Source organism: Marmota flaviventris, chromosome 17 (genome assembly GCF_047511675.1).
Source record: "Marmota flaviventris isolate mMarFla1 chromosome 17, mMarFla1.hap1, whole genome shotgun sequence".
In the NCBI taxonomy this organism is placed as follows: Eukaryota; Metazoa; Chordata; class Mammalia; order Rodentia; family Sciuridae; genus Marmota; species Marmota flaviventris.
The window spans coordinates 49,174,797-49,318,975 of NC_092514.1; the positions used below are offsets into that span (position 1 = coordinate 49,174,797).

General features: G+C 36.8%; 1 protein-coding gene across 1 annotated transcript; it reads right to left on the reverse strand.

Annotated features, from left to right (window-relative positions):
• Nucleotides 1–13,419: 13,419 nt before the first annotated feature.
• Kif2b (kinesin family member 2B) lies at nucleotides 13,420–15,471 on the reverse strand. The gene has a single exon (XM_027924633.2). The coding sequence runs from the start codon at nucleotides 15,469–15,471 to the stop codon at nucleotides 13,420–13,422; it is 2,052 nt and encodes a 683-aa protein (XP_027780434.2).
• Between the last annotated feature and the right edge of the window lie 128,708 nt (nucleotides 15,472–144,179).

Consider the following 144,179-nt stretch of genomic DNA (forward strand, 5'->3'; position numbering starts at 1 on the left):
ACACAAGTAATCTTTGAGGATGGGAGAAGGGACTAGAAACTGCATACACCCTTGTGCTTTGAATTTGCACTCTCCTGGCTTCTGATCTTAAGTGTTCTCTACCCCATGCTTGCCCATGGGGACTTGACCTTGGAGTCTCCCTCTCTTCTGTCTTTCTCCTGTTCCCTTGACCTACTGACTCAGAAGAGGTGAGATGTTATGAGATCTTGAGAAGTTTCCTTCATACGATCCCAGACAAAATTGGTACCCTTGGCATGTTCACTCACATATGTATCTGAGCAAAAAGCCGCAGTCAGCCTTCCTACTTGATTAAGGGATTGGTGAAAGGGAAGTGCAGTCAAGAGGCTGGGAGTGAGGGAGAAGATGGCTTGGGAGTGAATCTTAGGGGCTATATCTTGGCCTCTCACCCACTCTATTGGGACCTATCCTAGATTGCATAACCACCCTGACATCTCCCACTCTCCTTACATAAATAAACCCCAAATATTTTTATGGTATTTTTTAAGAAGGCAATGAAGAGCCAATGAATGCTCACCTGAGTGATGTCATGTAACAGAATCCCCAAACTACTTGTTGAACTCATGACTGTGTAGATTGCATAAAAGAGAGAGCTCTAAGCGAGCCCTGAGATGAAGGAAAAGCTTGTTTTATTGTTACTCTCTAAAGTTTTGCTAAGTGTTACATTTTTAAGGGCTGACTTTCCCTTGGAAATATCAGTATCAAACTGGTAAATCAAAATTTTTTTGTAATTTTAGAAAGTTAAAATACAGTCTTCTTAGTGTAGGAAGAAAAATGCTGCTTCCAGGAGTCAAGACTAGGTAACAATAGGAGTCATCCAACTTTTCCTTCTCCATTAGCAATCTTCAGAGCTTCTGGAAAAGCAACCATCTACCATCTAGATTGAGTCACTGCTGAGAAGCTCTTTGAAGTCACATCAGCGTTTGGTTTTCTGATAGAACCATCATCTGCCATATCACATTCTAGAAAATGTTTACAATGTCATGTTCAAATTTCTTTACAGGTCTTACTCTGGGGTCCTTGCTTCTTTTGTTGTAGGTTGATGATAAAAGAATTAATATTAATGGGGTAGTCACATGTGACCATAAGTATAATTATTTTCATTAAATTGAACAGTAATTTCTTTTAAAAAAGTCATATTCAATTCTTATAAAATTAACCATTTTACATCTAAGTCACATCAATTATATATATATATATATATATATATATATATATATATATATATATATATATAAAAATATACACACACACACACACATATAAATCTTTATATACAGATTTACTTGCTTTTCTGTGAGGTTTAGAACTAGAATTTTGTTTTTAGCAAGAATTATAAAATATCTCAAACATACAAAACGTATAATCATTGATAATTCATGTGCCTATAATTCTTAAACAACTACTAATGTTGTTTTATTTCGCTTCATGTTTGATCCTTTTTTTAAAAAAATAGGATATATTTCAGTTGCAGTTCAAGTCCCATGTGCCCACCCCCTCCCTCATCATGGTCACTTCCCTGTATTTTCAGAGGCTGAAGTTGGTGTTTTTTTATTCTCCTGAAAATTTTATGCTTTGTAAAATGTACAATATGTTCAGAATTAATGAATAAAATTATTGTGAAGATTTTTTTTTACATGAAATAAAAGATCATTTGGCACATATTCTAGAACTTGCTTCTTTTATGTACATTGTTTGCCTGAGATTTACTCATGTTGGTAGACCCTACTCTAATTCAATCATTTTATGTCTATTTTGTAAAGTGCATCAGTAGGTACGTACACAAGATCTATTCCATTCTCCTGTAGTAGTTGATTGACTCTGAATTTTTCAACTTTGCAATGATACAGTTCTTGTGGACATGTAAGGAAATGCAGAATAATGAGGTATGTTTATCTGAAAATTTACAAGCTATTGCAAAATGCTTTTCAAATGGAGTGTGTGGTTTTACACTCACATCAGAAGTGTTAAAATTTTTCAGTTCCTCTGTGCCCTCATGGACACTTGTTATTGTCAGACCTATAAAATGTTTGTTTCCAACTTATGGTGAGAAACATCACTTTATGCAAAAATAAGAGCTAGAAGGACTTGGATCACCTTCTGGTCAAGTTTCATACTTTTGTTAATTAATAAGGTTGCCAAGGCGGTAAACAACTTATCTACATTCATACATTTAGTTAACAACACAAGTCGAGAACAGAAACTTACCTAGGTTTAGAATCTAGTTTGGGCTTTTCATGGATTTTAATAATATATGTTGGCTGGTTTATGAGGTGAAAACTTCTACAAAATTATGCTATAGAATAACACAGATGGGCTGGGGTTGTGGCTCAGTGGTAGAGCACTTGCCTAGCATGTGTGAGGCAGTGGGTTTGATTCTCAGCATCACATATAAGCTAATAAATAAATAAAAGTCCATCAATAACTAATAAAAATTTAAAAAAGAATAAATCAGACATCTTTAAGGATTTTATTTCATTGTCTTATTTCTTCCTCTCTCATTTTAGCACCTAGACAGATTCTGGACCTTTGGAATAATGATTAAATGTATTCATAGTTCTAAATAATCAGTTGGATTTGATTTCATGTTAAAAAATAAGTAACTTGAAGTCACTTACTTTTAAAGCAATAAATTTAAGTAGTTATCATGGTTCTAGAGCTAATTTCATAAAATATGGCATTTCCTTTGATTTTTAAATTCATTTTATATAACATTGAACAATAGATGTCACTGTTTTGCCAATAAAATAACTGAAATTATTTCATATGTTTATTTTTCTTCATAAACAATCCTTGTGCTAAACAGATAAGTTATAAGGTTCTGGTAGAAAAATCTCAATCAGCGGCAGCATCTTTTAAATATTAATATCTGCTAGTGTCTGGTGTTTTCTCTAAGAAACAAATTAATATACTCAATCCATTACTTTCTGAATCTTTTAAAACATAACCAATGTAAAATTGCTCATTTTATGCCTTCATATTTATGTTTTGGCAATTAGGTGTCATTACAGGGAGAGTTAGAATCATGTCATTGGAGTAATATGGGCTCAGATAAGGAAAGAAACCTCTTAGACTATAATTAATTATATCTTAAGTCCATGTAATGTCTGGTAAGTTGATTTGATTGACAGGGAATCTATAAAAAATGGAAATCAGGGATAGAGAAGCCAAGAAAGAAGAAGGATTGAAAGAAATGCAGTCAGGGCCAGTTCTGAGGGATGGTCAAGTGATAGATTGTATCCCAGACCTCATGGCTCGGAGTCAAGGCCGTATTCAAATTTGTACCGATTTTGACTGAACAAAGCAGAATTTTTCAAGGAGCTGAGGTCAAGTTGCTGAGGTGTTGGCAATAGGAAGATGACCTTAGAGCAACAGTGGGAAATGTTTGGAGATTGTTAAATGACAGTTCAATTCTTTAAACCTGGGGCGTATTACAGAGGAAGGTAAAGTTAAAATACAAGAAAAATTTTAAGAAAAGTTAACATTCATTTTTTTAAGTTCTCCATTGATTCTAACATACTCTGCTACAACACTGGTTGGTTGTGTTAATAGATGTATTCAGAAAGTTTGGTGAATGAGCAACAGCCATTCATGGAATCTAGCAAATGGTGTGTTCTGATTATATTTGTAAAATGGTTTAGGATTTATGAAGTGCTGTCACTCATCCAGGCTGCACTCTTACCCTTCAAACCATTGCCCTCTCGAAGGTTATTAATGACCTACAAAACCACTGATGTGCTCCTAAGGCTTTATTCTACTCCACCCCTGCTTTTTTTTTTTTTTTTTTTTTGTCCCCCATCATGATTAAATTCTCTCTCCCCTGGATTCCTGCACCACACTTCTTATTCCCACCATCATGGTTTTTCTTCTACATGTCAGACCTCATTTCTTTATCTCCTTTCATTGACCAATTTCCCTCTGTCTTGTTCTTAAATATTCATGTCCTCAGGTTCCTGTCTCTGGCTCTTTTCTCCATAAATATTTTCATAAATGTGTTATTGAGAAATATTTTAGTTATGTTCAAGCCAGCATCCAAAAGTTATTGAAGATGCTGTGGATATAGATATTGATATAAATAATATGGTCTCTTCCCTCAGTGTTTTAGTTCTTATGAGTAAAAGGGAAAAGTCTAGGAATATATTGAAATATATATATCTCACATATACACATGCACCCCTTCTCTTATGCTGCCCTCCCTCTTTGAACACAATTTTCTAAACTCTCAGCTCCTAACCTAGCAGATAGAAAATTATATGAATATACCCTTTAAAAGAAGATGGTTGGCACATAGATTTTTGAGAAAAAGAATTGTGTAAGTTTTCTATTTTTGTGTGTTAAAATAGACTTTTGGAACTGCCAACAAAGACTAAAGTCTTAAAAAGAAGATGTATAAGAGGGTGAGTTTTTTTTTTTTTCTAAAATGTATAGTCCTATAAGACCCATGCTCTTCCATAAATATTTTTTCTCCTTGCCTACCCAATTAAGATCCCAAGGGTTATTGAGTGGGAGAACACAGAGAGGGTACTAGAAGGACAGGTGTGGTCTTAGACCACTTTGGCCATATTCTATAATGTAGTAGTAAAAGCCTTCACTGGTTAAGGACACAGGGAGTGATACAGCCTATGCCCATGATCCTGGTTGGTTTCCTAGACACTGGTAAATTCTCTACAAGTGTAGAGAGAACTGCATTTGGTCAAATAATGGTTAAAGCCAAAGCTAGAGAGTCTCCAGGCAGATGTCTGGTGGGTGGGAGGAAAAAATCTTTCTAGTTTTTCTGGAAATTTAACCCAGAGGTGCTTTACTACTGAGTCACATGTCCAGCCCTTATTGAGACAGGTTCTCACTAATTTGCTCAAAGCCTCTCACTTGTGATCTGCCTGCCTTAGCCTCCTGGGTCCATGGGATTATGGGTGTGCACCAAGTTGCCTGGCAGCTAAATGTTTTTCTCTAGAGCTCAGTATGGCAGAGATGTGACATAGGACTGGGAGGAGCCCTGTGGTTGGGTTGCACCGGCAGCTATACTGGGGAGTATCTTTTGGGGGTCAAGTTGGAATTCTGAGGTCAGGTGAATGTCAGTGCAGAGATGTAATCGAGTCAAGACCAGCATATTTACCAATGCAAGCAATTGCTGAAGATAAGCTACCATGTGTCCATGTACCCAACAAATTATGAATATTATCATTTCTCCCATCAAACAGAATGACAATTTTTCAATTTTCTTTTTTTCCCTTTAGACAGCTATACTTTTCCTCCTTCTGTAGCTAGGTGAAATTATTGGAAGTATGATCCCCATGTGTGTTAAGTACCTATAAACTACTGAGGATCAAGGTAACATGCAAATGACATAAACTGAGTAACAGTGCCATTGCCCTCAAGGAGCCTAAATTTTAGTGGGAAATTCAACCTTGACACAGCTTTCTGCTTTTTAAAAACTTTTTCTTATACCAAAGTATTCAGTTTACTTACTGCTTTGAATATCCTTCCTTTTTAGTCTATAAGGCTTCATTACTCATTATTCCAGGTTTAGGGATGCATCTTTTGTGAAAACTTCCCCAGCCCCTGTGGTTGAATTAAGTGTTATCTTCTGTATTCCCACAGCACTCTGCATACCAGGATAGGAGTTTAAAATACTTTTCTGTTACCTCAAGGCTTTGCCTCCTCATTTAGATTATAAGTTCTGTAAGAACAGGGACAATTATATATCCATGTTTCTGTCTTTAGCATCTAGTACAGAAGATTATCAATATCTTATTTTATTGAATCTTCTTATGTTGAATCTCCAAAATGACACTGCAAGATTAGTGTAATGAATGATTTTAACTTTTTAAAAAATGAGAAAATAAAGAAATTATATAGAAGGCCCAAACTTGCTTGAATTCACATAGCTAATATAAGGCAAATCTTTAAATATTGCTTATTTAGCTTGTTTGATTTTAATGTTGGCATTAATCCCATGTGCAGAGAGTATAAAATAAACAATTTGCTCTAGGGTGGCCTAGTGAAGACTTCCCTTCTGTTCCTCACAGACTAAATGGCATACATGAGCCTGAGCACACAGTATATGAGTTAACTAGCACAGTATCGTAACATTTATTTTCAATTATTTTGGGGTATTACCACTTGTATTTTCTTCTGGCTTGATTATTGCATTCCTTTTGCTGTTACCTTTTGTCTTACTGTTTTCTGTTGCTATAACAGAATACCTGAGACTGGGTAATTTATAAAGAAGTTTATTTAGCTCGTGACTCTGGAAGCTGGATGTCTAAGATCCGGTGATTCAAAGGCTTCATTCCTGTGTTATAGCATGGTGGAAAAGTGAAAAGGCCCAACAGGTAGTTGTGGAAGAGAGAAAACAGGAGGGTCAAAACTTTGTAACAGTTCTCTGTTGGAGCTGTATTAATGAGCTAATCATCTTCTTAATGAGCTAATCATCTCTTAAAAGGTCTCACATCCCCAAACTTTCACTATCACAATCAGATGTCAACATATGTTTTCAAGAGAACAAACCATATTCAGAATCATTCACACCTATCTATTCTAGCTCTGACTATACATGACTTCATTCATATTCAAGTTCATGCGAAACAGAACAGAGGCTGTCTGTACTAGTATTAGTTTTGTCCTCAATTGATTTGGCTTAATATCTTATTTAAGCCATTGAAACTTTCTGTCATTTTTTTTGTTTCTTTCTAATTTCTATGATTACATTTATGTAAGATTAAAAGGAAATGCCTTGAATAGGAAAATAAAATCACATTTCAGGCAAATGATGTATTAAGGTTTGCTATCAGCAGTTGCTTTTTTGGAGAATAAAAAGAATTGTACAAATACTTCATAAATGACAGGTTTTCTTTGAAGATAATATCCTACAATTTGAATAACAGACAATTTTGACATTGTTTTTCTTAAGCAGCACATGTTAGAAACCATTTCTGCTGTTAAAATGATATTTTACATCTGTGATCAAATGGCGGTAAAAAATAATCATTCATTTATTCATTTAACCAGCACATAAATATTTATCTAGATCTCCTACAGTTTTATTATGTAGATTGTTAAAAACAATTTTACTGAATAAAATATAATGGACTAATATAAAAATCTCTGTATCACACATTAATTGTGGGAAGGAAAATTTTCAACTATGAAATCTTAAGATTGGTATTTTAAAGGCAAATTTTATTAATTGTAAACTCATGCAGCACTTTAAGTCTGTCCACCACAGGAATGGAGAAAATCTACTTTAATTAATAGATAAGCATAGCTTATAATTAGCATGTCAAGTTCCTGTATGTAAATGGATGTTTTCAAAGTACTAAAAGTATTTATTTTTCTCAGTTTAGGAGCTCTGACATTTTCCCTACAATCTTGTTAAAGTGTTAATTTACTTTACAATCCTCCTTTTTAACTTCAGGGCATCTGTGCAAACTGTCTACAGTTCTCTTTTAGTGGACTCCAATTAATTTATTTTTAGAGTTTTTTTCATTTACATAATATTTTCCTGAATTCATGTAAAATTTTTGATGCATGTTTTCACATCATTTCAAGGAAAAAAATATATATATATATATTCCAGAAAAAAAAATCTTAAAGTCAGTAATAATTTCTTTACTGAAATAAAGATTTTAAGTTGTGGTCTACAGATGTGGATATAAGAATTGAATTCTTAGGAAAATATATATAACTATAAATGCATATGTATATATACATATACTTATACACAATTCTTATATATATTTGTGTGTGTGTGTATAACCTATACACTCAATCACAACTAGGTTCTATACAATTCTCCTGAAAGAAGTTATACAAGTTCTCCTGAAAAAGTTTAAAAATGTAGGTGAATTGCTCTCAGAACTTTTCTTCATTTCTCAATTTCTAAACAAGCAAAAGACAAACAAATACTATGTTGAGAAAAGCCTCTAATAACTAACAAATATCTCTCGGGTGGCAAATTATGCACTGTTGTGTGCCCATTATACTATTTTGATCAATGATGGTAGTCCCATGAGATTATAACAGATCTAAAAAATTCCTCTTGCCTACTGATATCTTAGCCACCAGCATGCCTTAGTCCACCAGCATGCCTTAGTCCATGTTAATCCAGTGTTTGGGTGATGCTGAGGTAACACAGCAACTGTGTTGCCAGTTACATAACTGTAGAGCTTGTACAAGTGCATAATCCTTGATAATAAATAACTATGCTACTGATTAAGGTATTTAATACATTACAATTACTATTGCTATTTCAGAGTCTATTTCTATTTATAAAACAATGTTAGCTGTTAAGAGCGCCTCAGGCAGGACCTTCAGGGGGGGTATTTCATAAGGCATCCTTACTGAGACAACAGCTCCCAGTGTTTTATTGATATTCCAACTGGGGCAAGATGTGAAGGTGCACCACAGCAATATTGATAATCTTGATCCTGGGTAGATCTCAGCTAATGTATGTTTGTGTTGTATTTTTTAACCTAAATTTTAAAAATTAAAATATAAAACAAACAAACAAAAATTTAAAATGGTAAAAAAAAGCTTAACTAAGGATATGAAGAAATAAAATATTTTTGTACAGTTGTGCAATGTGTTTGTGTTTTAAATAAGTGTTATAAAAAGTCAAAAAGGTGAAAAAAAATAAAAAATCACAAAGAAAAAAGCTATAGGAAGCTAAGGTTAATTACTGCAGAATTCTTTTTGTAAATTTATTGTAGCCAAACTGCACAGGGTTTGTAAATTCTGCAGCAGTGGACAGCAGTGTCCTAAGCCTGAACATTTGTTTACCATTCATTCATTGACTGCACCTGCCCCTGCCTCGAGCAGTTTCCAGTTCTAAAAGCTCCATTCATGGTGAATCCAATCCAGGTGTTTCATTTTAAAGTCTCTTATGCATATAGTTACTTTATGTTTTCTATGCTTAGATACACAAATATTTATCATCATGATAGAATCACCTACAGTATTCTATACAATAATGTGCTGAACACATTTCTAGGGACAATAGGCTATAATATCATATAGCATGAGTCTGAAGTAGGTTATTTCATTGAGGCATATGTAAGTACACTCTATAATGTTGACACCATTATAAATGAACCATGCATTTCTCAGAATGAATTCCCATTGCTAAGCAATACATGACTCTCATCAACATAGTCCTATAGTCCCTTTACCCAGCAATGGTTACTATTAATTACGACGAGATTATGTTGTTCTCCCTTAAAATGTTTCACCCTAATATCCTAATAATAGAAGTGACAAAGCTTAGGTAAGCTTTAAAAACATTGAATAATTTTAATGAAAGGCATGTAAGATCTCAAACAGACAACTACAAAAGATAAAAGGGAGAACTTAGCAAAGGACTAAAGAGAGAAATTAACAAAGGACTAAATTAACTAATTAACAAAGGACTAAATGCATATACCATTTGCATGGGTTGGAGGACTCAAAATGTAAAGATGTCATTTTGTGTGTGTGTATGTGTGTGTGTGTGTGTGTGAGAGAGAGAGAGAGAGAGAGAGAGAGAGAGACCAGGGATCAAACCGAAGGCCTCACACATGCTAAGTAGGTACTCTGCCACTAAACTATATTTCATGTTCCAAGTTGTGATTTCTGACCAAATTAATTTATTGACTCAACATTATCCAGAGTACCAGTAATTGTGTGTGTACATGCGTGTGAATGCTCACATATGTGTATGAAAACTGGAAAGTTGATTCCAATATTTTGTTAGTAATGTAAAAATACAGAGAATGACAGAGGTGAAGAAAAAAGTCAACTGATAGCTTTCCATTCCTGAAAAGAAACACCTGAGATAAGTCAACTTTTGAGGAGGAAAGGTTTATTCTGTCTAATGGTTTCAGAGTTTCAGTCCATGGTCACTAGGCCCAATTGCCTCCCTGCCTGTGGCCAGAGAGTACATGGCCAAGAGGATGTAGTGGATGAAGCCATCCATCACATAGCAGCTGGAGAGTGAAATGAGAGAAAGGGGTGAGGGTCCTGAGTCTCACTACTCCTTTCACAGTGACACCCAATAACCTACTTTTTACTGGGCCCCATCTTTTAGAGGATCCATATCTCGCACAAACTATGGACAAAGCTTTCCACACATGGATCTTTGGGGGACACTTATTAAAAAAAACAGCATGATCTTATACTAACATGTATCAAAACCTATTGTAAAGAAATAAAATAGGTGTGGTTTTGATGCACAGACATAGCAAGTAAGAGTAGCATCTTTATGGTCATCTGATCAACAATGGTGATATACTGCATTGCAGTGTCAAATAAGGTACTCGCTGAATAATTGCCTGGTTCACTTGAGGATCTACATTAAATACAAAAATAACTTTGATTGTTATACTTCACGGGACACTCAAAAAAACAAAACAGAATAAAACAAACAACAAAAGAAACCAATTCCAGCTTTTAGAGGAGAACAAAGGAGAACAGATTCATGATTTGGGGTAGACAGAAATTTCTTAAAAGGGTCTAACCATTTAAAAAAAATTAATAACCTGAATTTCATTAAGTATGTAAATTTTCAATCAAAAGAGTAGAAAGGCAATTCAGGACCTGAGAGAAAATAGGTTCAATCTATATATCTGAAAAACTTATTTCCAAAACACTTGTAATGAATAAAAGATAATGTTTGAAACATCAGTAAGCATATGTAAAGATGTTCAATATAATTCTTACCAGAAAAGTTGAAACCATAATGATAAATCTTTCCACATACATTGAAACACATAACGTTTTTAAAAAATTAAAATGATATTACTAAGTGTAGGCAAACTTGAGGAACTAGAAATTATTTCAAAATGAAACATCACTACTCCTTCTGATGGTACAAAGTTGTTACAAATCCTTTGGAAAATTCCTTGGCATGATCTATTATGCTGAAAATACAAGGGACTGCACATCTAAGAATACTTAATTGGAAATGCATAAATGTTCACAGTATCATTATTACTAAATGCTGAAAATAAATTATCTATCAAAAATCCAGTTTATAATTACTGTGGGCTAACCAATTGTGCCATTAGAGCTCCAAATAAAATTTAATTTATAAATGGGATATTCATATGGTGGAATACAACAGAACAATATAAAGGTCAGATCAAAAATGGTTTTGGTTGAAAGCAGCAAGTCAGGGATCTAAGTGTATCTGGAATGTAACTCCACTCATACGAAAAAAAAAGATGATTTTCGTCAGATGAGTCATTAACTTGGACATAGCAAATGATGACTGAAATGAAGCAAGAACAAGGCTCCTGAGATGCTGGTTATGTTCTGTATCTTGTGTGTATATTCATAATGTAGGTATATTCTCTTTTTAAACATTTACTGAATTGTATGAGCTATATGTGCACTTCATGTTATGCTCTAGTCAAACACTTTGTTTACAGTAAAAAATATCAATATCACAATGCTGAAATTACTAGTAGGCTACACAAATCTGTGTGGCAGAAGGGGTAGGGTGATGGAGATAAGTAGGACAAGTTCAATGGTAAGAATAGCATCAGTTATTGTCATAAATGATGAGAGGGAAGGAGAGAGAAAACAAAACTGTTGAAGTAGGTACTGAATTGTCCTGCTTCATATAGAAAGAAATAAACTCAGAGGGATTAAATTACTTGACTAAAATTACAGACATCTATATAATGAGACAGGCATTGAAACCTAGGCCAGATTCATTTTTTTTCATTACATATAATCATAAATAAGATTTTTTAAAAATCTCATATTGATAGAAAGATCAACTTCTGCTAAATATTATGCTATATCTTTTAATAATCTATGCTTTCACCCACATAGATGAAGCAGCGGAGGGGAAAATATTTAGAGACCAAAATATTAATTACTAAAGACCAGATGTTCATGATGATCCTTGACTGTTTTACACTGATAGCTCTTGATAGGACATTACTGTTCTATACTGTGATCAAGTTGTATGTCAGGTATCCACAGTGCCAATGGGATCTTTGCAGCTTAGAGACAAAAATTTGAAAGAAATATGCTGCCTTATACCTGGCTACAATTAGTAAGTGATTTGGAGACTACTTTTATTCTGTGTAACTAAATTTCCCTCATCTGCTAAACGATTTCTTTGCAAATCATTTCACTTTAAAAATAAGTTTTTAAAGAGTGTGGAAATGATAGATTTGAAGGCAAAAGACCTTTTTTTTTAACAATGTTTCATAAATATTTGCTGATTTATCGATTAATCATTTGCTATGTGTATTAGTGTATTAGACTATTCATTATCTTGACATTTGCATATAAAATTAGCATTCTTTTTTTAACTACAAACTTTGGTGATCTTTAAATCAGGAAAAATTACTACATATCTAATTGACCTCAAGCATTAAAGTTTCTTATATTTCTTTTGAGGCCTTTGTGGAATTATGGAATATGTTTTGCCTTATGTAGGAACTTTTCTATCATTTATTTTTTTCCTACTCCCAAAAGGCTTTTTATGTGTAAAGAATGTGGTAAAGAGTATAAGAGAAAAACTGCTTAAAGACACCATATTTAAATTTAAATAAAAGCCCTTGCTTATGCAAAACTATCCTTCTCTCTTCTCTCTCTATTCTCTCTCTCTCTCTCTCATCTCCCTCTCTCTTTCTCTCTCTTCCTCTTTCTTTTTCTCTCTCTTTAAACTCTCCCAGAGAGCACATTTGCAATTTCAACTCAAAGACAAAAAAAAAAATTGTTTTTTCCTCTCAATTCTAGGCTGTCAATGATAGATACAGAGAAAAATCCCTCTTTCCTTCTCCTCCTAGTGACTCAATCTTAGAAACCATTTGAATCTACCCAACAATGCAACAGAGAAAGACTCATAAGCAAGTACCATTGGCTTTACTCAGTTGTGTAGCCCCTTGGCGTTGTTTCCAGGCGAATCCCTTTCATTTACAGGATTTTTGCTTTTCTACCTGAAAATTTATGGTATTTGATTTCATCAAAGCTGGTTTCTTCTACAGCAGGGTTTCTCAACCTTGGTACTATTGATAATTTCAAACAAAAACATAATTATTTGTTACGGGAGGCTGCCCCATACAGCATGAAATCTTTGGCAGTGACTCTGGTCCCTCTACTCACTCTATGCCAGTGTCTCTACTCCCCTCCCCCCTAGTTGTGACAATGGAAATGTTTCCAGACATTGCCCATTGTCCCGGGGTTGGGGAGGGGGGGCAAAACCATTCCCAGTTGAGAACTGATGTCCTACAGAATGAAAGCAGCAAATTAAAAAAAAAAAAAAAAAAAGCAGAAGAAGAAGATAGACCTTAATTCTGACAAGCATATCTGAAGATGTTCTAAGCTCTCCAGGAGGATCTTTATGCTAGATAATTTGAAAAGATTTGCCTGTATAAGAGAGGTAGAAACTGCAGCACTATAGCCATCATGTCAGTCCTGATGGCTTGCCTTTGGCTTCATTCTACCTTGCTCTTGGTTTTGGAGGTCAACTCTTAATAATTTCAGTTTCGTTTGGATCTCAGTCAGAATACCAATTTTCTCCTCCAAAACGGACAATGACTGGGCAATGCAAAAGTCAACATCATAGTTCACGCCATTAGCTGTCTCCTGGATGCTCTCCCACCACGAACTAGAATCCTTCCATGTAGTCACTGCCTCCCTTATTAATGGCGTGGCTAGTGTTGCAATCGCTTCACTCCGTTTCTCCTCCTCACTCTGTATACACGATATTTTAACAAGCTCTTCCCTCTGAAGGGATATTTCTGAATTCCTAATGTGCTTTTCAAACATGGGCGGTGTCTCATGTTTAATGGGAGTCAGGCATTGGTGGTAAGGCCTTACATCCAGGGCTAATTCTTTCACTCTGTTTGCATATCTTAAAGTGTTGAGGGTGTTTTCACAAGAGGTCATCCCTGGTGAGATGGTAGCAATCATGCAAGTGGAAGAGTTCTGGCCTATGAAGGAGTCCCGGAGCACCTGCGTGAGTTTGCTGGCTCTGAAAGGGGTGTGAGGTTTGTTCTGACCCAAAGCCCTGATGCATTCTTTGAGGGCAAGGAGACTCTTGTTAATCTCCGCCCCTTCCAGCTGCCTCTTGCGATTGGCCTTGGCGGTGTCTGCTCCCCTCTCGTTCCCAGCTAAATCAACCAGAGAGAACTTGCCGTGCAGTTTCCCTCTAGACTTCAAGATGATCTGGAATACCGCGTGGCTCCTGGATGAGTGGGCATTGACAGACGTTTGTCCCAAAGTCCGACAGCCGTTTCCCAGTTCCACCAGGTTCAGCAAGTCCTCCACGGAACCCACCTCTTTCTCCTGCAGCCCGACGACTTGCATTTGCTGATTACCATCCTCAAGGACTTGGAGCTTCTTCTTCCAGTTCAACAAGTCATATACTTTGCCGCCATAAATCTCAAAAAAGGTCCCATAGACTTTGAGATCCAGATTCTCGTAAGTGGAGTTTTTGAGCAAGAGAAAGACGTCTTGCGCTACCAAGGCGTAAATACCTTTAGAATAATCTTGAGACGTTCCAGAAAAGGCTCCGCCCATGGTGTGCGTTTTCCCACTGCCCGTTTGTCCATAGGCAAAGCAGGTGGCCATGCCCTTGCGGAAGATAGACTCCACCAGTGGCTGGGCAGTGAACTGGTACACTAACTCATTGGAGGCCTTGTCATCAAAAGCATGGTCGAAACAGAAGGTCTGGTTCTCCAGGTAGCGGGTGAGGTCCACCTTCTGCTTGGACTCGTGCACCATGACTACATTGTCAGAGGGGATGGTGATGATATCCAGGTCCTTCATGGTGGTCTCTCGCTGATTAAGAGGTCTCTTCCTCACGCAGACACAGATCCGGTGATCTTCCAGGGGCTGCATGATGGACATCTTGCTTTTGTCCATGTGTCTGCGGCACTCTTCGATCATGCGCATGATCTCGAAGTTTGGGTTTCCGGTGTTGACGTTGAGGGCGCGTCTGGCTCGGATCTCCAACTGCAGGCGCCTGCGCTTCTCCCTCTGCTTTTGCAATTTCTCGATTTCCCGAAGGCAAGGAGACTTTTTCCGCTTCATCAGACAAGGGCTGGTGGGGACCCCCAGGACCGAGCTGTCCCCTGAGGGTGTTTCATTTTTCTGGGGGGCAACCACAATCCACCTTGGGGATGTACGCTGATCTCCAGTGGCCTTGGAGGGTACTAGGGACAATGAGGGCAAGGGCCTAGGCAACGTGGTGGTATGTTCTGCAGAGGCCAGAGCTGGATTCAGCAGGAATATGGACTCTAGATCGATCTTCTTGCCTTTCTTGACTCCTTTCTCAATCCACTCAACTGTGACCCAAGATTTTTCTCTGTTGATCTCTGTGACTACAGCAAGATGGATCCTCTTGTCACTGCGCTGGATCGCCAGGCAGATGCCAACTTGGATGTCTCTGAAGTGCGACTTCAAGGCTTTCAGGGGTGAAAGGCGTGGGGCAAGAGGGAGGCAGAACTGGCTTGCCATGGTGAATGATGGAGGTATTAGGGCTCCCTTCCAAGGGTCCTTGGGGTTGGAGCAAGGGGCCCTGAGCCCAAGCCAGCCTGAAGCATCCAGAGCACTGAACACAGGCGTGTTATGCCCCAATCCTTTGTGAGCATACAGCACCAGGGCTCAGACCTAAGCCACTCACGTCACAAAGGGATGGGGGGGACGAGGCAACAGATCACCGGGCCACCACGTGATAGGCGGGCGGAAGAAATCACAGTCGTTGGCATTAGGGAGGCACAAAGGCCGGTAGAGAGTTTGGTTATCTGCCAGTGAGGGATAATGGATTGAAGAAGGATGTGGGACATCTTCTAAATCCTCGCGAGCAAATGCAGAGCACCCAGGAGTCATGGCAATTAAGCGGTGGAAAAGTTCTATGGATTTTTTTGAAAAACGGAAAAGTTCTATGGGTTTTTGGAAATGTCCATTTTTTTTTTTCTTGGAAGTATTGACCTACAATCTCAAAGCCCTGTGCTTTAGTTTAAGAATTGCTATGAAATTCCCTTACGTGCCAGCTCTCCAGTGATCAGTGTGAACAAAGGAAGGTAAAGAGGTTTGCAGATCTTCGGCTTCAAAACTGGAAATTCAACAGGATCCTCCAGACACCTCCTTCAATGCACCATTTTTATTTTCCCTTCCCTTTCCATACTAGTTTAACAGTCAAAATTTAAAGTTATTCCAGTTTAATGGGTTCTCTTATTACAAAATCCGAATGAGTTGAATTTAGCAGGTCCTTGTGGTAATTTACTACCAAAGGAACGTGAAACTTCCTTTGGTATAGCATCTGGGTTTGCAAACACAAGATGTTTATCACATTCGGAGTGGCTCTGGCAGCTATAAAGTAAAGTAAGTTTTGTTGTTCTGCAGTCACCACCATATTTGAGATTAGTTCAGTAATTAACCATTCCAAACTCTTTCAGTAATTACATTTCTGGCCTCATTATCCATAACTTGTGGAGAAAAGAGAGACATTGATGGAAAATGATAATTCATCTTATTCCTCCTCTCCAGGCTAAAATGTGTGTGTGTGTGTGTGTGTGTGTGTGTATAGAAGTTAATAAAGGTGGGATGGAGAGGATAGGAAGGCAGCTTAGATCATCAGAAGCAAAAACATATTTTGTCAAGATTATAAAAATGTCCTATATGATGATTAAAAAAAGAGACATTGTCATTCAGCTAAACCAACATGAAGGAAAAATGATCCCTTAGTTTCACCTCTCTCTCCAACCATTAATACACCATTTTGTCTTTGGGATTGTGATTTTGGTTTGGTTTTAATTTACTCATAGCTTTAAAATAGCACACAGCAGGATGGTGTTTTACTAACTTTCTCTAGGGCCAAGGGTCACTGCAGGAATTCTGTTATAAACTGATTTTCTTAAAGGTAAGTTCATCTCCAGCAAATTTAGCAAAGCTTAGGGTATTAGATAAGTTTAATAAGTATTCAGTACTCATTCAGTACTCATTTCCAGGGAGTGTAAAGGGGATGTTGAATGCCAATGGAAGGAGAGGAGTAAGGGCTTTCGGAATTATCTTTATATGATTATTGTTTTTTTCTTTTCCCAAATTATCAATATTTCAGGTTGTGCTTTAAATCAGCTTTTTGTTAAGATTATTTCAAGGGAATTATGTAGATGTCTTATTCCCATAATTTGTCTTTAGGTTAAATTAAACTTTTTGAAAAACATTGCTGCTCTAGAATTTTTAGTAGTCTTTTAAAATATTTATCATTTTAAAAGTTAGATCTCCCAAATCATGCAAAACATAGCTATTTCAGCTTAGTTATATTTTTTTACCTAAGCTGAAGATGATTTTTGTACTTAGACAATAGATGACTAGGTTCATGGTAGTTTTGGAAAATCCAGAGACTAATGTTTCTTCTGATTCTCTTTTCTGTCTAACATGCCCATAAAGGTCTTTTCTTTGTGTGTGATTTGAGTGCTTTCTCTCAGTTTTATTCTCTTATATTTTTCCCTTAGAATATCATATTAGTTGCTACAGTTTAATTTTACATACAGCTAGCTGGCCAGCTACGTGATAATGAGAGTTCTGGGTTCTAAACCTCAGATACCTATAGGAACTTGGAATTCCATAAATCCAAAACTGATTTATTTTCTTTCTGAAAATGCTAACTTATGTATTCGCAATTGCTTTTAGCAGTTTCAACATCTACGCAGTCTCAAAAACTTAATGTAGATTTTTTTTTCATTTTACTCAGTCTATCATAACTTAGTCCTTTCCCAGCCTCTATGATATCATTTAATCTGTCAACCAATTATGATCTTGTTTCCTTGGGCAACCTCATCCAGTCCGGGATTCAGGTTATTTCTCATATTGATCCTAGAGTATTGCATAAAGAAAAAAAATTCCAATTTCTAGTCCAGTGGTTCTTAATAGTAGGGTATATGAAAATCACCTGCAGGGCTGCTTAACATACAGACTTCAGGACTCCCAGTCCAGGGTTTCTAATTCAACAAATGGAGCCGAGAATTTACATGTCTAATAAACTCCCAGGGGGATGTTGATTCTGCTGGACCCTGGACAATGCTTTCAGAACTATAGCTTCAGCTCTTTGACCAGAAAAACTGTTTCTCCCTCCTCATTTTCCCTGAACTCTTTTATCTCAAATGTCACTTCCCTTCAAAAAAGTTTCTGTGACCTTGTTGAAACTGACCAGATAAAATAGCATTACACTGAAACACTGTTTGTGAAGACATAGTATCAATTACCAATTGAATTTGGTCAATTAGGACAACCCAAAAGCCTTAGTTTCAGTAATAGGAAGGAAAAAAAAAATTCATCAATGATCATAATAGTAATGTGTTGTTTGGATTGTTTATAATTTTGATACTCTAGAATATCATTTGCAGCAATATTTTAATATCTTTCTGATATAAAATTTAGAATTCATAAGCATCTGTGCAATTCTCTCATTTAATAGAATTTATTCTGAAGAAACAGTTTATTTAAGAAAATACTATGACTCTTGAGATATAAAAAAATGATATTAAAACAAGCATTTGTCAATGTGTATACAATTCAAAGTGTTATTCTGGCCATGACCTAGATAGCCATTTTGCAGATGAACAATTTCTCTAGATTAGAGACCAAAGCCACTGATGTATCTAGTTAACTGAATTTAGCCAAGCAATAAATATATGTGAAATGCTTACCATGAACTATTACCTAGACCAAAGGAATCCTACCCTCAAGAAACTTACCAGATATACATTTTGTACCTTTTAAGAAGTTCATGCCTTGACAAACAACTGATAGATTCTTTTCATTTCAAATCCCGCCCCCCACCCCCTTTTCCCCCAAAAAAATACTTGTTAGTGTCAGGTGAAGTCCCACCAAGAGAGTGTAGTGTGGATAGAAGTTCAGGAAATGAGCTTAGTGAATTTCATTCATTAATTACACATAATTCCCAGTTTGGGGCTTGTCAAAGTTGCTTTATAGGAGGGAATGTGATTTCTAGTCTCATTTTAGATACAAATCTCCCAGGAGAAATTCATCAAATATGTGCTTTTCTAGCACTGTTTGAATAGATATTTAGCAGCTGTTGGGCTTGTTTGATCATCTTGAGGGTCTGTACTCTTCCTGTGCATGGATACAACATGAGGTTGATTTAGTTTTTCAGAGGCATTCAGAAGATTTTTCCAAATCTCTTTGAAGAAATGGAATGTACTATTTCCAGTTTAAAAAGTCTGTTATTCTGTTTTTTTTTTTAAGAGTAGAAAGGTACTGTACTAAATTTATGCCATTAGACAACAATGGACACTATAATTTAGAATGAGAATATTATTTTACTGTTATGGTTTAGATGTGGTATCCCCCAAAATCTCACATGTAAGACAATGCAGGAAGGTTTAGAGGAGAAGTGATTGGATTGCAAGTGTCTTAACCCAATCAGTGAATTAATCCTCTGATAGGGATTAACTGAGTGGTATTGACATGGAGGGGTATGGCTGGAGGAGGTGGGAATTGGGGCAAGTCTTTGGGTATATTTTGTATCTGGCCAGTGGAGTCTTTCTCTTTTTCCTGATCATCATGTGGGCTGATTTCCCCCTGCCACACTCTTACACCATGACATGATGTTCTGCCTCACCTAGAGCCCTGAGGAATGGAGCTGGCCTTCTATGGACTTAGAGTTCTGAAACCATGAGCCCTCTACAATTGTGCTGTGCCACAGTCTGGCTGGGCACAAATCACGAGCCACTCAAGCAGGAACAAACTTTATTTCTGAACTCTACCAGCACACTCCCCAGGAACTCTCCCAAACTCCACCCACAGGGATCCTCCCGGAGGAACACACCACACAACAACCGGAACTCCCACCACCGGAACCAAGAACTCTTCAGGAATCCGCCCCCCCCCACCCCAGAGCTCAACCGGAACTCAACAGGAACTCCGCGAGAACTCAAAAGTCATCATCTAAATGGTTCGCTGGTGTCACCTCTCAACCACTACTTCTGGCAAAAATGCCATGCGTCATCCTGACTCGGCTGTGGCCCTCAACAGTGCTGGTTGGATCCTTTACTCACAGCAATGTAAAAGCTGACTAAAACATTTACCATTACAACTAGCATTCCTATCTCCAGACATTTTACAATTTTCACCATGGGATACACTTAGCCTACTCAGGAAGGTCCATATTTCCCCAGTCCTCTCAATGGAAAGAGCTTTTGGTAGGTAAGAATTGTTTCTATGATAATTACATTAGCTTAGAGCCATCTTACTTCAACTTAATTAACAGGAGTTGCTTACCATGGCATATGTATAGGATTCTTATATATCTATTAATTGTGGAAATCCATCTATAAAGTTAGCCAAGATGGAAAAGCTAACAATTGTCAGTGTCTCACTTCAAATCCATTAGTGTTTACCATATTGTATTTTTCAATTTTATTTAGCATGCTGAGGGGAAAGGCTGTGTTTTATTTATATTCAACATATCAGTATTGTTTGCTTGCAACTCACACTTAAACTACAGAAACAATGCTAAGTAGGCATCTTTGATGTTCAGCTATAGCTCTCTCACTTGAATGGCATGTCCTATATTCCTTGCCTTCAGAGAGTCTTCTTTACAATTCAGAGTAAATCAACTTGACATGACTCAAATATAATAAGGGTTACATGGTATTTATAAATGAGAAGTAAAGAAAACAGTATTCATCCTAGAGAAAGTTTGAGAGAAAACTTTCTGTATATACTTGAAGGATTATCCTATGAATGAGGAACACAACTTGTTTTGCTTTAAGGAATGCACACATTCAAGGATTCAAGTGCTCAGCATCAGGATATGACTCACCGTTACTTTTATTGACATGCATTCCTCCCTTTCCTCCAGCTCAGTCACAACTAAGTTCATTGCCTTCCTCTCCATCCCCATATTTATTTCACACCTATTTTAAATATTGTATTTACTATTTTGTTTTAAAAAGTATCTTCCTCTTTCTCTCCAGGTTAAAATAAATAAATAAGCATATTTATTTATTTATTTATCAAGTGTCTTCAGAATGGAGGAGTATCCCTTACTTGTGTTTCTATGTTTTGTATCTGACCAGTGGACTTATAAAGAATCCTGAAACTATAAACACTAGCAGAATTTATGGATGTTAAAGGGAGACTTCAGGCAAAACGAGGAGGAATCTTGTTCCTCAGAATAAGAAGAATCTCCAGTATATAGTCAATAAACTTTAATAACTACCTCCTAAACACTAAGATTTAGGCTAAGTGCTAGTTTACACAATAGTAAATAAAACAGCCTTAGCCTTCGACCTGGTATAACTTTAGCATTGTTTTTGGAGACAGATATGAACACACAACTGTATATTTGTAGACATACACGTGATATATGCACACATAGAGATAAAGATATATAGAAGACATTGTTATTATAGAAGACATTCTAATAACAATTGTTAAAAGTCAGGGTCCCACCCCATGTATATTAAAGCACAGACTGAACAACAGCTTGTTAGAAAAAGTAGTGTAGAACATATTAACATAACAGAACCATGAGTAAGGTGAGATTTGTGTTCTCAAGCCTGGCCAAATAGCAGAATCACCTGGAAAGATTTTATAAAGTACAGAATGCATGACTCCACCCAGGCCTGCTGAATCAATCTCTAGGGGCCACCACCTAGAATCTATATTACAGAAAGCACCTGAGGTGATTTTTATTTTACCATGAAGCTGAAAGTATCAGACTGAGTGCCTCCCAAGTCTCTCTCTTTGCAGAGATTTTATGATCCTGTGGTTCTGTGAATAAAAAGATGATTCTCTGATATGCCTGTGGCCACTGAAATTCCTTTTTTAGGATTTTGAATGTTTGAAGATAGGCCTGCTTCAACAAATGAGGCACAATGCGGTTTTCCTGGGAAAGCTACTTTTTAGATTTCTGCAGAAGGTTTGTTTGCTCATATCATCTTTGGCATAATTATTTAACAACATGAAGTAAAACTGCATGATATCAAGACCTTATGCCACTGAAAGAGATTTGTAAGCTTGAGAACATGTCATTTGTATCTCCTATGGTGTTGTAGATAGCATGTCACACACAGTAGATAGTTAATAAATGTTTGTTAAATTGAACTGTTGGATAGCATCAGGTAAATATATGATATTTCAGAGTGCCCATCTTTTTGGTTGCTCTTGCCTATTTGCTAAGGGTATAAAATGAAAGTCATACTGACACTAAAAATGCTTACATTCTTAATGTGTCTCAGTAGGATCTCTATAGGTGATATTATAAGCACTATTTATCATTGTCAAAGTCTGGTATCTGCCTGACAGAGTCACATAGATTACAATTTTGCAATAATTTTTATATTCTTATCTGGAAATATAAAGCAAGAAGGTGAAAAATTCTAAGAAATAGGACATAATGTCAAAATAACCATTTCATTCTAGAGGGAAAAAAAATCTGTTGATAGTTGGTTGACTTAATGGCAATAGCCAGTTGATTATTTTATATCTACATGGCATGTATTTAGTGCTGTACAGAATGCTAGGATTCAGCAATTATTGGGAAACATAAAAATATATACATGTGTATACATACACACAAACACACACACACACACACACACACACACACACACACACACACACACACATATATATATATATATATATATATATATATATATATACCTTTGACCCTTGAACAACACAAATGGACCTGATTAGGCATCTTTATATGAAGATTTGTATTTTGAAATTTGCAACAACTTGATAAAAAAAACTCATAGCAGAACTGCAAGGCCTATAAATATTGAAAAAAATAAGAAAAAAGTGTATGTTATTATTTTAAGTTGGCTTTTTCACTGCGGTGACTAAAACACCTGACAAGAACAATTTTAGAAGAGGAAAAGTTTACTTGGGGGCTTGCAGTTTAAAAGCCTTAGTCCTTTGTTGGCCAACTTGATTCTTTAGGGCCCAAGATGAGCCAAAACGTGGCAGATGAATGTGGTGGAGGAAAGCTACTTGGATTCTCTCAGTTTCCCTTGACATAGATGAAATATTTACCCAAAAGGCAAGTCCCAATTACCTCCCACCACACCCTACCTGCTTACAGCTACCATCCAGTTAGTAGATTCAAGTGGATGAATGCACTGATTGGGTTACAGCTCTTCTAACCCAATTATTTAACCTTCAAACTTTTTTTGCATTGTCTCACATATGAGATTTTCGGGGACATCTAATATCTAAACCACAAAACCATAATAGATATGAATGCATAAAATATATGTAGATAATAGTCTCTCTTATTTACCACCATAAATTGTACAACAATCTATTATAAAAAGTTAAACTCTATCCCAACTTATGCACACACTTATAGACTATATGTGGCATTGTTGGCAGTTGAGGGAAATGTAAAAAAATGTAAAGATATGGAATTAAATCATAACTGCATAAAATTAACTGTAGAACATACTAAACTACTGTAATAATTTCACAGACACCTCCTGTTGCTACTGCGGTGAGCTCAAGTTTTGTGTGTACCACTTAAAACACGGTGGGATGCTAATCATCTCTCCATGAGCAGTTGTCTCTCCAGTAATTTGTGTATGGCAGTAAAAAGTTATCTCATGTGGTTCTCGCATAGTGTTCACTGTATAGAATATATACAATATACAAAATATGTGCTAAGGGACTATTTACACTTTCAGTAAAGCTTTCTGACAATAGCAGGCTATTGGTATTTACATGCTGGGGGGGTCAAAAATTATATAGCGTTCCACTAAAGGTGGCCACAGACCTCAGAGAGTGTTGAGCAGTCCCACTGCTACTGCTGCTGGCCTTGCTACCACCATACTGCCTGAACAGCGGCTTGGACCCCAGCTGACCCCAGTCATTATCACCACAATCCTAAGCAACAGAGAGACCCAGCAGCCATGTGCCCACCTTCCAGCTGCCCCAGCCATCAATGCTACAGACACCAACACCAGCACCATGGACAGCTGCACAGGAAGTTGCTCAGGGGCTCTGCCAGCCTTACAGGGTCAGGGCAAGTAAAGTTTGGGGGACAGTAAAATAGTTCAGTGCAAGACATGCATGTGGTTTTATCAACAGGAATGAGACCAATGAAGATTTGTTTGTACACCAGACTTCCATAAATAAGAATAACCTCAGGAAGCACCTTCACAGTATAGGAAATGGAGAGACTATGGAGTTCAATATGATTTAAAAGGGTATGGAAATAGCTAGTCCTTACAGGCCCTAGTGGAGTTCTAGTTCAAGGCAGTTAATATGAAGCCAACCATAATCATGATAGACCCTGGGAATCTTCTACACAACTACCAGCAGAATTTCAGGAATAGTGAAATCAAAGAGCAGAACAAGGGATCAGAGAGTGCTCTCAAAGATGCTGACCCTAGTGCTGGTCCCACCTTACTATATATGCACAATGAGGGTGCAGGAAAACAAGGAAGACCAATGAGACAGAACATATGTTAGGTTGATAGATCAAGGTTTCACAGGAGTCTTCCTCACCAAAGAGCCTAGAGAGGATGGCAAAGAGGAGCATAAGGAAAATCAAGAGCAGAAACATCTTCAGCATTGGTACCATTGCACTTTTTGTTGTCAATCAAACCCAGAATCAAAAAATGGCAAAGAAGTCAAAGTGGAAGATCTACCCATTGCAACTTCTCCATCTGCTCCCAAGGATGAGCAGGGCATGGCTAAGTAAATGCTCATTGGCTCTTCACCTCTACTGTCATATGGTCACCCAACAAGAAGAAATGAATGTGAAATGACAACAATAAGAAATTTTTAAAAATTGGAAAAGACTGTAAATGCTTACATTTTGCCTCTTGATGAGTAGAACTGTCCACATTATCAAGGCAACACAGAATTATTAATTTTGCCGAAAGGCTTCACTCTTTGGTAATAACAAATAATTTTGAAGCCTATTTTTTTTTCCTCAAAATACCTTTAATGGTTTAAAATTATTTAATTTTTTTAATTTGTTTTAATTAGTGACACATGTCAGAAGAATGCATTTATGCACTTTGTTATGTCATACATAGATGGTATATAATTTCTCATTTTTCTGAGTGTACATGTTGAAGAATCATTGGTCATGTAGTCATATATATATATATATATATATATATATATATATATATATATATACACAGTAATAAGGTCTGTTTCATTCCACTATATTTCCTATCTCCACACTCCCCCTGCCTCATTGTGAATTAGCATCCACATATGAGATAAAACATTTGGCCTTTGGTTTTGTGGGTTTGCTTTATTTCCCTTAGCATTATATTCTCCAACTCCAACCATTTACTGGCAAATGACATAATTTCACTCTTCTTCAAAGATTAGTAATATTCTATTGAGTATATATACCACATTTTCTTTATCAATTCATCTATTGAGGGGCACCTAGGTTCCCTAGTCTAGTTATTGTGAACTGAGCTGCTATAAACATTGATGTGGCTGCATCACTATAGTATGCTGATTTTAAGTCCTTTGGGTATAAACCAAGGAGTGGGATTGTTGGGTCAAATTGCAGTTCCATTCCAAATTTTCTGAGGAATTTCTACATTGCTTTCTCTAGTGGTTGCACCAATTTGCAGTCCCACCAGAAATGTATGAGTGTACCTTTTTCACTATATCCTCACCAACATTTATTGTTGCCTGTATTCTTGATGATTGCCATTCTGACAGGAGTGAGATGAAATCTTAGAGTAGTTTTGATTTGCGTTTTTCTAATCACTACAGATGTTGAACACTTTTTTATATATTTGTTGATCAATTGTATTTCTTCTTCTGTGAAGTATCTGTTCAGTTTCTTAGCCCATTTATTAATTAGGTTATTGAGGATTTTTGTGGTCTTAAGTTTTTTGAGAACTTTATATGTCCTAGAGATTAATGCTTTATCAGAGGTGCATGTGGTAAAGATTTTCTTCCAATCTGTTGGCTCTCTCCTCATGTTATTGTTTCCTTTGCTGAGAAGAAGCTTTTTAATTTGAATCTATCCTATTTATTAATTCTTGATTTTACATCTTGTGCTTTAGGAGTCTTGTTAAAGAAGTCAGATCCTAGGCTGATGTGGTGAAGATTGGGCTTATTTTTTCTTCTATTAGGTGCCAGGTCTCTGTTCTAGTGCCTAAGTCTTTGATCCACTTTGAGTTAATTTTTTGTGTAGGGTGAGAGATAGAGATTTAATTTCATTTTGCTACATATGGATTTCCAGTTTTGCCAGCATCATTTGTTGAATAGGCTATATTTTCTCCAGTGAATGTTTTTGGCACCCTTGTCTAGTATGAGATAACCATATTTATATGAGTTTGTCTGTGTGCTCTATTGTAAACCATTGGTTTACAAGTCTATTTTGGTACCAAACCATGCCATTTTTGTTACTATAGCTGTGTGGTATAATTTGAGGTCTGGTATTGTGATGCCTCCTGCTTCACTTTTTTTTTTTTCACATTATAAACCAGTTAGTTTAGTATTTTGTGGTAAGATGTAGAACGTTTGCCATGCAGACTGAAATATGTACATCAGCATGAACGGTGCATTTCTTCTTAGAGCAGTTATACTGAAAACCAGATTTTATCAGGTTATTTAGTGAGTATGGAATTCAAACAAAAGAACTAAATTGCATCAGTGAAAGCTTGGGGCCCATGTTCTCGAGAAAAAAAAACTGCCCAGCCTCCAGAAAGCTCAATGATTCTTTCTTCCCCATGCTCTAACTGAGCATGCCCATTGGTCACTTCAGTCTTACAATCAGCTAGTAATCATGTCTCTGCTCACTTGTTTTTTTTTTTATGGTGGTAGGGATTGAACCTAGGACCTTGAACATGCTAAGCAAGTGCTATATATACCACTGAGGTACACCCCCAGCTCTGCTCACTGTTTTTTTTTTTTTTATTAACTTCAGTGTTAAGTTTCTGAACTGAACAAATCAGTTGCTCCTATGTACCAACATGAAGACACAATAATCCTATTAGGAAGATTTCCCAATCCCACTCTACTTAATTTTATCAGATCATCTGTTTTGCAAAGGTTCTTTTCCACTTGTGTGAGAACATATAAAGGTTACCTCTGGGTTCACCTGATATAACCTACTTATACTGAGGACTGAGGTTTTTAATCACAGTTGTTTTTTCCCCCCACATTCTTGATCAGTAATTCTCAACCATGTAGGTATTAATCAAATCAATTCTGGGTCACCACTGCTACCAAGCAGAAATACCAAGTAAAATGTACTTTTCACATAAAATTCATGTGACTTTTTTTCAACAATGTAAAAACAGGAGAAGATGTAGTCCTCCACTTTGTATAACACTAGTAAGGGTCAAGTTGTTGAAAAATACCGTTCAACCATACAAAAGTTTGCTTTCAAACAAAAACTAAATGTATTGCAGACAACAAAATCACAGAAAACATAATATTTAAATTGATCCATGGCATTCACACCACGCTAAAATTTTGCCTGTAATACAACAGTGAATTTTATCTCAAGATGCTGGGTAGGTCCATGCTTCACTTTTCTTGTTAAGGATTGCTTTAGCTATTCTGGGTCTATTATTTTTCCAAATAAATTTCATAATTGCCTTTTCTATTTCTACAAAGAATGCCATTGGAATTTTAATAGAAATTGCAATAAATCTGTATACCATTTTTGGTAGTATGGCCATTTTGACAATATTAATTCTGCCTATCCAGGAGCATGAGGGATTTTTCTATCTTCTGAGGTTTTCTGCAATTTCTTTCTTTAGTGTTCTGTAGTTTTCATTGTCGAAGTCTCTCACCTCTTTTGCTAGATTGATTCCAAGGTTTTTTTTTTTTTTTAATTTTTTTGAGGCTATTGTGAATGGAGTAGTTTTTCTAATTTCTTTTTCAGTGGACTTGTCACTGATGTATAGGAATATGTTTGATTTATGGGTATTGATTTTATTATGTCCTGCTACTTTGCTGAATCCATTTATTAGTTCTAGAAGTCTTCTGGTGGGATTTTTTGGATCTTCTAGATATAGAATCGTGTCATCAGCAAATAGTGATAGTTTGAGTTATTCTTTATCTATTTGTATACCTTTAATTTCTTTCTTTTGTCTAATTGCTCTGGCTAGTGTTTCAAGGATGATGTTAAATAGAAGTGCCCCTTCAGGAGAGATTCTTGAAAGTGTGTTTTGGTTGGCCTTGTAAACATGACAATTCTTTGTTGAATTGTGATAGGGAAATGATGGTAGAATGTCATTTGGGCAAATGATGGGTTTAATGGGCACCTGCAGCTGTCTACACATCCTCACCAGGGTAAAGGATATTTGTAGAGAGAATTTGTGGTGTGAGAAGATAAAGCCCTCGAAAAAAATGGTAAAGAATTTGGCTCCTGCTTTGGATTTGGGTTTCTCTAATGTGAGTGTTTGACTTCTTTAGAAACTATTTGTTTCTTTAATCTGAATAAAAATTCATATACCAAATTCAGCTTGCATCCAGATTTTGTTAAATATAGGCTTTTATCACAATGTACAATTGATTTATTCCCAGAGCTTGTTTTATTTAACCTGTAAGTAGTTTAATATTTTGCCAAAACTGTTAGAGAAACATAATAGATGAGTCATTAAATATTTCTAACTATTTATTATTTTCATTTTACTGAAAATTTATCTTTTGGAAAAGAGAATATTTGAAAGTAAAAATAAATAGAATGGTAAGAAGTTGTCTTTGAATATTTCTGTATGACAAGTGAGATATTTGAGATGGCCTTGTTTCCTTCCTAATCAGTCATTAAGTATAATTTTATAAAAAAGAGCTGTCTCAAAAAAGAAGGGGAAAGCATTCTCACATTGATCAGGTTTTATTCTGAGTTATAATTACCAGTCTCATTAATTTCATAGATAAATCATATCAAACCAATAAAAACTACCCATTATAATGATTTACCAAAACTTAAAGTAACTATATATTATCTATTTGATCCTTTAATGAGATTGAATCAATTTATATTAATTTTATATGTAAGGAAAATTTTAAAATATTACTAGTAGTAAAACTTAGATCTAATATTAATGCTGCTAATTTCTAATCATGAAGAAATCCTACTAATTCATATTACAGTGTAGTATTAACTTCAATCTGCCAGCTAATAGCAGTCTAACAGTTCTGAAAATGGGTAAATAGTCCTCTAATATTTATAGAGTTTTTATATGAAGTTTTTATATATGGTTTATAAAAAACCATATGGTTTTTGATTCCCTAGCAACCTAGTGAAGTAAACAAGGTAATTATTATTTGTCATCTTATACTAATCGGAAACTTGGAATTTAGAGAACGCTTCTACAAATTGACATTTCTAAAAAATCACATTAGGACAAGAATACAGAGGTATGTTTAAGTTTAGGGTTCTTTCCAATATATCACAGAACACAGTTCACAGACACTTTCACACTTTAATAGGGACATTTTCCCCTGTGGAGGAAATGTGTACATAGGAAAGACATTGACCAAATATTTTACTTTAGGGGTTAGTTTAAAAGGTCCATATGACAAAGACTTTCTTTGGGCTGGGAGAGTAATGATGATTTTAATTTACATGTGTGTTTGATGGAATGTTGAGCAGTGAAACTAGAGCTAGTATGTACATCAGAATAGCAAAAAGGACGAGAGAGAGAGAGAGAGAGAGAGAGAGAGAGAGAGAGAGAGAGAGAGAGATCTTCATGCACTCAATGTTTCTGTTGTGGTAAGTATTTCACATCTTGCACAGTTTTGCCTTTGAAATGCTTCTGTCTTCCCTTCCTCTATGAGTCTATCTCCTTACTGTAACCTAGCTCTTCTCTTACCTTCTGATTTTCACATCTGGTTATTCTTCATGTACTTTCAGTTCTACTTTTTTTTGAAAATTCTTAAATCTGTCCATATTTTACCATTATTTTCATCACCATTTCAGTATGGGAACATCATTATCTCTTATACAGATTATTGCAACAAACTGGCTCTTCTTCCTCCAGATCTACAATTCAGTTCCATGCACAGAACCCTCAGATGTCTTTGCTAAACAGTGTATCTAAGGCACTCTCTTCTCTTCTTTGGGGTCCTTCTTCTTTTCTAGCCTTTTACACTTAGCACTTGTCTAACTCCATGCTCCTACCCCACAGTGTGTTGGTCCTAAATATATTTTAGCAGCAGAGTATATGACAGCCCATGCATTAGAATCAAGTAGACAGTCTCAGCCCTAGGGACTATTGGTTGCTGATCTTGAGGATTAGATGAGAAATGTGAATTGCTCAGTAGAGTGTGGGACCTGTGAAATGCTCTCTAAAAAGTCTGACAGGTTGTTATTCTCTCTGTCTCAATGTCCCCTCTGTGTGGAACTCCACACCCTTCCTCTCCCTTCTTTTGCATGGTTGCTTCCTTCATCTGCTCCAAGTATTTCATAACAAATGTGTCATATTAAGTCAAAAGTTTTCCTTAGTTCTTAAGATTGTAAAAGATAATCCTCCTGTGTGTTTTCTTGATTAATCTGTTGTAGTACTGGTCTAAATAGGCCACTCGAATGTTTTCTGCACTACAAAATAAATTGCTTGAATGCAGTGACTGTATTGTTTACTATTTTATCTGTATCATTATCATAAGGCTGCATTCAAAAATATTTATCAAGGAATAATTTGTAAATGCATACTGGAACTAATAATGATAGGTACTATTTATGAAGGTTTTAGTCTTTGCCCTAAGTTCTCATGGATCTTTCTCACTTTCACTACCTCTCTGTATATCTATGTTTCTCTGTTTCACATATCTTTGTCTCTCTTTGTCTCCACCTCAGCTCCTGCTCCTTTGTGTATGTGTGTGTATGCATGTGTGCATGTGTATGTATACATACATATATAAATATACTAAATTTGACATAAATTTTCTCTATACCATATATTATGTATATCTATGTCATGCAATGCAGATATAAATAATTCTATTCAATATTAAAACAACTGTATGACTCTTAGAGACATTACTATCTTCTTTATACTGATAAGGAATTTGAGGCTCAGAGATAATAACTTTTCACTGTTGAAATTTTAGCTTATAATTTTTTAACCAAATAGTGTCCGCAATTTGAGGTTACTTAAAAATCTATCTATCTATCTATCTATCTCTATATATATATTTTATTTTTACCACACCATACAGTTTTCAATTTATAACCTACATATAATCATGCAAGAAACTTATGACTTGAAAAGAATTGGAAGAAAATAGAGTGTCATTATACTTTGGGATGGCACCATTGCAGCAGAATAATATTTTACTGGGGGCTCATAGCTGTTCAAAATTGTCAGTAACTGGCATTTTTAATTTAGAGAAATGAGAGGATAATCTATAGGAAGGGTTTGTGTTGTTATGTAGTTTTGAGATGGGATCAGACATGGCAATGTGTTCTGCTTGATATTTATCTTCACGTACCCCTGATGGGTTCTTACAGTTTTTACCTTTTCCTTGCTTGTAGATAATGTGTTTTTAAATATACCCTCAGAGAGTACTCAGGAATCTCTCAACAAAATTTGTGAAAAAAAAGCCCCACAGGCAATGGTGGAGTAAGTGTGTTCTCTAACTGGGGGACTGCTTCACTCATCTGAAAAGAAATTGACCTGCTATGCGAGTACAACTATCTCTCCTTCCGAAGGCTGAAGCAGGACTCCATGCAGTGTGAAGTTTGGAGGAACTCCTGTTTTTATCCTTCTTCCTTTAGAAGGAAAAATCTTCCCTCTAGGCCTGAAAATTCTTACAGAGAGTCTCTGGCCCAAATAAAATGACGCTTCCAAAATGTAGACAAAAGTTGGCCAGATTTGAGAGTGTTATGGATTTCAAGTGATAACAGTGTTCCAAAACCACAAAGAACATCCACATTCCCTGGGCTTCCACTCATTTATGCATAAAATATGGATTGAGTGGCTGCATATCAAAGTTTGTACAGAAAAAGTAATACACAGTTTCTCTGGCATGTTAAGTGCTCACTTTGTGGTGGCTACATTTTATACGTGAGAATTTCCTTTCCCATTTTGCAATTTATCTGGAACATTTTACATGTCAAACACACCGCCATTTTGAGGCCACTCCATATCATCTCTAATAATAGTTCTTTGTTTCTTACAATGGCAGTTCAAGACCCTACTTAATAAGATTCCTGGAACTGATTGGTCCAAGATCAAGGATCAAAGATAGAATGGTTTTATTTTTGACACACAGTCTTTTCACTAATAATACAAAACCTCAAATAATAGTCTTTGGGGAAACACTATGAAGACATCTAAAAACAAATTTTATAAAACAAACAGAACAATACTGTTAAACTTTTGTGTGACCTTGAATAGTGTTGTGCGATTTACAAAATTATTTTGCATTTATTAGCTTTCATTCTTCATTCGATAGTTTGAATTAAACCCCAAATTTTGCCCACTTTTTTTTTTGACAACCATTGAGCTTGGCACATGCAATCTTCATTATAACTATGTGAGGTAGACTTTACTATTTTTGCTGAGAACAAGATGAGGTATAAAGAAAAATTAAATTATAGGACCAAGATCACACACAGCTAATCATTGTGAGAAATAAGGCTTAAGGATTTATTTGTTCAAATCTAGTAACTCCTCTGACACTTTGCCTGTATTCTACAGCTGAAGACAACTCCATTAGGAATTAATACCAATCTTAGCTACAGTCAAATTATTTAGTAACACTGTGGAAAATAATCAATCTTGAGTAGATCTAAGAATTTCCCAAAATAAGCTATTTGAAAAATTTCCAAATTATTCCTAACTGCGGTGTTTTGAGCAATAAAAGAAATTGCTTTCTTGTATTTTTCCCCTTTGTGTTTGTGTACCTGCTCACAAAAATCATCTCATACATAATGCAAGGTAATAAACGACAGCTTGTAATGGCTGCAGAGCCTTGCCCATGTGGAAATAGAACTGGAAACCCATTACTAGCAATGCACCCTTCAAATGCAATTCAAGTTTGACAAACATTAAACAATTTGGGCAGCTACTTGCAGCCAATGTCTCCTCTGAGTGCTTTTTAGGTGTCTCATCATCATGTTATTATTCTAAAATGCTGGGGAGAATTAATGATTTCCTTCCGGTAAATCGCTATGGGTTGAAATGCCTCACTGAAGTCACCACTGCCCATTTGGTTGCAGGGAAAATGTTATGAGGATCATATTCACAGGCTGTTGTTTTTTAAAATGCCAGTTCTCTTGAAATTCCATTTTCTTTGTGGCTCCTAAAAATACGTTGCCATTTGATCAAAATCTCAAATAAAATTGCTGTTTTCAAAAATAAGCACATTCATATTCACTTATGAAAACATGAATATAATTTATCAGTGACTCTGTTTCCTTCCATGTATGAAACAAAACAGTTTACAGTTGCAAAACGTTTCACGAGATTTCCTTTAGGAAGGAATACCTGGCCTAACTAACATCTCCTGCTCCCATAGATTGGTTTTACATTCATTAAGAGGCCTTCTTTGGAAAATTCTAAGCATATCTAGTATTTGAGGTCTCTCTTTTTTTTCTATTTTAGAGGAGAAGCAGTTCTCAGACAATTGTTTATTTCTGAGGTGAAAGAAGTTTTGTATCTTACACTTTTTTGTTTTTCAAATGCACATTGAGAGAAATTAGTCTTTGTATCTGTGTTATCACAGTAAGATGGAAAACTGCTAATTTTTGCATAGGGTGTAAAACTCAGGGGTTCAAGCAAAGCACTCAAATGGAACACACTTTCAAAATCATCCCCTTCTTAAAAGCATTTACTTCTGTTTAGTTAAAAAATTTGCTTTCTTTCTTTTCTCTCTCCCTTTACATTTTTTTTAAATGGAAAAGTTAAAATAACTTGAAGAATAGAATAGGATTATGTACAAAATATCAAAAAGCTTATCCAGACTCCTCCCTACTGCTGATCATCCTCAGAATATTTTGAAGAATACCTCACTTCATTCCAAAGTATTTCAGTACATATTTATACCATGATTAGTAATATTATTTTTAAAACCATAATCATAACATCATACCTAACATTACTACTCCTTAGTGTCAATGGATAGGCAATTATTATTCAAATCTCCCTGCAAGTCTCTTAAATATTTCTATTTGATTTGTTCCAGTTTTGATTCAAAGTTTACAAATTGCAATTCTCTGAGATTTCTGCTTATATTTGAGACTTCGGCTTCTATCTTTTATTTATATTCATCATTTTTGTGTGCAATTTATTTGTAGAACAAATCACCTCATTGCTCTGCAGGGTCTGCCTGTCATATTCTAAGTTTTGCCAATTGCTTCCTTGCAATGGTGACCAATATCCTCTGATTTTATTTCCTGTGAATTGGTAGTTTGATATAGAGCCTTAGTTGGAATACTTTGTAGGCTGTGTTGCATACTTTTTTTTTTATTACAAGGGGGTACATAATGTCTGGTTGTCTCTATTTTTTGTGATGTAGTAGCAGATCCTATTATTACCCAACAAATAAATCACCGTCTCTGAATTCTGCCCTCTCCCAGCACTCCTAAGAGAAGTATGTCTCTCCACTATGGGTATGGAGCTTAGCTAGTCATTTAGCTTGCTTGGCATATAGAATGTGAATAGATATGACATGGGCCACACTCTGCCATGGCTTGTTGACACAGTCTAACTTAGGCTCCAGAACACTTACCTTCTACCATGAAGTTTATGCATTTCAAGTAGTGGCTGATTTTTTTCTTCTTTTAATCTTGGATTCTAGATTATGAAGACACAAGTTAACCAGAAACAAATCCGGTTTGGAATGAAGTCTGATTTGGCATCAGCTGTCCCACAGATCCTACCCTTTCATAATTAAGGAATAAATGGATGTGGTTGTATGTTACTGAGTTATTGGCTAAATATTATTTCAGCAAAAACTCAATGATATACAGATATGAATATTGATCAGTAGATTGAGTTATTACTCAGATTGCTGTTTTCTTGTAACTTAAAGGTTTTAATGACCATCAATAATTATTGCCTTAATCTTTAGTTTTATCATGGGTTGCAGTACAGTGATATTCTATTATTCGTATTCTTTATTCATGTATTACTCCCAGAGGAATATTGGAGGAGGTACACTGAAGTATGGTTTGTAAATGATTGGGGATTTTTTTTAAATTCTTTGATATTATCTGCTAGTTTTAAGAATAATAAACTGGTTCCCTAGCAACCTCCAATAGTGACCAACGAGATTTTAAGAATTATATACTCATGAATTTTCACCATTATAAAAATTATCAAACGTTATTTGATCCCATTCTACCAATTGTTGATATTAATCATTCTGATGTCTACATTTTAAAAAGTGTTATTTTTAGTTAAAGACACTGTTTATAATTTTGTTAAATAGTAGAGCTGGAGCCACTCATTTTTATCTTTCTAATGGAGATAACTTTTCTCTAAAAGCTAAAAGGGAAGTGGGAAATTCACTGAGAGTAAAATTCTTTAATGGATTTAGTCAAAGGCAGTAGTGTTGATGGTTGGGAAATCCCTGGCTTGGAATACAGTATATTTGCAAATAGCTCAAAGATCTACCATCTAAGGTTTAGGGACCTTACAATTTAAGAATTTTTATTGGTAGGGGATGCCTGACATAACAATGATATCCCAGTTAAGTGGTCTTCAGTAAATGACAAACAAAGGATTAACTTCCAGGAGCATTAGGCCTACTAATTCAGTATTTATAGTCATTCAAGTTATTAGCTTTTTAATTAACACTGAAAGATCTGAAAGTACCTAATTATATTCCATTCAAATTATATTAACAAATTATATACATGAAAATTAAAATTCTGTTTTTCTAATATTCTCTTTAAGAATGTGCAAATAGAGTTGATGTTTCCTTAATAAATGTTTCTCGACTGTTATTATGTTTCTAAACATGATAGGAAAAAAAAACACACAAGTTAATACTGTTCATTTAAGTACATTGCAACCAGTTGGGATTATAGAATTAAAACAGGCTTTACACAAGGGAATTAGAGATATACCGCATCCATTTATTTAATTCAGTAATAATAATAATCTGCTCATGGAATTTTTTAACACATCTCTCTTTAAAGGGAACTGTCTGTGCATTTGGATTTGAATGTGAGAAGATTAGATTGTTACATTTCTTTTAAAACAGAATCAACTGGAAGAACTATTTCAGAGCCCATAAAATAGAAATGAATAAAGGCAAGTAAACATCACTCTGAGAAAAAGAGTAAGAATCTATTTCTATTGCCCTGACTGCTCAATTGGGCTCAACTTCCAGGATGCTGGCTTAGAAACTCTACAAAGTGAAGCCTCTAATCCTTAAATCTTTCAGTTAGTTTATTGAAACTTCAAACCACATTCTTGCCTTAAGTGTTCCAAAAACCTTATTTTAAGCCTGAAAGATAACATGTTGTCTGTACCAGTAACAGAACCTAATAGATTGTCAAGTTAATGACCTGACTATTGGGTCAACTTCAGTATGTAGGAACTGGGGGTGGCTTTCTGCGTCAGGTCAGATGGTTGACCCAGGGGAAATTATTAGACATCTGTCTGGTCTAAAGTGAGGTGGCAGGAGATGAGTATCCTTGATGTTTCTCCACTGTACCTAGACTTCAGAACTTCACACTTCATTCTCATCTGAGTTACTGTAGATGAGGCCAGAGCTTCTCGGTGGTCAGGGAAAGGAGTGGTCACAAGACTAGATATGGAAGAATCTAAGTTTAAAGTTCAGAATCTTTATTCTGATGAAGATAAATGAATTTGGAAGGAATCATGGCTGAAACAGTCATCCCAATCCTCTCTTCAGCTCCCTCTACTTCTTCTAAACTAATATGTGGGAAGGATGATAGAGACAGAAATCTTATAATCCTAAAAGTCCCTTAAAGAGATCCCTATACCTCTCTTCTCCTTCACTTCAGGAGGGTATGTAAGGTGTAGTAGTTTAACAGTCCTCTCTAATGCTGCATAGAAAATCTCTCCAGTACTTAATATCGAACACAGCAACCAGTGTACTATATCTTGTTATTTCTCATGATTTTGCACACTGACTGGGTTCATCTGGGAAGTTCTTTTGTTCCATGTGATGTGCGCTGGAGGTGCAATTATCTGGGGGCTCAATTGGGCTGAAGGATCCAGGTTGGTTCCTTCACATGTCCAATGCACTGACAGATGGGGCTCAACCAGGCTAGGACACTGGGAGAGTTAGGTCTTCCTCCACAGCACCCTCAACATGTAGTCTCAAGACTTTCTCTCCTGAACTCTCTATATACATTCATCAGTAGGTTCACTGGGTTTTTAAACAGGCAACTCAAAGACTCCCGGGAAGAAGAGTAACAACCCTTAGTCCTCATGGCCTAGGCCGTGAAGTGGCACAGTGACACTGGCTATACTCCGTGTACAGCCTCAGTGTTTAAGGAGATACCTGTAAGAGCATGGATGTAATGCATTTGAGTCAGCTTTGAAAAGCTGGAGAATAGAAATAATAGAAATCCTGTTGAAGTTTGTGAGGTGAGAATAGAGATGACATCTCATGCCTTTCTTGAGTGCTCTGGGGATATCACGCTGCACACCATTTTCAGCAATCCCGCAACCTAGATTCATGGGCTTGCTGGACAATGGACCTAAGAGAACAGTTAGAGCTTGGCATCCAAGGAATTCATGAGCCAGGAAAGGGTTGCAGACTTGTGAATACTGGCTGGATACTGCCACCGACTCGGGGATGTATCCTGAGAAGTAACTGTGCCTTTGTGGGAACCCGGGACCCAATATTCTATAACTTGATCTGTAAGACTGATCACAGTTTCTAGACAACATTTTTTCCTATTTCAACATGCTTGCATGTGTAACAATTGAGACTCCTTCATATCAAATGTCCTTATCCATGCAACACTTTTCTCTTGAGAACTTATAATAAATACCGTAGATACTATTTTAAGAAACACAACCATGTGAACCCTTTGCTAAAGTTTGTTTTTATTGAGCTTTGTTCTAATGTATGAGAGGAGACTGATGATACCAAAGACAGAACAGAAGCCGGCTGGCACAGTGGTGCATGCCTGTAATCCAAGCAGCTGAAGAGGCTGAGGCAGAAGGATTGCTAGTTCAAAGCCAGCCTGAGCAACAGGAAGGCACTAAGCAATTCAGTGAGACCCTGTCTCAAATTAAATACAAAATAGGGCTGGGGATGTGGCTTAGTGGTTGAGTGACCCTGAGTTCAATCCCTGGTACCCAACCCCACCCCAAATAAAAAGAGAATAGGTGGTATGTGTGATACATGATGTTAAGAAAATTAAAGCAGAAGAGGAGTTTTTTCATGCATGTTGGGGGAGGGCAGTAGGGAGTATCTTACTGAGATTATGACATTAAATACCTGCAAGGAGAGGAGGGATCAGGTCATCCAGATAGCTTGGGGGTAGGGGCAGAGCATTCTAAGTATAGGGAAGAGGAAATGCAAAGACCCTATGGTGAGGGCTATTCTATCTTGTGAAATTGTACAGTAGTCCTTAAGGATGGAGTTAGGTAAGCAATAAGCTGAAAGAGTGATGCTGAGTTAGGAGAGGCAAAGAATGTCATGGGATGGAGGGTGAAGAGCCTGACAGCCTCTCCCCTTTGTGAAATGCCACACAAAATATCGTCTGAGTGCATAATTTTGTTAGTTATTTCTATGTGGCATAGAGATAGCACCATTCTAGATATATAGGAAAGAAATAAATTTGTTCCAGGCAATGGATGCCTTAAAATATCAAGGCTCAGTTTATATAGGGAACCCCAGTTGAGAAGCTCTGGCTTACCATTTTCAGACCCTGGCTTTAACTGGGAAAGACAGAAGTGATAATATCTGATGTAGATTTTTTTGGGGGTGGGGCGTTGACTAGGGATTGAACTCAGGGGCACTCAACTACTGAGTCACATCCCCAGCTCTATTTTGTATTTTATTTAGAGACAGGGTCTCACTGAATTGCTTAGTGCCTCCCTGGTGCTGAGGCTGGCTTTGAACTTGCAATCCTGCTGCCTCAGCCACCAGAGTTGCTGGGATTACAGGTGTGTGCCACCAAGTCCAGCTGATGTAGATTTTAAAGGGATCAATGTGGCTGTACTGCAACATAGAAAAACTTCCCAAACTTCTAGTCATGTGTTTTAACACTTTCAGTGAAGTGGAAGAACAACATATTTACCTTGTCTGATACTGATTATAACTCAAAATTTAATTTAAAATAAATGTCACTGAATATGGTTCTGTAATGGAAATAAATGCATACACAAAATACCATTGTAATTTGTGGCCTAATGATTTAGGGAAATATTTTAAAGTTTTTACAGACTCCATCATGGGTTTTATATACTTATTAATTTCTATAGGATTATGTGAGACTGAAGTTCTACAATTTAAAACTACTTAAAAATGTTGTACATGTCATCCATTTATACATTTCTTCAATCATGAATAACCACTTTGCCAGTTGACAAAAGTGCATAAAAGTGACTCCTATGAGAAAAGGGGGTGGGAGAAAGAGATTTCAGTCCCTGGTACCCGTTCTTCCTAGGGTCTGGTTATATATATATATATATATATATATGTATATATATATATATATATATATATATACACACACACACACACACACACACACATACATACATATATACATATATATATCTCCAAGAAAAAATGCATATACATATATATATATATATATATATATACACACACACACACACACACACACACACACATACATATATACATATATATATCTCCAAGAAAAAATGCATATACATATATATATATATATATATATATATATATATATATATATATCTCCAAGAAAAAATGCATATACACACAGATATATATATATATATTTATATATATTTATATTATATATATTGTTTAGTAAAATCAAAACAACATTTTTCTCTGAGCACTCACACATATAACATTGCTGACACCAACCAGGGTTCCTTCCCTCAGAGGAGCCCCAATTCTCAGACACTAGCTCAGCGTTCTATAATCTGACTCAATTCTGACATTGTTCAGGGTTACGTGGTGCTAAGTCCCATGGTACTATCCCCCCACCCCCACTACCTTCAAATGCCAATCACAGGTACAGATCCCCACCTGTGCTTCTGTCTGGGCAGCTATAAACTAGAGGCTTCCACTATCCACTCATCCAATAATTGGCTAGAACAGCTCATAACCCCAAGAGAAGCATCTTTATTTTTATTTTTAGTTGTAGATGGACATAATACCATTATTTATTTATTTTTTTGCAGTGCAGAGGATCAAACTCAGTGCCTCACACATGCTAGGCAAGCTCTCTACCACTGAGCTACAGTCCCAGCCCCAGTACCCCCCAGGAGAAACATTTACTTACTTTTACTGGCTTAGTATAAAGGATGCACGCAGAAAGAGCCAGATGGAAGATAGAGGGCAAAGCATGGCAGTTCCTGTGTCCAGCAACCCAAAGATCCCTGAGCCCTTTCAGCTAATGTTTTTAATGGAGGTGTCATTATATAGGCAGGATTGATTAAGTTATTGGCTATTAGCAATTAAGTCAAACTCCAGTCCCTCTACCTTTCCTGACTTTAGGAGGGTGGGGTTGCAAACTCCCAACCTTCAGTCAATCACAGGGTTGGTTCCCTTGGTAACCAGCTTCCCATCTTTAAGAGATATCCAGAAGTCACCTCTTTAACATAAACTCAAATAGTTGATAGGGGATTGTTATTAATGACAAAAAATACTCTTCCCCTTTATCACACAGAAAATATAGGGTTTTTAAACCTTTTTAAAAACAAGCTCTGGCTAAGAATTGAGGACTAAGACCAAATATATATTTATTTTATCCCAATATCTTATGTCAGCTAGTTTGTAATGGGTTGTTTTTCCTATTGTGGAAGCAGCCTAATGAAGACACTTAGCTACAACTTCAATTTCTCAGGGAGCTACACTGTCACATGATATCTACTTGCCCTACTGGACTGACACAAAGGAGTTAACTGTGTGTATTATTATCTGCAGCCCATTCCTTTTGAAAGCGAGCTGATCCCATAACAAGCTAATTGATTGTGTCATGTCATAAATTGCCATCAATTGCCCTCTTTGTTTTTCTGCTCTTTGGAGAGAGATTTTGTTTAAATGTATTTCAAACAGTGTTTGTTGAGTTTTCCTCCATTTCGAGTGCCTTCTAAATATTTCAGCAGTGATCACCTGCCAGACCGTGATAATTTGTCATTATAAAAGAGAAAATCGTTTTGTAGGAAATATAAATGGTTCTTCAGTTTACAAAACCATGCACCGCTGAACGCTTTGGCCTGGCGTATGAAACGGAGCAGGGATATTCTATTTCTGAGCTTCTTGAAATGCCTGCACATTCTTGACTTTTGGAATCAGTTTATCGAGTATGCAACATATATTTTTAATATTTTTATTGGCGGGTACTCTGCCCACAGAAATAGTAGGGTGCCAATAGTGATCATTCATGAAGTGGAAACACTTGCACACACAGCACCCAGATCAAACACCAGTATGTTGCCAGCACTTTAAAGTCCCCTCACACTCCCTCCTGATCATCACTTTCCTTCCATGTATAGTCACTAGCTTACATTCTGATACTTAAGATTAGGTTTTCCTAGTCTTTACATAAAGCTTTTCTATTTTGATCTGAAGACAGACATTTTACTTTGCAACATAGGGACAGATGTACTCTTTGGTGTCCTGCTTCTGAGTCCTAAGGTATGCAGCCATTGTTTGTTTACTCTGATTGCTAGAGAGTATTCCATTGTAGGAATACACTGGCAGGATTTTGAACCATGGAATTGTCTGACACCAGGCGGCAAATCTCAGCAGGACACCCGATGCCAATGGATGCCAATGAGTGAGACAGAAGAGATCTGACCCCTCTTGGTAGGTCAGCTTCCCAAGAAAATACCTCTGAGATAGCATGTCTTGTACTGTCTAGGAAGCTCACTAGAAGGTGTTCTTCCAAGCAGTGCCCCTGGCAGAGGGGCAGAAAGAAGGGTGAGGCAGTGCAGAAGTTGTGTGTTGGTACAGTCAACATGTCAACATGTCTCAGCTTACCTCATTTAGGATGGTCTCTCAGACTTACCTGAATTTCCACCAAGAATCATTGCCTGTGTGCCCCCCACACTGACCAGCCATTAGAAGCACACTGTTCACAGTCAGGGAAATGACTTTGGACCAGGGGTGGCCCTCTACAAACACGGAATCTTCTAAGCTTCTTGTTAAATAATTATTCCCAATGTTAAAGACAGACAGATGAGGATGGCGGGAGCACAAGGCTAAGAGAATAATTCCATAAAATGGACCCACCTTGCTGACCCCCACATGCTCTCTTTTTTAAGAAGCAATGTAACTGCAGCCCTGCCTGGCCTCAGTGGACAGGATGTGTCACATTCCTAAACAAACTACCTGTTCACTGCAGGAGAAATGCAGGCCCAAGATAATGGTGATTAGAGGAACCCAAGTTATCCTGAACTGGGAGACTTTTGTGACCAGTTCCTGAAACTCTAGGAAGTAAGGATAATTCCTCCTAATCACAAAATCTATAAGAATGTATGGTTAAGAATCCAATTAGAACCAGTCAGCATGTGCCAAGGTAACCTAGAGTTGCCATGATAGTGGGTTCTTGGAAGTCTGATGTCATCTTGCTGTCAGCCAAGAGTGAAGAGATGGACTTGGACTCTCTGGTAACTTCTCTGGGATCCCCAATGAAACTGGAATGCAGAAAAGGCACATTGTCCCTCTCCTCTCTGAGAGCACCCATTCTCTCCCTTTCTCCATCCTTTCAATAAACCCCTTCCTGTTATTCTGAGCTCTGCCTCTGAAATCTTTCTGATTTGATCACAAGAATCAGGCTTCAAACTGTCTCAGATTCTTGGAAGGTCCCAGCTCCGTAACACTAGTAGTCAAATTAATAGGTACCTCCTGATCTTCCCTAAGGAGCGAGTCTTGGGATGCTAGTAAGTATGCATAAATAAGCATTCAAGTTAGATCCTTTCTGTGTTGAAAGCGTGTAAACACAATTGAAATTGAGCTTGGAAAAAAGTTTTGAAAGACGTACTTAAAATCAAATAGTCACTACTGGCTGTGGTGGCATGTGCCCATAATCCCAGTGACTTTGGAGGCTGATCACAAGTTCAAGGCCAGCCTCAGCAATTTATAAGTCCCTAAGCAACTTAGTGAGACCTGTCTCTTAAAAAAAAAAAATTAAAGGGGCTGGAGATGTGGTTAAATTCCCCTGAGTTCAATCCCCAATACCAAATATATATATATATATAATTACTTTGTGTATGCTCTTATATTTTTGGGTACTTCATAGTATCTTGGGATTATGATGAAAGAAAGAAAAAACAATCAAATGATCTTACCTTCAATGTTGTATCTCCATGTCTGCTTTTTGTGGAGGCAAGGTAGAATGACAGGACAGGAAGTTCAGAGGAAGAAGAATGAGAAGCTGTAGTTGGTGACCACCCAACAGGTCCAGGGCACTGTACTGGGTGCTTTGCATACATTTATTTCATAAAATCCTCATCACCATGTGAAGTACCTGTTAGCATCCTTTCTAAGAGGGAAGTGGAGTGTTATGTTTCCCCAGTTTATAAGTTTTAAAAATAAAATAAAACTTATGTTCATCTAATTCCAGTTCATTTTTTCTTCCAACTACAACACATGTTCTCTCCATAAGATAAGAACAAGTAAGCATCAAACATAAAAGTGAGGCAGGTGAGTGTTTTGCTTTTACCTAGAAGTGGGTATGCATAATTTAACTTACAAGCAGTTATTTATGCCGTGCCTTTTTTCCCCTGACTTCAACCCTGAAATTGTGTGTGACAAAAACACTTTTAGTGTACCTGCCCACTACAAAGAAAGCCCCATAATGACAGGAACCTTGGCCACTTCTGTAGGCCTAGCAGCTAAATCATGGCTGCAGGGAGCTCAACAAATCTTTCTTGATTGAATAAATGAATGTCTCAGCCCTCAGAGCTCTGTAGCCCTTAAATACCAACTAGTTTGATGCATCCCATCAAGCTTGTCAGTCAGTAGTAGATATGAAATATGGAATTCACTTATTTGTACCAACATAGACATTAACTCAGAATTCTCATTTTCAAAATGCTAATGAAGTTAAAGTATCTTCCCAAAATGTGCACTTATGAATTATGCTTTTCAATATAAAGAACCCTCTTAAAAATGGAAAGTAACTCAATTTTTTACTTTCTCCTTTCTCATCCTTTCCCTTCTCCTTTATTTTTTGTTACACACACACACACACACATATGAAAAAAAAAAAAAAAAAAAAAAAAAAAAAACTTCTAAAAGAATAGAACACCAAAGGAGTTAGGAACAGAAAATCTGAAACTAAAGGGGAAAGTGGAGACGAGTTGTGGTGACATTTTTAGAGGTGGCAGTCAAGGATCTACAGCAAAGAGTTGATTTCTTTAGTTGAAGCAGAATGAACAAAAGCCCCTTGCTTTGGTTGGCTGTGAATTTTTGTTTTAAGAATGTGGAATAAGTGACCTAAGTACTCTGAACAGGAGAGAACTGAACTTGGAAACTCTCTTTGATGACAGAATAGGAGTTCTGATGAGGCCGCCTGGTACTTTTGTGCTGTGAGGTTCCTTTGCAGTAGCCCAGTAATTGAATCCCAAGATCCTGCTGAATATTTTGGGGCATCTACAGGGACTTCATAAATATGAAGTTCATGTGGTTGGTAGGCATTTTTCCATATACTATAGAAAACCCACATCACTGATACTCTGTTACTGGGTTATCAAAAAGAATAAAAAACCTGACCATTGCTAAAAAGAGTTTGAGTTACCTTCCCTCCTTGCATCTTTAAGATTTGACTTTAAGTTCAGCAACTAGCTACTCACTGTACCTGCTATATTTTCTCATGCCTGGAAGCTAGAGTTGACCTCACTCATCTCACAACTACCAAGGAGTTCTTCTCTAGTCTGTGATACAACACATTCAAAACTGGAAATGGTACATTATGACCCTTAGGTGACTCTAAGGGTTAGGAATCTCACCTTGTATAAACTGGTATCTTATATATTTTGTCTTTCTTTTTTTTTTTTTGTACTAAGGATTGAACCTAGGGATGCTCTACACTGAGCTACATCTTCAGTACATTTATTCTTCACTTTGAGACAGTCTCACTATGTTGCTGAGTCTGGCCTTGAACTTGCAATTCTCCTGCCTCAATCTCCAGAATACCTGGGGTAACAGGCATGTGTCACTGTGCCCAGCTTGAAATCTGCTTTTTTTTTTTTTTTTTTTAAATAGGCTGCTGGTTTTAGTTCTCCTAGAAAATATGGGAGATAATTCCATCCCTCATCTACCTCAAATCGTTTTTTAATCAGGCCCAGCTCTCCCATAGGCTGAACAGATATTTAATTATTCCCCAGTGGCTTTAACTATTCTAAGAATAACAGGGCTGCTCTATTCTGAAAAGGCATCATTTTTAAATTGTGGATTTCAGGTCTACACAAAGCTGGAGAGTGAGATGTGGGTATGGAAAGGCAAAGTGGAGATTTGTCTTGCGTCAAAGTTTCACTTAGCAATGAATTAAATTTATTTTATTTTATTACTTATTTTTTTTTTTTTTGCAATACTGGGGATTAAACCCACACCTGCTAGGCAAGGACTCTACCACTGAACTACATCTGCATTCTTTTAAATTCTAAGAGAATAAGTAGATAAGACCTGGTGATTTGCCATTCAACATATGGCACTACCCTAGGAGTGTTTCCTAACTGGGCTCATTTTGATTTTCTGACATGGGAATTTTTCTTAGAGGTTGTATATTCTTGAATTGTCCTCCTGCCCACCTCCCTTTTTAATGCACAGAGGTATCACATGCCACAGGACACTATCCCTCCATAGAACTCAGGATGCAGAACAATGACTCTCTTCTATTGAATGAGGAGGTGGGGCAGGGGTGACTCTTTGGACAGCAGTATTTTTCAGCATATTGGATAATAGACCCATGCTCCAGGGCAACTAACCATAAGGCACTTTTTCTGGCATAGATGAGAGGACAAATGGGTATGATGAAAGGAAAGTGTTCTTATATTCTGGCAACCCCTACAAGAGGGACATGTCTAATTGGCTCTGTCTCTTTAGGAGGCCCTGTATTTTTGCACAGTTGGAGGCATTACATTGCAGGTCCTCAATATTTAAGTAATATGGATGTATGTGCCAAGTTCTAAGTAGCCCAAAATGATGCATTCCTTTCTCTATGGAGAAACTCAGTCTAAGGTGGAGAAAAACAATTCCAAAAAAAAAAAAAAATTATGAGAGATGAAACTATGAACAGTGTGGGAAGATGATAAACTTCAGAATAAAATCTGATTAACCTATGTTTTGCGTTCCCTGTCCTACTTTTTTTTTTAAAGAGAGAATTTTAATATTTATTTTTTAGTTTTTCCGCGGACACAACATTTGTTTGTATTTGGTGCTGAGGATCGAACCCGGGCCGCACGCATGCCAGGCGAGCACGTTTCCGCTTGAGCCACATCCCCAGCCCCTGTCCTGCTTTTCTTTTCTTTTTTAACTAGCTATAGGGTCTTCAGCATATTCCTTTTTCATTTGGGCCTCTGTTTCTCCACAAATAGGGATAATACATCCTTTGCAAGCTCATGCTAAGTTTCTGGAATGTTCTAATTTTCTTGGTTATGGCCATTACCTAGAGCCGTGATGGGGTAGGTTCCATGTGCTATATCGGCAGCACTCCCCAACCTATTTCAGTCATATAAAATGATCATCTTTCTGTGGTCACCTGAGGTAAATGTGATCAGGTGTCTCACAGGCTAAGGAGATCCATATCTGGGTGTATTTGTGAGCAACTGGGAGTATACAAAATGGGTGCTTTGGTACACTGGTTGGTAAAGGGTGCAGAAGTAGTACATGGTACCTCTGCCACATGAAAGGATCCAGTTCCATATTTCCAAGCTTGCTTCTTATACACCTTTCTCTTATTGTGACCTCTGGAATGAAGATAGCTTTTTAGGAGAGATCACCAACCTACATACTCACTAAACTATGGAAAACTTCCAGAGAAGTGGTTAAGGCATTTCCATTCCATGTCTTTCCGATATAGCTCAAACTTTTTCAAGACATAGCTCAGGGAAGAACCTGGAGGAAAGTATGCCAGGGAGTTTGATGCTCTAGGGCATATCATTTGTCCATGTCTCTCCCTCAGGGCACACACCTTTCTATGACTAATTAAATGTGTCTGATCCAGTAGGACTTTCCATTTTTCCTGCATGACCTCTCCTTCTTCCCTCTATACCTCACCCCCACAATTGTAGTAGGTATTTCCTTAGGACTTTCACCTTATTTCAATCTCCTAGGTCTTTTTGAACCTTACCTAGCTACTCACATGAGAGGATCATAAGAAGCTAATTTGTTTTGCAGGTGGGGTTACAAATGTATTTTTAGAGGAGTGGAAGAAATAGGATGAAAGATAAATTCCACTCATGTTGTTTGCTTTATTAGTAAGAAAAAAAGAAATTCTGTTGAAAATTCCCAAATGTGAGATTATGTTTAATATAGGACATTTCCATCCTTTTCTTGCCCTTTAAATCCCCCAAATCCTAACTTTTCAGATTCTCTGAGTTTCTTAATGGCAGTTTCTTTACTGGTCCTTTAGTTTCTCAGTGGATCAGAAACATAATCTGATTAAAGAGCATATTTCCACGAAATTCTCTATTCCCATGAACATTCAAATGTGAACATGTGAACATGTCTTTATTTTTCCTATGTCTGAACATTTAAGATTCAAGTACTTTTTTCCTCAAAGAAATATTTAAAATCAAAAGTCTTAGACAAGTTTTAGAAACTGCTCTTGACTCAGAAACCAAGAGCATTAACTATATCTCTAGATTTTAAATGTATGACCCCAACTCAGATTTCACTAAGAATGTTTTGGGCCATAGCGCCTTTGACTTATATCATAATAAGGCAAAGCAAGGTGTAAGGATTCATTTCATTCACAAACTAGATAACCTTTTAAATGTGCTCTAGCTTTCATGATAGTAACATGATAGGAATTGAAATATTCAGCCTTTTCTGGTGAGTTTAGTCAGGGATGGGGTCATTTGACTGGAAATTTATGGTAATTTATATAGTTCTTGACTTTATGAAAAGGTAACACTTTGGACACACTGTCAATGCAAATTCATGACATTTACTTCAACTAGAGAATTGGCCTTTCTCTGGTTTTACCTTTGATCTGAGTTGATACAATCTAAAGATTTTTCTTAGAAGATATATATATATATGCCTGGGTAATATAAATGAATCACACCAGATTAATTTTTGAAGGGGTATGAGGGATTGAACTCAGGGGCACTCAATCACTGAGCCACACCCCCAACCTTATTTTGTATTTTATTTATATATAGGAGCTCACTGAGTTGCTTAGTACCTCGTTATTGCTAAGGCTGGCTTTGAACTAGTGATCCTTCTACCTCAACTTCCTGAGCCCCTGGGATTATAGGTGTGCACCACCTTGCCTGGCCAGATTAATTTTTAATACGGGAGTGTAATTAGCTGACAGTGACATAAAAGAGTGAATGAAAGGCTGGATTTTGGAATAAAAATTACTAGACTTGAAGATAAGCCCTACTCCTTCCTTAGTGATAGCCAAGTGATGAGGGTGAGGTGACTTCAATACATTCAGTTTCTTCACCTGCAAACATCCAGCATTGACATATCTACTGCACAGAGCAATTCCAAGTATTAAATGAAATATAGGTCTGGACTATAATAAATGCAGAAAAAAAAGTTAGCCATTATTAATGCAGCCTTTGAGTAAGAACATGAGATGTCCAACAGAACTACAAGAAAAAAGGAAAACAATCTAACACTCATTGAATACTTACTATGAAGCAGAAAATTCTAAACTTTAAATGTGACAACTCATTTAATGGAATGAATGAAAGAACCAAGAATATTTATCCTACATTAATAATATATTCTTATTTTGGTGAACTTTATTTTTTATCTTTTTATTTTTTGTGTTTCTGGGGATTTAACCCATAGTCTCGTGCATGATAGCATGCACCCTACCCCTGAGCTAAATTGCCAATCCAGGTATATATTCTTCTTATAAGTGAGTATATATATATATATATATATATATATATATATATATATATATATATATAAATGATGGGAATTGAACCTAGGGGTGCCACATCCCCAGCCCTTTTAATTGGTTTTTGAGAGAAGATCTCACTGAGCTGCTTAAGGGCTCACTAAAATTGATGTGGCTTGCCTCAAACTTGCAATCCTCCTGCCTTCGTCTTTGGAGTCTCTAGGGATTATAAGCATGCACCACTGTGCCTGGTTATACGTGTGTTATTCTTAACCTGAGATTTCTGATACATCAGAAAGTCATGAATGTTTTTCAATAAAAATACCAGCTATTTAAAATTTGTATCTCTCTCTCTCTCTCTCTCTCTCTCTCTCTCTCTATATATATATATATATATATATATATATATATATGTGTGTGTGTGTGTGTGTGTGTGTGTGTGTGTGGGTGGGTGGGTGTCTTTAAAAGGAGAGAGGCAAAACGATCCAATTCTGAAGTTCTTTTTTTTTTTTTGATTTTTCAATCCTTTATTCTATTACTATAGTGTTTTATATTTATTTTCATATTTTGAACAATTTTTTCCTTCCTGGGATAAATCCCATCTCTTCATGGAGTTTGATTATTTTCATGTCTTGCTGGGTTCATTTCACCAGTACTTTGTTAAGGGACTTTTACCCCTATGTTCATAGATGACAAAGAAGTTAAGAATCATTGATAGAGTTTATTACTTCAATGGTCTCTGCCAACTATGTGAGAAAAGATGAGTCAACTTCAAAATACTAGTAATTAACTGCTGAACATTATTGTGATTAACACCACAAAACACTACGAACCCCACTGAAGAATTTTCTCTCATAAACAGATAAGTATTCAGCACAGGAATTATTTCTCACTTCTGCTTCTGAAGTCTGTTTAAACAGGGGGTTGTTGCAAAGATCAGCAGAAGAAATTTTGCATTTTATACAAAGAACTCAAAGAACTTAACACCAAAAACCAAATCACCTATCAACAAATGTGCAAAGGAACTGAGCAGCCACTTCTCAAAAGAAGAAATAAGAATGGTCCACAAATATATGGAAAAAATTTCAACAACTCTAGAAATTAGAGAAGTTAAAACTAAAACTACACTGAGATTCCATTTCGCTCCAGTTAGAATGGCATTTATCAAGAATACAAGTAACAGCAAATGTTGGTGAGGATTTGGGTAAAAGGGTACACTTATACCCTTTTGAGAGAAAATTGGTGCAAATGCTCTGGAAAGCATTATGGACATTCTTCAAAAAACGAGGAATGGAATCACCATTTGACCCCATAAGCCCACTCTTCAGTATATATCCAAAGGATTTAAAAAGAGCATTCTACAGTGATACAGCTATGCTAATATTTATAGCAGCACAATTCACAATAGCTAAGCTATGGAGCCCACATAGGTGCCCTTCAACAGATGAATGGATCAAGAAAATGTGTTGTATGTACAGAATGGAGTATTATTCAGTTATAAAGAAGAATGAACATATGATGTTTGCCAGTAAGTGGATGAATCTGGAAACTATGATGCTAAGTGAAATAAGCAAATTCCAAAAAAAAAAAAAAAAAACAAAGGTCAAATATTTTCATTGACATGTAGAAGCTAATCCACAGTGGGTGTGTGTGTAAATCAGGGGAAATAGAAGTTCAGTCAAGTAGACAAAGGGAAATAAAAGGAAAAAAGAGGGGCAGGGTAAAAGGAAAGACAATGGAATGAATCTAATACAACTTTCCTATGTGCATATATGATATATAAATATATCACGGTGAATCTTACTATCATGTACATCTATAAGAAATTAATTGTAAAAATAACTATAGGGAGATGGCAGAAAGATCAATAGAGGGAAGGGATCAGAGAGTGGAGGAGGGAAGGGGAAGGAGAGATACTAGGGATTGAATTTAAAGGAGATATACACCATGCTTTTATAATTATGTTAAAATGCATACCACTGTTATGGATAACTAAAGAGAAGCAATAAAACTTTTTAAAAAATTTTACAAAAGAGTGGAAAGTTGAAGGAAATTCTACTATAGGTCAATTCAATGATCTGTGATCTAATTCTTCACCTATGAGCATTATTATGAGAAGCAGTCTGGGGGAGCTGGGGTTGTGGCTCAGTGGTAGAGCACTTGCCTAGCACATGTAAGGCCCTGAGTTCAATCCTCAGCACCACATAAAAATAAGTAAAATAAAAGTGTTGTGTCCAACTACAACTAAAAAATAAATTTTTAAAAAAGAAGCAGTTTGGGGAAGAACAAAAATCTGGTTAACACAGAGGTCAGACTAAAGTAGACTCTGTGTCTACTATGTTAACAATAAGAACCAATGTCTACTGAAGATAATTGAAATAAAGTTTTAATTTTTTACTATTATAAGCTATATTTGGTTTGGTCAGATACCTCTATGGGATTTCAAAATGGCCTGATTTTTTAATTAGCTTCATTTTCCCATCCAATGATAGTTTCTTTATTGCTCATTTCTGATTATATTCATGCAAAATAAATAAATACTTAAAAGCAAAAATCACTTGAAATCCAATGACCCTAATATGGCCCCCGTTATTATTTTTTTATTTGACATAAAACTCACATACCAAAAAGTCATCCTTTTATGCTGTGAAATTTAATGTATATTTTAAATTTAATGTATAAATATATAATATATTTATAACAAGGTACAACCAATACCACTATATAGTTCATGACCCCCTAAACAATCCATTTATCCAACTCCTCTTTCTCTAAACTCCATCAAACACTAATCTATTATCTGTCTCTATGAATTCATTACTTTGGACATTTCCTATAAGTGAAATCATACAACATGTGTCCTTTGGTACCTGACTGTATCCCTTAGCATGGTGTGTGAAGATTCGTTCACAGTGAGCTATTCTATTAACATTTATGTGGCTAATTGTAAGTAAGGGCATCTCTCTGAGCTACATACATCCCTGTTACACAGAAGAAGCTAGCAAGCAGAGCTGTATTTGGCTGTTGTGTGAGACAAGACAAAATTGGGCACTGTAATTTGAATAACTAAAATAACATCTTTGACTATTCCACCCTGACACTTTTAATAAAATGGAAAGGTGCATACTGTTAAACATACTGAGTCATGTGCATTGCCTCCTCAGGTATGACCTAGGCAGCTATGGTGACCCATGATGAGCATACTGGGTTAATCTGTCTGTTTTGTTTTTTGGGCTCAGAAACCCATTTACTCTTCTTGTGAAGTGGATTAATTTCTCAGGTAAAGACTCATATTAAAAATTGATATGCTGAGAAATAGTGAAATGTATTGGTTTATAATGAGAAAAAAAAAAACTTTCCAATGGTCAAAAGTCTTTTGGTCCATATGATTCACACATTCTCTGTATGTGTAAAATTATGTTCAAAAGGTTACTTAAAGACAATGTCAGGGTAGAAGGATTGATAACTTGATTGTTTAATAGTTTAGTACACTCATTAAAAAGAGACTTTAGTTCAAAATGATATCATAAATTACTATAAACTGGATGGCTAAAGTAATAAATATTTATTTCTTACAGTTCTGGAGATTAGGGACTCCAAGATCAAGGTGCTGGTAGATCTACAATCCTGTGAGGGCACTCTTCCTGGTGTCTTCTCATTGTATACTGTCATGATGGGAGCAGACAGCAATCATCAGTGTACTCTTCTTTTTATAAGGGCACTAATCCCATTCAGAAGAGCTCCATCCACATGATTCAATAACCTTCTGATGGCTTCCCTTCCAATTATCATTACAATGTAAGAATTTGGGGATAGGGTGGACATTTAGTCCACCATATCTTATTTGTAAAATTTTCTAACTGAAGCTCTCTTTTATCCTGGTTGGATATGGTGTAGACAATGAAATCTTTATTTCTATGTTGTGCCCCTCAAAACAAACTAACCTCTTATTCATTTGGGAAAAAAAATAATTCAGTCTGTCAGGTTATTGAGAAGTCTCTGACCTGGAAATCCTTTTGTATCTTCAAATTATGTTTGCATATCTTTACCTTTGCTCTGTGTCTGTTGCTTAACAGAATGCAATCTTAATTTTAAATTCTTAAAAGGGCATCTCCCTGTAGCTTCCCAGTACTATACCCACAACAGCCTGTGTCACAGAGGTGAATGATTCAAAACTGTAACTACCAAGTATTTTTTTTCCAATTATGACACCTCAATGTCTGGTTAAAAAAATAAACAGCATGCCTGAGAAGTGTTGCAGAAGACCTAAAATAAATATCTGTGGTGAAGCTGGTGTCATTGCTGTTTTTAGACCTCATGACAAAATTGTATTTTGACTCAAAAAATGTGTTAAACCACACTGAAGTTAGTTGACTCAGAGAAGAGTTTTTTTTTTAAAGTTTTGTTTTGCTTTTCATGACAAATGGCATTTTGTTTTAACTCCATTGGCTTTTGCCAGGCTTCTGATTGTAATTGATTTGTAAGATGCCTTCTAAAAAGGCTTAGATTTCAGTTACATCTACACTTACAGGACCAAGCTGAGGACCTGCCGTATAGAAAATACATGAATGAATCTGTAACTTGATATTATGTGTGTGAGCTGTCACTATGTAAGGAAACCATTCTGGTCTCTTTTTCTTTGTTAATGGTGAAAAAAAAATCCTATTTATCCCCTTGCCATTCTAGACTTTCTGGAAAAAGACTGTGATCCAGCTTCATCTGGGAAAGTTAAGTTCCCCAGTATTCAAATACAAAAGGAATAGGTAACATATTCTATGACAGGCTTTCTAAGTTTCAAAATAAGAATGAAAAAAAAATTGTAAAAATGATTAAAAAATAATCATTCTTTGATTTCTGAAAAGACATAATCATTTAGTCTCTGACATCATACCTTTATGATTGTATAATGGAAATCTCTATTTAAAAGACAGTTCTCATATACAGGATAAGGAACAACAAAACATTTAAAAAGATATACGCTAAAATAAACCAAAGATTCCCAGTTGCAGACTGTCTGACACTCATTTATAGAAACTTTATCTGATTCAGTTCTTCTGAAATAGGATGTTCAAGTTGGAGGGCAAGGTTGTGGAAACAGTAGGGCATTCCTGTGGGGACACAACATAGGCTGCCATTTATACGGATCTAGAAGAACTCATCTTGGGGAAAAGAATAATTACAAAATAAACCTTATTGCCCTCATTTGCCCAATGAGGCCTACAATTTATTTTCTGTAGAATTAAGTTATATTCTATAATTACAAAAAGGCTCAAATTCCTCTTCTAGTTATGATGGAGTAAGGATATGAATTTACCATTCTAGAGCAAACAATTGGAAACAAAGCCCCAATACATGAAAAAGGATGATCTTCAGACAAAGGACAATTACCACAACAGGAGAGAGGTCCCCCAGAGAAAAGACATTAAGAAGGTGAGCTCTGTGATTGTCCCAACCCACTGTCTGGGTTGGATTTTTTTCTGGGGCACAGCACAGGGAGGGAGAAGTAAAAAAAAAAAACAATCTGGTGATCTTTGTCAGTTAAAATAACAGAATTTGGAGTTTAAAGAGGCAAAGGAGGCAGAGTTTGTTGGTAAAATCTCCAAAGAGAATTGGCAATCCTTGCAGAAATCCACTGAATCTTTGTCTGAATACTAATGTACTCACATTGGTGGATCAATCCCAGTACTCACAGGGAACGGGATAGTTCCTATTCCCGTTATACATGGTGGAAAGAACTCCTGACATATGGATCATGAGACAGAGTTCCCACAAAGGTTTTGCTTAGTAATGGGTCAAATTAGCCATGGACTAAGTACTGCTCTGGAGCTGAAAACAAGCCTCAAAATAATCAAGTGGGTTTAAAATAACTTCCCTCCAGGAATTAAAGTGACATTGCTATTAAAACAAAATCCAGCACCCAAAAGTGTGCAATTCATAATATTTGCATCTAATCAAAACTTACCAGGTATTCTAAGAGGCAGAAAATAAGGTCTAGAACCAGGAGAAAATACAAACAGATCCAGAAATGATACAGATAGTAAAATTAGCAGACAAAGGCAATGATATAGTAGTCAAATCCATCATCCAAATCTGCTTGGCTTTAACAAAGTCTAAAGACACCAAATCACAGGTTACATAGCTGTAAACCCAACAAAACCATGAGCATGGGCAGCACCAGCAATCGAGAGCTGGATAAAAGAGATGGATAGGTTTTCCCCGGACCAGAAGACATACAAGTTAGCAAGTCTAGGTATTCGGTCTCTACTGAATTGACTCTAGCCAGGAAACCACATCTTCCTTTCCTCTTCATAGGAAGATGGCAAAGGGAAGATCACCTGAGAGATTCCAATCTCAAGAGACTAAACACTATGTGAAAGGGACTACTACAATTTTGGATTTGATGAAATTTTAACTTGAATTTCAACTAATTATTCACCAACCGCAGTAATACATCACATTGTGAGAATGGTCAACTTTAGATGTAAACAATGAAGATACTGTTCTCTCTGCACATCTGTTTTCTTTGCAAATATTGCAGTAGAGATAGCTTCACTTCTCTCTACTAACAACATCTTTCGGACCAGTTCTTCATTTTGGTGTTTTGTTGATGGATCTTCCTTGAAATTTTCCAACTTCATCTCATATTACTTTATATTTCCCTGTAACCTACAATTATATGGCTCAGCATTGCTTTCAGAACATTTTTCTGTAACTGAAACATACTATGGGAAAGGAGACTATGAAAGGGAAGAAAGAACCAAAGGAACAACCTGATATTTTATAAAATATCCACAGTTCAACATGCTTTGATCACAGCTGTGGGTTTATCTTACTTCAAGAGGCAGACATAATTGGGTTTCTGATAATTTGCCTCCTTGGAAAAGTGGAAATTTACTTTTCTGACTTCTTGAGTTCTGTACTTAGGATCTGCTTCCCTTGAAATCAAAGGTCCAGTAGTTGGAATTCTCATGTTTTGTTTTCTTTTGTTTTTTCCTTATGTTTGGACAGTTATATTATGACTATAGGAAATTTGTCAGAAATCTTTTTTATTCCTCGGCCACCACTTTTCTAAGTTTAGGGCATGCTGCTATATCCCTTTTCTTGATTTGTAGTACTAGTAAATAATTTTTATGAGATTTACCTCTTTTTACATTTAGAAATATTACTCTTCTACCTTTATCTAGAATCTTTTATTTCTTCTATTTTCTATTTACATGGAAGAGAACTAAGAGTCCTAATAAAATTTTCACTTAATCCAAAAATTTCTTTCGCCAAAGCTATAATAGATGTTCCCCCAACATCTGCCTTAACACATCATTTATCTATATGTGTTTTTTTGTGGGATAAAACAGAACATTAGAAAATTCTTCCAAATATTGAGACTGACATGTGACCCTTAAACTTTTCTACATTGTCTTAATATTATACTTTTTGATTATATAGAATATATTCCATTTTCAAATGACCATATTGTCATTTATATAAAGATAAGTAAATATACATGCTTTAAAAAATGAGTACATTTATTTATGTATACTCTCAGTATACACTTTATACAAGAAACTCACTAAATATGTGAAGTGTCCTCTGATAGTTACCCATGTACCTTCTAAATGGGTTATGAAGTCAAGCATTTTAAACCATATGTTGAAGATGAGGTGAGCCACCAATGGGCACACTGACTTAAGATACTGAAAAGTACCGTGGTCTCAATCTGATAATAGGACATTCCCCAACATTTACATGTTTCTAATGTAAAATCATGTCATAGAAGTACAGTTTTTCATTGAAACAGCAACTGTATTTAATTTCCTTATTACTTTTAGCCTTCCTTTTCTGATCAACAAATGCTAATTTAAAAAATACTGTGAGATTAGGAAGGATAGTGGAATGAATCAGACATTATTACTCTTTGTGCATATATGATTACAAGACCGGTGTAACTCTACACCATGTACTACCAGAAGAATGAAAAGTTCTACTCCATTTATATATGATGTGTTAAAGTACATTCTACTGTCACGAATAACTAATTAGAACAACTAAAAAATACTGATTAGAACAAATAAAAAAACACTGTGGTAAGAAGCTACAGGAATGAATTGGAAAGGACTGTGCTATCAGAGAAATATGTACACAATTAATTATGCATTAAGAGCTCACTGCTGTAAGGAAAATGTTGAGGGACTGGCATGGGATGTCTGAGGCAGGAATGACTACTTACAGTTGACAGACATGTCTTATAGATAGCATCTTAAATGGGGCTTCAAAAGAGAGTGGATAAGCACTCTGGGCTGGCAGAACTAGAAAGCATTATAAACCCAGAAAATTAGGTAGTTCAAGATATGCATGAACAGTCTTGCATAGATATTATGGGAGTTTTACGAAGCAGGGTTGAAAAAGTGGCTTGGACCTCTTTTACTGAGGATCATCAATGCCCAAGACCTTATTTTTATATAGCATATAATGTATGACTGATAATGTGGGGGCCGGGGCAGGGTGGAGAGGCAACCTAATAGGGATTGTGACTCGGGAAGTTGTGTGTGTGTGTGTGTGTGTGTGTGTGTGCATGTGTAAGCCAAGTTGTAAAGGAGATCCTGGAAGTGGGAAGACTATGTATGAGGCTGGTGCAGCCCTAGTAGTTCCACCCTTAGATCTGGGCAAGAAATACCTTTTCCTGGGTACTGATGTTTCAAAGTTCACTTTCTATCCCAAATAAATGTATTAAAGAACTACAGACGAGTTGGTCATTTAAATCCAACAGTCACTATTAACACAATGGGTCCTATAAATGTGCATATTAGTTCTTAAGATGAACACCTTTCAAATCTCAGGAAAACGTTTCTCATCTCTTGCCTATGTCATCAAAACAAAATGTTACTGCTTTGGAGTGCTATGAAGGTTTTTGACAAAGACTAAGACTGCCAGAGATGGTCATTGCTTTCATTTTTGAGCAGGATTTGAGCAGAAGTGCTTAGGTAAGGAAAAAGATAAGAATGGTAATTTGTCAAATCCTTTCCCTCACATTCATCAAAAGCCATGAACTATTGCAAAAGAAAGGGTTGTTTTCCTGTAGTACTATGTTTACACTTATCTTCATGCTCTGATTCACGGTTCCAGAAATACATAGCACCTAATGTATTAGCAACAGTTTCATATGGTGGCTGAAGCACATCTTTTAATACTAAAGACTTCAAATTACTTTTATATTTGCACCTCAGCAGGTTGTGGTGTAATATATGATGTGATACTGATTGCATTTGATTCTTCCTATCCACAGTACTGATGTTCCATAAAGTTGTCCTGGACACCGAATTAGTCAATGCTGAATCATTGCTCCCAAGGGAAATATGGGGTTAAGCTCAAGAGAGTCTCTGGTCACAGCATTTTCATCAATGAATCAATATATAACCTTATTTTATGTGCGTTTTTGTTCAAAGACATTTAATATATATTCTTGGCTCGTTAACATTAAACTCACAGCCAACAAAACACTATAACTCATGCCTGAACAAAGCTTATCTGATACATGTATTTTCTCCTAATAAGAACTTAAGAGGCCCATCTCAGCCTTCTCATGTTTAAGAACACAAGAGAGTGGTTCAGCACAATGCTTGGCAGGCCATTTTAAACAGGAAAAAAAAAACCCTGACTAAAAGTACACACATACACAAAAAGCAAAAAATGTGGCACTGGTCAGATCGCAAAAATAATGTTCATTTATGGTATGTTGGCAGGATAACGAAGACAGAACTTTGACTTGTTTGAGCTCAACCGGGAACTTGCATGTCAGGCGACTCAAAGTTGTGAAGTTCTGTGTGTATATCAGGAAGCCACCATATTGATTTTACGGTCCCAAATAAATTTTAGAGAATAGATGAATCTATAAATTAAAAAAAACCCAAATATTGAGGATGGACTACACTTATATTCACAACCAGATGTGCATTAAAGCTATAATTATCATTAGTTTCAATTTTCTAAAATATTTGTACTGATGGATGCTTTTAAAAAAAAATTGGCTTAATTTACAAAAGTTCTATCAGAAGTTCTTGGATTATACCATAATAAAATAAATATATATCTCCAATAATATAATTTATAGTTTGCCTTTTAATTTTAACACCCTTAAACATTTAGATAACATAAGCTATATATGAAAATATATATTTTTTTTTAATTTTCACATTTATTTTAATTTAGATTTTATTTATTTCATTATTTATTTATGTAATTCTTAAATCCCACCATATAAAGGAACCTTATCTTCCCATGCCTTTTAGATCTTCAGGTAATTCTGTGGACTTTAACTTACATTCTAAGTAAAATATTAAATTTTGTTCACTTTTAATATGATTGCAGTTTACTTTTTCATTTCTTATTTATTTAACTTCATTTCTTATTTAATATTGAGAATGAGTGTGAGTTGAGAACAAGATTAAAATGTAAAAAAAAAAAAAAAAACAACACACACACAAGAGGGACTTAGATGTAGAATGAATTTTTTAGAGAACCAAAGTAAATAAATGACAGTTGTTACGTAGGCATATTGAACATGTTTTATTTAATAGTGTGTTCACTTGATGTATAACTTCTAAGTAGATGTTAGGTCTGCAGGCATCCATTTGCACTCCTGTTCTGGACCCCTTCATGTTAGGGGTAGGTCTGCAGCTATTAGAGAACATTCAGAATACCCACTGATGGGCTGCAGTGTTGCTCAGTGTTTAGCATGCATAAAGTATTGGGCTTGAATCCTACCACTGTGAAAGAAAAAGAAAATAAAAATACAGAATATCCACAGATAATCACTGATGACCATCACATCTGTATATGCTGAGTTGCGCTTTATACTTGTGTGGGGATCATATGGGTAGGGAAGGATAAGAATGATTGAGGTGAAATTTGGAAGGAAGCAAGGGGGCAAGAGATTTCAGAATAGCTCCTCTAGGTATAAAAAGGAGTTATGAATTTAATGCCTCATTACTGAGATTAAAAAGGGAACACCCTTAGAAGCTCTACTTCCAATTGCAGGGGCTTGTAATTTATGATGCCCTGTTTAGATTAGGAGCAGGATGGCACTGAGCTTATCTTCATCAAATGCTAATGAGTGATAATTGCTATCATAAGTTATTCTGCTCTTCAGAAAGATACAGCAGGATACCTCTTTATCACATCTACTGAAGATATCAGTGGACAGAATATAATGGGAAGCAATTTTATGGCAAGACAAGAATGCAGTAACTGCTCAAGTGGGCTATCACAATAGTGACAAAAATAAAACGGTGTGAATGACAAACAGGGTTTTGCAGACAGACATCCTTGAGATGGAATCCTAAGAACGCCATTTATTAAGATGAGTGATTTATGAAATCTTTGTGAGGCTCAGTTTCTTCATCTACAAAAAATGGAGATAATAGCTATTTTGCAGAGCTGTGGCAGTTTAAATCAAATGGTATACACAGAGCACTTGTTACCTTTCCAAGATCAGAACCTCAACAGATTGAGTCTGTAGCATTAGAAGTATTATCAATCTGTTAAAATAAAACTCAGATCACATGGCTTTTTTACTCAGAAGGCTCTAGGTTTGCCCCGTCTATCAGAGGATAAAAGCCAAAGTCCTGATGATGACCTGTGAGGCCATTCAAACTCCAACAATCTCCTTCCCTTTGCCCTTCCCAGCACCCGCTTAGCTCTCTGACATCATTTCCTGTTCACTCCTTCCCTTCTTCCCTCACTCCCTTCTCTGGCCAGAGGGTCTCCTTGCAGTTCCTCAACAAGGTCAGACACACTCCTTGGCCAAGGTACCCACCCTCCTTTGCTGATTCTATCCTGGAATTTGGCAAAGATTTAGGTCTGTTTTTGATCATTACTGCAGGTATAGTGTCAAGGAGACAATCTGGCCCATACTAGGCACTCACTAAAAATTTATTGGATGACAATAATGAAAACAACAAAGACAAATACATAGTCATGAGAGCTACCGCATTTGTGTCATTTAGTCTTTGTATACCGTGTGTGTGCATGTGTTGCATAGACAGTACCTAATGTTCCTAAATATTTCATGAAGGCAAAGTGGAAAGCATATAAGAGGCAGACACCTTGAACTTCATCCCCAATCATGTACCCTGCACGGTCATCATTTCCCCTGGATTTCAGGTACCTCTGTGTTGCATGAGATCAGAGACCATGAGCCTTAGGGTCCTTTCTTTCACTACTTAAGTGTAATTCTATTGTTTGCCTTGCATTTCTTGTTTCAAAATCATGGTATTTAACACTTAACTTGTAAGAGTAACAATATTCCTTTTTCAACTGTCTTGCTTCCTAAAGTTCCAGCATAATTTTTTTTAATATTCCTATTAGCATTATTTTCCCATAAGACCTCAAAATTCAGAATCCTTACAGAGGACTTCTACATATCTCCTCGATATTCATTTTCCTTTATCTAAAAATCTATAGTAATAGAACATATTACCAGTAAAGGACAGTGGAATATGTTTCCCACTGTCTTTTACTGGTAACCATGGACATAGCTGAATTCTGGCCAGTGAAATAATGGTGAAAATGCTAGATATAACTTCTGGATCATGATCTTAGGAAGGAAGTGTCCTTGTGGATGTGATATCAAGTTGTCTTTGAATGTGCAGACAAGAGCAACACCCTAAAAATTACTAAGCAAGGATCTTGGCTTTCCTCAATGCTTTGAAGTTATCCTAATCTCCCTGGGATAGCTTCCAAGATGTTTAAATTTAAGAGAGAAATTGACTTCCATTGTGGTGAAGCAGTTCACTTGATGTCTTTATGAGAACTATCACCAACCACCTCAGCAAATAGAGAACACAATTTTAGAAATAATTTTGTTCTAAATTATGTTGTTAAAGACTGGGAATATAGCTTAGTGACAGAATGTTTTCATTGGCATGTGTAAGGTCCTGGGTTCAATTCTTAGCACTGAAAAGAAGAAGAAAAAAAGAGTGAATTAAATTGTTAAGAGTAGTATCATCATAAAAATACAATGTACTGTATTTATCGAGTCACTAAATACGTTGGGCAATAGTTTATAACCCTCAAAGCAAGTTAAGTGTAATTCAAAGCAATCCTTTTAAAGTATGCATTAACCCTATTTTTAGAGATGAGGAAGCTGATGCTTTGAGAAGCACTGTAGGTGAACCAAGTTTCCTTTATTAACTATTAAATTAATAAATTAGTCTATCATTTGGAGGGTTTTAGTTAGTGACCCTTATTCCTGACACTCGACTATTAGGAGACCCCCAAAAGAAGTAAGGATGGAACTAAGACCTAAAGAATGAAAATTATTCATTTTGTGAACAGCATATACACAGGCTGCACTGCAGAAGGGAACACGGTTAGAATCAATGATTAAAGAAGGTCACTGTAATTTCAAATCTTGAAAAAATTCCTCAAATGGAATTGTTGGATCATACCGTAGTTATATTATTTTGAGGGCTCTTCATACTGTTTTCCAAAACAGTGGCACCATTTACATCTCCACCAAGAGTCTAAAAGGTTCTGATCCCCCCCCCCGACATCTCCACCAACAGTTGATATTTTGTTTGCTAATTGCCACCCCAAAAGGTGTGAATTAATGTTTTACCATGGTTGGAATTTTCATTTTCCTAATAGTTAATGATATTAAGTGTCTTTTCATGTATACCTGGTGGCCATTTGTATGCCTTCACCAGAGAAATTCAAATCAGTCATTTTTAAATTGGGATGTTAGGATTCTTTTCCCTGTTAAATTGTAGAGTTCCTTATATGTTTTAGAAATTGATCCTGTTACTGTGTCAGATACCTATGGACTGCCCCTGAGAGGACAATGCATGAAACTCTGAGGGTGAAGCCAAAATTGGAATTGAGATCCCAGGAAATTATAAGATGCTACTAATCTAGATTGTCTGCTGAGAAAAGTGGATGGCTGCAGAGAGAGCCAGGTTAACAGAGAGCCCATTTGCAATGCAATGAGCAAGGCCAAAGGGGCAGGATTGCCCCAGCTCCCTGCCATGTGTCCTAGCAGCTGTACTTGGAGTTTACAGGACCTGATGGCCAGCTGGGATGCAGACTTGCTTTGGTTCCATCCCTTATTTCTATGCCACTATTCTCTTTTGGGATGGGAATATTAGCTCTGTGCTATTGTATATGCGATATATATATATATATATATATATATATATATATATATATATATATAAAACTTGCTTTCAATTTTTACAGGGGGCTTACAACTAAGAGTTTGCACTGAGTCTCAGGTAAAACTTTTGGATTTGGACTTTTGGGTAGTCTGGAACTGTTAAGACTATGGGAACTCTTGGAGATGGTCTACATGCATTTTTTTTACTGTAATTTGGACTTTGAATTTTTGGGGGCCAGGGGAAAAATATTTGGTGTAGATATGAGGTGCCTCCTCCCACCCCCCAGAAAGTTCCTATGAATGCAGGAATATTGAGGAATATTTGGTGGTGAAGTGATTGAATCGTAAGTGTTGTAACTTAATCTGCCCATCCTAGTTTGGACTAATTGGGTAGCAACTATAGGCAAATGGGGCATGGTTAAAGGAGGTGAATCACTGGGCACATGCCCTGGAAGGGTTCATCTTCTCTACAGACCCTCCCCGAGCTGTTTTCAGGCCTCCATAAAGTGGGCAGTGCTCCTCTGCCATGCTCTTTGGCCTTGATGTTTTGCCTCACCTGGGGCCCAAGCAATGGATTTCACCAACCATAGTCTAAACTTTTAACCTGTGAACCATAGTAAACATTTCTTCCTCTAAGTTGTTCTTGTCAGTTATTTTGGTCACAGTGACACAAAGCTGCCCCAAACAACCCCTTATCAAATACAAAGCTTTGAAATATGTTCTATTTTGTAGGTTGCCATTTCCTTCTATTTAGTATTTTATTTGCTATGCACAAGCTTTTGGGTTTGATATAACCCAATCTTCTATTTCTGATTTTGCTGCCTGCATTTTTATAATCAGGATTTCAGAGACTCATTGGCAAGCCCACGTTCAGTACAACACGGTTTATGATAGTCAGGCTGTGGAAACAACCTAAATGTTTACTGAGAGAAGAATGGATAAACAATGTGTTAGATATCCACAATGGAATATTATTAAGCTTTTAAAAGTAAGAAGCCTTATGTGATAATCCAGATGTACCTTGGGGAACTTATGCAAAGTGAAATAAGTCAGCCACAGAATGACAGATAGTGTAGGATTCCACTTGTATGAGGAATCTAAAATGGTCAAAGACATAGAAGCCAACAGTAGAATGGTGGGAGCCAGGACCAGGGGAAGTTGGAAGTGAGAAGTTGCTAATTAAACCGTATACGTTTTCAATCACATTAAGTTCTAGAGATCTATTGTACAACATTGTGACTACAGGCAACAATACTGTTAGGACACATAAAAATCAGTTAAGAGGTAGGTCTCATGTTAAAAAGTTCTCACAATAAATAAACAACAATAGCAACAACATAGAAGAAGTATTATGGTTTGTGTGAACAAGATTGTGGTAGAAAAAGAGACTGTAGAAACAAAGGGCTGTTTCTATGGAGTCCTAAAGGGTAAACTAAAGATGATTTAATTTGCATATTGAAATGAACACTCTGGTACAGGAGAGAGAACAGATTTTTATAAGAATATGGTACAAGTAGGAATTTATTACAATAAAATAATATATAATTTTGAAAAAAACGACAAGATGGCAACTTGGGTTAACATATTCACCGTATAAAAGAAAACAGATAAAAAAAAAACATTTGGGAAATAAATGAGACAATTTGATGATGCCTTAGAGAAATTTCCAGGCCAACTACAGACCTGGATTTTTTTACTATAATCTCCAATTATTTATGACATAAATAATAAACAACTTTAAACTTATGGATATATAGAGACACAAAAACACCTGGTAGATACACTCGGTACTAAACATCAATTCTGACAGGAGATCAAGAAAAGATCTTTCTAGTGTTTGATTTGAGTGAACTTTAAAGGATATAGAACTCTCTTGCTGGGCAGAGTAAGCAAGATGTCTATTAAATTCTCCCCTCTCAGGAATCCATAGTGTAACAGAGTTAGGCAGCGGGATTCTTTTGTCTTGGGAATACCAGGAATGAAATTCACGGACATAAGAGTGAGAGCAAAGTAACAGGATTAATTAGAGTAACAGAAAGAAAACAGACCTTCCAAAGAGAGGGATTCCAATGTGTGTCTGTTCCGTAAGGGTTTTGAAGGCGTATCTGACGGCTGAGAGTGATTGGTGGGGTGAGGGATGCCAGCATGGACCAGTTAAACTCATTAAGCTCTGAGGTTCATAAGCCAATCAGAAGTGCATAATTTTAATCTTTTATTTAGATAATTAAGAGGACCATCTCAGTTGGTGGTTTTTGACAAGTCTGTTAGAAAGAGGAGGCATTTTGGGTAGGGGTCTGCTTGTGGTTGGCCATTGCTAGGAGTAAGGACAAGGATAGCCAAGGAAGGTCCCCTGTGGTTGCAGCTGTGAGGAACAAAAACAGCTATTTTAACTCGGGAGGTGGCACTGTGGTTAACAGTGGCAGGGAGTAGTGAGTCACAGGATGTCTTTCAGACCCCCTGTCTTCTTTCAGGTTGGCATGATGTCCCCCCTTCCCCTCCTTTCCTTCTCCAGGCTGCCTATGGGAGATCTATCTTTCTGCCTCAATAGTACCAGCTATATTCCTTGTTCCCTTCTTTATCCAAAGGTAAATGCTCATTATCCTAAAAACCTCCTGGCTTTACCAGGATTGGCCTTCCTCTGATGTCTAGCCAACAACATATAAATTGGTCAGGTAACATAGTTCTGTCTTTTTCTGTAAGAAAACGGACTCAATCAGTATAGTCCAATCAACTGTGGCTAGAATATGGGGGCAGAGTGTAAAATAGCTCAAGTACTTCAGTGGTCGAGTTCCAGGGTAGACAGCACTGGATGCCTGTTACTAAGGACTGACTAGACACCTAACACTCTAGAAAAAGCCTGAACCCTGGATAGTGTCCATTTCTCCACGAGAACTGACCATGTGATACTTCCTTGTTTTCCATACCTGAACATCTCTCTAATGCTTGCAACAGGTGGTTAAGTTGATTCTGAATACACAAGTAAAATGCCACTTAAAAATCAAACAGAAAATACAAGGTATTGGGGGGTTTAAAGATAGTGAACAAGATTGTGTGAACAAGATTGTGGTAGAAGATTTGTACTTTTATTCAGTAGAAAAAGTACAATATTTTAAAACTCAAAAACACGTTATTGGATTTTCATAGCAGTATTATCAGGAAGTTTGAGAAACAACTTGCAAATGTGAAAATGCTGAAATTTCAGTTTTTCCTAAGGACCCCTTGGATACTTAGGTTCAATAGCTTAACTGATTATAGAATCCATACCCTCTGATCTATTTGGTACTTTGATGTTATATTTCAGTGAGAATATCTAGCTTTTTTTAAAATGTAAAGGCAAATATCTTATGAAATATTTTAAAGAGATCAACATTTTTATAAAATCCTTTTTAAACATATAATTAATCCTTTATTATGTGTAAAATTTCCTTTGAAATTAGGATTAATTATGATTTTAACAGATGTTACCAATACCTATTTGCAGGAGAAAAGTCTGAGAATTATAGCATATCTTTTTCTATACTAGACTTCTTGACTGACCAGCATTTCTACTACAGTAAAGTAAAATAATCAATTCCAGACATGGTAGCTGGGCTGGATCATATGTTCTCCTGGCAGCCCAGCAGAAGGGGGCCCTCGCCACCTGCTGGGACTCTCCCACCCCCAGGCGAGGCCTTGCTTCTTCAGGCCACACCTGATGATCTGAGAACTTCTAACAGTACCTTGGTGGATGAGTTGAAGTTGACATTAGGTTTGCTTTGCTTCTCTCCTGAGTCAGGATTATGTCAATGGCACAGGTCAGGAAGAAACTCGACCTGATGTTGATCCGTGTACTTAGAAGTGTCTAGATATTGCAAGTCAGACTGAGTGTTGCTATTTATTAAAAACGAACAAACAAAAAAACAAAACAAAGCAACAACAACAACAAAAAATAACACTGTAATTGCAGTTGTCTGTCTAGAACCGGAGCAAGTTATCAAAGAGGCCATTTCAGAACCAAGGAATGAATTGCAACAGAAAGGCACACTGGTACAGAGGCATTTGAGAAAGCTGAGGCATGAGCAGCAGATGCTGGAGACTGATGTGCAGCCTACCTGGAGCAGTCATCTGCCAACTTCTCTGCACCTGGAAAGCAGACCTGGGGGGTCCTGCCTGCAAGGTAGCTCCCTGCAGATAGTTTTGCAGAGTATCCCTGTGTGTGGACATATCATTTCAGAAGAATTTTTTGCTGGAGAATGAATTTGTATCAGTTTTGTTTCCACCTAAAAATATCCCCCCCTCCATTTTTATGAATTGTTAATTACTTGAGTACTTTATAAAATGCCAAAAGCCTTGGTAAACCAAGTGAGGGTTTTTTTTTCATATTTATTCCATTTATAGAACAAATGGACAGACTCTTACTATTATAAAGTATTTCTATTGGAACTGCTTTAAGTTGTTAGCAGATAAGAAATCACTTTTTCTACATACTGAACTTACTGTAGTTATTTAAAATTGTTTTTCTGTCCATATACATAAACTGAAAGTTCAGATTATATCATGGTACTTACACAAAAGTAGCACTTTCCTGCCTCACTCGTTGCAAGCCAGAATTTCTGCCTTTTCTCTACCAGATTCTTTCTTCTTTTTAACTGTTGTTTTTTGCTTTTTAGGTCTATATTTTTTTAAACAATATATTCATATTATTATTCAGTTATAGACTGTACCATTTATATTCTTCCATATTGGGAAGATTTAGCATACACACCAACCATGTCCCTCCCTTGCCCATACACATGTGTTCCTTCCTCCATTTCCTCAATATAGTTGTATGAGAGTTTGTGGTTTAATCAATAGTCACTTCACTGAGAAGACATAATACACAGTTGTATCACATTGTGTATTAATATTAACTAGTTTTTCCTGTAAATCCTTTTGTTTTACCCAGAGTTACTAATTGCCTTTTTATTGCTTAGTTGCTATGTACCTAAAGGGAATTCTCTTAACACTCTTTACCAAAAATGTAAAACTCATCTCAACTTTGTCAGATACTGTATTGATTTCATTGTTTTTTTTTTTTTCCTTTGGAAACCTCATTTCTAGAGCTATTTTGTTTTCTTCTTCCCTGAGCAGGTTATAGCACTACATTACACAGGAAGGGGCTTCTCTTTTGGCTTATAGCTGCTGCCCGGAGGGTGGATGGTGCAGATGTGTGGGCATCCTGTGCTGCTCTGCCTCACCCTGTGCCTAGACTTGGTGATCCCTAAACAGACCAGAAATGTGTATCAAAATCAGTAATGAAGACAGGAAGCCTGGAAAAATGTGTGGGTCTTGGGGTCATGGACAAGAGAGTAAGAGCCAAGATGTGAAGAAAAAAAATTGTACCTTCTAACAGAATTTATGCATGTTTATGATTATATTTTAGGTGGACTGAAACCATTTAAAGATCTTTGGTGGAACAAGGCAATCTCATTAACTCCGATTCCTGGGGCTAGTGTGTGATAGAAATTGATTTGAGATTATGTCTCACGGGTCCTGAAATCTGTCAACATTATACATTTAACAAACTGTATATATTTTGCAGAACACTGCTTTTACTCAGTGATGTTAGTTATTGCATCAAGGGGAGGGGTTGGGAAGGAGCAGTTTAGTTTGGGAAAGGCTGATAACATAGTTTTCCTTATTGTGGTACTTTTTAGGACTATACTGGTTGTTAAAAAGGATGTGTTAGAAAGGATCTACAATGCATGCTAGATCTATTTCACACCCAAAATGTTTTCTGTAATGGAACATTTTTGGGGACTGGTATTCTACAGAACACCCTTTGGAAAATGCTGTGTTGTGTTGCATCTTGTAATGAGGATGGCATTATTGTTTACTTCACCTTTCATGCTACCACGGCATAACACTATGTTCTCAGAACAGTTTCAATGAGAGAGCCACGTTTTACTTATTCAGAGCATGGGATATGCAAATTCTCTCACTTCTGTGTGGTTTTTATAATACTCTAGCCTCCTATAAACAGGCGGAAGAATCAGGCTAATTGTCACTTGGAAAAGAAAATCTACAGGTTTGATGATTACTTGAGCACATGCTAATTACTATCTCCTATGTACCCTTCCTGGATGCGTCATCAGATATTCTGAGTGCTGCAGATCCTTCCACCACCACTGCTTTGTATTTGCCAGTTTCAGACACTTCTGAGGATTAGAGGTCCTCTTTACCTCCATTTTTTTTTCAGCAAAGCAACTTTCCTGAGACCCTTCTAAATGTTCTTTGCAATAGTTACTTAAGCTGGATTTTCTATTTTCCTCTCAGTAGTTTCCAAGTACTATAGTCTTTAACTTCTAAAATCCTTTCAAAAAGTAATAGGTTTCAAGGGAGCTGGTAGCCCATGAAAGAGTAGGGAGAAACAGCTCTAGAGGATGCAAACTGTATCCAGCAAAGAAGGTGGTCATAATATGCTAGCTATTTTGTAAGAGTTTTGTTTCTTTTATTAAAATAATGTACGTACATTGGAAGCGATTCAGAAAATAGAGAAAAAGGCATATATTTTCATTATATTGATTTAACCATTAGTATCTTGACTTAATTTCTTTTTTTCCATGTAGTTTTACCCTGACCATTCTGAGTTCCCTTCCAGTATTGCACTATATTTCACAAAATAACATATAAACATTTTTTTCCATGATGTTTCATATTCTTCATGACCAGAACCTCAATAAGTGGAGAATATTCCAGTGGTTTATATAATTATTCCCTTTCTGAAATATAGTTAGATTATCTTCTATTATTTTTCTCTGTAGACACTTCTGTAGTAAACATATGGTACATAAAACTTTCCCCCATATTTTGAACTCTTTATGATAGTTTCTCTTAAACAGAATTACTGGGTCAATGGACATGAACATTTTTATAGGTCTTTGCTTATTATTAAATTACTTTCTAAGATATTCTACTCATTTACAGTGCTACTAACCATGGATAAAACTCAGTCATTTTAGAGCAATCTTACCATTGAGGTTATTTTCAAGAATGCTACTTTGTATGTTTCTGTATTTCCAGTTTATATGGACATTAAGTGTCATAGGGGATAATTAAGATATTGGTAAACCGAGCTCACAATTTGCTTTGTTTCTCACCAAGTCTGTAACATGCATACACAAAAACAAAATATTTAATTTTCACCTCCTACAGATCCTTCTGTGCCATGCGGAACTAATGTTGGGTGGTAAAGCAGAAAGGCTTGGGAGATCTCAGCTCAGCCTGCATTGACTCTCTATGAGTTGCTGTGAGTGGATTCTTCCAGGTAAATTTTATCATGTCAGCTCCCTGCTCTTCAGTAATAGCTCCTTGAAACACATTGCCTACAGACCCCAGCAGATTCCCTTTTGAGGCCTTGAACTAAGAGACGAAGAAACTGAGTCAGTCTGCATTTTCCTTGGAGTTAAGAATTCATGAAGACTTAGGCACTGGGCAAGTATTTGAAAGTCTTAATAGGCTGATGGAACACAGAAAGAATTTCTTTAGAAAGAAACAAGGACACAGTGCAAAAAAGTGTCAGAAGAGGAAGGCTTTTAGTTCTTTTCATCTTTCTAGTTACCATATGCTATTATTCTTACCTAGTGTTTTGTAACACATATATTAGTTTAATAAATTTACTTTTGCTCAAACAAGCTTGCAGTGTGCTCTATTACTTGTGACTGGATGACCCTTGACTGGGCAGATAATAAACTGTGAGAGAGAGAGGTTACCTCTGCTGAGCCAAGTCACCACCCACCACATCACACTCTTCTACCCACAGTACAGACTGCTGCCTGAAGGCCATGACTGACAAGTGTTCCTTTGCTTATCAGGACCACAAATTTTGATATGTAATATATACATGATAGCTCCCTTTGGATCAGACTGAAGCTGGATTGTACTCTGAAATTGCACCCTTGCTTGGCTTAATTCTCTTCTGTCTTGTTTCCCTCACTCCCTTAACAGTTTCTTGTGAGATCATTTACTTATAAATCACTCCTTTTACTCAAATCCTTTGCTTTAGTTCTTCATCTGGGATAACTCAACCTTAGAAAAAGGCCTGTCTTACAAAGGTCAAGGACCAAGTGGACACTTACACATAATAAAGCAAATGAACTGCTTGTTGTCATTCTGCATCAGCTGATGATCAGATTAAATCTGATATGTTAGGTATAGGCCAGCCTTCTTCCTAGTCAGTAAATTTTTTGCCATGTGTTTGCATTGAAACATATTTCTCTTTTTGGATTCAGAATAATATATGATACATGGTGCATTCCATGATCTGGTTAAATCTTTTATGCAATCATTATAATGATATCTGTATACTTTTTTTTTTTTGTGGGGGGGTTACCAAGAATTGAACTCAGGGACATTTGGCCCTTGAGCCACATCCCCAACCCTATTTTGTATTTTATTTAGAGACAGGGTCTCACTGAGTTGCTTAGTGCCTCACTTTTGCTGAGGCTGGCTTTGAACTTGCGATCCTCCTGCCTCAGCCTCTGGAGCTACTGGGATTACAGGTGTGTGCCACCACATCTGGCTTGTATCTGTGCTTTTGGTGAAAATAATACAAATAACCAAGTAGCAAAGAGTTAAATAGTTACTGAAATGCATATTTGATTATTCATAGCAAAACATTATATAGTGGTCTATGGCTTTAAGTGGATTTTGTCTTATGTCATCATGATTCTGCATTTTGATTTTCAAAAGTAGCAGAGCTGATAAGTGATAGCTAGCAAGAACTGCAAATTTGGAATTCAAACTTTTGGATTGTTTCTCTTAAGTTATGATATGAATTAATGATTCAATGGAATTTAGTCTTTCCTATTACAGTTGTTATATCACAAGTAATGGGTTCACCAAGGAAGAGCAAGTTCAAAGGTCTGGAGGCAATATGAATGATATACACAAAAGACAGCATGCCCCTTGCCTTCAAATAGCTTACAATATATCGGAAATAGCAATGTTGTGTGCCTTAGTTGCATTTATTTATATGTTTACTTATAGCTCAAGGAATCTTACATCTGTTTGGGGCGTACCTTTCCCCCCAAGAAATGGCAATCTGCAGCAATTTGATTTAGAAAACATTCCCATATAATGCACTTAGTCATTGGCATTTGATTTTTATGGCTTTCTCCTTTGTTCCTTGGTAACCATACAATTATTTTGAAGGTTTTTTTTTTCTGAATTTCTCTTATATTTTTATTTATTCTTGTTGGGTATATATGACAGTAGAATGTATTTTGACATATTATAAATACATGAAGTATAATTTCTTCTAATTAGATTCCCATTCTTGTGCTTGTACATAATGTGGAGTTTCATTGGTGGTATATTCATATATGAGCATAGAGAAGTTATGTCCAATCATTTTACTATCTAATCTTTTTTGGGGGGGAGGGGGCAGGGAGTTGAACTCAGGGGCATTTGACCACTGAACCACATCCCCAGAACTATTTTGTATTTTATTTAGAGACAGGGTCTCACTGAGTTGCTTAGTGCCTCGCTTTTGCTGAGGCTGTCTTTGAACTGGCATTCCTCCTATCTCAGCCTCCCAAGCCACTGGGATCACAGACACGGGCCACTGCACCTAGCTTCTACTGTCTAATCTTATAGATAAAGGTTCTAGCACTCCCCCAGCCTTAGAAATACTGACTACACCTAATTTAAGTTCTTACCTAACCTTAGGTATATACTCAATCTAGAAAGCTTCTAGAGATGTCTGAATTTCAATAAGCTTTCAAACTTTCTAGCTGAGTCCTTACTTTCCAAGCTTTAAGACCTGTGAATAAATATAGAGGTTTTACGAAAACACAACTGTGGTTGAAAGTGCCAGTCCTCACCTGCTTTAAGAGAGGGTGGTACTTTGAGCCAAGAGCCTATTTCCTCTTCACATCTTTCTCTGCTTTATTCTTTTAACCACAGATGCAGCCTCCCTCTCGATGTATCTTCCTCCACTTAATTTCTCTTCCACCTCTGGGCCATCACTTTGAAATATACAGTCCCTGAGAAAAAAAAGGGGGGGGGGGTCTCAAGAGAAGATATGATTCCTCAACATATTTTATGGGTGAATCTACAGGAGAAAGAAATAAAATTTTTTAAAAGCCCAAGATTTAATGAAAATGGAAACAAATCATAGTGGAATATACTTCCAGGTATGAGCTACTAGCACATTAAGGAACACTGAAGTAGAGTGTGTTTTATATTCATGATGTCCTGAGCACACTGTGATTTAAAATGGCCATTAAAGATTATGCAAAATGTGCAAAATTAATGTGCAATGATTTTCTTTTTGATGAGTCTTCTTTTTTTTTTTTTTTTTACTTTCTTCTGCCTTCTTGCCTTAATTTACCTGCCCTGGCAGCTTGAGTTCAGAAATAGAAAAGCCAACTGATTTGACCTCATGATGTGCCCATCAGTTGAATATGGTAATAGAAACTGTATGGCATGGTGAAGAGACAGAAACTTTGGATTTATAAAGAAAGAGGTTCAAATCCTACCTTTTTTTTTCCTTATACAGTTGTCTAACATGTTCCTTTGGTCCTCATAGTTAAGTAAGAAAAGTGTTCACTTGTTTGTAGATTCTGTGATGCTTAAGTGAGATAATGTACTGATTGCATGTAAAATGCACCACTGGCACCTGAAATCTGAAGTACAAATGGCTCTTTTAATATCATAACAAACATTTTTAAGCAATCCTTAATATTTAATAGCTGATAATTCTAGGTAGAATATTTGTGAGAATATTTATCATTTTAAAAATATGCATCTCAATCCAATTAAGAGAAAGAATTGTATTTTCCTTTGCCAACTATCTACTTTTTATTCCTTGGAGCATCTTAGCTCTGTTTTAAGTGGCTTATAAATGAGCATTGAGCCGAATTTGAATACTGATAAGTCATCATAAATTACATATATGTTGGATTTTTTTTTACATGTTAAGCCTTTTCATGTTTTGGAAAAATGGTGCACAAGGTTAAGAATTCCAATCATTACACAAACGTATGAAGTAAAAAACAAATAGCCATCTTAAATGGACATTGAGGGAAACACTAGTGAAATCTAGGTATGGAATTTAGTTAACAGAAATGCACCACTGTTGGTTTCTTTTCTTTTTTTAAAGAGAGAGAGAGAGAGAGAGAGAGAGAGAGAGAGAGAGAGAGAATTTTTTAATATTTATTTTTCAGTTTTTGGTGGACACAACATCTTTATTTTATTTTATTTTATATGGTGCTGAGGTACATGCCAGGCAAGCACATTACCGCTTGAGCCACATCCCCAGCCCACTGTTGGTTTCTTAATTGTGACAAATGCACTATCATGATGTGAGACTAATGGGGACATATGGCAGTTCTGCATTTATTATCTTTGCAACTTTAGTGTAAATCTGACATCATTCTAAATGAAACGTTGATTTAAAAAAGGGACATCTTCTTCCCAAACCTGAAATCCCCAGCCACCATCTTCAGAGGCAACTACTGGAAACACTTCCACAAAGACACACACATACACACACACACACACACACACACACACACAGAGGATTCTTAGGAAAATCCCCAAACAGATCCTGAGAAACCATCCCTCCTACTACCAAATAGGCGCATGATGTTTCCTTCTGTGGACAATGTTGAGAAGAAGATGGATTGTCTTCGTGTCTCTCAAACAACTATGACCAACCAGCTTGCTGGGTCCTTTTCTCTGTGTCATCTGCCCACTACATTTAGGAGGTTAAAGCACATTTTCCAGTTCCCAAGGGTTTGTTTTTTGTCTTTTCCTTTATCTGCTTTTGGGTTTTGGGCTTTGTTTGTTTAGGAGACCTGCTTCCTTGCTCTTTTTTGACATTTACATCTCACTAACCGGTTAGAAACAAACTTACTCTTTGAATGCAATATGAACAAGCCTAAGCTGTAATGTAACTCAGCACTGGTGGAGGTGCAACTGAATGTCCCCAAAGGCTACCCACTCTAACCCCTTCGAATTGCAAGATATATTGGCAGGACAGTCAGCCATCTGTATCCCTATCCACTTCTTCTTCTTCTTCTTTTTTTTTTTTTAAGAGAGAGAGAGAGAGAATTTTTTAATACTTATTTTTTAGTTTTCGGTGGATACAACATCTTTGTTTGTATGTGGTGCTGAGGATCGAACCCAAGCCGCATGCATGCCAGGCGAGCATGCTACCGCTTGAGCCACAGTTCCAGCCCCATCCACTTCTGATTAGGATCAGAAACAAAGTCCTCAGGTAGCAGAAATTTGATTATATGGTCTAGGCACTGCTCTGTATTTCTGATCAAGGATTGAGTACCAAGTTAAAGGCCCTGGGATGATGAAATGACCCCAAAATTTACCTACCTATTGGAAAGGACTGGAAAGTAGAGTTTGTAATACTTGCCTACTTTTTGCTCTCTGCATTTGAGCTAAAATAATTTGTGAAATTCAATGAAAATTCTTTATTGATATTATTATGATTTTTTAAGTTTCATTGTGATTTAAAACATCAAAGTATAACTTATCCCAGATAGACGACACTCCCTTGCCAAATTTAGTAGAACTTAAACAGAAATATCCATATACCCCCATATATACATAATTTTATGTTTGTTTAGGAAATTTTATGATACATATAAATATACATATATGTATTATAGGATTTGTTCTTTGACTTGGTTTTCTTTTCATTAAACACAGTGTACAGTACACCTCCGCAGATAGCCTGCCCCCACTTTAATGGATTTATTACTTGTCATTATAAGAATGTACCATCATCTATAGAATATCAGCTCTTTTCATGGATAAATTGTTAGTGCCACAAACAATGCCTGGCACATTGGAAAACATGAGGAATAATTATTAAGTAAAGAGTGGCTACAACCAATCTCCATTGAGAGGTCTTTAATTTCATTCTTGGATTTTGCTATTTAAACGGTGCCTTAATGAATATCCATCCCTCTGTGTATCTCTGTGAAATTTTTTTTTGTAACATGAATTCCTAGAACTGGAATTTCTAGATATAAGGGACATACATTTTCCATTTTGGTAAATAGTATCATGATTTAATTATCTATTCATAAAAATCTTGATATATTTTAAGAAAGAAATTTGGCTTTTAAGAATCTTACTAACATGTTTTGGTATTCATGAGTCTGGCATTCTGTTTTTTTTTTTTTTTGTTGTTGTTGTTGCTTTGTTTTGTTTTGTTTTTATACTGGAGATTGAACTCAGGGGCACTAGGCCACTGAGCCACATCCTCATCCCTGTTTTGTATATTATTTAGAGACAAGTTCTCACTAAGTTGTTTAGTGCCTTGCCATTGCTGAGGCTGGCTTTGAACTTGCAATCCTCCTGTCAGCCTCCCAAGCTGCTAGGGCTGAGTCTGGTATTCTTTATGCTAGTGTAGAGGAAGAATGCTATGGGTAACCTAAAAGGTGGATGAACCCCTAAATAATTTGTTTTTATTTTAGATATTTTAGCTTAAGTGTATATGGATAGATCTGTTGTTTTGAAAATTTGTAGCAGTTCAATCAAACATAAATATTAGGCTAGTCCTAACTGCAGGAAACCTGGTTAATGTTCCAATTACCTATTCAAAATCTTGTCCTGCAAGCCACATGATGCAGTAAATAGACACATTTGTGTGCTACATTAATGTAAAGCACCAAGCTTATCAAAAGTAGGATGCTTTATTTACATTTATATTTTTTCCTTGAAACAGCATCTGTTTAGCCTGGTAGCAAAGAACATGACATTTGGAGAGGCCAGAATGGGAACCTCATCACCTAGCTATATGATCTTGGAAGTTTATTTCTCTGAACATAAACTTTGTCCTTAAAATATGGATAATAATGCTTGCCTCACAGTATTGAAGGGAGGAGTCAGTGAAATTTTACATATGTATGTAATACACACACTCAGAGGCATCTCTGGATATATCCATGGAGAATTAATTCCAGACCCTTTTTAGATATCCAAGTTCACAGTTGCTGAAGTCTCACATATAGCCCTTGCTTACCACTTTTCCCCTCTACTTAAAGTCATCTCTTGACTTCTTATAATACCTAATATAATGCAAATGCTATGCAAATAGTTATATGATATTATTTAGGGAATAATGACAATAGAAGTCTATACATGTTCAGTACAGATACTTTCTTAAAAAATATTTTGATCTGCAGTAGTTTGAATCCACAGATGTGGAACCCACAAAATATGAAGGGCCAACTGGTGGCTATTAATAGTGCTTACCATATAATCGAGGAGTGGTAAAAATAATTATTGTCTTTTGAGAATCCATATCTTTTAAACACTAGAGTATGCTTTGTTTCTGCACCAAAAACCTTAAGGTTTGGGAACACCTTCAGCATATTGCAACTGACATAGTACATGTTTATGAGTTGTCCCTGCCCCCCAGGGACCATAAGTCTTGAATTATTCTCTTTGGAACTAAATATTTGTTTTTCTTTATTTGTTTCTAGAGGACAATATCTTTCAGATAGGCCCACCCTTTGAACAATAAGAAATTCAAATTTTGACATTGAACCTCTTACTGAGATAAACAATATAAAAACAAACAAAAACTGGAGTTGGAAAATTTAGCCAAAAGGTCATATCACAAGTTGATATGATGAGGCTCTAATTCTCTTTTAGATTATATAACTGATCAAGTTCCAGTTAGCAATCTGGGAGAAGTTTGGACCCCAAAAGCAGTCGATCATAAAGGCTGTGGGAGTATTTTCCCTGTCTACCTTGATCTGTTACTTGTACCTGTGAAATACTGTATAATTCTATGTTCTATGACTATCACAAAGTAGCTGAGGCAGAGTAATTTATAAAGAAGTCTATTTAGCCCACAGTTCTGTAGCTGCAAGGGAATAACACTGGTATCAGCTCATATCTGGTAAGAGCCTAATGTCAAATAGCAACTATCCTGGGAGAAGACAGTTGGAAGAGATCACATTGCAAGATGGGAAGCCAAATGGGCTGGGAGTGGCTGAACTTGCTCTTTTGTAACAACTCTCTTGATAGAACTAAATATGGGACCTATGAGAACTATCTCAGGATGGTAGCACCCACAGTAACCTAACCAATCCCCACTGGACCTAAACAATAAGTCCCACCAACTCTTAATATCACCATCCTGGAGACCAACCTTCTAATACATGAATCACTAGGAAATAAACCACATCTAATCCACAGCATTCAGTCTCTAGCCCCCAAATTCCATGGTCCTTCCTACAATGCAAGATGCAATCATTCCATTCTCATAGGCCCAAAGTCTTATCTTATTCCAGCATTTTTCAAAAGTCCAGTTCCAGAGACTGGGGGTATAACTCAGTGGGAGAACATTTATTTAGTGGAAGCAAAGCCCAAGGTTTGAGCCCCAGCACTGCAAAAAAATAAAAATTAAAAATTGAATAAGAGCAAACTCGGCTGTGAGCCTCTGTAAAATATAAAAAACAAGTTACATAATTCCAAGGTGCAATGGTAGGACAAGGATAAGAAAAAAAAAAAAACATTCCTATTCTAAAAAGGAGAAATAGAAAATAAGAAGGAGCAATTATCTCAAATAAAAGTCAAAACCCAGCAGGGTATATATGAACTCCAGGTCCAGCATCCTAGGTATGCTGCAATAAAGGGTGGTCTCCCAATGCTTCAAGTAGCCCTGTCCCCATGGCTTTGCTGGTGGCAGGTCACATTGTTATTCTCTTTAACTGGTTTTGCAGACTGCCTTCAGCTTTCTCTAGTAAGCATTACATGTTTTGGGTAGACTTTCCTTTCTGGGGTCCCTGCTAACACCCTATCTGCCTACAGTTATCACCCAGTTAATCAGTGGATTAATCCACTGATTAGGTTACACTCCTTATAATCTAATCATTTCACCTCTGAAAATTCTTGCCTTGTCTCACATATGTGATTTTGGAGGAAACCTCATATCTAAACCATGACATTATGGACTTAAGCCAAGCAGGCTGCAGGTAAATTGCTTTTTAAAAGAAAACACATGGTGGTCAGCACAGCAAGCCCAGTTTATAGAATTATCTCCTTGGCTTTATGTTCCCACTGCTTTCATCTATATGCTATCTATCCCAGGCACCACTGGAGCCTATGGCAGATCTTGATAGCATGCCCACAGTGATAACTTTGCAGATGTGTAGAATTTGCAGATGTATAGAATTTTCTGCCTCACCTATAGCCCAGAGCTATGGAGTCGACCAACCATGAACTGAACTTCTGAAACTATGAGCCAGAATACATTTTTCTGTATTTTGGTCACATCAATGAAAACACCAACTGAAACAATGGGATATGCAAACAACTTTTTATCCAAAAGAGAAATGCAGACCCAAAAGTCTCCTCCCTGACACTAAGAAGAACACAAGTTACCCTGAATGGGGGTACTTTTGTGACCTCTACAAAGACCAGATTTCAGAACTCAGAGAGATAGGCAAAGTCCCTAACCATAAAATCTATAAGAGCAAGTTCCAAATAGAATTGGTTTGTGTGGATCAAAGAGTGACCTTGAATCTTTAGTAAGTCATTATTATAGTAAAATCTCCTCTCCATGAGAGATAAGATCATATGCAATGGGGACTTGAAAGTCTGATAAAATTCTGCTGTCAGTCTGAAGTCAGAGGTGACAGTCCTGGGCATGAATCTCTGGAATCTTTCCTGGAAACCTCAATAGAACTGGAGGGCAGGAAGGACATACCATCAATTCTCCTTTCTGGGAGGACCAATACTCTCTCTTAAAAGTGTTCATGTTTTCTCTTTTCCTATCCCTGCTAATGAACTCTTGCCTGCTTTTCTTTGAGACATGTCTGAAATCTCTCTGCAAAGATTACAAGAACCAGTAACCAAGGATTATTGCAACTGCCTTGGCTCTGTAGCAATGGATCCTTGCTCTGCAACACCTGGACCCACTTAAAGCATGGCTGCAGCCATTGTGAATCACTTCATCTGAATGCAGAAGAAAAAAACTTGAGGTGTGGGCAGTAAGCCCACAGAGGGCACCCATGACCCATCCCTGGAACAATTCTGCTATGGAAGGCTTCTGGGGAGGGGTGCTCTTGTAGATTTCTGAAGCATTTTCAAGGTCTTTTCTCTTTGTCACATTGATGAAACATAGGACTCCATTTTATCTATGCTAATCTCTACACCTTTGTAAGCTTTGCCTTCTCTCCTTTGCCAGACTGCAAATTTTCAAAATATTTTGTTTCTTTTTGTTCCCAAATCTCACTGTAAATCAGATTCAATGTAGCCAATATAATACACATGCTACAGTCTGAATGTTTTGTTGCTTTGAGAATTTCTCTGCCAAATAAACTCGTCCATCCTTTGGCTTTCTACATGTACATAATGCAGCCAAGTTCTTTGCAGAGATGTAACAAGGAGGATGTACAAGAAATTTGATGTAACAATTCCAATTTTCAATCAGATCTTCATTTCTATCCAAGAGCATGTCTTTGTAGCCTATTACTCAGGTACTTACTGAAATGTTCAAAAGTAGCTACAACTGAACGCATATTTGTTAAATGATGGAAGGGCTGAATGAAGACGAAGTAATCATCAAATGATTGTACCAGGACTCGAGTACAGGTGTGACTCTAATACCTGTGTTTCCTTTATTGACTCTCTTAATTCCCACACTGGCCTGGTGTCTCTTCTTGGTGATGTTTAAGGCTCCTCTCAATGGTGTGTTCTTTCTCATGGGATAAAATAGTAAAAGGGCTAGAGGTTATGCTGCTGAGTAGGTCAGATTGTCTCCCCTGCATCTAGACTCAGAGGGGCTTCTGAGTTATATCCTTAACTATGGCTTAAATATGGGCTGGAAGAAAGTAAAACTAAGTAAATGCATATCTTTACATTTAATCTCACTAAATTGTTACATGTATTTTTTAAGGTAATTATTACAAGTCTCGCTTTGCAAGTTAGAGGGCTAAGTCTCAGAGAATTTGTCAATTTGTTAAAGGTAATACTAGTAACCTTAAAGATAGTACAAGTTTTAAGCACAGATCTATATAATTCCAGATCTCTCACTCACTCTTTTTCATGATTATAATTTGTTGCCTCCCATGAAGCCACCTGCAAACCATTAACAAACTTTCTTTCCTACATGTATTGGCTCAGAATCTTATTTTTACATTTTAAGGACTCAGGATCCTTGTTATTAAGCTATAATTAAGTAAGATAGCAATATGAACCAGGATGCAACAACTTTCTAAAAAAAATCATTTTTATTACTGATTTAAATATTTCCCTGAATTGTTCCACAAAGGCATCTGGTTGGAATTCTGTCATCAACAAAGAGTTTAGATGCTCTACGGAGGTTAAGCTTGGTGACTGAGGTAGTGGAAGGAGGGGCTGTTGGGAGACAGGACTGGGTTGAAAAGATGCGGCAGGAAAATGGAAGAATACATCAGTGACACCAGTGAACTGTGACCTCAGGCAGCGTTCTAAAGGTGTGTAAGAACCGTGACTGTTGGTGGAATGGAAGAGACAGTGCAGTGCTATCAACAATTTCCCACTTTCTTTAAAAAAAACAAACAAACAAATAAAACCCCAAATAAAAACATTACATTAAATAAAACAATTTCCTCATACTGAATTTTCTTTTTTTAAAAAATGTGAGTCTTTAATATAAAGGATATGAACTGCAACTTTAAAAAACAAAACTGAGACATAATATTGCATTCTTCCAGCCACATGACTTAGATAAGTTAACATATTTAATTATACGTATTCTTACGAATTATTATAAATTACCAAATAGAGGAATACAATTCCTCCCAATACAGGGTTAGACACACCAGGGTAAACATTGTTATGAAATTCTTGGGAAAATCCACTGACTAGACCTTGACTAGTAAATGATTGAATGATGTTGTTGGCAGAGATTCCTCAGTTCAGTTCACAAACAACATACAGGAAAAGATGTTTCTTAATAGAGTTATGGGACATACTTTTAATGTAACTTATGCTATTAGCCTTACATTATCCCTTTCTCATCAGTAAGATCTGGCCCTATTTTTTTTTACAATTTGAAATCTTGTTTTAAAATCTAATGATGGATGGGATGTCCATAACCTGAAAGACAACCTAAAATAACACACATCACACGTCTAATTTGAGGATATATGAAGGAAAAACATTAGAAATCATTTCTCCTATTTGTTAATTCTTTATCCTAATGTTTGGTCTTGGAATGGCCCCAATGTAGGGAGTTAATGTATGGATTTTGAACCATTGTGAATAAAGACTCGGTCAACTCCATCCAGCATAGGACAGGGTACCTATCATTTTAACAATGACACCTTGAGACCCGAACCTCTGAAAACTTCCCTGCAGCACAGAAATGCTTTAAAAGTTGATTGCCTTCTGACTGCCTTCCTGATGGATTGTGGTTGCTCTATGCCTCTTTATCACGGACCTAACTTTGGATTCAAGCTTTCTTTTCATCTTTTCAAGGTTTTATGGTCAAACTCGAAATGTCCTCAGTTCTTCAAAACTCTTTCTGTTGTGGCATCAGCTTTAACCATTTTCAGTGATGTATTCCCAGGACAGACTTGGCCCCTCACCCTCAACAACAGGCCTCTGCTGTCTTGACTTCAGACCACCAGAGAGAAGGATGCTTTTTTGCAACCATCTCCTTCCTGGGTCTTTGATACCTGTGAGTTGTCATTTTAGAAGAATCATTCATACTTTGACCCTTTTGAGTTAAGAGACAATAATCAAAGTAGAGAAGCTTCCTAATAATTAGTTATGTATTACAAGGCACATGCATGAAAGTCACTTTTATAATGACCCTAGCAAAGAAATAAGCAAATAGACTTTGGGTAGAGTGATTTTCCTGAAGATGTTGCTGTCGGTAAGGTGAAGTGATTCAAGGCACTTCCTGCATGTTCCTGGTCCTCCATACTTAGAAATCTTTTCCTATCCTAACCTACTCCTGGGAAATGTGATCATATTGCTTTGAATATCTGTATGTACTCTCTAAGAGTTAATTTCATTTCCTTCTTTTTTCTTTTTTCCCAATAATCATATTTTAGTAGTCTTTTCATTTATTCAAACAATATTTGCTCATCATGGCAATCTATCATGATAGATGCAGGAAGGCAGCAGAAAACAAAGCAGGAAGGTTTTGCCCATGGGAGATAAAATCTATGGTACCAACTGAGAAGACCACACAGGAAAAGACTTACAAAGGGAGAAAAAGTCAAGATGATGTACAAGGAGACAATACAGAATTTTAGTCTCCACTCAGTGATCAGAGAAGTCATTTTGAGGAAGTAATAGATTTTGACTTAAAAGAGATATGTTATTAGACAAAGGGAGGGGGAAGAATATGGAGAAGAACCTTTAAGGAGTGGGAGCTGGGGATGAAAGCCTTTCCTCCTGATACAAAGAACAGCTTGCATTCACTTCTCAGGGGTGTGTCTAAGGTCAAAAACCCCTTCCTTTGGGGTTTGTAACCACAAAACAAGTGCATATATGTCTCTTTCCAGAGTTTTAAAGGGAGGTGAAATGTGGCATCATTAATACCATTTTTGTCCCACATTGGCAAAACAACTTGTCACCTGCTCAAGAATTGGAGTTGAGATATAAGGAAGGGAACATGTCTAACAACAGAAAGAGCAATGCACAGTGAAAGCACAGGACTTGAATCCTGAGTTTAGCACCTTCTAGGTACCATTCCATCCAGCTCCCAGACCAACAATAAGACCTATTAATCAATTGTTTCTATGACCTGCTGAAGGCTGCTTGACATCTGTGTAAGGATGGTGACATATGATTACAGGATGGGGTTCATTACAAGTCTCAAAATCTACCAAAGAAGACAGTTGCCCAGCTTGAAAAACTCTATCTGAAATCCAAAGGCAATAGAAAAAAGGAGAGTTGAAGAGGGAGAGGGAAGGAGGGAGGTGGAGGGAGAGAGAAAAAGAGAGAGAAGGAGATAGAATAATGTGCTTTATTCAAAGAATCCAAGAAGCTGCAAGTGGGCCAGGGACATGATTAAGGAACAGTCATCTCTTCTAGAAGCTTTGGGATTCCTTTAAGAAGATGGTGGTCTTCAGTGGCTGTGGATCATATTGACCTGCTCAGGAGGGTGATCTGTAGTTTCTGTGATTGGCTTAAGAGCATTTTCCAATAGGTCATTTTTGGCCTCAGGTTTTAAAACTTTGGAGTAACCAATTTGTGCTCTAGAATCAATTTTATTATGCACCTTAATCACTCTTTACAGATTTCTGTCTTCCCTTCAAATGAAGTTAAAAAAAAAAAAGTTATCCTCCAATTACGGCAAAGAAGGGTTTTGCTTTGGCTTCAAGATCTCCCTTACCCTCTTAGCTGAAATACGGAATTGCTGTTGCCTCCAAAGGTTTAATTTTTCATGCCTGACAATTCTGTAGATAATGTTGTTTCTATGTAACAAGTAAAAGGTAGTTTGTTATGGGCTCAGATCTCCAACGCAGGGCAGTCATTTTCACATGAAATGGAGCAGTGTCCTGGGAAGGCCAGGAACCCCCATGCCGCTGCCTCTGGGCCTTCAACAAGTCGATCCATCCTTACCCGCTCATTGCTGCAGGGCCACTTTGCTGGGTGACAGATCTCTGATAAGAGCCCCAATCCAGTGACCTTCTTCTTTGATGCTATCCATCATGTGTACCAGACTTAGGTGGCAATTCCATTCCACAGGCATGGCGAGCAGCCTCTGCTAATGGATTTTGGCACCGTGCTATAGCTGCCAGAGTCACTGAATATGACAAAGCAGCTGAGCTCTGTGAGTTAAAGGGAAAAATGTACCCATGTGAATAACCCGTGTTTTTCTCCCCTCGACTGCGAAGAAGAGTTTGCTAATTTCCTAAGCACAAAGCAAGTTTAATTAAAGTCAGTGGAGCAAGGGAATGTCACAGTCTAATGCATTTTTATGTGGCTCACATAGTCAGAGCCAGGCAAAATATGAAATGTGATGATATTAGCTTTGTTTGGTAAATAGTTGCACTCCCTCTAGGTACTTCCCTCTATCCCTGGGGCACTTTAAAGTATTTACTGTGTAGTGCTCCAGCTCTTCCTTTTCTTTGTAGTCTCCAGCCCTTCTGATGTATTAACAACCACACTCTGCTTCCAGGAAGCATAAGGCAGAAACAAACCCAGCAGGGAAAACGCCTCTGTGCTTGCCTTTGGCAGGACTCTGGGCTACGTCTGTTTGGCAGCCCCTTTCCCTAGGATCAAGTAAGGAGGTGACTCAGACTCCACATGGGATCCCCACACCTGTTCTGGTGCCTGAGCAACAACAGTCACCTATTTACAAAGTCGTTTTTTTTTTTTTTGTTTTTTTTTTTTAAGTAGTACTTGTACATTTGAAAAGAAAAGTCTTCTTCTTCTTTTTTTTTAAGATTAGGAAACAATAAAGTAAATTTGTGCTTATTCATAAAATTCCATAGAAAGTTTGATCTGAAAAGAGAAAGTGTAACGGACATTTCCATTTTTCATTCTTTTTCACATTATTTATTTCTACCATTAAACACATTGCTATATATTAATACCATTGTCTTTCTATGTGAACTTGGACATTTAATTAATAACATTTAATTAGATTTGGAGATGATTTTTTTTTTTTTGCAGTTGTAGGTCAGATTCAGAAAGCAGTTAATGTAGACATGAATGAATTAGATTTTCAACATATATTTACTAAATGATAACCAGGTGCTTGGCACTATTATAAACTGTTGAGATTTCGTAGTTATAAAAGCTTCTTATAGAGTATATATCCTAATTGGGGGAGACAGACCAAAAACAAAATAATAAGTGTTTACACAGAGACATGAACCAAGGAATGGGATGAGGAACTGGGCTCAATGGTTGCAATTTTAAATACACTGGGCAGAAAAATCCTTGCTGAGAGGGTGGTATATCATTTTATTAAATCTTAATGAGGTGAGGAATAGGAGCATGGAGATATTTGAAGGCATTGTCCAAGCAGATAGAAACATCCAGCTGTGGCCCTAGGCAGCCAGGCTTAAGCTTTGAGGCCCGCACAGAGGCCAGTGGACACAGGCAAAGTGATTGTTGTAGGCTGAATTGTGTCCTTCCAGAAATTCAGATATTTTAATATCTGAATTATTACAAGGCCACTGTATTTGGTGATAAGGTCTTTAAAGAGGCAGTTAAATGAAAACGAGGTGATTTAGGCTGGGTGTTAAGCCTATGTGACTGATGTCCTTACAAGAAGAGGAAGTGGGAATTTGGACACATACAGAGGAGAGACTATGAGAAGATGCAAGAAATAGCCAAGTGCAAGCCAAGGAGAGCAAATTCAGAAGAAATGATTGTGGAGAAACCTTGACCTCAGACTTCTAGCCTGAACTATGAGAAAATCAATTTATATTAAGTCACTCAGTCTGTGGCACTTTGTCATGATCATCCTCAGAAACCAATATAGCAAATGAAGAAATATGGAGGAGGAAATGAGGTCTGAAAGCTGAGGGAGATGGGGATGAAGTCAGGCCTTCCTTGCGGGTCATTATCTGTTAGAGATTTGGCTTTTATTTTGAGTAAGATGCGGAGCCACTGAGAGTTTTTGCCGCAGTCCGGCTGCAGCAAAATAACCTGGGGGGGGGGTGACGAACAACTTGTGTAGATTGATAAAGCAGGAGTAGGAGCCTTTTATTGTAGGACAACAGAGGTATTTATACATTCCACACTGCTTATCTTAATTAGCATAAACTAGATACAGCAGTCAACCAATAAGGAATCTCCACACTTAATCACACGCTGGCATTACTTCATAAACCACTCCCTCTGGCAAAATGCCAGGCGCCATCCTGACTTGTTTACAGACTCTAACATTTGCCAGGCGCCATCCTGACTTGTTTATAGACCTTAATATTTCCCCCTTTTGTTTAATTTAAATAATGACCATAGTGGTTTTTACATAAACATCATAAATAATCTACTACAAGCAGAAGGGGAGGATACAAAATGCCACAATACCAAGCCAATTGATGGCTCCATGCAAGAAGCCCTTGGAAAAATTATACCAGCAATGACATCGTTAGCAAAGATACTGAGTTACAATTTGTTGTAGATTACAGTTTGTTGTCTCAGTCCAGGTAAAGCAGTGTCTCAATAGATTAACTCACAGTCCAGGTAAATCACAGTCCAGGTTAAGTTCTGCAGGCAGCTAGCTTGATCTGAAGTCACTTCCGGTTCTCAGCAACACTGGAAATTATTCCATCCTTGTCGTCATTGGCACTGGAATGAAGGCAGGAACTCCGGATGGCTAAAGAAAATCCTGTAGCATTCCACTAAGAAAACAACCTTCTGAACAATTTAGTACATTATCTCAAGGTATTTTTACATTTGAAATAAGCCTTAATAGTGCTCATTACTCATCAGCCTCCAGGTGTGGGAGAACCATTGTAGCTTAGTTATTGGCCTTGGAAATGATCAAACTTCAGGGACGTGCATCTTCCGCCTGCAGCGTCAGTCCTGGGCAGCCCCAGATGGCCCTGGGGAGTGTCCCAGACTCAAACTGCTTCTGGGCACAGGGAGCAAGAGCCCGTGAGACTGTGCCTCTAGGTCAGGTCTAGATTTGGGCTCTCTCCGTGGTGTCCCGCTCCCCGGGTAGGGGGCGGGGAAGAGCCAGCCGCTTGGAAAGTCCTTGCTGCGCCATGACTGGCTCGCGCACGTGGCAGCCGCTGCACCAATTCATGCACCCTCCAGTAACGAAAAGTATTCAGTAATAGCCTTTTGCTGCAACTTTTTTCCTGATAATCCTTCTTCTGAACTTTCTTTTTTTTTTTCTGACTAGAGTTCCTGGGCTTTTATCAACACATGCCCTAACTATTCTTGGTTCCACTGGGGTGCCTTCTTCCCTTAGTAATTTACTTAACACCCCTTCTGTATTTTCATCACAAAGACAATAAAATACACTGAGACAAAACAAGATACAAACATACTGTATCAATCTTCTCCATATTCTCAAAATGGCCATTTTTTCCTCTCACCCTATCTGCCTAGGGACGAGCAGATTTGCTCCTGTCCTATCTAGGGACAGGCAGCTTTTTTTTTTTTTTCCGTCACTTACCCCTGAGTGTCCCGGGGCTCCCCTTACGGGCCACCATCTGCCACAGTCCAGCTGCTGCAAAATAACGGGGCGGGGGGGGGGTGACGAACAACTTGTGTAGATTGATACAGCAGGAGTAGGAGCCTTTTATTGTAGGACAACAGAGGTATTTCTACATTCCACACAGCTTATCTTAATTAGCATAAACTAGATACATCAGTCAACCAATAAGGAATCTCCACACTTAATGGCTCGCTGGCATTACTTCATAAACCACTCCCTCTGGCAAAATGCCAGGCGCCATCCAGACTTGTTTACGGACTCTAACATTTGCCAGGTGCCATCCTGACTTGTTTACAGACCTTAACAGGTTTTGACAGAGGGGTATCATGATTTCACTTTGGTTTCAAAAATGGTCTCTGTGGCCACTATATTATAGACAGAAACTGTAAAGAAGGGTGGTAAAAGCAGAGGAACCATTTAGGGACATAAATCATGCAGATGAGAGAGGACGGCAACTTAGATCAGATGGTAGTAGGGGTCATGATAAGAAGTGGTCATATTCTAAATATATGTTGAAGGCAGAGCTGATACCATTTGCTGACAGATTTAGATGAAGATGGTGAGGCAAATGAATGAGTCTGTCATTTAAGAGGGTCACTAACACATCACTGCCACATGGTACAGATTTAACACAGAACTTACAGTTGATGATCATGCAAGCAGAGAGTTAACAAAGCGCCTACAGTCCCCTGAACTCTCCTTATTCCACAGCACAAGCCAGACATCAATGTTCCAGCAGAAAGAATGAAACACACAACCTGTTTTATATGTGTGTGCTGTAAATGCACGTGTGTGCACCTAAAAGACTAGGAAATGCATAGTTTCTCAGAATATCAAGGAATGCATAAAGGCATTTTCTGGTCAATAGTGACACTGCAACTGTGTATGTGAGGACCAAGGTCTGCTTTTCAGGGACCCTGGGAACAGCTTTGCATACTGACAACTTCAGCCAAAAGCCTTATCTGGAGCTCAATCCAACTGAGCTAGCTGTCTGCTCAAATACCAAAAGTTGAAAGAAAATAAGCCTTTTCAGGAACATCTATATTTGCTTCTCAGCAAAGTCAAGGATGAACTAAGGATTTTTCAATCAGTGACTAGAAGTATAAATTTGGTTTCTTATTTTACCAAGATTTGTTATGGATACAGTAAATACAAAATATATGCTTAGTTATCCAAGTGGAGATGCAAAGTAGGGTATTAGATATAAAAGTGTGGACTTGGAGAGGAGGCTTAAGTTGGAGATAAAAAATTATATCATTACCAGCATAGAGATGACAGAGGTGGCACTCAAGTGAGAAGACCGTGAGACCTCACTACAGAGTGAGTGTAGGTAAAAGAGACTAAGGTCCAGGGTTACTTCATCATGAGGAGGTCACAGAGATGAAAAACTGGCTATGGAAACTGAAAAGGAACAGCCTGTGTTGTAGGATGCAAACAAGAAAAGTCTAGGGTCCTGGGAGACAAACGAAAAAAGATGTTGAGATGAGATATGGATCAGTGGTCCACAGAGACGAAGACCTGGAAGGGACTACTGACTTTCCAGAGAAGAGGTTACTGGTGACCTCAACCAAGGCAGTTTAAAATAAGGGTTGGGGCTCTTATTACTGAGGGTATAAGAAATATTGGTAGAAGCTACTTTGAGGCAGGGAACACAGATTATTCCTTCTAGGAATTCTGTTAAGAAGATCAGAGAAATGCATTGGTAAGTGGAGGGGAAGGAGAGTCAAGAGGTGCTTTATATGTGCTTTCATGTTGATAAACATGATCAGAAAGGAAAAAAAAATGACAATGAAGAAGAGGAAGGTCCATTGCCAGAGCGGTATCCTCAGTACAGGGAGGTGACATGACTTGGTACACATGGAGAAGCACCGACCTTTCACCCATGCCCACAGAGGTGTGCCTGCAGAAGGATTTAATGGCCAGTCTGGCTTAGATGTGTACGTGGAGAGTGATAGAAAAATAGTTTTTAGTCCACTTTCAATCAATAACATTTAGACTTTGAAAAAAAGTAAACTAAATTATTACTTTTTAAAAAGGAGATTGTTTAACAAGCATTTATTGAAGCAGTTTCAGCATAATAGTATAGCATTTTCAGCATAGGAAAAATAGCTCAGCTATTAAGAGCTTAGTTGAAATCCTGCCTTTACTACATTTTAACTATGAAAAGGATAAAGTTTTAAGAGTTTGATTAACTTCTCTTCCAGTAGGTGGAGCTGTTCCCACAGGGCCAAGCTTCTCCTCAATACGCGGGAACCAATCACTGTGCAGCAGCTCCTCCTCCCAGACTGGGCGGGTCTCCAATCCTGAGTGCCTAGGGCCTTCTCTTGTGTCTAGTCACTTCCCCACTTTTCCTCAAGCCAGGCCCCGCTCACCGGTGACGCTCACCACAATACTGGCTACACGCCAGGTCTGCTGCTCTCGGGAGCCCTATTTTCATGAACGACTGGGCACACTCTCCCTGTTTGCCATTCCCTCTCTGCATCTGATAGAAGAAAAAGTTGGCTCTGATCTACATACTGTGGGGTCGAGCTCCAAATTCCTTAATAGGACACCCATAGCACAAGAGTTAATAACAAGAATCAACAAATGGGACTTACTTAAACTAAAAAGTTTTTTCTCAGCAAGAGAAACAATAAGAGAGGTAAATAGGGAGCCTACATCCTGGGAACAAATTTTTACTCCTCACACTTCAGATAGAGCCCTAATATCCAGAGTATACAAAGAACTCAAAAAATTAAACAATAAGATAACAACCCAATCAACAAATGGGCCAAGGACCTGAACAGACACTTCTCAGAGGAGGACATACAATCAATCAACTAGTACATGAAAAAATGCTCACCATCTCTAACAGTCAGAGAAATGCAAATCAAAACCACCCTAAGATACCATCTCACTCCAGTAAGATTGGCAGCCATTATGAAGTCAAACAACAATAAGTGCTGGCGAGGATGTGGGGAAAAGGGTACTCTTGTACATTGCTGGTGGGACTGCAAATTGGTGAGGCCAATCTGGAAAGCAGTATGGAGATTCCTGGGAAAGCTGGGAATGGAACCACCATTTGACCCAGCTATTGCCCTTCTGGACTATTCCCTGAAGACCTTAAAAGAGCGTACTACAGGGATACTGCCACATCGATGTTCATAGCAGCACAATTCACAATAGCTAGACTGTGGAACCAACCCAGATGCCCTTCAATAGATGAATGGATTAAAAAAATGTGGCATGTATACACCATGGAGTATTACGCAGCCCTAAAAAATGACAAAATCATGGAATTTGCAGGGAAATGGATGGCACTAGAGCAGATTATGCTAAGTGAAGCTAGCCAATCCCTAAAAAACAAATGCCAAATGTCTTCTTTGATATAATGAGAGCAACTAAGAACAGAGCAGGGAGGAAGAGCAGGAGGAAAAGATTAACATTAAACAGAGACATGAGGTGGGAGGGAAAGGGAGAGAAAAGGGAAATTGCATGGAAATGGAAGGAGACCCTCATTGTTATACAAAATTACATATAAGAGGTTATGAGGGCAATGGGAAAAAAAACAAGGAGAGAAATGAATTACAGTAGATGGGGTAGAGAGAGAAGAAGGGAGGGGAGGGGAGGGGGGATAGTAGAGGATAGGAAAGGTAGTAGAATACAATAGTCACTAATATGGCATTATGTAAAAATGTGGATGTGTAACCGATGTGATTCTGCAATCTGTATTTGGGGTAAAAATGGGAGTTCATAACCCACTTGTATCTAATATATGAAATATGATATGTCAAGAGTTTTGTAATGTTTTGAACAACCAATAAAAAAATAAAAAAAGAATGTACTCTAAAAAAAAAAGGATAAAGTTATAGGACTCCATGCCTCAGTCTTCTTGCCTGTAAAATGGAAATGATAGAAACCATCTCACAGGAGACAATTTTAGAAAATGTTTCTAACCAAGATTGGGCACAGTAAGTTCTCATTAAAGTTAATTATTAATATTTTATGTTTGAGGCAATGTGCAACATTAGTACAGGTCATATAAAATAAATAAAATAACCATTTGAGATAAAAAGAAGAATCAGAGATTCTAGTTCAAATAATGGCATACATTATAATAACTACACAGCTCACAATTATGACACATGATTATATCTTCTAGCCATGAGATGTCATTAATGAGGTAAGAAGATATACCTGATCCACACTTAAGTTAATTCAGACTTTCTCTCTTGGGTATTAAAAATCTCAAAGGAGAATAAGAGATGTTAGTGCTGTTCCGCAGACTTACCATGAGGCGGGACTCAGGAAAAATGGTCCCTGAGCTACTGCTGAGTTCCTCAAAGTTGCCCTAGTTCTTGTGCTTCCAGAACCTAATTCAGCTTCCCTTCCAGTGGAGTCTGTAAATCACCTCATTATCCTTGTAACAAGTATGCTTTTACTTAAATAAGCCAAATCCCATTTCTGATGTTTACAATCAAAACCCTTAACTGATGTACTCAGAGTTGCCTAGTACAATGTGGACATTCTGGTCTATGCCACAGTTAATCCCTGGCAGCAATCTTAAATCCCATTTTAACTCTGACTTAACCTTAAATGTAAGAACGAAGCTAACTTGCTTGAAGGTACTCAGGAAACCTAATTACTTAAGCCATCCGGTTCTCCCTGGCATCATTTGATGTGAGAGCCTCTTGGTGGTCTATTAAAACCATGAGCATGAATTGGATTTGCATTTTACCGACCCTTCAACGTGGATGGTGCTATGGTGCAGAGTTTCTGTAATATAAGTCTTCAATGATTTTACTGTTGATTTTAAAACACATTAAAAATCCATCAGCTTATTAACATTTGCAAGACTGAGAAGAACTTTACAAATAGGTCACAGTTCTTTCCTACTTTTTTCACTGACACATTTATATAAAATGCATCATGTAAACTTGTGGTATCTGCTGTATAAATATTCTCTGTCATAATCTTATTATTTCCATACTGTAATTATCTCAGACTTCCTTCAAAGTACAGAAACCAAGCATTTAAAAATAAACCATCAAATATTTTGGCTTTCTGCTCTTTGACACTATTGATCCCCCCCATCTTATAAATTGTCCTCCTTGAACTTCAGTGTATTATTATTCCAACTTTCTAATCATAAACATAGTTTCTAACTATTGATTGACATTTCAGGTAATGACAGTCTTTTAATCATAATGATTCCTGTCTTCTACCAATTTTAATCATCCATAAAAATGAAGCAGGGTAGAAGTCTCTGTCAAACTTTGTCATACTCTTGACTGGTCACGAACATTGGCCAGGGTGGACACAAGGCACAGGGAAAGGTCAATAGAATTTTCATGGAAGTTTAGACAGTGTATTGCCATTTATTTTGTTCTAATCCTGCAACTGAGAACATGTAATGTGGGGAAATATGAAGTAGATTTCTGTTTCCAGAGTCATGCAAACTGAAGGGTTGCATTGAAACACCTACTTCTTCTAGTTCAGAGGACTGACAAGAAAGGGCACACATACATACTTAGCCTTGGGTTGCAGAAATTCTGTGGGGGAGAGAGGCATGGGTTGGGGTGATGTGCTTGAGAGCTATCCATCTCATAATCACAATTAGAAATACTGGTCTTTTTAGAGGAAATACATCTGGGGAAAAAATTCAGTCAGTGGAGAGCAAATATTCCTGAGGTTCTTTGACAAAAGTCACAACTTGCAAATTTCTGCAGGAATCCCTTATAATATTCCCCAAAAAACCCTTTCTTAATCTCATAATCCTGATGTAGGTTATTCAGCTACCTTATGATTTGTTATAAGAATAAGTCAAAGACAGAAAGGTAAAAATGGATATGACAAGGGTTAAATATTTTAAAATATGATATTGGAGTGTATTTGTATACAACAGTAACTTGATTCTTCCAACTTCAACTTCATAAAACTTTATGGTACATAGTATTTTATGGTACATAGATACTTAAATTTTTTATCAATAAATCAAGTATATTATTATTATTATTATTATTATTATTATTAGGTACTGCAGATTGAACCCAGGTGTGCTTAACCATTGAGCCACACCCCAGCTCTTTTTATTTTTTTATTTTATTTTGAGACAGGGTCTCACTATGTTGCTTAGGGCCTTATTAAGTTGTCCAGGCTCATCTCAAACTTAATGATCCTCCTGCCTCAGCCTCTCTAGTTGCTGGAATTACAGGCATGCCCTACCATGCCCAGCACATGATTAATTTTTTTAAGGTTTTATTGAATTCTTGGTAAAACTGGTGGTTTAAACATTCCCATTTAACCTGCTGTAAGCAAAATAATGAATAGTATTGCTGTAAAGACTTTTTTTTTAAAGATATGAATATGAAAGGATGGGGAACATGGGAGAGGAGACAATAATCTTGAAATTTTGTGAGCTGAAGATTTGCCAATGATAACTCACACAGCAGGCACCCAAAATTTTGGCCTCCAGAACAGCAGACCCTCTGCAGACACAGAAGTCTGGTGCACCAGGGGCCTCTGTACTGACTGTCTTGTCAATGTGCTGATGAGGTTCCTGGTCTCCTTTCTGATGCTAGAAAACCTGGATCACCTTTGATCATGCATTTCACCTCACAAAGTGTTCTCTGGGTACTTCTGGACACTCCAGATTTCCATACTGAGTTCAAACTGAGAGAGCATCTCACTCCCTTTGACCAAATACCTGCCAGCTGCCAGATACCTGTTCTTCCCTCCATCTCTAGCTGATGTTTGCCCTGCGGTCATCTCTTGTGTTTTCCAGGACTTACTCTGATGACTTTGTCACCAATGTCCCCCAAGAGATCTTGTTTTCCTGGGATTGTCCATCTAATAGCAATAACATGCCAATTTTCTTACAAAGATAATTTGAGGCTTGCCATTCAGGTTTTTAAAACTAATTAGACAATATAATTCTTGAAGGACACATATTTAGGTAGCAAATCTATAAAGGAAGGGGATAATTAACAAAAGTTAGGATGACGGTTCTTTGAAGGATTCTGGAGGGAGGCAGATGCTATTGGAGAGAATCACACAGGTTTGGGTCGGGGATGCAGTCTAAAACTCCAGTAATGAACTATTTTTTAACCTGAGAGGTGAGTCTTTATACTGGTGTTATTTTCAAAGTTATACCTGTATGTGTTAAATAGTCTTATCTGCATATGCCATATTTTCCATTTATTTTTGTGTTGCTGAGAATCATAACCTGAGGCCTCATGATGCTAGGCAAGGACTCTATGACTGAGCTCCATTCCTGTATTACAATTAAAAAAAACAAATAAAATTTAAAAATCACATACTGTTTATATACTAATAGGAGACAATCACTACAATACCTTTTCATGTGATAAAAGCAGAATCAAAAGAATGGTTTTTATAGCACGCTCTTTTGAAAATGTGGGGAGGCTCAATGGGAGATAATGCTTATGTGCTTGAATATATATGGATAACCCTGAAAATATATCAAAAAGGCCAATGCAAGTGTACTTCCAAGGAAGCTGGAGGACACAGTGAAAGGAAATCTTTTCATAGCCAAAATTCATTCGTATTTTTTAAATTATAAACACTGTGAATATAATTCAAATGCATTTTTTAAAAAAAATACCTTTAAAAAGTTGGGTATAAGGCCTGAGTTTAGGTTATACATAAAAACAGGTTATAAATTACTTTTTTATGTATTTATTTTCTGTAAAATAATTGAATACAGTCAAATTATTTTCACTGGCCATGACTTTCTTTTTAAAGTGTGATTCTGGTTTACCACTATGGTGCACACTTCCTATGTCTGAGTCTGAACTTGGAACATGGTCCATGTCTCTATAATCCCATTTCTCCCATTTCAGTTTCCTGTATAATAGCTGCTTGGTTATTTTTCAGTCATCTGTCCTCTGCATACAATCAGTCAGTGGAACTGCAGGGCTATTGATGGAGGGGGTCCTAACTCTATTCTGGGCCCTTCATCATGAAAAAATCATCTCATGCCCAATTCTGTTCACTCCTCACTTTAGTGATGAGTCTAAACCTTGATTCCTTTCTTGCTTAACTTCCTGGTGGATCTGTGCAGATTTTGAGAAATGTTATCACTATCTGCCAACTATTTGTGGTTCCTTATTAATATCATGTAGATAAGATAGGAAAAGTCTGAAGCTTGGAGACACTGATTCTCTGAAAAGAAAAATGACTCCAGCAATCAAATTCATTGAATGCTTGTAAAAGATTCTCCATTGCTCTACTTAATAATCTCACACCATCTTAATCAAGAGCTGTACATGCAAATCATTCTGTTTTAAGATCACTAAAATTCCAAATCAAATTCATGCTGTGAAATAATGAGAGTTTCTAAAATTGTCTTAACATATTAGGACTTAAATAAAGATTCATTGGACTGATCAAAATAATCTGAGAAAGGAAGCAACAATATAACAGTCTAAATTGGGGAGGCTGTTTAGTATTTCTACTAAGAGTGTAAGTTTTTTAAAAGTATTTATTTATTTATTTTTTAGTTGTAGTTGGACACACTACCTTTATTTTATTTACTTCTCTTTTTGAGGTGCTGAGGATCTAACCAGGGGCCTCGCATGTGCTAGGCGAGCATAAAGTTTCTCTGATTTTGCTATTTCTCCGTCGTTATTATGTAGCAATCATTATCATGACTACCCAATAGCTGCTGGACTCCAGGCATTGCTTACATATTTCAGATGGGAAAAAATAAGATAAAATTTTAAAAAGGAATGGACAAGGGTGCAGGTCAAAGTTCTGAGGAGAGTATGCTAGCCCAATTTTTAATTTTTTTTAAGGCTTTCCCAAATACCACTCCAGGTGAGTTTAGTTTATATCTTACTGGGTAGAACTGGGTGACATTGTCACTTGCACTTGCAAAGAAGGTGAATTCAAGGAAGGTGAATTTTTTTTTTTTTTTTGGTTTGGCTATGCATATTGTCTTCTTTAACAAATTGGGGTTTGGATTTTAAGGAAAAAAAAAAGGAGAACAGATATCAGCAGAATCTATACTCCTCTCCTCTCAAAGCTTTAGTTTCCATATACTAATATGGAGATCATCATGCTAAATAGGGTTATCAGAATTCAATGAGATACAGCACATAAAGTGTGCCATGAATTACTAGAACATTATAAATTCTCAGTGATGCTGGTTGTTAGTGTTAATGTTGTTTGCATTCCCAAATCAGTGCAAATCCATTACTAAAATATAGCAAGCTGACTGCAAATTCCAGGAGGACTCCGGAATACCTTGTATGTATGTGGTAACACTCTTCTGTGAGCTACCCTCTGCACAGGGGATATCCTGTTTCTAGTCTGAAACCTGACCCTCCTGGCTACTCCCTCTCTACCACCAAATAGGAAAATTTCCTGTGCAAACTCTACTGGGTAAGCAACCCCAGATTAACATAGTTTATTTACATTTATTAAATATTTATACGTAGCCTGAATCCAACACTCAGTATAATGGCTTTTTAAATAAAGCATTTGTGAAGCCACCTTCCAAGGCTTTTAATCCCATTCCTCCCCAAATACTTTGAAAATTAAAGTCACATATTCAATTGTTCAGTCTTTTATTTTTTCCACTTCAGTAGAGTTAATAAGTAGTAGTTGATCTCTCTGCATGCTCGTGTATATGTATTTTGTTAGCCCCTGAATGTAGGGAATGCATCTGTTAATTCCTTTATTTTTTTCCTTCTTAGTGTGGTTTCATGCAGAAGCCCACAGCTTCTTGATAATAGCAGATATGTCTTCCTCCGCTTGGTTTTAAGCACTGGCAACTACTCCTAATGCCTAGTAAGCATTTTACAACTATTTCTGTATAAAAGAGAGAAAGTAGCAGGGAGGGAGAAAGCTACCAATTGTGGAGAGGCCAGTACGTGCCTAACAGGATCTGAACATTTTTGTCTTTTGTTCTTTTTAGTTAGACAATGATAGTGGAGCCTCGTTTGACATATTTATACAAACAAAGCGTATCTTATTTTAATTAGGATCCCAGTCTTGTGGATGTACACAATGTTGAGATTCATTGTGGTGCTTCATATATGTACATAGGAAAGTTATGTCTGATTCATTCCATTGTCTTTACTATTCCTGCCCCACTTTATTCATTTTCCACTGTCCAATCCACTGAATTTCTACCGCAGTCCCGTGGCAGCAAAATAACCGGGGGGGTGATGAGCAACTTGTGTACATTGATACAGCAGGAGTGGGAGCCGTTTATTGTAGGACAGGAGGGGTATATATACATTCCACACAGCTTATCTTAATTAACATAAACTAGATACAGAAATCAACCAATAAGGAATCTCCACACTTAATGGCTCGCTGGCATTACTTCACAAACCACTCCCTCTGGCAAAATGCCAGGCGCCATCTTGACTTGTTTACAGACCCTAACAAATTTCTATTCTTCCCCCACTCCCCTTGTTGTGTGTTAGTATTAACATATCAGAAAGAACATTTGACCTGTGTTTTGGGGGGGATTGGCTTATTTAACTTAGCGTTATAGTCTCCAGATCCACCTATTTCCTGGCAAATGCTGTAAACTCATTCCTCATTATGGCTAAGTAATATTTTATTGTGTATATAAACCACATTTTTTTATCCATTTATCTGTTGAAGAGTGCCTAGGTTGATTCCATAGCTTGTCTCTTGTGAATTGTGCTGCTATAAACATTGATGTGGCTGCATCACTATAGTATGCTGATTTAAAATCCCTTGGATATTCAGCAAGAAGTGGGATAACTGGGTCAACATTTAACATGCTTCCTTAGTAGAAGGTAAACAGTGGAGAGATGAATGGTAAATACTTGTTCAGTAAATGATGGAGATGATATCTGACACCAGAGGCGATACTGCTCCCTCTGCCAAAACCTTTGTACCCGAAAACTCTGTCTTCCTTGACGAAGCTCCAAAGATCAGCCTGCTCTGTCACTATTACCCTTGATCACTACCTTCCCATTTCCCACTTTCTTCATTTTCTTAAAACTTAAACTTTCATTGTAGCTTAAACAAGCATAGAGGTTTTATGTGTTTAAGGGATTTTATGACTAAGCCCTAATAACAGTGTTACAACAATCAACACAACAGTATTGATAAGAGTTCAAAATGCAATTCACAAGTAGTAATATTGGGCGCCCAGCTTGTGTTTTACAGGTATCATCTTATTGCATCCTTAGCACTCTCCTGTGAGTTGGGTATTGCAATTTTACGATTCTCTGCATCTTAGAGAAATTTAGTGGGGATGGTTACATGACTGTTCATTTTTCTAACTTCAGGGTGCACATTCTTAACCACTGTACTAAACTTGGAAAAGGTCTAAAGCATAATAAAATAAGAAACAAGGAGAATGGCCACAGACTCAAATCTCTAACAGGTTTATGTTGTATTGTGTTTGCACAAAAATTATAAATTCCTTTTAAAAATGTACATTTGAAGCAATTTTAGATGGTTGGTAGAGATACGAAGGTAATACAAAGAACTCCCATATGCCTTTTCACCAGCTTCCTCCCATGTTAACAATTTACATAACCTTGATACAGTTATCAAATTCAAAGCATTATCATTAATAGATGGCTATTAATTAACTCTCAACTTTATTTGGATTATTTTACCAGTATTCCCAATAATACCCTTTATCTGTTCCAGCATCCAATTCAGAGTGCCAGGTTGCACTAAATAATCATATCTCTTTATTTCCCCAATGTTTTATGTATGTTAGAAAAGCATCACTTATATTTTATACAATGACCCTGTGTTTGTATTTATCTGATTTTTTTTTTGGGGGGGGGGGTATGGGTGATTGAACCCAGGGGTGCTTTACCACTGAGTTATACTCCAGCCCTATTTAAATATTAATTAACTAATTAATTAATTTGTTTACTTTTTTGGATTGGGGATGGGACCCAGGGTTGCTGAAACACTCACCCATATCCCTAGCCCTTTTTTATTTGCTGAGGTTGGCCTGAAACTTGCAATCATCCTGCCTCAGCATGTCAGTTTAAGAATAGATTGAAATTATGGATTTGGGGAAGGAAATACTACAGAGAGAAAGGAGCCTTCACTACATTCTATCAGGAGGTATGCCATATTCACATGACTCATTGATGGTGACATTATTATTGATCAATTGGTTAATATAGTGTCTGCCTGTTTTTATTTTTTCCCATTGTGAAGTTACTCTTAATATCTTTCCACACTCTATTTGTTAGAAGTGAGTCATCAAGTCTATTCCACACTGCAGGGAATGGAAAATGCTCTCCAAAATATCAAGACCATGTGGATATATACTAAAAACCACCACCATAATTAACAGTTACTTTGAGGGAGACACACAGAGGTTATATAAGATCCCACTTCCTTTTAAATTTCTCCCATGAATTTGGGCATTTATAAATGGGTGTTTTGCCTGAAGCAGTTATTTCTATGGTGTTCTAATAGTGATTTTTAATTTCCTTCATTCTTTCTGTACTCATCATTTAGAATTCTTCTTTATGGGAGATTCGTTCCTTCTCCCGCATCTCTGTCTTCAATTATTTATTTATATGTATATATACTCATGGATGTTTTCTTTATTTTTTGGTTTATAATCCAGTGTTACCTTTTTCTCATATCAGTGCTTAAATTATTTTGGCTCTGGCCATCAGAAGCTCTTTCAGTTTGACCTCTGCATTTTTAAATATTCTTCTACTTTCACTTGCTTACTTTCTGGAATTATTTTGTATTTTCCCTGCCTGAACTGTACAATCAGCCATTTCTCCAAGGAGCCTCAAGTTCCTTTTCTCAGAGAAACAGTATTAAGAAGCCAAGATCAAGGTACTAGATATGCTTGTGACTACTGAAATGGCCTTTCTTCTAGGACCTTTCAGTGGACAGACATAGGAAATGTATATCTGCCTACTACTAGCTCATGTGTACACAATTATTCATTTATATATGCCTGTTCACACTGTTATCTCCAAGGCTAATACAGCCACCACCAAGTTTCATTTTAGTTTCTTCCCTGGTTCATTTTGTGATTTCTTTTTCTTACAGTGAGAAACCTGGTTCTTATGATCTATAATTTATTAACTTATTTATTTAAAGTTGTATATATATATTTAATGTAGTGTCAGAATTGCTAACCCTGTGGAAAATAAATTTACCAAGTAGAGTGCAGTTATTTTTATGTCTAGCTTTAAAATATCTAAACACAGCATTCTCAGGTTATTTAGGTCAACATCCCCCCCCCCCCCCGCTTTGCCCCTTTTAGCATGATTTTATTATTCATTTATAATGGTTCATTTGTCAATCCACAATCTACCTTGGCATTCCTAGCTTATTTCGATCTGTTTTGTTTTTAATTCTGTTACAAAGCTTGCTGTCATTTATTTGCGTTTCAAAAACATTTTTATCACATAGATTTTCTCCAGGTTCAACACTGTGGTGTTTTCTTTCATTGCTCATTGGATATCTTTTTGCTCTTTTATGCTTAGGAGATTTATCATCTCTCACCTCAGAATGCCTATATCCCATAAGTCGCTTCCTCTGTGAGGATTCATTTATTTCAAGTGTTTCATGTGATAATCAAACTGCTTCCCTCCAAGATTTCTAAAGAAATTGACAGACAGCCATGGGTAGTATCTATCTGTCAGAGCTCATTAAGAGCTTTATTATGAAGTAGGTTGAGTTTAAAAAAATCTAGTTGGTTTCTCAACTGTCCCTGTCCCCAGTGTGTCCTCTGCCTTGGGGAATTCATGGATTTCTAGAACAGACATTTGCCAGACTTTTACCAGAGGTTAGGGTTGAGATGTGAGGTGTCGCTCAAAAGAGCTCGTATGAGAAAATGCAAGAATTTTCAGAGATGAAATAATTGGGCTCTGGATATATCCACTGATATGGATTAACTGCACAGTAACTGGAGGCAGAAGGGTATGGTTGAAGGAGGTTACCGGAGGATGTGACTTTGGGGTTTATATTTTGCTCCTGGTGAGTGTATCCTTCTCTCTGCTTCCTGATTGCTATGTTCTAAGCTGCTATCCTCCACCATGCCCTTCTGCCATGATGTTCTGCCTCACATTGGGCTCAGAGCTATGGAGTTGGCCTTCTAAAATTGTGAATTCCCAAAAACCTTTTACTCCTTTACTTTGTTCTTGTCAGGTCTTTTGGTTACAGTGGGGGTGGGGGGAGCGACTAAAACACCAGAAAAGTACCGTCTGGCTTAAGCACATCAAGTGCAGAGGGACCTGGATCCCAGGAGTATACCTTACTCTCCAGGCTTGACCTCACCTACACCCACATGTGTGTGCTTCATGGAAGTACTAGAAGGAGGCAACCCATGTCCATAAGTCTCTAAGAGATGAAGAGCCTAAAATGGATGCATTATACAGATTCAGAGATAGTTCTCTAATTTTACAAATAAAAGTAAGACACTTCACGTGAAATAGCTAAATCTTGGGAATGAGGCAGTGTACAGTGAGCCTATAACACTGATCCTCTTGAAGAGATAGGTCTTTATTCCCTGACCTCACTTGAAAACTTAAAGAATGGGCAATAAATATTCTCTCCTGGTGCTATATTCCTGGGCTGGTATGCAATCGGTATGTTTTGAAAAGGGAAACAAAAAACAAAGTTAACATGCCTTGAGCTAACAATTTGTAAGACAGTATGTTAACAATGTCACATGAATTGTCAACTTTAATCCCCACACAACCCAGTGTTCTATTGTCCACATTTTACTAATGAGAAAACTGAAGCCCAGATATGTTAAGTGACTTGATCAAAGTTGGTTACTAGAAAGAGAAATAAGGCTTGTAGCTCAGGATCGGGACTCCAGAGCCTGAACCAGCACAAATTTTCCTTAAAATGGGAAGCAGCGTAAGCAGCCTTTCCGCTTCTGGGCCCCAATGTCCTTCTCAATATATAACACTTTTCTCTCAGTCATCTACCACCTGTCCCTTTGCGCCCTGTAGACCCTGGGTGACTCTCCCAGATTCACTGGTGATTTCAGATCCTGGCTCATTATTTTCCTTTCCTGCTTAAATTCCCCTACAAATATGTGATTTTTGACATCTGCTGTAGTCATCTTACAGCCACTTCACCTCTCACTTTCACGACCTTTTTCATGCCTAGTGATATTTCTTCTTCCATTCCATGGCTATGACCTTTGACCTCCACATTTACCAATAGTTGTATCACTTTCAAAATCTCAAACTCAAACAACCTCTCCTCTTTCTGTTTTATTTAGCAGCAAGTATGATCACATATAACAACAAAAATCTCCCCCCCCCCCCAAAATAAACAGATATGAAATTGAGCAAAGCTTATAGAAGCTCATGTAAAATTATGTTCAAAGAGACAGACGCTGGTTAGGTAGGTTCTCAGAAGCATCAGGCTGTCAGGTTCCTTCTGCTCTGCTCCTCTGTTATTAAAACAAAATTTTCACTGCATGCTGCAGGATTGTTGCTTATGCTCCAGCCATTGCATCTGTAAGGAAGTTTCCTAAAAGATGCACGGGACACTTTCATTCACGTTCCATTAGCTAGAATTTACAGACCTAATTGATGTGAAATGTCTTTATTCTCTGTAGTCACATGCTCTGCTAAGATTTTTGCTTATTTCTAATTATTATCTAAGCTTGGAGAAATGAGCCGATACTAGAAACTAGCACTTTCTAACACTCTTCTTGGTCACATACCTGGTAGTCTTTTTCTATCACTGTTTTAATCTTAATGAGAACTCCAAATTTATTGACAGTACTCTTTTTCACTTTCCATCATTTTCCTTAAATCCTGATTTTTCTCCTTAACTCAGCTAAAATCAATACCGTGTCATTAAATTTTCTCTAATATCTTCATGTCCTTCTCTTTTCCTTGGTCATTCTCATTTGCCTGTAAAATTAAACCCAGTGACCTCATTCTTCTGTTCATGTATCAAAACAGCTATCCTTTGCTGGAGCAAAACACAGCTGTGCTCTTGGTGTAGTTTTAAGACCATGACTGTCATCTCAGAAAGTACAATGCATTTCTAGTGCATTGACTTCCACTCAAATGAGAGACTACTATGAATTGCTGCTCCCTTGGCAAACCTCACGTGAATAAGGGAGAAGGTGGGGTGCCCACTTCTCCCTTATTTTATACTGACATTCTCTTTCAAAACTCTTTGAGAAAACAGAAACAATCGGATGGCATTGACCTGCTCCCGTAGGTTCACTTAGGCTCTCAATTCTAATCTCTCTCCCCTCCTCAAGGATTTCCATTAATAATTTCCTTTCTCTTGTCATTCGCTTCTCCTTTTCCTCTGAAATACTCTCAAAAGCATTAACACGTGCCTTAGAAATTTCTATTTAGAAAATAACAAAAGCTTCCCTAGACCTCATATCGCCCCTAGCTCACCTGGGCTCACAATACCTTTTCATGGAATTCTTTTGTAGTCACTACCTCCACTTTCTCATGCCAACCTCCATTCTTTCCCCCAGTGCACTTCATTTGGCTTCTACCCACTACCATCCTTTCCTAGTGTCTCTAGTCAAGGTCACTAATGAACTTCATGAAGCTCAATCCAGCAGTAGGAATTCCTCTGTGGTTCCTATGTGACCTCTCAATAGGAACTGGTGCCGTTAAGCTGGAACACTTTGCCTTAGCTTTCAACCCATGGATTCCCCTGGTTTTCCTCCATCCTCCTCACTGTTCTTCCTCATTCTTGCTCGATAAACACAGGTGTGCCATCAAGCTCAAGACAGGATTATCTCTTCTTCTCCAAATCCACTCTCACTGAAGACACATGTTCCCAGGAAATAGCGTTTAGTCTCACAGTTTTACAAATATGTTTCAAAGTCTTCTTTGTTTTTTCTCCAAGCCTAATTTCATGCCTTAACTTCTTACTATTGTGTCTAACTGCTATCTTATCATCTTTTCTCAGATGTTGCATTTCATATTTAAAATGATTGAAGCAAAAAATCTATCCTCCCTACCCCTACTGCTTCCTCCACCTCCCTCCATCATCTCCATATCAGTAAATGGAAAGATTATGTACTTGGTTGCTTAAATCAACCACGGAGGACTCTTCCTTGAATTCTCTCCCAGCCCCACATTCTAGCTCACAATTAAGTTCTATTGATTGCACTTTCACAACATATCCAAAATACACCATTTTTTTTATCTCTAATCCTTCTGCTCTGCTGTATTTCTTGTACTACTATAATAACCTCTCCAACTGGTCTTCAGATTTCCTTTCTTAACCCACCTTTCTTCATTCTCTGCAGAGCTATGGACTTTATTTTAAAAATAAAATGAATTAAGATCACGTCATCCCTCTGGTTACATCTCTTCAATGGCTTCTCATTGCAGAGAAAGAAATTCAAACTCTACTTTTCTATTATGAGTCACTATGCAATGAGAATCCTCCTACTTCATGTCCTGCCACTTTATGCCCTGCTCACACTGCTGGAGTAGATCCTCTTCCTGTTCCTAGTCTATACCAAATACTTCCCACACCAGGGCCTCTGTAGCTATGGTTTTCTTGTCCTGCAAACCAGTTTCCCTGTATCATTGCAAAATTGGTTCCTTCTTGTCATAAAAGTTTCTGTTTTCAAAAGACCTCTTCAGAAAGGCTTTCATGACCACCCTACTTAAAGAAGTTTCTAGAATTTCAATAACTCCTATCCTAATATGCCATATATCGCACTCATTTCTTGTTATTTTATTTTTTATGTATCAATTATATTCTGTTTCCTCTTACTTGAATGTTTGTTTTAAATGAGCATGGGCCATTCCTGCATTGCCTCTGATAAATTATCAGAACCGCTAATATTCAGACATATTGTAAGAACCATATATATGTACGTGTATATATGTGTGTGTGTTGCATATATATATACATATATATATATATATATATATATATATACATATTTTTATATATACACACATACATGTATATAATGATTTAATGAATTCATAAACTAATGGATTCTCAATGCCCAGAGAACTAAGCATTAACACCTGCCCAATAACCATGACACAATTAAGATATTTTTGCAAAGTTTACTGCTGATTTTCTTATGTCTTTTCAATTTTGCACATTTTTCTGTTTCCAATTTTGCAGCTAAATAAAAAATGATCATTTCTCTCTCTCTAGAAGTCAGAGATCTGAGTCTATCTACCTAAAACTCATTTCATTATGGAATTGATAAGTTAACTCGGAATTTCCCTGGCAGAACCAAATAATATTAACTCAGTTTTATATCACACATGCACACACACACACACACACACACAATCAAAATGTTGTACTTGCACATTTACATGAATGAAATAAAAATTGCTAGTATGATGAAATGGCAACACTGTTAGATGTTAGAAGTAAAAACCTTCAGTACCAGACTTAGCATATCTAAATTCTTCTTTTGATCTCGGAGAATATTTGCTTTCTTAAAGTCAAGAACAGTTGTATTCGAAGTAATTTTCCATCTGTTTCTCATTTGGCAAACAAATTGAAATATGGGTTTGATTATATTTTTTTTTACATAAAGCAACAGGGATTTCTATAACTCCACTTATTGGCTTCAAAAATTGCAAAGTTCTCTCTCTTTTCTATCCCAGCCCCTCTTTTATAGCACCTACACCAATCTTCAAGAAAAAGTGTCCACTAGTGGACTCTGCATTGGCAGGACTTGGTAAGTTATTCTGTACCAAGTGCTCCACCATCTCAAAACTCACCACAACTAAACATCTTCCTTTGTTACAGAATCCACTAGAAATCAGGACAACTGTCAGGAAATGTCCACCTAGGAACTAACTCAACAGTCCTGGCTACTAGTCCTATGGTTCCATCAGCTCAACAGTGGTTGCCTTAGATTGTGAGGCAGGGAAGTGACCACTACAGTCATGCCAAAATGTCCTATCTTTTTCCTTAGGTACAAAGCACACCCTAATTTACCACAACCCATTGATCCCAACCAAATGCACTGTTCCCCATAGCCACAAGGAGAATGGGGAAAATGATATCACTTTGTGCCCAGGAAGAGAGGAAAACTGAGTTATGTTGAATGCTAGAAATTTCTACAGCATCCTTACAATTCCCTCTTCTCTTCCTGCTGGGGCCTCTTCCATTTTTGCCTGTTCAAGTTCAGATCTAAGTGAGCAATTTAACAGTTACCCTGTTTCCTCTTCTTCCTACTGAAACACCAGTGTAGATGTCCTTATATAGTCTGCAGGACCTATAAGGACAAGGACCTTCTGTTTTATTCATCAACATGTTCCTGGCATCTAGCACTATGTCTCTCAATAAAACTTGCTTAAATTAATTAAGAAATGTGTTTTTTTTTTAAATTTGACATTTTCTAAAAAAATAATTAAACACTTGCAACTTCTGGCAAAACACTCACTTGATAATACAACATAAGTAATATTGTATTTCATTATAATAAATATTATAGTAAATATTTTATTTTAATAAAAAGTGTACCTGGCATTTGATCGAAGGGTGGTGTACATCTCTTCTTCTACCCATTATAATTTTGCAGGTTCTATTTTTTTTGTAGGTTACACTTTTATTATTCTTGAAGCATCTAAGAATAGCATTTATTTAGTACTCAAAGGAAATGAAATCAACATGTCAAATTCTATTACTATGCTACGTTATTGCTTCCATGTTTATTGATGCACTATTCACAATAGCTAGGATGTGGAATCAACCTAAATATCCATCAAAGGACAAATGGATCAAGAAAATGTGGCAGATATATACAATGGAGTATTATTTGGTTATCAAAAAAATAAAAAAGCATGAAATTCTGCCATTTGAGACAATATAGATGGACCTGGAGAGCATCAAGGTTAGTGAAGTAAGTCAAGCGCAGAGAGACAAACACCATATGATCTTACAAGTAGGATCTAGAAAAGGTGATCGATCTCAGAGATGTGCAGAAATTTTGTCCACCTGGGAAGATATTAGTATGCTTAAGAAAGCTGTCCTGATTCTAACACCAGGCATTTCATCCCTGTTTTTGTAATTCCCTCCCTGTTTTCCACCTCCAGCCTTTGGCCCCTAGAGCATCTCCAGTTACCTCAAGGTGTTTTGAATTTTCAAAACAATTTTCAACATAAAATTAAAATTTAATTCATTTTAACTCAGCAAAAAATAAATAAAACATAAGCCGTGTTGCAAAATTGAACAATAGGATATCACAGCTGTCAAAGAACAGTGGGGGCAGAGTGTGAATCTCTACAGTATTTCTTCAGTTGATTACACTGCTCGTGTGATTGGAAGGCAGACTTTTGATTGACCATTTTGATATTCCCGGATCACCATTTGTAAACACCCCAAAGAGAGTGTCTTGATGTACAGGCTTAAATAACAAAGAAAATAGGTGAGAAATACAAAGGAAGAAATGAGAAATAAAATACCTATGGGAAATAACCTGCTATATAGGTATTTTTAATTTTTTTACATATACATGTTAAAGAATACATAACAATATATATGTAAAACACCAATAGAAGTCAGTCTCCTGAGCTTTAACTTAAAGGTAATAGTTGTTCAATTTTAGATTCATCTTTTAGAAAGACTCATATTTCTGTAGAAAAAAAATTACATATAAGAGGTTGTGAGGGGAATGGGAAAAAAAAACAAGGAGAGAAATGAATTACAGTAGATGGGGTAGAGAGAGAAGATGGGAGGGGAGGGGAGGGGGGATAGTAGAGGATAGGAAAGGTAGTAGAATACAACAGTTACTAATATGGCATTATGTAAAAATGTGGATATGTAACCGATGTGATTCTGCAATCTGTATGTGGGGTAAAAATGGGAGTTCATAACCCACTTGAATCTAATGTATGAAATATGATATGTCAAGAGCTTTGTAATGTTTTGAACAACCAATAAAAAAATAAAAATAAACTTAAAAAAAAGACTCATATTTGCCAGTCTCAGAAAGTCCTACTGACTTTGCAAAAATCAAAATAAGTAGAAAGCAATTTAATCTGTCCCCCAATGCATATTCCAACTTCTTTAGATAGTTTTTCCTTTTTTTTTTTTTTGCTTACTTTGATGTCCCCTATGCCTTAATATAAATGATGTAAGAATCATGATGTTACAGTGAGCATTCTCAAACAGCCATTTAATATCCCAAATTTAAGTCAATGATGTGTTTTAGAAGGATAAGTTGCGCTATAGTGGACTGAATCAGTAAGACTCTCCCACTTTTTGTGATAGATTTATATCGTTTTGCTCTATATCAGAGTTCCCTGGACATTGAGAAGATACTCTGCCCTTCTATATCTGTCAGGGATAAGTAAATGTGCCAGCCCCATGGTTCCACAAACATCTGGAGGGAGGATTTACAAGATTTGTTGATCCTATGAGTTCCTAATTTGCTCTTAATTGAAGAATTAATTTTCAAATAAAAATGTGTTTTTTAAAGTTTTTTCCTATTATCAACCAGAATACCAAAATTCTGAAATGTCAGTAATATCCTAATAGGTAAGAACTTGAATCATGTAGAAACTTTAAATTTGTAATTTGGCCCCAGAGTCTCAGTGGAAAGTGACCCAATATAGTAGATTTTGCCAACATAGGTGGAGCTATTGGCCCTTGAGAAGCTCTAAGAAAGAAGATAGGGTAGGACAGGAGGTTGTCCAACACAGTGACAGGTCTGAGATTTTTCTCCTATAGAAATAGGAGAAATTCTAAACTAGAGGGAGACAATATCTTTATCACACTGGGCAGCATATAAAACTGCCTTTTGTGTCAGAATCAGATGCTATATCTTCTGAGGCTGTTGGTATGCAAGAAGGCTTGGAAAGATAACTTAGGAAAAAGGGTAGTTTAGCTTTGTTCCCAAGATGTGATGAAACATGAGGGACTGGTAGAGAACTATTTCCCAATAAAAAGGATATTATTGGCTACAAATGCTATTTCTAGCTCTCTTACATATTTCCATTGCATTTTCATCGGTCCCAAGGATTCTTGCATGCATAAACAGCCACACTCATGCACACACATGAATAGATGTCTTTCTCTTTGCTCTCTCCCCTCAACCTGCTCAAGTTCAGAATCAGAATTGACTAATATGGATTCCTTCTTTCCACAAGTACTATGATTTCACACAGGCTCAGACAGCTTCAAGTACCTTCCTCAGTTCTCTGTAGGGAAGTGATTCTTAATTTTGGTGCTATCATCCTCTTTATGAATCAAAATAAAGCTGAGGTACCTCTCCCTAAACAAGGACCAATACACACACACACACGCATGCATGCACAATATTTGGAAATTACAGATTAGTAAGAATCCCATTAATAGGTTTGGGTACAGTTACATGCTGGTCTTAGAAGAAGAAAAATGCATGTCAAATGTGGGGAAATCTAGTCTAATAGGCATTTGAGAATGGCATCAAATCAATTTGTTTTCTATTTGACAGCAACATTTGTTTTACCTTTTAGTATGAAATTATTTTAAAATAATCCATTAAATACTTTTCTGCTTTTGAATATAACATTTTTTTAAATTTTTTATTGTTGGTTGTTCAAAACATTACAAATTTCTTGATATATCATATTTCACACTTTGATTCAAGTGGGTTATGAACTCCCATTTTTACCCCATATACAGATTGCAGAATTACATCAGTTACACATAACATTTTATTGGAAGGTTAGTCTTTCTTTAGGTTTATACTAGGAAATGCATTCTCTACATAAAAACACTGTTGCCTTCAGTGGTCTGAGATAAAGTAAATAATCAAGAAGACTTTGCGTACAATGTGTCATAAAAAAATAGTATCAACTTATGTGTGTGACAACAAACAGAAAGTGATGCTCAGCTTTAGTGTGAGCTGGTGATTAGGAGTGGTGGAGACTATGGCAAACCAGTGTGTTCAGGCACTACTGAAAGTTAGGAGCTACCAATCAGCTAAGTTCACCTTAAATTCTGTCCCTGTTATAAGATCGTCCTTTTATTTTAAAATTGAAGAGCCCAGTATAAGCTTTTATAAAAAAATTACATTTAAATATTGTTGTGGTTTAGATGTGAGGTATTCCCCCAAAAACTCATATGTGTGAGACAATGCAAGAAAGTTTAGAAGAGAGATGATTGGGTTAAGAGAGCCTTAGCCCTATCAGTGAATTAATCCACTGATGGGATTAACTCAATGGTGAATGAAGGTGGGTAGGGTGTGGCTGGAGGAAGTATGTCATTGACAGTGTGCCTTTGGGGTATATATTTTGCAGTGGCAAGTAGAGTCTCTTTCTCTGCTCTCTGATCATCATGCAAACTGCTTCCCTCTGCCACACTCTTCAATCAGGATGTTCTGCCTCATCTCAAGCCCTGAAGAATGGAACTGGCTCTCTATGGACAGGTATCTCTGAAACTGTGAACTCTTAAATAAACTTTTCCTCCTTTAAATTGTTCTTGTTGGTCTTCTAGTCACAGCAGCAGAAAAGCTGCCTAAAACAAACATGCTTTAAAAACTTTCTTATTTTTTGGTAGTAGGAGTTGAATACAGAAGTACTTATCTTCTGAACCACAATCCCAGCCTTTTTTTCTTTTTTTGGACTGGCTATCACTAAGATGATTAGGACCTCACTAATTTAAAAAAAAACCAAAACATTTTTCAGATTACTTTTTAAACAACATGCAGCCCAAACCAAACCCATCTGCTCATCACATTTTGCCCACAGCATAAAAATATGTCTTTGTAGGAGATCAAGATAAATGCATTTTATTCCAGAATCTACCTTAATGGTGTTTTAGAAAATGAAACTTATAGGAGTTACATTTTAAAATTCCAATTATTCAAGAGTTGCACCTAAAGTGAGGTCTTAGACTTTGCATTTAGTGTTTTCTAATTTATAAACTATTTTCCAATACCTTAGCTCACTTGGGTCCTTGAACACCAATAAAACGTGGATAGCAATTAAAGAATACTATGGATATGAAATGTACTCCAAAATCTCATGTGTGAGACAATGCAAGAAAGTTAAGAGATAAAATGATTGGGTTATGAGAGTCTTAATCAAGTCAGTGCATTAATCCCCTAATAGGAATTAACTGGGTGGTGACTTTGGTTAGAGAAGGTGGGTCCCTTGGGGTATATATTTTGTCCTTGTGAGCAGAGCTCTTTCTCTCTGCCTCCTGGTGCTACATTTCCAGCTGCTTTCTTCTACCACACTCTTTCACCATGATGTTCTGCCTCCTCTCAGACCTGGGGCAATGGATTGTCCATCTATGAACTGAGACCTCTGAAACAATAAGCCCCCAAATGAATGTTTCCTCCTTTAATTACTCTTATCAGTTATTTTGTCACAACAACCACAAAATGCTGACCAAAACAAAGAATATTGCTGTTTGCATGTGAGAATTTTGAAGTTCAAAGGGATATTGAGGCTCCAACATCACACAGCTAGGACAGTACAGAGAAAAAACAAGAAAATAAATCTTAGGACTTCTGTTCAAGCATCACTGCTCTGTACTACTGTGTCTCATACAACAAAGTGTTTTCATTCCAGGGAGTACAGTCTTTATGGACATCTACTACACGTCAGGCACCGTGCTAGGCAGAACAGACCTGTGAGCTCTATTTCACATATGAAGAAATGGAGGTGCATTATTAAGGGCTACAAAACCACACATAGAGTACTTGGCAGAGTCTGCCTTGGAACATAGTGCTGTCTCTGGTGCTGGAGAGTCCAGCAGTCTTACAACTATAGCTGATGGAAGAAACACCAGAGAAGGGGATGTATATGAGAAGTGATGTCCTCACCATCTATATCACATTTTGGTAAATAATGGCTTGAGATTAATCAGAGCTATGAACTATAATTTGATTTATGGCCAGCCAGGCTGCTTGGGATACTCTTTTGTGCACTATAAGGCAATAAACAGAAGGTGGCACACAATCCACAATTGACATTTGACCCTTTCCAACACTCATCTACCCCCTTGGCAGGTATAGTGGCAAACATGATGACCCTGCTCTCAGGGTCCCACCTGACTAGAATCCAGGGACAAGGCTGATTGTTTGGGGGAAGAAACCTTCCTAGTCTGGACCAATTAAGTAGTATTTTGGGGGAACTGGGAAGGAAAATAAAAGCAAAACAAAGCACCACAGAAGCAGTGTGGAGTTGATCAGTGTTGGATGTGTATGAGCTGCAAGGTCATGTGGACTTAGGGTCTGAGAGTATTCAGATCAGCCTTGACGTTCTTCACACAACTGTGACCAAAGAAGAGATTGAAGACAGAGAAACGCGATGAAGAGCGTGTTTATGTTGCTGACTGCTTGGTAGGTATTATTTAAATTGTTTTCCACCTATACTCACAGTGACAATTCTATTTCATGAATAAGATGGAAAACCAGAGAGACTAAGAGACATGCCTGAAATCTTTTCTCTAGAGAAAAGATACAAACACAAAATATGCATAATTAACCCCTGTGTTCTACTCCATCTAATTATACACGGAAGCCCTTCCCATGTCTCCATTCTCTTAAATCCTCTGCAACATCTGACAGAGTGATCCCTTCCCCCTGAGTTTTCTAAAGTTTATGCTTACGTGCGTCGCCACTTTTTTTTTTTTTCCTCCAGCCTCCAAGAGCTGTGTGCTCTCCAGTTCCCATCGACTATTCTTTCTACTATTCTCCATATGATTTATACCTACTCTATCCTGGAATGTTGTAATTTTATGAGACTCTCATGTTGGAGCTTCCTATCCTCCCAAAACATTAGTTCTTTTTTCTGAGTGTCAACATTGTGGGTCTATGGCTCTTGTCTTGATCCTCTAATCTGGTTCTGCATTTGTTTCTGCTCTAAAAACAAATGTAAGGAGAATTATCTTCATCCTACCCCCAAAGCATCTATTACCTGCTGAGTTTCCTATTTTGTTTTGCTTTGGTTACAAATCATATTACCTTTAATCACCATTCCTTAAAAATGCCTAAAATTTGGGGAGTCCACCTCCCAATTTCTTTGCCTCTTTTACTATATAATTCTCTTTCTAATTCTAAACTTCAGTTTATCTCTCTGAACCTTCCTCACTCTTCAAGGTCTAATTCAAGTGCAGCTTTTTCCTATGTAAGTTTCTCTAAGTACCGGAGACAGTGATTTTTTTTTTTTCTAAGTTCCCTTTCTTTCTCTGGTGGCATACTGCCATCCTGGCTTGGCTCTCTCTATTTGTGTACATATTTGCATTCTGAACAATAGTAAGTTCCTTAAGAATAAAAACTTTATAGCCACAGCTATATTCCTCACTCTACTTAGCATAATGCCTTATATGTGTAACTGTTATACTGTTTTTACGGTTGTAATTATCTACTTGGCTTAAAGTAGATATAACCTTTGGTTAAATTCAATGGGGGAAAAAAGAAAGGAGAGAAGAAGAGAAGAAAAGGGAGGAGAGGAAAGGAGAGAGGAGGCAAGGCAGCCAGGAAAAAGGAAAGAAAGACTGAATAAAGCAAAAACTCATCCAAAAAAAAAAAATAGACACTTATTGATGTTAACCTGTCTTGGTGAATAAGCTCCATGTTTTAAAAAGTGAACAACTAGACACTGTGGGCTTACAATTTTCCTGCTCAGGACCCAGATGATACCTCATTAAGGAGTGCACCTGCCATAGTTCTTTTTTTAATTGTGGCTCTGCTACACATTGCATCGCACGATCGTTGGGGAGATGTCTGACTTCCATAAATACTGTTTATGGAACATCTGCTGGGTATCACCATGCTTCCAATATATGTCAAGATGAAGTTACCCTATGGGCCTATCAATGTGAAACACATGAGCAAAACTAAAGTTCTGTGGGTGTGGATTGAGCATGTCAAATCTGAAGCCAAAACGCCCATGGAGAGCCAATGGGGTCTCTAGCCACCTTTAACTCACTTGCTCTTGAGGTCGAGGGTCAGCAGCCCTCAGGAACAATCCATAGCTGCTTCTGCCGTAGTGACACCAAGATGATTTTACCACAGAAATTAATTAATTCATGCACTGAACACATTGCTTTAACTTGAGATCTGCAGAAAGTACTTAGTCCAAGTCCTAACATAGAGGTTTAGTCTATGAATCACCTTCTCCCACCAGTGGCTACAAGAAAGGACCATTGAACTCAAATGGTTCCCAACATCAGTTTGTTAGACACCACTTGGCTACAGTCACATGCTAGCATGGCCAGCTGACAGCAATTCCTGTAAAGGACTTGAGTTGGGCCTATGTACATGTACTTTGTATGAAGAGGTTTCCTTACTTGATCACACTTCAATCCCAATACACAAGGAAGAAATCAAAAGTGAGACCAATTTAGAGAATTCATGTAAGCCCTTTAGGGAGCCTCTGCCCATCCTTGATGGTTAAGTTTCTGTTCCCTCAGTAGCTTAACCTTGAGATTGTATTGCTCCTTCCTTAAGGATTTGAACAATAACCCTCCAAATCTTGAGCTGGGGGGGATCTGTACTGATTAGGTTACATCACAGTCTCTGATCCTCAATCTTTATCCTTCTTGGCTTGATCAGTGAAAATGACAATTACATGAAGCTTCCTAGTCATTTTTTTTTCCCACTTACATCAGATGATCTGAAATCAGAGTGATTTGTTACCTTGTCTGAAATGGGAGTCGTAATTGATATTTAGTCGAAGGTCCCTAAATTGAGAACATGACTGAATGCCATTAGCTTCAAGTGATCTGCTTTCTCAGATTATTTTAGTTTTAGCAGTGCTGGCTTAGAAATCATCACAGTAAAAATGGTTCAGCATTTTTCTCTCTACCTTGCAGTGGCTTGTGATTTAACTCAATGGGAAGCTGAAGATTTCAAAGACAGATACTATGAATCTCAAGTACTGACTATAAACATTTGCCCAGAAACAAACAACAAACAAACAAACAAACAAAACAAACAATGCACTGAACATGTATTTTAAAAAGAAAATCCAGGCAGGAAGAACTGATGGGATGTGATCCAAGAGGAAGGATAAAACACAAGAAACAGGTATTTACAATATGCCTTTTACAATGTGCCACTGTGCTTGATGCTGAAGTACATCATTGCATTAATCTTTCAGGATCAATGTCGGGTATCTATTGTCACATTCCTTTGCAGAGGAAGAATATCCAGTCTAGAAAGTTTAAAAAACGTTCTTTAAGATCATTCTGTAGGGCTGGGGCTGTAGCTCAGTGGCAGAATGCTTGACTCACATGTGTGAGGCACTGGGTTCGATCGATCCTCAGTACCACATAAAAATAAACAAATAAAATAAAGGCATGTTGTCCATCTACAAAAAAAAATTAAAAACAAAGATGACACAGTAATTCCTTATGATACCTGTAAAGAGAACGGATGTCCCCAAATTTCCAAATCTCAAGCTATTTCACTTCCTCTGTAACCCTAGGTTCTTAATATTGTACATTTTTTGAGATCTATTTTTACTCTCATAATTTTTCCTTGAAGAGACAAGAATAACTAAAATAATAAAGTAGGTCCATTAAAGACACTGACCTGGCAGGTCACTTTCTATGACTCTTCATTACCCCTCCCAATAGCTTCAACATCAACTAAATGTCAGACTGGAGTTCACGGTCTTGTCTCTCCTTCATCTTGCTCTAAGACAGATGTCCCTGCCTCCCTCTAACTTTAAAATGTACTTTAACCATATTTTACACAGTGCATCTCTATTGTCCTCCCTCAAAAGAGAAAGAATCTGACATAGATTGGAAATTAAGAGGCTCTTTTTTTAAACTTGTTTATTGCCTAAAGTAAAAGACAATTTGAGGTTTAATAGATTATTTGGACAAAAAAAAAATTAGTCTGTTTGATGTTTTTTCACCAGCATGTCTTGCCACTCTTCAATTGCTAATATATCCAATCACTTTCTGTATTATTTTAAGTTTATTTTCCTTCTGGAAAAAAAAAAAAAAGGTCACTTCTCTACCTCCACCATGGCCTTCTCTATCTTCCCTGTCTCAGACACAAACGATTGGCTTGAAAATCACAGTTCTGAAACAGAGCAGGCCTATCCATAATGCCCATTAATGCAGTGTCCTCCAGTCAGACAGCATCATTTATAACCTGCGAGGGAGGCTGGGACAGCTCCATATCTGCAGCCTCAGCTCACCAATTTATGCAGCCAGAGCCAATGACTCAGGCAGTCAGAAATCTCCCAAGGAGCAGTAAACACACACACAAAAAAATAAGAAATAGAGGTGAATAGAGGTGTTCATATAATGAGAATCAGATCAATGAGGGTATAACCAACTGGAAAAAATATGAAAAAGAAAAAAAAAACCTAGAAAAACAATCAGGTCAGGAGATGATTTAGTGTCTATAGCTCAAGAAGAAAACAAAATGCTTCCATAAGGTTTTGGTGACAGATCTTAAAGTGGCCTTTACTTCCTGAAACCATTTGGATTCCACCTGTTTCCTTATACAAAATTCTTGCCTAATTATAGGTTTGTAAAATAGTGGGTCCTTGATCAGTTGCGTCAAATTAACCAATAGAGTGATAACTACTGACAATGTCCTACATAGAAAATGGAGTTTGAGTGAGGGAAGGCTGAACTTACCTGCAAGAGAAGGAGGTGATGAAATTAGTGGTCATAAATAGCAGTCCTTTCATTGGCTTCATGGTACGATATGCTTGTATGAGCCCAAGGAGCAAAGGATGATATATGGAGTTGTTAAGGCATAAAGAGGGGAAAAGAATGTGGAGACTTTTATATCTGTAGAATTCATCACTTCTTATTATGTTACATTGTACCATGGTCTGTAAGTGGAGGTTTTAACTCTGACTAAATACCTACCACCATGTTTGGAGAATAATCTTATTTTCTTAACATACTTCTTTGATATGTTTTGGTTTTTAATTTTTTAGTTGTAGGTGGGCACAATACCTTTATTTTATTTATTTATCTTTATGTGGTGCTGAGGATCAAATCCCATGCCTCACACATGCTAGGCAAGCACTCTACCATTGAGCTAAAACCCCAACCCCTTATTTCTTTGATGTGTGGTATCTCGGCTTCTTGCTTGAAAAATTGAATAAACATAATCTGGTCGTTTTTGAAACTCAACAGTGATAAAATAAAATCTTTAAAGTTTAAAAAAACTCATACAAAACTAAAATTATCTCAACTATCACAAAATGAGACTCAGCCTTAGTTTTTCTCACCTGTGATGTGGAGTGGGGGTAATGGTACAGTGTCTACAGAGATGGGGTGCTGGTGACACTGCTACCTAGATTCACCAGGATTCTTCTAAGAGAGGAGAATGCATGTACTTTTATAGATATGCAAATTACTCAAAAATATATCTGGAGAAAACAAAGGGATGATACAATTCAAAGGAAAAAAAATCATTTCCAAAAGACAAGAAGATGATATACACTGAAAAGAAGGGCTCAAATTTAAGAACCATGCAGGAAAAGGTAGAAGTAGTAAATTCAAATGGACTTATGTTGTTTGTTTGTTTGTTTCAAGGTTGATGGTATGTAGAGAAACATATATGTTAATAGATTTTTGTTTAACTGGAAAAGAAGCCAATAGACGAATGGGAAAAGATATATAATCTCCCAACTACTGAGCAATAAAAGGAATCAAACAAAAGTTTCTTTTTAATATAGCTGAAATGGGAAGAGGAAAAGTAATAGTTAATATGTATAGCCATAGTAAACACATATAATCCTAATAAATTTATTTAGATTTAATTTTTAAAGTTAACTCTCCAACATGTTTCCAAAAATCAAACTATGTCCTATTTTCTTAACAGACTTTACAAATACAATGACACAAAAGACTAAAAATAAAGAAAGAGACACAATCAAAATGGGAAAATGCCAACAAAAATTAATAGTGGGAATATTAATGAGAGAATTCACTGAAGAAAGTAATAAATATCACAAGAAAAATGAATTTATATCCATTAGAACTAACATCACTTTAGCAATTTGCATGATAATTTCAGTTAGCCCTTCTGAAAAAATCCTGTTTGTTACAATGATCTCATATTGCAGATCCATCTATACCTAGAGTCTCGGAGAATTTAAAATTTTGTCTATGATCACAAAGATGCTGACAGTAGAGCCTGAATTCCATGACCTGAAAGGTTTATATAATTAATCAATGCATTATACTTTATGTAGAGGAAAATTTGGAATCCACTAAGGATATTTTATCAAGAGCTATATGGCTTATTCTGAAAGAATTGTCTGGGAGTTAGTCTACCACTCACCCTTGATTCAGGAACAAAGAATTTCTCAGTATGGAGGTTGTGATCCCTTGGGGAGGTCAATGGTCTGGTATGAGTTGGGGACCAGGTTCATGGGAAGGAGGAATGTCCTTTCTGAGTCCAGGGCAAGGTATGAAGGACTGGTAGGTAGTAGGAGGATACCCTAGTGGGAGGTGGGCTGCACACATGCTGCCTACAGAATAGAATCGTGGGGCTGGACCCCTGGGCTCCCATTAAGTTCTCTGCTTACTGTGAATACTCCTGTGCTGGAGGAAATATGACATTAAATAGAAAAAAAAAAAACCTAAAAAGAAGCATGGATGGGTGAGAGAGGGAGAGAAGCAAGAGAGTGTAGAATAAAGAAAATTTTATTGTTTAGTACTATTAACAAGACTTTTTTTTTTGACAATGTTTGAACAATGATCTCTCAATTCCACTTTGCCCAGAGACCCACAAAGTATGTCGCAAACCTGTAATATGTGTGAGGGTGTATGTGTATGTGTGCATGTGTAATATGTTCATATATATATATATATATATATATATATATATTTGTTAAAACTTTGAGGCTAACAGTATAAGAGTGTCAAAGATCTTGTAATAATTACTTTGTGAAAAATGTGTGAATATAGAAAGAAAATGAGAAGTGTAAATAATAAGAAGTGATGAACTGGAATTCTGCTTAGATGCAAAATCAAAAGAGTCCATGAGTTACCAGGAGTGTGAAGTGCCCTTCCCGTGCATTCAGGTTTCCAACTGTGATGATCCAGGGTAAAACTGAAGGAATAGGAAGATGGTGATCCCATTTTCAGGTGTGATGAGTTGTGTTTGCCTGTGGCTGGTGCCCTGAAGAGAATATTGCACTTAATTATCAGCTGTGTATGTCTGGAATTCAGTTGAAGATTATAGATTAGAGATGTAGATCAGAGATTGGTCATCAAAGAGAAGGTATTGGAACTATAGGAGGTGACCACCCAGATCTAGTTTAATAGATTAAACATTAAAGAAGGAGAACTAAAATAATTTAAGTGATGGTCAGAAAAGACTGTTCAAGATGATGACTAAGGTGTCAATAGCCAGTTAGAACCATCAGGAGAGAACAATGCCCTGGATACAAAAGGAAATCCTTTCAAAAATTGGCAGTGTTAAAGACAGCTTTTGACCTACCTCTCAAAGGATCCCTATTTATGCCTGTCTTTGCCTGCTCAGGATGCTATAACAACATAGCATAAACTGGGTTATTTATAAACAACAGAATTGCGATCCTCACAGATCTAGAGGCTGAGAAGTCCAAGATCAAGGCACTGACAGATCTAGTGTCAGAAAAGGGCTTGTTTTCTAATTCCTAGATGGCAGCTTCTCCTGTGTCCTTACATGGAAGAAGGACATGACTAGCTCTCTGGGGTCTATTTATAAAGGCAATAACCCCATTCATGATGAGGGGGATGTCTCAAGATTTAATCACTTCCTCAATGTCCCCCCCTCCTTCCTTTAATATAATCTCCTTGAGAGTTAGAATTTTGACATAGGAATTTTGGCATAGCAATGCCCTTGCGTAATCCACTCTTCCTATGTGCGGGCCTAACCTAATGACTTGCATCTAACAGTATTCCAAAAGAGATGAAATGCTGTTTCTGGGAGTGGTTCTAAAAGATTGTGACCCCCATCTTTCTGGTACTCACCTCATTTCCCTTCCACTTTCTCACTGTTGGTGGAGGAGGCTGCTTCCATGCTGTGAGCTGAACTGTGAAGAGACCCATGAGGCAAGGAAATAAGGGAAGCCATCACCAGCAGCTGGGAGGATCCGAGGTCCTCAGTCCAACCCTCCAGGAGAAACTGAGTCCTGCCTAGAACATGGGTGAACTGGAAAGCGGATTCCCTATTTGGGACCTAGCCTCTGCTGCTGCCTTGACAAGAGACCTTGAAGTAGAAGACCCAGCTAAGCTACAGAATTTGCCATGCACTGGAACTGGGGGATAATAATACAGGTTGTCTGAAGCCAATGGGATTTGTGGAAAATTGTCACACAGCAATAGATAACTAGTACAGCTGGCATCAGGTATGACAAAGGGATCAAGGAAGAGGAATCTGAAAAACATGGGAAAGATGACATCCAGCATAAGTTGTTTTGAAATGCCTGAGGAATTTAGAAATGATCATTAGAGCTGGAATGTGCTATGGGTGTTTGGAGCTCCTGGAGACAAAGTTGATACATATTCTGCAAGCATGAGGTGGTCCTTTACAATCAATGAGTGCCCTGTGCCAAATGCTAATAGCACCCTCGTGCAGAAAACACAGAGTAAGGTCGTTGCTCAGCCGAGGAAGAGAAAAGCAGATGATTTGGGGTTGGGCACAGTGGGCCTGGAGAAAGAGGTGGAGCAACACATTGATGAAATTCATGCCTGGCATATTGAACTCCGGAATATTGAACTAAATTTTAAATATGTGCCTCATAAAGGGCAGGCTTTATTTCAGACACTCTCATGCCTCAAGATTAGAAAGTTGAGGTTGATCAGTCAGAACTCTTTAAAGAGGAAGAATGAGGAACTATATGCTAAAAAGATCTTATTCTCTTTAACATAATGCCAAAACATTTATCCTATCATTATCAGACTAACATTTACAGAGCTGCTTAACCTCTTCTTTTTGCTGCCAATACTTTTATCATGATATTAGAATATGGGCATTCCTTACTGTGTTTAATTTGTTGGGAGCACCTAAAATAAATAAATGACATTTGTATTATTTGGCAATGTTACATACAATAGTATTGCTTAAATTTTCATGGGGAAAACCTTCCAACTTGAGTTGATACTTCTAAAGTGATGCATTCCTTGCATCTGCTTAGGCCTGATGGAAAGGCTGCATCAGCTGAAGTGGAGAGCTGGAAAAACAGTCAGGCCCACTGCACCCTGTTCTTAAGTGAAAATCCATAGAGATGCAATGCCAAAAATCGTGATAAAACCATGTGGCCATTTATGTAGCTTTTTTTTTTTCCTCCCTTTCCTTTTCTTTTTTAATGTAGCCACTCTTACTTCTTCCCTTTCAAGGAAACATGCAGCAAAACAAGGTTGGATTTTAAGCTGTAAGAATCAGATCATTTGTGAATATAAGCTATTGATTACTACATGTCGTAAACAAAGGTCCCTCGTCAGGAAAAACATGAGGATATTTTTGCAAGGTAAAAACACGAATCCAGAGCTATGTCTCTCTGCATTCACAGACATCATAATAAAGTCTGCCGAGCAAATACCTTGTGGAGACTCATCCCTGTTACAAATATAACACTGAGCACTGTGAGTGTTCTCATGACTTGTAGATGGGCCATAAAGGTGCTAGATGGGCCAGGCTCAGTGAGCTCTGTGTAGTAATAAACCCTGGATAGCACATGCCTTTTGCAGGCCCTGTAAAGAATGTTCCCAATTATGTATAGTTTGCACCACAGGGAGGGGAAAGAGAGGGGATTTAAGGTCGGCTCTTTATAACTGAAAGCAGAAGGCTTTTAATCAGTACTACTCTTAAGCTTGACTCAATATCTCAAACACCCTAATTAGGTCTCTGGGAAAAAAAAAATCTATCCATATATTCAAGTTGTCAACTGGAATCAAATGCCATATAAAAAGGATTGTGAGATTAAAGGGCAAAGACGTTTAAAGTGAGTAAAATAACATTTTGTTGCTTTTTTAGATGGAGTCTAAGTTTTTGGCTTTCACTAGGTAGTTCATGACCTATGGACAAGAGATCATTTGAATAGATTGACAGATTGACTGGTTAATTGGGTTATTGATAAATTCCATCATATATTCAGCTATCTGTCACTGTTTTCTTCCAGGGCTGGCTAGTGGATTGAGGAGAATAGATGATATTTCCTTGATTTCTATGCAGCTTGAGAAAGTATTTTGTAACTGAGAGCTCACTATCTAGGATAGGAAGTCCACTACAACTGAGCAATTTTCCATTTTGATGTCCTGGACAATTTTATTTAAATGAATTCTGTAGGGATTTGGCGGGAAAAAAAAAAAAGCTAAATCACTAAAGATAATTGTTAAGTGAGAGTCAGCATTAGAAAGCAAAGCTTGCAAGCAGGTTCTGCAAATTAATTCCATTTATTTCTAAACCAAGGTCAAGTTTTATGTCTGGAAATTGATTTTAAAGGTGGTTGTTGGATATATGAGAGTAAATGCCTAAGCTATTATCCTTTCACTCTATTGGTTTTTAGAAGATGCCTGATAGCCATAGGGCAGACACTCATGTTTTGTAATGTCTTTTGTGGATTATAATTATGCACTTTGCTGAACAGTAACAATAGTAATGATAATCAAATAGCCAACTATGTGCTAAGCACTGTACATATAAAAACTTGCTTAATTTTCTTAATCCTCTAAGGTGGGAATACTCTTATCAATTATAGAAAGGGAGTGATTTCCTCAAGGTTGCACTGCTGTTTGGTAAATATAACAGCTAACTTCCAATATGTCAAGAATTAAGAAAAGTGAAAGCTCTGTGGTGGAACATGGGATGCTTTGATTTAATATGTCAATATTGGACATAAATAGTATTCTGTAAATGCTTAAGTTGTATTAACCATGATCATCTTTATATAGTATTAATAAATAAGGTTAAACATACCTTACTAGACAATTTGAATTTTCATTAATTTATTTAGATGTCTTAGTCAAATATTAAAAGAATTATTTAGCAAACAAGTATTGAAATATTGAGGTAGTTGCATTAAAATCATATGTAATATTTTATGAGCTTGTCCATTTCCTATTAAAGTTTTTTATACTAAAACAAAAGAAAAGTGAAAGCTCTGGGTTAAAAAGATAAGTAGTTCCATACCAAAAGGATAACTGGGCCCAGAGAGTAGGTGGGAGTACTGACAAGGAGTCAAGAAGCAAGGACCACAGCAGCAAGTGTTTGGTCAGGGTGCTTGCAAAGAAAAATGTCTCTGATTATTATTATGCATCTATTCCATGGTTGAATATGGATGGGAAGAGAATAGATCTGGTGCCAAAGGTTATTGGAGTTGGAGGCAGAAATCTGGATTTACCATCCTGCCAAGACTATACACAAAGAAGGAAATATATTTGTTGAAAGAAAATCAGGACGTTCTTAGGAAAGGGGAAAATGAGAGTCAGATGACCACACATGACAATGCTTTGTATAATGGTGGGGCCACTCTATTTCCTATTCATGTAACCCCTTGCAAAAGCCATATGAACATCCTGGGTACAGCCCAATGGCAAGTGCTTTCACCATTGTATCATAAAAGAAATCATTTGTCTTCCAAAGTTTAGGGAGAATTTAATCTCAGGGTAGAAGACTTTAAACTGAGGATTTTTGGAGACATTTACTTCTTTTGAACGGTATAAATGAATTTATATTCATTTTTCTTATGGACCATTGATCATCTCATCATAGGCATGGAAGAGTCTGAGTATCTGGACCAGTATTTGAGAACCACTTGAGATTACTCAGACAGTGGAGTATTAGGGAGTTTTGTTTCTTCCTGTGATTGCTCTTGCTCAACTACCTCTAGTCTATAAGAATCACTAAAGGGATCCTGCAGGACAAATGAAAAGATAATAGGAACTAGGAGCTATACAGAACTATCAGGTTCTCTGGTAAAGGTAAACACATAGACAAATATAGTAACCTGTACAATAGCAATTTCAATGCATAGAACTTAAATGACAAAAACATAAGAAACCATTAGCATATGTTAATGTAAATTAAGATGAAATTTTGACATTAATAACAAATGTGCGGAAAGGTAGAATTTGTGATTGAAGTTAAGTTGTTCAGATTAATAAAGAACATTCTATCTTTAAGATGCTTTGTTGTTACAGTAGTAATCTTTCTCACACACACATAACTTATAGAAGATACATGAAAGCAAATGAGAAGGGGAATCAAAAAATATCACCAATAAAAACTCAAACACAACAAAATACAAAGGAAGACACCAAAGGAGAAGAGGATCAAAAAATGCCACAAGATATACAGAAAATCATTAATGAAAATGACAATAGTATGTTATTCCCTACCAGTAATTCAGTAATTACTTAAATGTAAATGTATTAAAAAGCACACTCAAAAAAACAGACTGGCTAAATGGATTTTCAAAACAGAACATAACCGCATGCTGTCTTCAAGAGACAAAATTTTTATCTAGATAAATACATAGGCTAAATGGGAAAGGGTAGGAAAACAGCCCATGCAAGTGGTAATCAAAATAGAGCAGGAATGCTGATACTAACATCAGAAAAAAATAATGCTCTTCAAATTAAAAAAAAATGCTGCAAGAGGCAAAGAAGGACATTTTTTAATGATAAAGGTGTTAATTCTCCAAGAAGCCTAACAATTATAATTTTTTATTTATGAAACTTCTAAGCTCCCTGGGAGAAATAAACAGAAACACAAAATTGTAGGAGACTTCAACATCTCACCTTCAATAATGGCTAGAACAATCAGATAGAAGGTCAGTGAGGAGACACAGGATTTTAAAATGCTACAAACAAATTGGACCTAATGGACATAGGCAGAACTCTCCATGAAACAAGTCAGCTGTGCATTTTTCCATAGTAACCAAAGCAGCTAAAATGTCAAGGCAATCACTATCAAAATCCCAGTGGCGTTATTTTCAGAAATACAAAAATTCCTTGTAAAAATTTACACAATCTAAAGGAACATCAAACAGTCAAAACACTTTTAAAAAGAAGAACAAAGTTGAATGAGTCATGCTTCTTTGCCGCAACCAGCACAGCCAAACTTGCAGTACCAGTGAGGGGCATTGGGGGATTAGAAAATAAAGACTCAACACAGGCAGATATGAAGTAAAGCTGGGATCAGGTGGAGTGCTGCTCTCAGATGGAAGCAGATCTGAAGAGTTATGCCACCAATCTTTATTTATATGTGTCTCATTGTCAGGTTAAAGACTATGCAAGCATTATCCTTTGTACTCAGGAAAGTTACAGAAATAAGCATATCTATGCAGCTTTTCCACAGTGTCTATGTGCAACATTAGGAGCTTTGTGTAGCACTCAAGGAAGTCCATTGTTTCAAGCTATTGTTAAGTGGTCAGGCTCAGGAGTAGCAGAGCTCGTGAAACACTGTGGTTGTCTAGCATGAGAATTCCTCTATCCCTGGGAGCTATGTGCCTGAGATCAAGGTCGAAACTGGTAAGACCATTGCACAGAGCTACTGAGGCAGGGTGCTATCATAGCAGCTAGGCATCCTGTACCCTTGCACAGAAACTTTCCCAGACACCAGGCATGCCACAGCCATGAGGTCATCAGAGACCCTTAATCTCAGTCACTGCTTTCCCCTTCTCTGTCACTGTTTTCCATAGTTCTTGACTTCAAAACATATTACAAAGTTATAGTAAGTAAAAGAGAGTGGTAATGGGAAAAAGTCATGTGAACTACTGGAATCATATAAAACCCCCCAATGATGCCTTGTGTATGTGGTCAAGCACTCTTCAACAATGGTGCCAAGCCACCAAATGGGAAAGTAACAGGCTCTTTAATAGACAGTATTGAGAAAATTGGATATTCTCCTGAAGATGAATAAAGTCAGTCCCTCATATTACAACATATATAAATTAACTAATATTATATATATACATATAATATAAAAATTAACTCATAATGAGCTGAGCCATATTGATGCATACCAGTTATCCCAATGGCTTGGAAGGCTGAGACAGGAGGATTGTGAGTTCAAAGCCAGCCTCAGCAAAAAGTGAGTCACTAAGCAACTCAGTGAGACCCTGTCTCTAAACAAAATACCAAATAAGGCTAGGGACATGGCTTGGTTTTTGAGTGCCCCAGAGTTCAATTCCTGGTACCTACCACCCTGCAAAAATAAATAACTCCTAATGGACTAAAGGCCTAAATGAAAGACCTACAACTATAAAATTTCTAGAAAAAAAAGTACAGAAGTAAATCTTCTTGTCATTGGACTTGGCAATGATTTCTTGGATATGTTACCAAAAACACAGACAACAAAATAATAGAGAACTGGTACTAAATATGACTTTAATACTTCTGTGTATCAAAGGACACAATCAACAGAGTAAAAATGTAATCAGAGGAATGTGCTTACATAGTTGAAAGTCATATATTGAAGAGGAGCTATGATCCAGGATACAGAAATATCTCCTGCAACTCAAAGCAAAACAAATAATCCAATTTAAAGTCAGATAAAAGACTTGAACAGAATTTGTCCAAAGAAGATATGCAAATCGTCAATAAGCTTATGAAAAGATGGGCAACATTGCTAAATGTTATCAGAGAAATACAAATCAAAATATTAATGAAATATCACCTAATACTCATTTGAGGCAGTCACCATAATTGTATTTTAAAGCAAACAAAATCAGAAAGTAACAAGTGCTTGTGAGGATGTGGAGAAACAAACACTTTTGCACAGTTGGTCACAATGTAAAATGGTGTAATCATTGTAGAAAATAGTATGGAAGTTCATCAAATAATTAAAAATAGAACTGTGATATGATATGATCCGGCAATCCCATACATACACACACATACACACACACACAGTAGGTAAATGGATAAACAAAACATAGTGTGTGTGTATATATATATATATACATACATACAGTAATATACACAATAGGATGCTATTCAGCATGAAAAAGGAAAGAATTCTTGCCACATCCTTCTGTTTGGGTGAATATAAAATAATCCAGTCACAAAAAGGCAAATACATAATGAACATTTATAACTCATAGAAAACCGAAGATTATCAGGGATTGGGGAAGGCAGGAAGTGGGAGCTGTTTAATGGGAATAGAATTTGAGAATGGTGAGATGTAAGGTTCTATAGTTCTGTTTCACAATGGCATCAATTTCCTTGATGGTACCAAACTACAGAGTTAAAAATGGATAAAATGGGAAATTTATGTTATGTCCTTTTTTAACCACAACAAACACACACAAATGAGAGTCTTCCAAATTTTTCTTTTAGAAAGAGGACTATACCTAATTATATAAATGCATACGCCCGAGATGAATCAGTTTAGACCGAGGTCCAACCTGGGGCATAAATGATGGGACTATTAATATGCATGTAAATTCAATTTACAATTTTACGTAAGGGTTTTAACAATGCCAAGGTGATACAGAACAGTATTCTCTATTACACTCATTTTTGCAATTCTTTCCTCAAAATTCTATTGAATATGCTGTACTAAACATAACATACCCAAGAGCATTCTTTCTTCTCTTCTAATGCTATTGAAGTTAATTTCCTGAACATTTTGATTTTAATTACCTCTTCAATGCCTAGAAAATCAATGCTTTAAAACTTTGTGTTAAAGGAGAAAAATCAGGAAAATGAAGTTGTAAATTTTTTTTTCTTATCTGAGCACAGAGGTGACTCAAGTTTCCTTCCGGCTTTAATTTGAAAAGACTTCCCAGAAAGACTCTTCTTTCACTCCAGGCTTATGCCTTTGAGAATCTAGGCTGGTGCTCCCTCTGTTAATCATAGCTTCACTGTGTGATACTGTGCATATAGGACACATAACACTCCTCCTCCAGCCATTCATTCCCGATTTCAAAGCATATGTGATGCTTAGTAGCCACATTACACTTCCAATTGTAATTCAAACAGGAACAGACTGGATATTTACTTGATCATTCCAAATCAGTAGAGACCAGCAAATAGTGATGGATTTTAAGAAGCATCTTCTTGAATATAGAGAATTTGAATTTTATTAAGACTGAAATGCAGGGAAAAGTGAATCTAATATTTGTTATCCTGTCCAGGGAAAGCAGCAGTTCTTATAAGAACATGAGACTATATCTCAGCAAGGGGCCGAAGAGTAAGACAGTGAAACTAATCATATAATACATTAATAAATACTGAATTGTCATTAGAAATGAGAGCTGCTTCCTTCAGAAGGAGGCAGATTGTTTCTTACAGGAGACAAAACAATATTTTGAATTTAAATATATTTCCGCCTTACAAAAATAAGCAGTGGAGCATGCCCTGGGCTAGAAGGTTGCAAATTTCCTAGGTTCTGCTGATACTCCCAGGTATCCTTCTGTCAGGGCCTTACTCTCCTGACAGGTACCAGAAGCAGTGCTCAGATACCAGGGTGTCCTGTTGTTACACATCTAAGGTAAGAGCAAAGAAGGGCTTTGTGCAACTCTTTGTCTTTAGGCTCTTGTCAATTAGAAAACAAATTTAGGGGCCCTACCTCAAATCCAGACATCTAATCAAGAAATTCCTTAAACAAACTGTAACGGTCTGGCTAGAATGGTTAGCTGTTCTTTCCACCCTGAAATTATTCCATTTTTATTCTGATGCCTATTATATGTTTCTTTTATCGCTCTTCTTTATCTTCTACTCTATTGTCAATATTTTACTTCTAGATTTTTAGGTCTATGTAAATGCTTCTGAGAATGGTGAGATGTAAGAAGTATCTTTTTCATTGTTGCTGATTACAAATATCTTGTTTCCTCTTTTTGTTGTCTTCATATGTCAAAGCCATTGTTTTCTTTTAAACTAGTGATTTGTCTAATTATTGAAATCACCTCATTTAGAAAGTTCTATTGTATTTTCTGAGCTAGTTTTTCTCATTCTTTTCTTAATTTTAATATAATTGATCATTTATGCTTTCTTTAATAATTTTATTGTTGCTACTCTGCTCTTAAAGTTATACTTAGTATTTATTTATCTATCTACTTATTTATTTATTTATTTATAGTACCAGGGATTGAACCCAGAGGTGCTTAACCATTGATACACATCACCAGCCATTTTTATTTTGGGACAGGTTCTTGCTAAGTTGCTTAGGGCCTCACTAAGTTGCTGAAGCTGGCTTTGAGCTTGTGATCCTCGTCATCCTCTTGAGCCACTGGGATTACAGGTGTACACCATTGTGCCTGGTGACCTTTTCTTATTTTATCATATGGCCATGGCTTAGTGGCCTGTGAGACTCTCTGACATTCATGGAATATTGTAAGGGACTTTTTTTCACTCACATTTTTCTAATAGTATCACACTGGCTACCTCTTAAGAATCTTCTGCCTATTTATTTTAAAAAATAATTCTTCAGAAAAACCTTGTCCCATACAATTGGGGAGATATTCTGGCTGACATTCCTCAGGCTAGGACATTTTCCTTGCAAATTTTGTGTCATTTTCAGTGTTGCTCCTCTGAATATTCTTTGTCTTCTCTAGCTGGCCCCATAATGCACTCCCAGAACCCTATGATGATCTTGCTAGTTAAGCTGTATGGAAACCATGCCAGTCTTGTTTACGTCTTCATCTTTAGCAAATAGCACAATCTTAGCTCATAACTGATGTTCAGAAATGGTTGAGTGAAAAAGGCAGACTTATCTAATGAACTGGAAAGTCATCTCTTTCTTTCATAGTTTGCTTTTCAGTTGCTATTTAAGGAGCTATGAATTTCTGATTTGTCATTATTAATTCCTTTGGAAAACAGAATAAAAAGCATGTTATGAGTCAGAGGGATGCTTCAGGTGAGAAGACTTTTTGGGAAGTGGTTAGATATGTTTTACAAGGGAGCCAATGTCTCTGACTTGACACATCAGGTTAAGTTGCTTTTGTGAAGGCAGAAGCTTCAGCAGATGCTCTGTCTCATTAAAAACAAAAAAGCACGCGCACACACACACACACACACACAAAACAAAGCAAAACAACAACAACAACAAAAACCAATGAATCAAACAAACAAAAAAACAACAATAAAGATTATTTCCTTAAAATTGATGAAGGAATGTGTTCTCAGTTCCTTCCACTTAGCAACAAATTGGTACCTTTTAATTTTTTTACTTATTTAAAGAAATCTTAACCCATGGTTAAGATCTTTGTGAGGTGGTTTCCTGGTGAGGTTCAATAATATGGTCATGGGGGAATGAGGTTTTAAAAACATTTATCATAGGTTCACAATTCTAGATGGTTTCTTCTCCGGTCATCAGAGAATTTACTGTTAAAGAGAAAATAGACATTTTTATTGTTTTAACTTCACAAAAAAAATTGCCCTGCTTTTACTGAAAAGAAAGAAATAATGTTAGCCGTCACTTTCCCCACAACAAAGCTATTTGAAAATTCACTTAAATAAGTTCAGTTTCTTTCTCTATCAATTGCAAATGATCACTTTTCAGGTGAATATTCCACATGACGAACAAACAGAATTTAGTACTGACTTACTCTTCATTGATTATTTCTCATAATGGTAATATTGTAAATAAAGCCATAGTGCTTTCAACTTTTATAGCCTTTTTTTCTAGTACCAGTTCATAACTTCCCAACTCCTGAACTCAGTCTGCAGTCATAGTATCCTTAAATGAAAGGAGGACAGAAAGATACCGTGTCTCTGGAATGCCCCTTTCTGTTCTCCAAAACCTAGCCAACTAAAGGAAACAATGAAATTGGGTCTGGGTGGGAATGTTCAGATACATATTATCCTGAAGGACATTGGCTCTTTCTCACATATGGTGGGGATTAGGACAATTTGGTGTTATCTATAGAAAGCCACTTTTTAGCACATTTACCAGGACAACTGCTCATTGAGATGTTGGTCACAATAAGAGAAAAGTAAACTAGTGCCGATGATGTCACTGTTTCTGTTACTTAACTTAGAAATCCCTCCTCCTGTGAAAACAGTTGCCTACCAGAGCACCATGAAGAGGGAAGGCTCCTTCAGATGGCCACCCTTGGACAAAGCTTGGAAGAGGGGTAGGAGGTGCTATTTTTGGTGAGGGACTGGAGTCCTTGCATGCAGCAGAAGTATACCTGTACGACCCACTATCACTGCACCACCCCCATGAGCATTTCCCAATAAATCCTATATCTCACATACCATCTCTGGGGTTCTTCTTTGATCTCTTGGCAACCGATCCCACTGCCCCAGCATATCTGGGTGGTAGACAGTACAACAAGAACAATCGAAAAGCCAAACTACACGTGGAATAGAAAAAAAGTCACCCCCAATCCCACCATATAAAATGATAACACAGCAACTGCCGCAGTCTGGCTGGGCACAAATGCCACAGTCTGGCTGGGCACACAATCACGAGCCACCACACAGCTTGTAGATTCAAACAGCAACTCTTTATTCCCGAACTCACAGCAGCCGTCTACAATCACGTTCTGGGGAAATCCACGTTCTCTGCCCAAATCCACATCCACTGGGCTTCTGTCTCCCCAAAAATACTGTCTGAATCCCGTGAGAACTCAAGGGGAACTCAGACAGCAGGATACGCCCTATTCCCAGCAGGAATAACCTTAAACCTGGAACGCCCTAAACTGGAACGCCCTAAACCCAATTATCCTAAACCGGGAACACCCTAATCCGCCCTGGTCCTTGAGCAAGGTCACCTACATTCAATGTCACTGCAACATGGGGTACGCTGGCAAGGAAATTGTCGTACCTACTTGGCTAATGGCTCCCAGCAAGCAACTATTAAAGTTAGCACATTCTATTCCTTCCTTAGTTGATTTATTTTTAACACGTGCACATAAATGTTTTTGAGGCATATGACACATCATGGACATTTCCCCTTATCATTACAAAGGGTCACAAAGAGTATTTTTGTTTTCAGACGCATTACAAATTATTTGGTCCTTCCTTTTAATGTTGCTTTCAGTGTTTGCTATTACGAACACATCAGTGAACATCTCTGCAACTAAATGTTGTGGCTATGTTTCTGATTTTCTAATGATGTATAAGCAGTAGTAATTCTGCTTCTAGGCATATGAGCATTTTAATGCAAATTGTTTCCCTGTAAGCATGCACCAGGATATAGTCTTACCAGCAGTGTATATGAGTGCTAGTTTCTGTACCCTTACAACTATTTTCCTTTGAAAATTGGCCAATTTAGAGGCAAGCAATTGTATTTATTCTAATTTACATTTCCTTGATAACTGGGAGCTTTAACATTATTTCATGAATGGATTAGACTTTCACTTCTCTCTTTCAGTGAATTGTGCCAGGCTGTTCCTTGCGTAGAGCTTTCCTGTCCTTTGACAATTTCTTCAATGTCTTCTTATTCACAGGATAAAGGAGAACCCAGAACCTCAGTATGAACACAGAAGAGAGCTGTGAAAATCGGTGTGTACCTACTTCCTAGTTGCACTATGATCATATGCGTATTTAATCATTGCTTTTTGATAGACCTGTTAGAAAGGTGTGCCCCCGCTCTTTTCCTGAGAAACTTTAACTACAAGACAAATTTTTAGGTGTTTGCTAAAAGGAAGTTACTGAGGTCAGGCAAGTTAGGAAACACTGTTTCAAATAAAAATTATTATCAATTTCACTGTGGGATTTTAAAAGTCTTTTGGATCACAAAAAATCACCTTTATACCTTTTTTTCTGATCATACATATTACACATTCTTACCCCTATAAATCTAAATAACATATGAAATATAAAACAACAACAAAAGCCACCTGAAATTCTATCATTATGATAATGATAAATACCATTAAAATTTTAGAGTCCCTCCTTTGGTACAGACACAAATATTTTATAAAACTGGAACAACAACCTGCCTGAAGTTGCTCAAGTCATCTGCAGAGATTTGACATCAGTTTTTTTCAGAAAAGTGGGATTTTTTCACTGATGCCATTAAAAAATTGGGCCATATTATTTGTACCTTTGAGTGTCTTTCATGTGAAACATAAGACATCTGAAGACTGGTGGCTCTAATTGTTCCTTTTCAGTGGCTACCTAACACATGTTGGGGGAACTGGGCTATCATTTGCTTAACCACATCATTCTTTTTTTTCCTCAGGGGAAATGAATGAGAATTTTCTTCTATCTGCTATTGTGATAAGTATCCTTGCACATATATCCACACATTTTAGTGGTTTTATTTAAAAATTTCAGAAATAGTATTTCTGGGTAAAAGGACATGTGTAGTTTTAGTTTTAATGGATATTACCAGGCAGTTGGCCTAAATGGCCATAGCAATTCACATTTCCACCATAAATTATACAAAGAGGGCTCTTCTCTGTAAATGCCACAAATAGTAGGTAATATCAGATGTTTAACAATTTTTGCCAATCCAATATGTGAAATGATTTCACTATTACTTTACTTTACCTTACATTGTCTTATTATTAGAAATCAGCTTAAGCATTTTTCTATGAAGTTCCTGTTCATGTCATTCAGCATTTTATTTTTTTTTACTGAGTTGGTGATTGTGCATATTAGTTCAGTTACACAGAGGTTTTAGTATAAAACAGATGTTAAACAGTCTTTGAGAGGCTGATCCTTTTTTAAAGTCTTTGGAAAATGAATCAGATAATGCTGTGCCCCTGCACAAAATCCCACGTGGTTTCAGATCAAGTCATCTGAGCAGGTGAGAAATTAGCACCCTTTTCATGTCCCCTGAGAATGTGTGTGTTTTGGTTCTCTGTACCTCTCCTCACCTTCCTTTCTAGCATTCTCTCCCTCCCTCCCTCCACCCTGGCCAAGCTAGCATTCCTGATGCTCCCACCTAGGGTCTTCCTTGCCCAGTACATCTGTTCTCTGTTCTCTTTCACAGGTACTAAAGCTCCTCCTTGCTCTCTCGCTTCACTCAGATCTCTTCATTTCATGCCTTTCCACCCAGATCAGGTTTCCCATCCCATCCCATCTCATCTGTATCTGAGGCTTGCATCTACATTCTTTCTTTTTTTTCTCTATACCACTTATGACCTCCTGACATGTTACATACTTATTCATCTCTGTATCTTCTGCCTCCTCCACAGAGCCTGTAAACAAATGAAACTCACAGATGTTGTGAGGATTTGCTGTGTACCACCTTATCCTGAGCAGGGTGAGCAACCTTGTAGGGACTCAGGTTGTTGAATGAATATTGAATGAACAATAGAACTTCCCATAAGTAGTAGTTAAATAGTTTTGTGAAACTATTGTCTTTTGGTTTATGTCTATGATATATATTTCATGAAACTTTTCATTTTTATATAGTCAGATCTACCTGTTTTCTCAAGCTTAGTGGTTTAATTACAAAGGCCTCTTCATTTCTAATATAGCAAATGTAGCCTACTAAACTTTCTTATCAGACAGTTTTTTAGGTTTTAACTTTCAGGATTTTAATACACCTGAATTTTTTTTGTATAGGGTGTCATACAAATATAATTTTAGTTTCATTTTTAGTTCCAGTTCTGTTTATTGACTGAGCCATCTTCCCCATTGACATTTATTACTTTGTTTTCAGGTATAAAAATCTCAGAAAATTGAGACTTATGTTTTGTTACTGTCTCTTTCACTGATTATTCCAATGCTATTCTATTATATTTGTTTAAAAAAATAGGATATTTGTTATTTGTTCACTTTTTATCGTGCTTGTTTTCATAATCTCTGTGTTTTTTTTATTGGCTGGGGGGGGGGATGTTACCAGGGTTTGAACTTGCCCACTAAGCCACATCCTCAGCTCGATTTTGTATTTTTATTTAGAGACAGGTCCTCACTCAGTTGCTTAGTGCCTTGCTTTTGCTGAGGCTGGCTTTGAACTCTCAATCCTCCTGCCTCAGCTTCCAAAGCTGCTGGGATTACAGGCCACTGCGCCCAGCTTAATCTCCTTGTTTATTTTATACACATTCCTAAATAGGAGCTTTCATATAATTTTCCCAATTCCAAAATGTTCATGTGATTATATTTGAAGTTTTTTAAACTGCATGTATCAATTATTGTAAAATTTATATTTTTACATCCTTAAACCCTTTCCTTCCAAGAATAACTGATGATTGTTTTGAGATTTTATTTCTTGTTCATCAATAACATTTTATACCTTTCTCCATATAGGTCAAAGCCTTTCTTTTAAAATTTGTTTCAGGGTGGTTATTATTATCATACAAATATGATCTATTTATTTTTGTGTGTTTTATATCTAAATACTTTTTCAAATCATCTTATCAGTTCCTAGTTAACAAACCTTTGGGAGTACTATCATTTCATAGAAAATAATATAAAATGATGTTACTAAAAGTTAAAGCAATTGGTTCAGTGTTATAAAGAAAGGAGTATGAATTCTTAATTCCAACAATCAGCAGTTCTATCAGCCAATCACAGTGCCTCTGAGAAAGGCAATACAAATAACCTTACACAGGTGTTTTTAAAAACTACCCTGGAACAGAAGTCCAATGATGATAAATGTAGTCATACTATTTTTTTCTTATAGTACACAGGTTTATGTGTCTCTTCTTATTGTTAGCTAGAGGTATAAGAATAAACCCTCTCCGGGAAATCTTAAACAGTCAATTTGCAGCTATACTTTTTTCACCAAAATTAAATTAAAATCCTAAAGGAATTTTGATGAAGTTATCCTCTGATATTGAGAAATACAGCATGGTTCTAGAACACTGAGACCATGACTTTGAATCAAGTCCTACAGATGATGTTCTTTCAAAAATAATTTTGTCTAGTTGATAAGTATGTCCTAATGTATGTCTTTTTTTTTTTTAAACTTTCAAAGAAGTGCAAAATAATCAGTCTCATTGTGGAATCTTTAAGAAACCAAACCATAACCAAAGGCAAGTGATTTCTTGGTTGCCTTTTCTTACATTATTTATAACTTTGCTTGGGATTTTTCTTTTTATTTTTTGCTGGTACTAGGGATTGTACCCAAGTCCTTATGCACTGTAGGCAAATATTCTACACCTGAGTTACACAGTCAGCCCTTTTTCTTGCAAAGTTACCCAGGTTGGCCTTGAACTTGGGATTCTCCTGACTCAGCCTTCATAATAGCTGAAATAATAGGCATGTGCCACTATATCTGGCTCAGAATCATATTTTTTATCATAAAATTTTTCTTTTCTGCATTCTTATCCCTTTTTATAGATAGAGGTTATGAATTGTATTGTTCAAGAAAAGTTTTTAATTTAAACTCTCCACAGAAGTACTAAATGTCAAAAGAATTTCTGAGCTAGTATTTGAGCATAAAAGTAAGTACATATTTTGATTATTAGCATCTCTTTATGAAGGCAATATAAGAGATAGATCACTTAAAAAAAAAAGACAAAAAAAAGTAATCACAAGTCTTAGACATTTTTTCCATGCTTAATTCCCTAATCTCTTACAATCTTCCATTCTAAAATGGCAAAGTTTCCCTGAGGAATTATGTCCCTTCCTAAATATGCATCATGTGTAAAGACAATTAATAAAGCCAACAGAGATATTAGTGGAAAGATAAACACCATTTTGTTTGGTGGATTTAGAGAGGGCAACCATTCAAAATAACTATGTTATAATACACGAGAAAAGAGAGGATAAATTCAGTGTGGTTGGACCACCAGAGAACTCAAGTAAGAATGCCTGAAGATGTCAGAGAGCTCACAGAGGATGTGACAAGCAACTTAAAAAAAAACAAAAAAAACTACACTTTTATGCAGATAAATATTTTCAATAATTTCTAACCTAGATTTCAAAAGAGTTATTAGAGTGTGGTTATCAGAGAATAAATTTGTGGAAGAAAATAGGGTGGAACAGGGTGTCTGTCTGATCATTATGCAAGTCTACAAAATCTCTTGCCAACTCCTTGGGAGCTCCTGAGCACAATCACATGATACAAGTATCCCATGCTGAGTGAAAAGGTGGACACTCCCCCAGCCCACTGTATCACAAAAGAAAGAAAGAAAGAAAGAAAGAAAGAAAGAAAGAAAGAAAGAAAGAAAACAGAAAGATAAAAAGAAGAGAGAAGAGAAAACTGGAGGTGAGCTTGATTCTATTGAGAAATAAAAGCATTGCATTTTGGCCTTTATTAAGATGAAGCTACAATATCATTATATGTAAACTTTTTTGTAACTTAGTGAAAACCTATTATATCCTTCACTCTCTCTCTCTCTCTTTTTTTTTTTTTAGGGTACTAGGGATCGAAGTCAGGGGCACTCAACCACTGAGCCACATCCCCAGCCCTATTTTTTGTATTTTTATTTAGAGACAGGGTCTCACTGAGTTGCTTAGTGCCTTGCTTTTTGCTGAGACTGTTTTTGAATTCTCAATCCTCCTGTCTTAGCCTCCTGAGCCACTGGGATTATATCCTTCACTTACTATTGACATGTGAAGAGTTAGATTGTGAAAATAAGAACCACCTAATGTGTGTAGGACATGGGAGCTATCCCAGCAACATTAATCTCTGAGTTTTCTGTGAATAAAAAAGCCAGAGATATATAAGTATCCACGAGGGAAACAGATTTATGAGATGGTTAGACTAGAATTCCTTACAGTTAAATTTAAATTAAAGTTGCAATTATTTCATTGACAGAAAGATGTAGCAGTCTTTTCAAAACCCCCCTGTAACTTCTCTTAGTCTATTCCATTGGCCAAAGAGGACTCAGTCTCAAGCTAGAGAATTCTTTTTTTTTTTTTTTTTGTTACACATGACAGTACAATGATCTTGACATTTCATACATTTGAATCAAATGGGGTATATTTTCTCATTTTTCTGAGTGCACAGGTTGCAGAATCACATTGGTCATACAGTCACCTATATACATACAGCCATAATAATGTCTATTTTATTCTGCTGCCCTTCCTATTCCCCCTTCCCTTCCTCTCCCCTCCCATCACATCTCTCTACCCAATCTAATGTGACACACTTTTTTTTCTCCTCACAACATCATACATGTATTCTGTATAACAATGAGGGTCTCCTTCCATCTTCTGTGCAATTCCCCTTCTCCCTCCTTATCCCTCCCACCTCTCGTCCCTATTTAGTTGTAGTCTTCTTCTCATGCTCTTCCTCCCTATCCCATTTTGAATCACCCCCCCCCCTTATATCAGAGAAGACATTTGGCATTTGTTTTTTAGGGATTGGCTAACTTCACTTAGCATAACCTGCTCTAATGCCATCCATTTCCCTGCAAATGCCATAATCTTGTTATTTTTTAGTGCTGAGTAATATTCTTAATAGTGATGGGATTGACGAACACAGGGCTTGGAGTGATAGACTGCATTTGATTCCACCTCTGTGGCTAAATACTGATATAGCTGGATAAATTGGGAAAACTGCTTGAGCCTGGCTTCTCTTTAGAGATAAAATGTGAAGAATGTCTTATGGGGGTGATTATTGCATGTGAAGTCTCATGGAAACGTCACTCTTGACGAAAAATATAAAAAAAATTAATGGGAATATTTGATTGAAAAGGATTCTAAAATCTTTGCTGCAGTGTAGTGAGGGAGACTCCAGTAGAGATTTGCCCCTTGCTGCCCTCTGTGACGCAGAGGGGACATATTATGCTATGCAAGCTCCTCCTGGCTCCTGCTCCTGCAGCGGCCTTCCCATCTTAAATCTACGTTCATCCTCATCCCACAGAAGCTCTTTCTTCTCTATAAAACTTTTCTGATCATCCATGGCATCTCCACAATTATCAGTTTCCTATGTCGTTTGGTCAATTTTCCACCTTATGATACTGGTTTACTTTTATGGACTTCAGTTGAATGATACAAAGGATAAGAGCAATAGTGCTTGACACGGAATTAGGGGAAAAGTCTCACCTCATCATGTTCTTTCTACATCTGAGTCCACAGTACTTGTGTTAATTCTAAAATTAAAAAAAAAAATACAAACCATGTGACTTCTAAGATCCTTTCCACCAGGGGATAAAATAAACATGTGACATGACACTAGATATTTTCTGCTGAGGGGGACGATCCTAAGAGTGTTTGCGTGCATTTGTGATTCCCTATGTACGCTGACAGAATCACCGCAAACATGGAAAGATGAAATCAGTTTAGGAAAGTTTTTCCTGCCTGAAGATAATGTCCTGTGAGTCTCTGTAGAGATCCAAACTCTTTCCCCATGTCCCGAATGAACCAGGAATTCAGCCTTTGATATACAGTCTTCTTGAAAGTCTCATTCTTACTAAGGATTATTAAAATACCTTGACTATAAAAATTCCAAAGCATTTCATTTTTTCAGATTGTCTCAAAAGTTAAACAAAATGATAATTGTTAGTGAAATGATTAGATTGCATAATGCTTTCAGTGGGGTCCAGATGAAACACAAAGATACAGCAGGCTACTATGATTATTAGTTTTTGTTCTAAGTTAAAAAAATTAAATTTGGGTTGCCAAATTTAACCTGCCCTAGGATTCATCAGGAAATTAAATGCACATGAGCTTCACCTCACAATTTTCTCTAGAATGTCTCACCTCTTTAAACTTTTCTGGATTAAAAGTTTTCTCCATGGGCCAAATTCCAAACACGGGGAAATCCTACCATCTGCCTTCTCTGTCTCATTCCATGCATAGAATTGTTTAGAGATTCTGAATTTGTTACAGCCACGAAAACTTAGTCATCTCTTAGAGCTGCTATCCAATTTCTACATGTATGAAGATGATTGTGAGAATAACATATCAAGGTTTCCTAGTCCTTCCTTGGAACTTCATTCTTATAAGTTTGTTAGTGTTCCAGTGGCATTGTTAATACTTGATCTCCATAGGAGAATCTTGCCATACCTCTTTGCCCATGAAATGCAATCGAGGAATAGTTTCTGGTTTGTGTGCAGACACTAAGAAAGTTTGCTTCAGTTTAAGAAACATCACAATCAATTCATCTTCTATAATTATTCATTATACATTAATTTCTTGCCATAGCTATCATTAAAAGACAAAAATCTGCTAACTATTTACTGGCATTAGAGCAAAATGTTCATGGCACCTATGTACCTATGTTCGTATTTGCTTAAATTTGATCATTCTTCTTTATCATAATTGAACAGTTATTTATCTATCCATTAGTAATCACTAATTCATTTTTTCTTCCTGTCTTTTCTTCCTTCTTCTTTCCTCTTTATTAAAAAAAAATCTTTCCATTTAGGAAAATTTATTAATGGGTTTTAGAAACAAAGCAGCATGCAGTTTATTGGCATTCAATCTAAGCTCAGAGCCTTTCTCCTTGAATGCTGCCAAGACTCTCCCATGTGCCTTGGGTCCAGGTGTGGAATACATGTTATTAATCATCCATGAAAAAAATCTGGAGGTCAGGGTATAAAGAATGTATGCTTATTAAAGGGCTTTGGTGAGTTATTTTGTTTGCAATTTGGAACAATCCTATAATCAGAAAACATTTTAACTTTCTCAATTGATTTACCTTTTTATATAATTAAAGGATCTCAATTCAAAGAAACAAAGCTACATACTTTTATAAATTGCAGTACACCATTTTTTGGATTATGGTTTTTATTTCATTTATGTTACATGGCATATTTCTTTCCAAAAATTTAGATGACTTTTAGTAAATCATGTATCACTGAATGATAAAGAATAAAATTTTGAAACACAAAAGAGGAGAAAAACCATAGGAACATATGAAAATTAGTTTACTATAAGTAAGTAAATTACTAACTTTCACCAGTAGCTTTCAAGTTGAAACATAAAATTAAACTTGTTATTTGATACAAATACAATGATGTGATAAGAATCTTAATGTTTATTAAGAAATACAGACATTCTCATGGAAATGTGTCTTTTTATGAGCAGATACTGAATTCATTGTGGACAGTATGTCCAATAATTATGCCACCTGCTGTCAGTATGGGCTGCCACCAACTTGAATTTTACTGTGCTTGCTGAATTAACATCAACCCCTGATCTCAATGCCCACTACTGGTTCAGTACAGCTGATTGAGCTCAATCATCTCCCCTAACTGCTAAAAACTGCTTATTAACCATCTTTAGCTTTTATACAACACTATACCTTACTATCACAAAGAAGGGTGCATTCTGTGTCCAACATACCTGTATTTGCTCCTTGCACTACCATTTATAAGTTGTATGCCTTGGGTCATATTTATCTATAGAGCTATACTTCTAAGGACCTGGAGATTAAGCTAGTGATATAATGCATACAAAATGCACAACACAGTAATAAGCATTAGATTCATGTTAAATGTCTTATCTTTCTAAAATTCAAATCTGCCTATGTTACTTCTTCATTTAAATATCAGTGGATTTTCAGTTTGCTACAATGAAGCCTCCACTCTTAAGCATAACATGCACAGTTCTCTATGAGTTAGTTCTGTTTACTGTCCAGAGTGCCTGTTCCCTCCATTTTCTTCACATCAACTACATCATGCAACCACTGTCATTCATAATCCCATGCCATTATCAGGCAGTAGAATCAGCCTTCAATATTTTCTGGCCACATTCATCCCTTCTACTTTTCCACCCTGTAGTTGAACAATGACCCATTCATGTTTCTTAAATTAACAAGTATTATTAGAAAAATATAGCTTTCTCTGAAATTCCAGGTTTAAGACAATTGTCTGCTTTCCTATCACTTTCTATTTGATAGATTTCTATAATCATATTTTTTCTACTTTATTAGATTTGCCTCCATTATGACTTCTATACCGTTTTATAATTTTCCCCTATGGAATAATCTTTATGCTTTTTTAAATACATGAATATTTTTATTTCTGAAATATATTCACATGGGCATGTAAATGTTTTCACTGTATTAAATATGCACAAAATTTAAAAAAATTAAATGAGAGAAAAGATGTAAATAGAAATGTGAAAGCATTGGCCAATAACTCAGTGTCAAAACCTGTTCTGGAAAACATTGGTTTTCTGTGAGCTCCTAGAGAACGGAGGTTTTGTTTTAACCTTGGTAGAAAGCACAGTACCTGGTTTTATTGTGGGTATTAAATATTGTTTATAGAATGAGTGAATTTATAAAAAGATATGTATTTATTTTAATCATAACGAAGAGCATATAAGGTTAGAAGAGGTCTATAATTTTATAAGTTGTTCAAGGGCTGCAGGTCAGAATATGTAGATAGGTTAGTAAATAATGATGAAATAACAACAATAATAGGTGATATTTACAAATTAACTCCTATCATTATGGAATAGATAGGTAGCATGTAGGTTAATTCATCTTCTTTGAATACTAACATTTTTTACCACAATGAAATTTTTGTTAGGTATTGAAGTTAGGGAATTTCAATGTAAAAAGTAAGGTTGCAATATTTTTTTAAAAATTGAATCCTGGAATGTGTATATTCTGCTTTCTTAATTGAAGTGGGATCCAAATAATATGTATGCATGCTTACAAATAAAGGAATTAATAATAATAATAATAAAACATATTTATCTAAAGCCTATTGAGTACTTTCTGTATGTCTAAAGCATTCTTACTCATTTTTATATTTTTAACTGCCTTAATACTTACTTTACTTTATTGATTAATTAATATTATTACCTCTGCTTTTCAAACAAGTGAATCAAGGCACAGAGATTTTAATAGAATGCCCAAGATTATAAATATAGTATATAGTAGCACAAGGATTCAACTCCAGGTATTCTTGGCTAAAGTATATATTTGTTGTGCTGGGGATCAGGCTAAACAAGTGCTCTACCTCTGAGCTACACCCCAGTGCCTTTACTCCTAAGATGACTTCATACTATAATGCACATGTCTTATTAAAATATTTCTAAGATTGATTACTGATAGGGAAAATCTAAATAAAAGCATCACCCGTCCTTTGAACTCTGGTCAGTAACAGAAATGAGACTCTTCAGTGACTGAGTGCATAAGCTGAGCTCTATAATGTTAGAGTGTTCTAACATGACACACAAAAAGAGACCACTGTGTTTTAAAACCTTAGATG

Coding starts and splice junctions, on each gene's coding strand:
- Kif2b (XM_027924633.2), bottom strand. CDS start 15,471: ATGGCAAGCCAGTTCTGCCTCCCTCTTGCCCCACGCCTTTCACCCCTG.